General features: G+C 37.9%; 6 protein-coding genes across 8 annotated transcripts in view; 3 read left to right on the top strand and 3 right to left on the bottom strand.

The window, feature by feature from the left end:
- Positions 1 to 38372: 38372 nt before the first annotated feature.
- On the bottom strand, positions 38373 to 40704 carry LOC149828274 (cation/H(+) antiporter 15-like). Its single transcript, XM_090018148.1, has 2 exons — positions 40228 to 40704; positions 38373 to 39683 (listed from the first exon to the last, which is right to left on the bottom strand). The coding sequence occupies exons 1-2, from the start codon at positions 40702 to 40704 to the stop codon at positions 38373 to 38375; spliced, it is 1788 nt and encodes a 595-aa protein (XP_089874274.1).
- A 5660-nt stretch (positions 40705 to 46364) lies between these two features.
- On the bottom strand, positions 46365 to 47555 carry LOC149828273 (cation/H(+) antiporter 17-like). Its single transcript, XM_090018147.1, has 2 exons — positions 47370 to 47555; positions 46365 to 46814 (listed from the first exon to the last, which is right to left on the bottom strand). The coding sequence occupies exons 1-2, from the start codon at positions 47553 to 47555 to the stop codon at positions 46365 to 46367; spliced, it is 636 nt and encodes a 211-aa protein (XP_089874273.1).
- Positions 47556 to 68964: 21409 nt separating this feature from the next.
- LOC149828272 (receptor-like cytoplasmic kinase 176) lies at positions 68965 to 82399 on the top strand. 2 transcript variants are annotated; one of them, XM_090017485.1, is made up of 6 exons: positions 68965 to 69343; positions 79229 to 79560; positions 79722 to 79857; positions 80922 to 81064; positions 81197 to 81320; positions 81431 to 82399. In XM_090017485.1, the coding sequence occupies exons 1-6, from the start codon at positions 69280 to 69282 to the stop codon at positions 81769 to 81771; spliced, it is 1140 nt and encodes a 379-aa protein (XP_089873611.1). In that variant the 5' UTR covers positions 68965 to 69279; the 3' UTR covers positions 81772 to 82399. The 2 variants fall into 2 exon arrangements, with proteins under 2 accessions (XP_089873611.1, XP_089873612.1); XM_090017486.1 differs by lacking the exon at positions 68965 to 69343 and adding an exon at positions 71239 to 71650.
- Positions 82400 to 92492: 10093 nt separating this feature from the next.
- Positions 92493 to 98689, top strand: LOC149828271 (uncharacterized). The gene is made up of 4 exons (XM_090017489.1): positions 92493 to 92702; positions 92827 to 92902; positions 93006 to 93096; positions 95646 to 98689. The coding sequence occupies exons 1-4, from the start codon at positions 92526 to 92528 to the stop codon at positions 95653 to 95655; spliced, it is 354 nt and encodes a 117-aa protein (XP_089873615.1). The 5' UTR covers positions 92493 to 92525; the 3' UTR covers positions 95656 to 98689.
- Positions 98690 to 104376: 5687 nt separating this feature from the next.
- On the top strand, positions 104377 to 115895 carry LOC149828270 (uncharacterized). 2 transcript variants are annotated; one of them, XR_016434266.1, is made up of 6 exons: positions 106821 to 106981; positions 107264 to 107350; positions 107463 to 107579; positions 113386 to 113489; positions 115256 to 115392; positions 115558 to 115895. XR_016434266.1 is itself a non-coding variant. In XM_090017488.1 (5 exons), exons 1-5 carry the CDS (start codon positions 106955 to 106957, stop codon positions 114258 to 114260), a joined length of 486 nt encoding a protein of 161 aa, XP_089873614.1. In that variant the 5' UTR covers positions 104377 to 106954; the 3' UTR covers positions 114261 to 115182. The 2 variants fall into 2 exon arrangements, 1 of the variants encoding a protein (XP_089873614.1); XM_090017488.1 differs by lacking the exons at positions 115256 to 115392; positions 115558 to 115895 and adding an exon at positions 114110 to 115182 and having other exon boundaries at positions 104377 to 106981.
- A 1667-nt stretch (positions 115896 to 117562) lies between these two features.
- LOC149828269 (serine/arginine-rich SC35-like splicing factor SCL30A) overlaps positions 117563 to 124583 on the bottom strand; it is a 9636-nt gene continuing 2615 nt past the window's right edge. Inside the window, exons 2-9 of the mRNA XM_090017487.1 lie at positions 123425 to 123574; positions 123221 to 123298; positions 122180 to 122344; positions 121990 to 122030; positions 118393 to 118471; positions 118109 to 118285; positions 117859 to 117987; positions 117563 to 117782 (exon numbers count right to left, since the gene is read on the bottom strand). Of these exons, the coding sequence (XP_089873613.1) occupies positions 117870 to 117987; positions 118109 to 118285; positions 118393 to 118471; positions 121990 to 122030; positions 122180 to 122344; positions 123221 to 123298; positions 123425 to 123567 (801 nt within the window). The 5' untranslated portion in view covers positions 123568 to 123574 and the 3' untranslated portion in view covers positions 117563 to 117782; positions 117859 to 117869. The remainder of the gene's footprint in view (positions 117783 to 117858; positions 117988 to 118108; positions 118286 to 118392; positions 118472 to 121989; positions 122031 to 122179; positions 122345 to 123220; positions 123299 to 123424; positions 123575 to 124583) is intronic.

Raw genomic sequence — 124583 nt, 5'->3', positions numbered from 1 at the left:
GGTCGCAAATCACTCCTCCATCTTTATTTTATAGCAAGGGATGAAATATGACCATTGGGGAGTCGTTTGGTTGAAGATCTTCTTTATTCAACGGCTAGAAGTCTGTTGGAATCCACTCGTTGTGCTCAACTCAGTCTGACTAAGAGTCGACTCTTCACTTGGTGAGTCGGCTCTTAATTTATGAGAGTGAGCTCTAGATAATACTTGACTAAAAAACTTAAGGGTTGACTAAAAAACTTAAGGGTCGACTCAAACAAACCTCTGAGTCAACTCAAGGATTCACAGTTAAAGAGAATACATTATGTTCCTTGAGGGTCGACTCAACCTCCTCTGGGGGTCGACTTATTTTGCACATCAAATGTGATTTTCAAGTGTATCACTGAGGGTCGACTTTGATACTCTTAAAGGTCGACACATAGACTGATTATCTATGCATTGCTTAGTCTTTCCTTGGGTTGACTTATATGAATAAAGGCTTCTTTCAAGAGTCAACTCTTCTTTACTGGAATCAAGAAACTTTGCCAACATTGCTTCAATTTATTTCATTGAATATGAATATTCTTTTAAACATAATTTGGATATTTTTAGTTGCATTTTAGACTTTATAGGGACATGAATTAAGATCAACTTCTTGCATACTTATGATTCAAATATTAGCCCTTGGAGAGTTTTGTAATCATCAAAATCAATGTAAGAGCTCAATAATCTTTCCTTTTTTATGATGACAACTTTCCAATAATAGTGTAAGAAAAAGAAATATGCAAATGTAAAAATGTGACAATTCAATAACAAAATGATAAAATTAACCAGTCCAACATTTAATTAAAAAACAAGATGATAAATATAATTAGTTCAACATTCTTATCTTGTTTTTGCATTCTTTTTATTTACATATATGGATTAAGCTCATATATTTTCATTTGAATACCATCTCTTCATATATTTTGATTTTCATTTGATACCATCTCTCTCGCTTTTTGACATCATAAAAAAATACACAAAAGAAATAAAACATTGTAAAAAAATTTTGCACAACCGTTATAGAGAGCAAAAAAAAGTACCCATATATATATATATATATTGCATAATGATCATAAAATACATGGTCATTAGTCAGTACATGTCAGTAAACACAGATAGGCCATGAAAGTAAAAAAAAGGTCCTAAACCAGGCAAGAGAAGCATGATGAAAAGGTAATTCTGGATGAGCAAAGATGATCCAGAATCTATCAATGCTTCTCCTGTGATGAAGTTTGAATTTTGAGGTTCTCAAACTCCCCTCTGATATCTGTGAGGCTGCCCCTCATTTCCTATTAGAACTTCTTCATCTGATCCTCAAGATCAAAGATGTGGCTATGCTGCTTAACTAACAATTGCCGAATGTCAATCCATTCAAGTAAGATCTCAGTCCTAATAGCGTGAAGCACATGATCTTCCTAACTTTGGGAGTCGTGTCTATGCTCCCCCTCAGTTTGTACTAACCTAGAAGACGAAGGTTTGGTAACTGATGCAACAATAAAAGGTGAATAAGAAGAGAGTACCTCCTCTTTTGTCTCAATAGGCTCCCCTTCAACAAATGCAGATTGTCTTCATATATTCAAAATCCATTTATGGTTTTGCCATATGTAACCAATTCTGTGCATTGTATTTTGATCATATACATCTTTCCCATCTATAGTTCTAGATTTTTCTCCCTTTAAATTTACTTCATTGTGTATCAAGATACGAGTAATAATTGACCCATAGGGCAAGGGTCCTCCTCTACCTTTGAACGACTTCATCATGTGTTGAAGAACAAATTCAGACATATTTACATGATGACCTTTTATGATGTTTTCTAAAAACATGAGCTAAAGAATGAAAACTCCACCTAGTTTTCCGCTAATAGGTAACATAATGTTTGCAATAATGTAGTGGATTAGTCGATAATCCACCCTAAGTTTTGTAGCACTCAAGCTTTCATTTCCAGAGGCAAACAAATTTTTTGAAATGACTCTAACAACTTCACATTTATCAAAATCATCCATATTTTCCACTCCTCTGTACAACAGATGCAAGATATGATTCAAAATATCCCTGTTTACTTCTATTTGCTTCCCTTTTTACAAACATAGTGAACCCATTATCAGACATTTTCATATTACAATAAAAATGCTCAGACAAAATCAAGTATGTGAGATCTCTAATAGACAAAAAATTAATCTACCCCATTGCTTTAAACTTCTCTCTCAGTGGTAGGAAAAATCTCGCCATAAAGTCAAAACTTACCATTTTACTATTCAACATCCTCCTATCCCTAAACTTGAGTTCAAATAAGGCTTGATGATGCTTACTCGAAAAGTGACGATGGTCAAAATCAGGTGGAGGAGCAGAAATGTCTCGAGAAGATTTTGTTCTGGCTTCTTTTTGCCTAGAGGAAGGAGGAATAGATGTATCTTGGCTCACTTTGGACCTCACTTCCCTTTCCCTGGAAGATGGAGGAAAAAATATTTCCCGAGAAGTTTAAAATGAACCTCTCTTTCTCTTGTACATGAATGATGTTTCGAGGTTTCTTGGGATATCTTTGAACACACCTCTCTTTCCCTTGAAGAAGAGGGAACCAAACGTTTCTTGTCAGCAAGACTTTTATGCACCATATTTGGTTTCTTCACGAGATTTGGATGGTTGAAGAACAAAGATGAATGTGCCCAATAGATGGTGAGGAATTCATACCCGACAAGGATTGTGTCGGTTTGGAAATGCCAAAACCCTAAGCTTGAGTTGGGTGAGAGAGAGAGAGAGAGAGAGAGAGAGAGAGAGAGAGAGAGAGAGCTAAAATGAGGACTCAGGATCAGCTCTGAGCTTACCATAAAAACTTGAGAGGACAAAGGTGACGAGAGGTTGAACCTTGACACAGACGAGTAGACTCTCAGAGCTTATAATCAAGATTCAAGAGGAGAGAAGTGACGAGGGGTCGACTCTAAAGATGAAATGAGTCGACTCAAATAGGCTTGAGTTCTAAAATTGATGGGAGCATGTGATCTGAGTGTACTTTTGAGGATTAAGAGATCTACTTGTAAAAAAATATTAATTTATCAAACAAATCAATCTCATAACATTGCAAAATCCATGCAATTTTTAGTAGACACCATATTCATCTTAAGAGCATAAATTTACACAAAAAATCATGAACTATTGCACATATCAAGTTCTCTTCTAATTGTGGTGAATCTTTCTCCATTCAAAGGTTTTGTAAAGATATCTACCAATTGTTTATCGGTGTCAATGAAATTTAGTTCTATATCACCCTTACTGACATGATATCTAATGAAGTGATGTCTAACCTCTATATATTTAGATCTAGAGTGTTGAATTGATGACAATAGTATTATCACAATAGAGAAGAATATGATCTAAATTTATACCAAAAATCACATAATTGATGCATGAGCTATAAAATTTGAGCACACCAACTACCAACGATCACATACTCGACCTTTACAATAGACAATGCCATGAAATGTTGCTTCTTAGAAGACCAATAAATCAATCATCCACTAATAAATTGACATGTTTCACTTGTGCTCTTTCTATCTATTTTGCATTCAGCATAATCCATATCAGTGTAATAACCTTTTAGATACGAAAGACCTATGTCCAAGGTGTCTAATATGTATCTAAATATTATCTTAATGACACTTAGATAAAATTCTTTAGGATTGTTTTGATATCTTGAACATAAGCACACACTAAATAGAATGTTCGGTTTACTAGCCGTTAAATACAATAATGAACATATCATACCTTTATAGAGTTTGGGATAAACAGACTTACCTTTTTCATCATTTTCTAATTTTGTTGAGGTAGACATAGGAGTTGCGCTTCTTTTTGAGTTATGAAATCCATATTTCTTAAGTAACTCTCTTGTGTACGTTTGACAAATAAAAATACCTTCTTTGCTTTGTTTAATATGAAGTCCAAGGGAGAAGCTTAATTCTCTCATCATGATCATTTCAAATTCTCCTTGCATAAGTTTAGAAAATTCTTTACTCATGCCATCATTAGTAGCATAAAACATAATATCATCTACATAAATTTGAACTATTAAAATTCAATGTTCATTCTTTTTTATGAAAAGGGTAGTATCGACTTGACCTTTTGTAAAACCTTGATTTATCAAAAATATACTAAGCCTTTCATAACAAGCATGAGGGTCTTGTTTCAAACCATAAAGAGTTTTTTTTTTAATTTAAAAATGTGGTTTAAAAAATGAGGATCTTTAAAATCAAAGAGTTATTTTACATAAACTTCTTCATTGATAAATCCATTTAAAAATGCACTTTTGACATCCATTTGATATAATTTGAAGTCAAATATACATGCAAATGCTAATAAACTTCTAATTGCATCTAATTTAGCTACCGGTATATATGTTTCATCAAAGTCAATTCCTTCTTTTGAGATATATCTTTAGGTAATAAGTCTAGCCTTATTTCTAATTATTTTACCGAATTCATCAAGTTTGTTTCTAAATATCTATTTTATCCCAATAACATAATGATCTTTAGGCCTAAAAACTAAATCCCAAACATCATTTCTTTCAAATTGATCAAGTTTCTCTTGCATATAGTTATTATCCAATATTCATCATTAAGGGCTACATCAATCGATTTAGGTTCTATTTGAGAAACAAAACCGAGAAACTTGTACACATTATTCAAATTAACTTGAATTCTTACCCCTTCCTTTGGATTACCAAGAATGTTTTTCTTTGGATGATCCTTGGTATACCTCAATTTCTTGGGAAGATCATTGTGTTGAATTCTTTTCTCTTGCAAATTTTTCAAAAGTGAGTTTATCTCTTCTTGTGCACTCTTATCTTGGTTTGTGTTTTCGCTTTTCTCCTTGTTTTCAAAAATACTTTTTTTATGATTAATATTGTTCTCATTTGAAGAGAGATTAGATTCATCAAATATAACATTAATTGATTCTTTAACAACAAGAGTTCTTTTATTAAAAATTCTATAAGCTTTGGAAGACAATAAGTAACCAAGAAATATCTCTTCATGACTTTTGATATCAAACTTGTCCAAATTATCTTTACTATTGTTCAAAACAAAACATTTGCAACCAAAAGGTTTAAAATATGAATTGTTGGGCTTTCTTCCCTTGAAAAGCTTATATGGAGTCTTTTTAAGGATATGCCTTATCATAGCTTTATTAATGACGTAACATGATGTGTTTATGGCTTCAGCCTAAAAATAATAAGGAATGTTGTTTTCACAAAGCATGATTCTAGTCATTTCTTTTAAGGTCTATTTATCCTTTCAACAAGTACATTTTGTTGAGGAGTTCTAGGTGTTGAAAAGTTGTGAGAGAATCCATTCTCATCACAAAATTTTACAAACTCTAAATTTTAAAATTCTTCATCATGATCACTTCTAATATATGTAATTGAATAACCTTTTTCTAATTGAGCGCATTTACAAAATTTAATAAACTTATTTAATATATCACTCTTGTTTGCAAGAAAAATAACCCAAGTGAAATGTGAAAAATCATCAACAATTACAAAACCAAACATTTTTTCACCAAAACTATTAGCCCTACTTGGATCAAAGAGATCTAAATAGAGAAGCTCTAATGGTGTATATATAGAAACAATATTTTTTTATTTAAATAAGGATTCAATATATTTACCTTTTTCATATGCATAACAATTTTTTTCTAAAGCAAAACATAGTCTAAGCCAACCATTTACTAAATCATGCTTGATTAACTTGGATATAACACTAGTGCTAGCATGACCTAACCTTCTATGCCAAATCCAACAATCATCCTTGCAATTAGATATGAGACATGCATTTTTTTATGTAATTTATCTAATTTAATGATATACATATTTTTCAAGGCATTTTCATGAAATTTCAAAATATTAGATGAGTTGTCCATTATTCTACAATGTGATTCATCAAAGTATATTTTATATCCTTTATTACATAGTTGACTAATGCTAAGAAGATTGTGTTTTAGTCCATCTACATAAACGATATTTTTAATAAATGTGAAAATTTTACTGCCAATGGTTCCTACTCCATTGATTTTTCCTTTTCCATTATCTTCATAGGCAACCGATCCACCATATTGCATTATGAGATAATTGAAGTAGGATTTGTCCATGATCATATGTTTTCAGTATCTGCTATCCAAAATTCAAGCATCACCATAATCCTTAGCTTCAAGGCATACCTACAAGAGATAATTTCAAGTGCATGTTTTTGATACCTAAATGTATTTTGGGTCCACCAATGTTAGTCCATAATTTAATTTGATCATTAGGTACCAACATAGTTTTTTCTTTGTGACCATTTTTTGGAACTAACAAGCTTTATACACATGCATCTTCTTTCTACAAAAATTATAAGTGACAAAATAAGTACTAGATAATTTAGATTTGAAAAATATATCTTTAGCATAAAATTTTTTTTGAGAGAATGATCACTTTTTAGGAAAACATCTTATCTATTCTTTTTGAAACACTCCATTTTGAGACTCAAGCATAGCATCTAATTTTTCTTTGCCTCCTGCAAATTTAGCAAGACATTTCTATAAATCAATAATTTCTTTTTCAAGCAATTCATCTTTTTACACAAAAATTATTTTTCTCTATTGTCAAGGCATTTGCTTCACCTTGCAAGCTTTCATTGAGTTTATTTAACCTTTTAACAATCTTCTTAAGATCTTTGTTTTCACTTTGAGATTTAACAAATTTTTCTAATAATTCATCGAATGTTTTTAAGAGTTTATCAAAAGTAAATGAAGAGTGATCCAAATTTATTACCTCTTGATGGTCATTTTTATTGGTCATGAAACATACATTTGCTACATTATGCTCACTTTCATCGGATGATAAGTCATCTTCATCAATCTAAATAGCCATTATAACTTAATTTCTTGCCTTTTCTCTTTTCCTTACTTTGATTGTTCTTCTTCAATAAGGGGCGATCTATTCTAATATGTCCTGATTTCTTACACTCAAAGTAAATGATTTCTTCTTTAGCTTGTTTCTTATGAGGTCATGATTTCTGCATGGATCTTCTACCACTTTTTTTGCCCGTCTTTTGCCATATAAGAAATTCTTTAAACTTTCTTGACATCATGAAAAATTCTTCATCTTCACTCTGCTTTTCTTTTCACTACTTGATTCAAGGAGACTTGATGACTTTTCTTTTAAGGCAAAAGTTTTCTTTCTTTTTGTTTCAGTTTCATTCTCCTATTTTTTTAAAGTGATTTCATGAGTCATGAGAGAACACGAGTTCATCCAAAGATAATTTGTTAAGGTCTTTGGCTTCCTCAATCACTACAAGAAAATTGCTAATTAGAGACGGATAGTAGCGACGACATTTTTCCATCGCCAATTAGCGACGGCTTAGCGACCGTCACTAATCCGTCGCTACGTTTCGTGATATTCGCAGATGTAGCGATGGAAAATGGTTCGTCGCTAAGCCGTCGCTAAGTAGCGACGGCTTAGCGACGGACCAGTTTTGTCGCAACAACATGCTGCGGTTAGCGACGGATGGGGCGACGATATTTTTTCATCGCTACTTAGCGACGCCGTGAGCGACAAACATATTTCGTCGCTAAGGAGTTGTATATATTTGCATCGGCTTAGCGACATAATAATTTAGCCGCCAATCCGTCGCTAATTTTCGCGTAAATCTGATCAGAACCCTTTTCCCTCTTTTCCTGTTTCCTCTCTCCCGCCCTCCCTACACAGCCCGACGCCTTCCGCCGCCGCCCGCCGCCCCGTCGCCTGCCGCCCCGCGTTCCGCCCGAGCCGTCGCCCCGCCGACCGACCGTCGCCCCGCCGACCGACCGTCGCCCCGCCGGAGACAGGTTCGCCCGCCCTACGCGTTTCAAGAAGGGGATAAACCCCTGCCTTTCCGGCATGGGGGGTCGACCCCCTGTCAGAAAGGCAGGGGGTTTAACCCCGTGTCGTGCTTTCCGGCATGGGGGGTTGACCCCCTGCCAGAAAGGCAGGGGGTTAAACCCCCTGCCGTGCCGGAAAGGCAGGGGGGTCGACCCCCTGCCGTGCCGTAAAGGGATGACGGCACGGCAGGGGGTTTAAACCCCCTGCCTTTCTGGCAGGGGGTTTAACCCCCTTCCCTGCCGGAAATGCAGGGGGGATCGACCCCCTGCGTTTCTGGCAGGGGGGGTCGACCCCCTGCCAAAAACGCAGGTGGGTTAACCTCTGCGTTTCCAGCAGGTCGACCCCAGCAGGGGGGGTTGACCCCTTGCCGGAAAGGCAGGGGGTTAAACCCCCTGCCGTGCCGGAAAGGCAGGGGGGTCGACCCCCTGTCGTGCCGTTGCCGTAAAGGGATGACGGCACGGCAGGGGGTCGACCCCCCATGCCTTTACGGCAGGGGGTTTAACCCCCTGCCTTTACGGCACGGCAGGGGGTTTAACCCCCTGCGTTTCCGGCAGGGGGGGTCGACCCCCTGCCTGAAACACAGGGGGTTTAACCCCTGCGTTTCCAGCAGAGGTTAAACCCCCTGCCGTAAAGGCAGGGGGTTTAACCCTCTTCCGTGCCGAAAACGCAGGGGTTTAACCCTTGAGTTTCCGGCATGGGGGTCGACCCCCTGCCTTTCCGGCAGGGGGTTAACCCCATGTCGGAACAGGCAGGGGGTTAACCCCATGACAAAACAGGCAGGGGGTTAACCCCTTGCGTTTCCGGCAGGGGGTTAACCCCTTGCGTTTCCGGCAGGGGGTCGACCCCCCTGCCTTTCCGGCAGGTCGACCCCGGCAGGGGGTCGACTCACTGGCGGAAAGGCTGGGGTCAGTTAACCCCCTATGTTCCGTAAGGGGGTCGACCCTCTACCGGAACAGCAGGGGAGTCGACACCTTGCCGGAATAACTTCCTTTTTTTTGTGGCGAGTTTTTTTTTAAACTGCATTTTTTTGTGCAAAATTTTCAACGGAACCAACTCGTGCTCAGCCACCTGTGGTAAGTAAATGACAAAAACAATGCAAATTGGGTAAATACCCGTGGTGAGTAAGTGATGCAAGCGTATCACATGTTATTTAATTTATTAGATGTAACACTTTATTGTTCACACACTCACTTAGTTGTTGATATTTAGGGTTGCTTTGTTGGAGTTCGGAGATCATGCTGGGCATGATTTTAATGTAGGAATATGGAAGTGTTCTTATTTTTGGAGTACGGAGTCCATGCTAAGCATGGTAGTAGTTAGTGAGATATTGAAGTGTGTTTGCTGCAGGTACATGTTTGCCATTTGTTTGATATGAATGATTATGATGTATTGCAATGTTTGATGTAATTGTATCCATGCTTGCATGTAGTTACTTTCAATTTGATTTTGACTTCCATGTGAAATTTTATAATAAAAGCATGCTTCAAATGATTGTATCGTGTCATTAATAGTTTGCACATGAAAATATTAAGTTATCAATGCATGCATCAAAATTCTTGTTATTGTTTGACATAGTATATTGCATGATAAATTTGATATTTTCTTCATCGTAGCATTCTGATTGTTTTTTTTTAATTCGTTAGGATACTATTCGTAACATCATACGACAGAATGACTGCAAACCGTGAATGAATGTACCGTAGGATAGTGGACAATGAGTTATCGCATGAATATATGAATGTTGTTGACAGTTTTATTGAATTTGCAACGGCAAGTGTCAGTACAGTAGATCCCACAGGTCGGATTAGGTGTCCCTGCAAGATTTGTAAGAATAATCGATTTGTAAAACATCATGGCGTTAGACATCACCTATACAGGAAGGGTTTTGTGAGTGATTATCAGAACTGGACGTTTCATGGAGAAGAATTTAGAAACGATTTTGATGCACGAGTGAATGTGGTGCACGATAATCCATATATGAATTTAATATTTAATGCCGCAGGAACAAAACTGGGTTCTGCTATGAGTTCTAGTGATGTAAGAACTGCCATAGATGAAGAATCACCAAACGATGCAGCTAGTAGATTTTATGATTTACTTCGAGATGCTGATGAGCCACTTTGGAACGGTTGTGAGAGTCACACTATCTTGTCTGCAGTTCTTCAACTAATGAATTTGAAGTCCGAGTATAATTTGAGTCAATCATGTTTTGACCGTTTGTGCATGATTGTGAAGAGTATGTTGCCTAAAGATGAGAAATTGCCACAAAATTTCTATCGTGCGAAAGTTATGGTCAACGCTCTAGGTATGGGTTACAAAAAGATTGATGTTTGTCCAAATCACTGCATGTTGTATTTCAAGGAGCAGGAAAATGACATATCATGCCCGTCATGTGGACATCCTCGGTTCAAGCCAAAGACAAGAGGCAATGGTAGCACGAGATCAAAGGAAGTTTCATACAAGTCGCTCCGCTACTTTCCTATCACTTCTAGATTGCAACGATTGTATATGTCTTCAAGGACAGCTAAACACATGAAATGACATGCAAATAAAGTTCGACACGATGAAAACAATATCACGCATCCTGTTGACGCTGAAGCTTGGAAGCACTTTGATCGTACTCATCAGAACTTCACAATGGAAGTGTGAAATGTTAGACTCGGTCTATGTACAGATGGATTTAATCCATTTGGGGGTAGATCAACTCCATACTCATGCTGGTCAGTATTTGTAACTCTATACAACCTTCCACCAAGTTTGTGTATGAAACGTCTAAATCTTTTCTTGTCTCTGTTGATCCCTGGTCCGACCTCACCTGGCCAAAATCTTGATGTATATCTAAGGCCATTGATTGATGAATTAAAAGTACTGTGGGATGACGGTGTTACCACGTATGATGCCCACAAAAAACAAAATTTCAACATGAAGGCCGTTGTTCTATGGACAATCAGTGACTTCCCTGCATATGGTATGTTATCTGTTTGGAGCACACATGGGAGGTTGGCTTGTCCGTACTGCATGGAGGATTCCAAAGCTTTTAGATTGAGGCATGGAAGGAAGCCTTGCTGGTTTGAGTGCCATCGTCGAGTTCTACCCAGCGATCATCCGTTCCGACGTCAAAAGAATGCATTTAAAGCAGGCACAACTGAAACGGAAGGTCCATCCTCAAGATTGTCCGACATAGAGATTCTAAGAAGATTGCGATACTTTCCAGATGTATTAACAGATGCCCGCAGTCCTACACCCTTCCGTGGATTTGGGAAGGATCACAATTGGACGAAAAAATATATTTTTTGGGAACTACCGTATTTGTCGACCCTATTGATACGACATAATTTGGATGTGATGCATGTAGAGAAAAATGTGTTTGATAATGTGTTCAATACAGTAATGAATATTAAAGGAAAAACGAAGGATAATCCGAAGGCCCGTATGGATTTAAAATTAATATGTAAAAGACCAGAATTGGAACTCAAAGAGTATAATGGCAAAGTATTGAAACCAAAAGCGAAGTACGTGCTCGGACCTGATCAAATAAAACATGTATGTCAATGGTTGAGACAACTGAGATTTCCAGATGGATATGTTTCTAACATTGCTCGGGCTGTGAAGATTGACGATGGACAGTTATATGGGTTGAAGAGCCATGATTGTCATATCTTTATGCAACGATTGATACCCCTAGCACTTCATGATATGTTAGACAAACCTATATGGGGGGTATTGTCTGAGTTGAGCGGATTTTTCAGGACATTGTGCGCATCGGAGGTCGTTGTATCAGATGTAAAGAATCTCGAGGACTCTGTCATCACCACTGTTTGTCTGTTAGAAAAGATATTTCCGCCAGCATTTTTCGATGTTATGGAACATTTGATCATACATCTGCCATATGAACTAAGGGTTGGTGGCCCTGTGCAATATCGATGGATGTACCCATTTGAAAGGTATATGTTTTTTTATATTTGTCTCTTTAATGACAAATATTTAAAATTTGAAATGTATATTCTTGTCAGATGCATGTTCGACCTAAAAAAAAAGGTTCGTAATAAAGCAAGAGTAGAAGGCTCTATTTGTGAGGCGTACACTTTAGAAGAGATTTCAAATTTCTCATCTATGTACTTCGAACCTCATATTCCAACACGTTACACATGCCCGCCCCGTAACGATGATAGAGAACAAGTAACTGTAGCTGACAAGCTGTCGATATTTCAACCACTTGGGCATGCATTTGGTAGTTGCCGATCAAGGCTATTGACAGATCGAGAGCAAGATGCAACACACATTTATATTCTTTTTAATTGCTCAGCGATCGACCCATACATCGAGTAAGTATATGTATATGCAACTCAATTATAAATCCTTTTATGTTCTATATGTGGATACATGGCTCGGTAATATAAGTATTTGTGGTTTGCAGACGATTTGATCTGGAGTTGCAAAGCGAAGTTTCACATCTCACTGATGCAGAAGTACAAAAAGAACGTGAAACTAAGTTTGTGGAGTGGTTGAAACAGTTGGTAAAGAAGCTAACATAAATTCTGTACTTATAAACAACACTAAGTTACTTAATTGATCGTGATCACAATAATTGTTTATGTCTGTGCTTAGGTTCGCCATGGTGATGTTAAAGATCAAAGAATATGTGATTTAGAAAATGGTCTGACCAAAGTTGTGCAATGCTACAACGGGTATATCGTAAATGGTTATCGATTCCATACAAAAGACTACGGTATAAACAAATCAACGATAAATAGTGGCGTGTGTGTCAAGGGTAGCAGCTACGATGAAAATGAACATGATTACTACGATGTTATAGAGGAAATAATGGAGTTGACTTACTTAGGCATGAATAACAGGGTTACGACATTCAAGTGTCATTGGTTTCATCCAACTGCAACAAGACTCGACAAAGCTTCAGGCATTGTGGAGGTGAATCATAAATCCAGGTTTGGAACATATGAACCATTCATATTAGCCTCGCAAGCTCAACAAGTTTATTATACTTCATATCCGAGTATAAAAAAGTCAGATAGAAATGAATGGTGGGCAGTTTGCAAGGTGAAATCCAAACTATACCCCGAGTATGATCAGTTACAGGAAGATGAGTTAGCTGAAGACAGTGATTACTATCAATCAGATGATGTCTATGACTTCGCTTATGGTCATGATGTTGCGCATGATATGCATGTCATATCTCCATTGGCTGATGAAACATTCATAGATGAATGTGATCCAAATGATGTACCAAGTGGATGGGCAAACAATGAAGAAGAAGAAGAAGAAGAAGAAGAAGAAGAAGAAAGTCAAACTAGTGACGAGGAAGAATTCTCAAGCTAGTGAGCAAAATCTTATACTACAAACCTCTATTTAAATGCATTGTAATACTTGATGTGAGTTGTATTGCAATACTTGGTGTGAATGATTAAAAATTTTATTTGAATGTATTGTAATACTTGATACGAATGATTCAAATGCATTGTAATACTTGATGTGAATGATTTCAATTATCTGAATGAATTATAATTTATGCAACGAATGATTTGAATTAGTGCAATACTTGATGTGAATGATTTGAATTATTTGAATGCATTGTAATGCTTGACGTGAATGACTTGAATGCATTGTAATACTTGATGTGAATTATTTGAATGTATTGTATGACATATGTTATTTGTTAGAATATGGTTCGTGGAAGTTATAGTGGTCGCTCATCCAGTAGTAGCCAGGCTCAGCCTTCATCTTCACGGGCTCCTGTGATAGGTATATCATATAACTAATTGGATGCTTGATTAGTTCAAATACACATTCTGAGAATTTCTAATGTATTTTTTTACAGATGATGTTGCACCTGTACACGACCCACCTACACCAGTTGATCACACAAGTCAACAGCCAACACAGGAAACAGGGTCTTCTCAGGCTGGCACAAGAAGACTCATTCGAATAGTGTATATCGATAATCGACCGTAAGTATTTTGTTTTCAATTATTGTATATCTTTTAAATATTTTATATTGATATTTACTGTGTAACAATTCATGTACAGCACGAGGTTTGAGCCACAAGAAGTAGTACGAGAGATTAGGAATTCACTTCTTCAACATCTACCAGGACCAGTTGCTCAATGGAAAGAGTAGACAAAGGAGGTGTTAGACAGATTGTGGTCCTCATTCATGGTATACAGTTGTTCATCATAGTTAATGTGTTTCATAGTTAATTTATTTAAGCAATGTCTACTAACTTTCTGAAAATATTTGTAGGCTTTGAATCGCTTCACAACTACGGTGGAAGAAAATGATGCAAGGAAGATGTGTCAGAAGGTGGTTGTCAATCGATTTGCAGACATGCTGCACACTATGAAGACTGCAGCAAAAAAAGCATCTGGCGTAGTAGATGATCCATTACTGTGGAAGGGCCATGGTCCTATTATTATCAGGAGAGATTACTGGGATGAAATGTGCGATAAGTGGGCGGGAGATGCATTTAGAAATCGCTCTGCGAGAAGGCTGCACAAAATCGATCGAAGATGCCCGAAGCCCATCTACACACAGGTGGATCTAAGACATTTGGGAGCCACTTAAAGAAAATGGTAACTCATCAATATATAATATTAATTTTATAAGTATTGTTGCAAACTTGTGTACTAAATCTTTTGTCATTTAACTTCGCAGGAAGCAGAAAAAGGAGGCAGTGTACCATATAAAGATGTGTTTGTAGAAACACATAAACGGAAGACCACGGGAGTCTTCGTATCAGAGAAGGCGAGAACGACAACGGTATGCATTAATTCTATTAATAATCATTGCAATATATATGCAAGTTATCATAATGTTATCATTAATTATTAATGAATACTTTAAACATCATTTTGTAGGAGGCATATGAGCAACAGATGGTAGAGCGATATGGCAATGACGCTACTCAACATCCATCATTTGATCCTACAACATGGGTGACTGCAGCAGGTGAACCCCAAAAAGGTCGCGTGTTCGGGTTTGGGAGTAATATGAACACTTCACCAGTTATTGGTTCTTCCAGTTACGGCTCACCGACTTCTTGCGTCGACATAAGCTCCAAGCAGCCGACTATTCTTTCCGATGATGATGTACGCGAGATCATTAATGAATCACTGAATAACTACTTCCAATACACCGTCGCCCCCTTTCTCCGAAATGAGATCAAGGCCGCTGTTCAGGATAGGGGATCTTCGATTCCAGGTCCCTCTCAGGTATAATCACATATTCAGTTTTTTGTCTGCCTTAGAACACATATGAGCATAATCGAATCACATATATAACTTTTTGCCTGCCTAAGAACACATATGAGCATGTTATAATCACATATTCAGTTTTTTGATTGCCTTAGAGCACATATGAGCATGCTATAATAACATATAGAGTTTTTTTATTGCATTAGAGCACATATAAGCATGCTATAATCACATATAAAGTTTTTTTGCCTGCCTAAGAACACATATGAGCATGATAGAATCACATATAAAGTTTTTTTGACTGCATTAGAACACATATGAGCATGCTAGAATCACATATATAGTTTTTTGACTGCCTAAGAACACATATGAGCATATTATAATCACATATTCAGTTTTTTGACTGCCTTAGCACACATATGAGCATGCTATAATAACATATAGAGTTTTTTTACTGCCTTAAAACACATATGAACATGCTATATATCATTTATGATAGAATCACATATAAATTTTTTTGCTTTGCCTGCCTTAGAGCACATATGAGCATGCTATATTCACATATTCAATTTTTTTACTGCCTTAACACACATACGAGCATGATCGAATCACATATATAGTTTTTTGCCTGCCTTAAAGCACATCTGAGCATGGTAGAATCACATATAGAGTTTTTCTAGATGCCTTAGAACACATATGAACATGCTATAATCACATATTCAATTTTTTGACTGCCTTAGCACACATATGAGCATGATAGAATCACATATATATAACTTTTTGTCTGCCTTAGAGCACATATGAGCATGATAGAATCACATATAAAGTTTTTTTGACTGCATTAGAACACATATGAGCATGCTATAATCACATATTCAGTTTTTTGACTGCCTAAGAACACATATGAGCATGTTATAATCACATATTCAGTTTTTTGACTGCCTTAGAGCACATATGAGCATGATAGAATCACATATAGAGTTTTTTTATTGCCTTAGATCACACATGAGCACATGATAGAATCATATATAGTGTGTAATTTATTTCATTATATTTTGTTTATCAATACTGACTGTTCTTTTCTTGTGTAGGCTGCTAGCAATAATCAGCGTAGTGGAGCTGAAGGGACAGATAAAGACAATGAACAAGAAGACGCACAAAATCTTGGCGATGATTAGAGGACTGTGTTGAAGAAGTTCTATTTTTTTTATGTTTCCTAATTTTAATTGTTGAATTGTAAATAATTAAACTTCTTAATTTTAAGGTGGAACGATTAATTGTTGTAGATTCTTGTTATATGAAATTTTTTGTGTGGTTTGTTTTTTATTTACAGGAAATATAAATTGTACAGGAAATAGAAATTGCTCGGTATTTAATTTTCAAATAATTTTTTTTCGTGTTTGCGACGGATTAGCGACGGAACCATCCGTCGCTATTCATATTAATCTAGCGACGGCATAGCGACGGAAGTAAATCCGTCGCCAAGCCGTGGTCGCCGTTTAGTACCGGCGGATTGGCGACGAAATATAGCGCTCGTTATTCTGTCGCAATTAGCGATGGACCTGGTGACAGAATAATGTCGTCGCCAGTTAGCGTCGAAATATTCGCGACGTAAGCATACTGTCGCCTCGTTGTCGCTAATCCGTCGCTAACCATGTTAGCGACGGATTAGCGACAGAATGTGGTCGTCGCTAATCTACTGCTTTGTTGTATTGAATACCCATTAGTTTTTTAAATCGAATTCCATCAATTTTGATTCATCCACCTCACTTGGTTTGATTGGTCCATTCATTACAACCTTTCACACCTTATAGTCAATGAATTGAATAAAGATGCTTGTCCTAATTTTTAATAATTTTAATTTGAATCATCAAATAGAGGAGGTCGGGTGGATGAAGCTCCTTCACCAAAAAAAGTTCCTACAATGTTTGTTATAGATATATTCTTTTTCAAACAATAAAGTCCTTAATAAAGAAGTTGGGCTCTGATACCAATTATTGAGTCCCAATATGGCAAAACACCCAAGAGGGAGGAGGGGGGGTGGGTGAATTGAGATTTAAAACTTTTTGGTCAATCCCGACCTACGTCATCTTGGCCCCATGCTTAATCTATTAAATCCACTAGTTTAATGATGATAGCAACTAATACAACTATTTCACACTCCCTGTGAAACAACGCGAACTTTTTTGGTTCATGGTAGTTCAACCCTGAAGCTTACAAGCAAAAATATGTTGAAAATAAGTCACTCTTTTATGATACAAAATTTATATACAATAATAATCACAAATGAAATAAAACCAAAGTAAAATGCCTAAATATATCCAACACAATCGAAGAGATTCAAGATAGTTCATTGTTGGAGATCTTTAAAGAGCTTGAATATTTGAAAGCTTTGAATCTTTGATGTACTTGAAGGAATATGTGATTTCAACAGTCCCAAAGCACTCCTTCATCTTCATTTTATAGCACAGGATAAAATATGACCATTGGAGAGTCGTTGAGTTGAAGATCTCCTTTATTCAATGACTAGAAGTATGTTGGAATCCACCCATTGCACTCAAGAGTCGACTTAGCCTGACTAGGAGTCAATTTTTCTTCCCTAAGAGTCTACTCTTCACTTGGTGAGTCGACTCTCCACTTATGAGAGTCAACTCTCGATAATACAATGAGTTGACTCAAATATTTTTGAGTCAACTAAAAAACTTGAGGGTTGACTCAAACAAACTTGTGAGTCAACTAAAGGATTCACAGTCAAAGAGAATACATTTTGTTCCTTGAGGGTCGACTCAACCTCCTCTGAGGGTCAACTCAAGAGCTATAGGGTCGAATCATTTTGTACACCAAATGTGATTTTCAAGTATATCACCGAGGGTTGACTCTGATGCTCTTAAGGGTAAACTCATAGAGTGATTATCTATGCATTGCTTGAGTTGACTCATATGATAGAGGCTTCTTTCAAGAGTAGACTCTTCTTTACTAGAGTCAAGAAACTTTGCCAACTTTGCTCCAATTTATTCCATTGAATATGAGTATTCTTTTAAACACAATTTGGATATTTTTAGCTGCATTTTGCACTTTATAGTTACATGAATTAAGATCAACTTCCTGCCCACTTATGATTAAAATATTATCCCTTGAAGAATTTTGTAATCATAAAAATCAATCTAGGAGCTCAACAAAAAGAAAAAGAAAAAAAAAGTAATATATTTCACTGCTTACATAATTAAAGTAAATGTGAACCTAAGGAGGGATGCATCAAGTTTATTTGCTTTTGACTACCAGCAAATTTAAATATTGAAATTTGTATAAAATAAAAACAAGTGTTTAAAAGCATAGATTGCCTAAACAATATAACTATTAGAAAGAAGGTTTTTATCATTCAAAGATATGATATGAAGTACGATGTTTATACTAAATGAACCATGATAAACCAATCCTTATTATGGCTGAAAATGTATGAGCAGGTAAGGTGTCTGTTGTGCAAATTTATACCTGAGATAGATCATGGCACTGTAGGATCGAAGTTCACTTTAAAAATTTAGTTTTTATTGTTAAAAAAATGCCATATCCCCTCATTTTGTTTGAACACTTGAACCCAAGTCTTTGTTCAATATTACTGTCTATTTATAGCCAAAATTGGTGAAAATCCTAGAGACAATCCAAACATTCACTGCAATATCATGAAAGTTGGTGAAGCAGAAAAATTCAAAGTTGAGGTAGCGTTCATAAAAAATGGCTAGCTTGTGTTGTAATTAAGCAAATTAAAAAAGAAAATAGTTCTAGATTACAAGGAAAAAAGGGAGAAAGAAAGATATTACAATGTAAGGCTTCTGTCCAAACGACATAAAACATTACTTGAATCCATCAAATTTTGTTTCAGACTTCTATTTGGGATCCTTGAATTGGAGGTGCGTTGTGGTTTTCCCAACAACCTTTGCTGTTTGCAAGCAATGCATTGCCATTTCCTTAACACCTTTTGTTGTTAGAGAGAGGTGGTGCAAAAACACTGCATTGAGAACGGAGTTGGCAACCCCAACATTACATTGTAACCATGGTTACCAGAAGTGCCCCTATAGGGGGGAAGCACACTTTAGAACCAAAAAGTGCCAAGCGTGGGGGAAACTCACTTTCATTTATGGAAAACACTTTTCCCACTTGCTTCTCAAATCACTTTCCTTTTGTTTTCTATTTTTTCCTCGTTTTGTCCTTGCTTCCCCTTTGTTTTTGTGTTTTTCATGTTAATATTTTTTTTCACTTCCCACTCACTTCCTCCATGCTCCCCCCTCGCTTCTCGCTTGTTTTCCTCTCATTTCCTTCATGTTTCCTTTTTCGCATCTCGTACGCTTCCACAATCGTTTCCAAAATGAATCTCGCTTCCCGCTTCACACTTCTTAACACTTTCTTCCCCACTTCCGCTTCATGCATCCCTTCCTGTATCCATTTCGCTTCCTGGTAATTATGATTTTAACACCATTCATAAGATAATGTTCTTATTGGAGTAAAAACCACATGCCTAGATTCCCCCTTGTCCACCAATGGATCCCCCTTGTCCACCAATGAGTGCATACAACTTCTGCCTCATGGCAAGAAACGTTCACCTATGGGTTTTGAACTTGTGACATCCCTTCATCTTGGTAACGTTTACAAGTTGCCCCTACCAGATGAGTGAAGGCCTCATGGGCTCCAAAAATACATTTTTGGAAAGACTATATTTTAGTAACACTTGGAAATAGAGGTGTGGCAATGGTTAGGGTGCTAGCATGAGGGCCCGACCTGTTTAATAACAGACTACACACGGGCCGCCATATATACATAATCAACTTGCCAAACCTCTTTTCTTTTTCTTAATTTGTTTTTGCTCAATCTAGCCTCATGGATGTGGTCAACATGCATTTTTTAGTGGGAATCAACGTTTATATCGCTGATTTCTGATGTCAGAGCAGCATTTTTCATCAAGCGAAAAATCAATGTCCGTAAATGCATCAATTTTTTTTTTGACAAAAAACATGTTTTTTTTTTCAAAAAACATGATCACAGGGCTGATCTCCACTAATTCAAACATGCTGAACACAACTACGACATCCGATTGAGAAACAACTTGCATCATCAGATCCCAACTAGATCATACACATAAACTATTGTATCGATATATATATATATATATATATATATATATGTTTGAATCACTAAAATATGAGAACTACTGTGTGAACCGCGATTTTCATGGTTTTTTGTTATTTTTTCTTGAATCTAACCATACATATGTGATCTACATGCTTGGTTTTATAAGTCCCACTCTTGAATTATCCAATTTTGATGCATAAACAAGATTTTTTAAGGCTTTAAAATCAATGACGCATAATCTTCATAAATATTCAAGCATTCAAAAATCACATCTTTTTGTCGAAAATACATGATCCAATAGTTGATTTCCAGTAAATTCACCATGCCAAGCACATCCACATGGTTGGATTTGCAAAAAAAGTGTATATATATATATGTGTGTGTGTGTGTGTGTGTGTGTGCGTGCGCGCCCGCACACGCACGTAGGCACTAAACGGCTGGTTAGCCAACAAAGGGCCAGCCCGAACCAGGCCAGGACATTTTCCAAGCCCTAATTGGAAATGGTGTCTCCATTCCAATGAAAGGCTCTCAGACAGAGCCCTATATGTTTTGTTCATCCTTATCTTTGTGAGAATGTCAAGACTACTTCCACAGCATCAAATGCTTAAAAATCATGTATAGTCATACCATTTATCAATTTAGAAACCTAAAACCAACAAAACAGCCACATGAAAGCCATATCAAATACTAGAGTGCATATAACCGACTCAAATGGAAGATCTTGTTTCCCCACTGCATCATAAAGCCTAAGTAGATCTCCACTTTATTTCAGAAACCAAACCTCCCTATTTCTTCTTTAATTTTATTTCAGCATTCAGCTCGCAGGAAAGGCAGCGGTATGAGATTGCAATATGACCACACTTTGCAACCCTCGAATTCACCATCCATGGTTTTTGTTCACGCGAATCGAGCTTATCCTTCAACTGCAAAACATAGCATTCAAGTGAGAAGGACTAAGCCAATGTAGTTTTACACTACCAGGACAGCAACCTTAAGTACAGCAGGCAGAGCCAGCGCGACTAGGTCTATGATCCTGGGGTAGTTTCTCTGAGTAAAAAAGTGAGAAGGATTAAGCCAGTGAGTCATTTACCTGAATCGCTTTAGAAAATTTTGGTCTTATGCAAGCACCCACCTGTTTTTTTTTTTCAAAATTATTCAAGAAACACCTTCAATTCCAACTAATAGTCACAAATATCGGCCACTTTTTTGAAAAGCTCGTGATTCTATCATGAGATTTTCAAAGATTTAAATAATCTTGAAAAGTGATATTTTCAAAATATCACCTATTTCAGAAATCATCTTGTTATTCACGTGATATTTATGTATTAAGTTCTCTCATTTTTCTTATATTCTAAGTTTGTCTGTATTTCTGCAATATTTTCTAGAGAATTTTTTTTTTATTGCAAGGTTTTCCTTTTTTGAGAAAATTTCGATAATGATATTTGTGACTATGCTCCCAATGTACACTTAGCCCATATTTCGACTGGCCAAATATGACTCAAATTAAATCCAAAACGCCACCATTTTAGCTTTGATTAAGTTAGAGGCACTATTAATTAAGAAACTACTGCACACTGCATTAGTGAAAATATTGGCCACCCTCAACTATACAATACTCTCTAATAGGATCATCTTATTTCTTCGCCTTTTTTTTATTTTCTTGTTGATCAAACTCTAATGATATGATCTACATGGTTGGTTTAGTTAAATGCATGTATTAGATTGTTCAATTTCATTGTATATGACTTTTTTTAAGTGCTTCAAATTCAACAAGTAAAAATTTCACAAATAGAAAAGTTTCATGTTTTTACATGGGAACCACTCGATCCAAAGTATGTCTCATAATAAATGTACCATGTTGAGTGCACCTGGGGGTCAGATTGATCAACAGAAGCTCACACCTATGAGTTTCAGCTACAAGAGTATGGTATTCTAGTGTAGCCAATAATTTCCTCTCTATAATTATTATCTCGTCTTTATCTCATTTTTTGATGTTAGCAAAATTACCCTTAGGGTGCATTTGCATGTCGCAGAAGGATGCTCTGCGCCGCAATCAACGCCCCCAACAAGAAACATTTCCACTAAAGAGGTGGTGGTGGTGGTGGTGGGGGTGGGTGGGGGGGGGGGGGTCTGTCATTGATTTCAGGGCTCCCTTACCGCAAGGAAGGGGGCCACACGTTTGTGTTGCCACGGTGGGCACCACGAAAACACATTGAATGTTGCGCATTTTTGCGAAAAGACCTAGTTTTCCACGGCATGCAAAAGGGCCCTTATGATACTTATCCCACCTTTGAATCCATGTGATCACTTGAATATGAAGATTAAGACACAATATTAAGGTAGAATAATCATACTCTAAACCTTATCCCTATAAAAATTAATTTGGACATCTAATGCCACCCACCGGTAAGAAAACTCTAACAAGCTTTGGATGTTAGACACTAATGAACAAGAAGCCCTTCAGCTCAATATCCGGGATGAACTAAAAAAGAATAATAGTGTGGATTGCATTGTGATTCATTGGCAAGTGATAATGATACATAGTAGAAAAACTTGCAATCTTAAAATATTAGAAGATATAAACTGTTTAAAAGTGAAAATCACACCAAAATTGTGACAATCATGATATTCTGAGAATAGGAAATCAATCTATCATACTATAACTGTTAATTTTTTGAGAATTTATCATGATAAAATTGCAGTGGGAGTTCATTTGTGACTATGGATTGTAAATTTTCTCTTAGATTTGGTGAAGAGTTATTCTTGTAGAATGAATATTATACAAGATGAATGACTCTTGTATTAGATATTGTACTATTGTAACAATAGGTATATGTATTTAAAGTCTCCTAGACTCATGATAATATAATCTATCCTGCTATAACTAAATCAATGCTATGGAATTATGGAAGAGGGCGCACGAAAAGCTTTTAAAAAATATCTTGTATATAGATTAAAAGAAATAAAAAGGAAAAGAAGATCAGAATGAGTTAATGAAAGACACATCTATACAAACAGAATCTTGTGGTTCACAAAAAAAAATGATGAAAGAAAATAAAATGGGAATACAACAATAAATGGATGAACTACAAGGTGATCTCTGGACCTACTTAAGTCCATCTTTAAATATTTTATTCCAATTTTTGGTAGAGAAACTAGGTTTTAATTGTCCACAAGATTTGAACCAAAAATCCCTCTTTCAATAGCTATTCGAATATCAATTTGATTTTATGTTAGCAATGTAAATAATAGAGGGTTAATTTTTACATCACTAGGAGGCGGGCCCATTAAGTGACCCGATTCTTGATGAGGGTTTTCTTTTTTCATAAAAAAAACAATAGAGGTCAAATTTTTTATTAAGGTTGCTCGTAGAAAAGTTAAAAATAAAAAAATAAGAAATAGGCATATGGTCTTTGTTGATGTAGAGACAACATATGGTAGAATTTCAAGACAACTAATTTAGCTAATACTGAGAACACGAGTCCCATATAAGTATATTTGTCATTTAAGATTTGTGCTAGAGCTGCAAAAGATGTGAAATCTATACCAAGCATATTTTTTGAGCCATAATTATTTGCATTAGTTGTATATGAAGTAAGGATATAAATGATTTAGATTGGGGTTGGAAGTAAATTCCATATTTGACTAATCTTGGTTAAATGAATTCAATTTAGGATTTAAGTATGGACAATGAAAATTTCACAGCAAATCCAACTTTTTAAATGTAAATGGATTCTGATATCCATAAAATCTGGATATTCCTCAGATTCAATAGCAAAAAATTAAAACTATATCCACATTCTGTTATAATTAGATATGGTTTTGGCTTACCAAATTCAACTAAATAGAGTCAAATTCAGCCGGATATCAAATAAAATCTGATCCATCGACATCCCTACATCCCTAATATGAAGTCACATGTTTTATTCAAGACAACTCTCATGGTATACATTCTTAGGCTTAGGCTTTTTTTTGTTTTATTTTTAAATTCTAATTATACAGGTGATCTACGTACTTGATTTAATAGGGATCAACACTTGGTGCATTCGAATACAAGACATGGGTCCGTTTTTATAAGGTTCAAAAAATCAATAGTCCAAAATCTATGAGGCTACATATATCATTATTTTCATTTAAAACACATGATCCGGGTATTGATTCTTAATAAATTGACCAGAACACATCTATGGTATTGGAATGGCAAAAAAAAAACACCAGAAAAGCCAAAAAAACCCATTTAGCATTTTTTGCATTTCTCTCTCTCTCTCTCTCTCTCTCTCTATATATATATATATATATATATATATATATATATAGCAAATTGAAACCTACAAAATACAAAACCTACTAAATGAAACATGCTATTTGATTTTCACGAATTTATGTTTTTTTTTGAGATTTTGACCGTACAATGTGATATATATGCTTGTTTTTATTGGAATCACTTTTTGAAGCGTTTGATTCTAATACATGGATAGGTTTTTATAAGGTTTCAAAAATCAACGTTCTACAATTTTCATAAAATTTTTACGTTCCAAATACCGTTTTTCCATCCAAAATACATGATCCATGTATCTACTATGGGGTCAAAAAAATATCGAAAATCCACTATCATGTTTTATTTAGTAGGTTTTATATCTTGTAGGTTTCCATTTCCCTATATATATATACATATAGGTGCCCTTTTATTAAACTAATCATAGGTGAAGTTGAATCAATACAATTTAACTATGTTATAACTAAAAAAATATCTTGATAATTACCATTAGACTTTTAGAAAAGCGACTATAGAGTTTGACTTGGTTGATAGAGAGATTTGAGATTGACATTGACAAGCACCAAATTGAATCCCTCCATGCAAAGTCATTAATCTTGTTCTCTATATGCTCCATTGCTTGTGCAAAGTAGGGGTCATCATCTTGTTGGAGGCTTTGACTTCCTTGTCCAAGTTTATCATCCTACACATGAAAAAAAAGAAATATAACTAAATCATCCTACAAAACAATTCTACAACAATTGCTCTACCATGGGGGGTTATACTGCAAACTTAACTACGTACCAACTCATTAAAAAGACTGACAATAAGCGATTACTTGCATCTTACCTGCTCTATCCGTGGATACATGCCCTCTCCCTTATTCATGTATTTGTGGGATTCATTCATGGAGGACAAATTTTCATATGACATGTTTCTAGATTTAAACCTCTTCTCTTGGTGCCCTTTAGAAAACAATACATCATGATATTATATTACAAAATAAAAAATAAAAAAAATACACACGCAAATCACAAAGAAGAATGTGTTTAGACTTTAGCAATCATAACTTAACTATCATTAAAATAAATAAAAAAACTATTTGTACCTCTCATCTTTTCAACTTGTAAAGAAAGAACAACCAAAAGCTAGCCACTAGGACTACCTGCACCCCTATCCGCAACCGTAAGTTCTTACAAGTGCAGCGAAGAGGACTCCATGGTATTTTCTTTTTGTTGAACCAGGTCTAACCACTATGCTTTATTTGTACATGATAATATGGAAAGTCTTAATTGAAATTAAACAAAAAATAAAAAGCTAAACATGTCAAGTAATAAAAAAAATGATTCACCCATGAGGGCTCTGCTCACTTGGTGGGGCAACTCGTAAATGCACCAAGTTGACAAGATGTTATAAGTTAAAAACCCTAGAGTGCACAACTCTTGGCATGAGTCCCAAGTTGGGCCAACAATTGTAGGCAAGGAAAGCCTCAATAATGAATTCGCTAAATGAAGATGTTTTCGCCCCATTATCCAAAAAAGAAGAAAAATCTTAATTGAAATTAAACAAGAAAAAAACTAAATAAGTCGAGCAATAAAAGAAAATGATTGGCTCATGAAGGCTTTATTCTTTTGGTGGGGGTGACTTGTGAACGTTATCAAGTTGACAAGATGTTCCGAGTTTGACATCCATGGGTGTGTGACCTTTGTTGTTAGGCTAAAAGTGTTCAAAATCCTTATGAGCAAGTGGGGTTTAGGGTTTTGTGCCAAAAGTGGAAGGAAAATCTTAATTGAAATTAAACAAGAAAAAAGTTAAACAAGTCAAGTAATAAAAGAAAATGATTCGCCCATTAGGGTATTGTCATTTGGTAGGGACAACTCAAGAATGTCACCAAGTTGACGTACTAGTTCAAAACCCATGAGGTGTGCTACCTTTGCCATGGCTGAGGATGGGTGTACTCCTTGTGGGCAAGGTCGCCTGTTTTATGCCAATAAACTCAGTAAGTGGAGAGGTTTTTCTCCTATGATTTGAAAAAAGAAAGAAAGTCTTAATTAAAATTAAATAATAAAAAAGCTAACCAAGTCAACTAAATAAATAAAATGATTTGGCAAAAGTTGAAACAAGTCATCGTGGGTGGTATATTTAACTTGTTTTCAAAGACCAGTAACCCAAGACAGGCTAAAATGATTTGGTTTATTTTTGCCTCATTGATTTTATTTATGTGGCAAAGAAAAGGAGAGTCATGCTCATTTACTTGCAGAAGGTTTGGGATACTGGAGAGTTGACGTGGTGGTTTTGTATTAAATTTCAGAACTCCCTACGTGAAAAGATCAGGTGCGATTGCACAAATATTTGTGCATTAAGCACCTGATCACCCTCCATCTTGGGGACAGGGCCTGTCAGGTGTGGGACCCAAGACCTAATGGATGGAGATGGGTACTTAATGCACTGTTTTTTGTGCAATCATATTGCACCATTCCCTACGGGAGGAAGGGTTTCCTCACCCATAGTTGAAGTTGGTTTGTGCCAAAGGGGTGTGGGTGGTACATTTGACTTGTTTTCAAAGACTATTTACTCAAGATAGGCTAAACAGAATTGGTTTATTTTTGCATTATTGATTTTATTTATGTGGCAAAGAAGAGGACAGTCATGGTCATTTATTTTTTTCATGTCACATGGTGCAGACAGTTTGGTCATTTATTTGCATCTGGTTTGGGATACTGGAGAGTTGACGTGGTTGGTTTTGTATTAAATTTCAGATTGTCTGAATCCAATGTTGGGATGTGGTGTTTCACATTGTTTTGTGGAAGTTGTGGAAAATTAGAAATTCTATTCTCCATCAAGACGAGCGCTATTCCAAAGAAAGATTAGTGACAAAAATTTGGCATGCTTGTGCAGAAAATTTCATGGGTCTTTGTTGGTCCTCTGATATGGGTCCGGTGGTAAAATTGTTTGCATTAGGTGGACCTGGATGTGTTCTCATGGTGCAGCCATGTGTTAATCAGATATGCAGTGCCTTAATTTAGTGAGATGAAGATGCCAGATTATGTTGCACTATCCCCTCACAAATTTTTTTATCAGGGGACAATGGTGTTGGGAGGGTGGTGTGTGTTTTCCCCGAAACACAAATTCGCGTGTTCCTGTGTGTACGGAGGAATATCTTGAGACCCATGATAATTCATATGCCAATGTTGCCCACGATGATTTTATAATAAAATAACATATAAAAAAGGTAGATATGCTTATGCGTTGGATGAAAATGTCCTCCTGTTCCCTGTAAATAGATTTGTACGTTTCGCCTTTGTTTTTAACTTATGTTACAACACATGGCTGTCTTCTCGTTCCTGCCTGATGAGTTGTGGAGCCTGATTGGGGGTCCGGGGGCCACCCTTGGCGGGGGGCGTAGGGGGCAGCGCCCCCCAGAATTTTTTTTTTTTGGGCTTATGTTTGAGACTCAGTTTCTTATGGATCAGACCCAACTTGTTTAGGTTTAGAGTTGTCGACCTTGCCTTGTATAAATTCTTTCTTTTCTTTCTCTCTTGTAACTGTTGAAAAAAGCAATAAGATTTCTCTCTGAGCGGCCGTGGTTTTTTTTATTCTCTCTCTGTTGAAAAAAACGATTTACAGTAGAAATCAAATCACAGAGTAGCGATTTACAGTAAAAATACATAATAACAGTAGGAATTTATAATAAAAATCAGATAAGAGAGTAGCGATTTACAATAGAAATCAAATCAAAGAGTAGCGATTTACAGTAAAAATCTCATTTATACTGTAAATCACTATTCTCTGATTTGATTTCTACTGTAAATCGCTACTCTTTGATCTGATTTCTACTGTAAATCGTTACTCTCTGATTTGATTTCTACTGTAAATCACTACTCTCTAATCTGATTTCTATTTTAAATCGCTACTCGATTATCTGATTTTTATTGCAAATCACTACTCTCTGATTTGATTTGTACTGTAAATCGCTACTCTCTTATTTGATTTTTACTATAAATCGCTAGTCTCTTATCTGATTTTTATTGTAAATCGCTATTCTTATATCTATTTTTTACTGTAAATCGCTACTCTCTGATTTGATTTCTACTGTAAATTGTTACTCTCTAATTTGATTTCTACTATAAATCGCTACTCTTATCTGATTTCTACTGTAAATCGCTAGTCTCTTATCTGATATCTATTATAAATCGCTACTCTCGGATTTGATTTCTACTTTAAATCGCTAGTCTCTTATCCGATTTCTACTGTAAATCGCTACTCTCTGATTTGATTTCTACTGTAAATCGTTACTCTCTTATCTGATTTCTATTATAAATCGCTACTCTACTCAGTTTGACGTTGCCATCATTATCGTTGTTGTAAATCGCTATTCTTTGTCTACTCAGTTCGATATTTATACCCTCGTATCATGATGAACAATAGACAAAATGCTGATTTTTCTGGTAGTTCAACTATTTCTCACTAACAAACAACGACAAAGAGTGCTCCGACGATAATAGACGACGACGACGACAAAGGGTGCTCTGGCGACAACAAACAACGGCAAAGGGTGCTCCGACGGCAGCAAACGATGGCAAAGGGTGTGTCATCAATCGGAGCTCCTGTTACATCAAATGGTGCATCACCAAAGGGTGCTCCAGAACAGTTAGGGTGACATATTGCGAGGAGCTCCTGTTAAAGCAGAGGAGTTTACTCCTTAGGGCAAAAATGATGATGATTTTAACCCTTTCTGGCAGGAGGACATTTTTGTCTTTTACTCGAAACATCGTTTTATGGCGCTAATGGAGGAAAAGGGTACTTAAGTCTTTGCAAACGCACCAAACTCCGATGTTAAGTGATGCTGATACACACGGGGAAATGAGCTCCACGTGCTTACATACGTGGCGCTCATTTATACCCGAGAACACGCACCAGCGTGTTCCGAAGGAGAACATATAACCTGCTTTGAATGGTGTTTCCCATCCAGTTCCTTTTTGGAAGAGTAATGCTCTTATCTCCAACATATAGACCTTAATCATGAGTCAAGTTGTCATCCTCTCGAACAACAAAAGTTGGTGCAATAATGTTTGAGCTGTTGTGCATTGGCGTGGAGGATGTGTTGTTGCTATATGCTTAGTTTTCTGATTTGCTATCTAGTCGGTCTCCGTTAAGAGAGCGAGTTTTGCTATGGGTCATATTTTTCTTTTGTTATGCAAAGTTAATTATGCATGTTGGAAAGATAAACCACCTGGTTGTCTCCCACCCTTGGGATGATGATTGCAATTTGTCTTATATCAATAGAAATTAAAGCTATGCTCCAAAGTTTGCATTAAAAAAATAGATCATGTCAATAACTACCTTGAAGAAGTAAAAAAATACCGCATAAAGTGAAAGAGATTGCGAGAAAGCGATGCGAATTAGGAGACACCATACAATATTCATCAATCGTAGTAGCAGATTGAAAACTATTACTAGTAGATAGCACCGAGGTCGGCACCAACTTAGGCGGAGGAGCATGTACAACCCGATCCTTTTGCTCTACCACCTAGCTTACAACCTTATATACGCATTGCGTGGCTAGTTGGACCATAAGGCCTTGTAAATATGATGTAAATTTGTCCCTTATCTATTTTTTAGAATGATCCACTTGTAGTGGGTGTTTCATTACTTTCAGAGTCGTAGGGTCTTAGGCCAACTTAAAAGCCTGCATGTATGCGTTAGTGAAAGCGTGATTGTGCTCATCTTCTACTAATGTACAATTGCTCTTTTTTAATATATAGATATTTTCTTCAAGTGCTTTGCGTTCTTGTTTTCTACTTATGTGATAATCTGCACATGTGCTTGTGATGCTAAGCATGCACGCTCCCTTTGTGACCCTGCGTACTTGCTAATGTGTGTGCTAATTCTCTTAACCTCGTTAGGCTGACCTAGTCGGGATCACCGGATGATACATTATGCTTGCAATAAGCATGTGACAACTGACATTAGAGCATGTTTAAGAGCTAGGGAAGAGAAAAAAGTGTGGCACCACCAAACTTAGAAGAAATTTGAAAGCAACTTGACGATATATTAGAAGTTGAGATCATTTGTCTATCAAAAGCTCCTTTCAGTGCCCCAATATTATTCCAAACCAAGCATGATAGGTCCAAGCGATTATGTGTAGACTATTAAGCACTCGACAAGTTGATTGTAAAAAATAAATGCCTTTTTTCTTCATTGCTAATTTGTTTGATTAGTTGGGTAAGACATGAGTTTTCTTAAAATTAAACTTATGCTTGGGGTGTTGGCGGGTCAGGATCACAAAAGGAGATGAACCAATGATAACTTGTGTCACACAATATGGTGCTTTTGAGTTTCTAATAATATTTTTTGGCTTAACAAACACCCCTGCAACCTTCTCAACTTTGGCGAACTAGATCTTCTATTCATGAAAAACAAAAAGACCATAAAAAAACAATAATTTTTTGTGACTACAGAAAGAATCATGGGTTCTAGCAAACTGATCACAATGGCAGGTACCTAGGAGTGTATCTAGACTGATTTGTGGTCATTTAGTTGGATAACATTGTCATCTACAATGATAGTTTGAAGAATTATGTGCAACATCTCTGGGTGGTGTTTCGAACCTTGAGAGACAATGATATGTATATGAAGAGGGAGAGGTATTTGTTCAGCCAAGAGAAGATTGGTCACGTAGAGTGGAATGATCTACTCAAGATGGATCACCAAAAGGTTAAGGCCATCCCAGAGTGGGAGGCAGCACCAACCAAGGTCCTTGAATTACACTCTTTCCTCATATTAGCCAATTACTATAATCAATTCTTTGTTGGGTACTCAGCCATTGCTACCCCACTAATGGACTTGTTGAAGAAGGATCAAAGATGAGAATGGTTGGAAGAGTTAGAGGTAGCAGAAGCCATGGCAAAAAAATTGGTACTGACTATTTGATCATACAAAGCCTTTTGAAGTGTGTACCAACACATCTAATTATGCCATTAGAGGACTGTTAATATAGGAGGGGGACCCAATTGCTTATGAGAGTCAAAAATTAAATGATGCTAAATGGCGATATACAATACATGAAAAATAGATGACAACCATTGTCAATTGTCTACGCACTTGGCGGCACTATTTGTTGGGGACCTTGTTTGTCGTCTACACCAACAATGTTTCCATAAGCTACTTTCAAACACCGAGAAAGCTTAGTACCAACTAGGGTGGTAAAAGTTTGTGACAAAGTTTGATATGATCCTTGAGTATAAACTTGACAAAACAAATGTGGTGGCAGACACCTTGAGTAGGAAGGCCGAGTTGGCCGCTGTGGTTGAGGAGAAGATCTCAATTGTACAACCTCAAAGTGATCTCCTTGATAGGATTCACAATGGTCCACGTGGAAACTTGATGATGCAACATCTACATCCTCTTGTGAGTGAAGGCATGACAAAACAGTTTTGGCAACAAGATGCACTACAACTAAAACTATTGTTCTATTGTTTCATCATCATATTCCAGCCATCTCCATCCTAGAACCATCTAGGAGGGGACACCCCTCTCCCCTTGGGAGGTTGCCAAGGAAAATAAAAAGTCTTGACTTTTGTTCCATATTTTGGCTTTTGGTAAGCTTCAAAATAACTTTGATTTTAAAGCTAGGATGGAATGACCCACCTATGGACTCCTACAATTTTATTAAATGTAGTTAAATCATATTTTTTTATTTTATTTGTTTAATTAATTAATTAATTTAGTAATTGGGATTTTAATTCTCTCAAAAGTAGAATTTAGAATTAAGTGAAATGACTCTAAATAAAACTTAAATTAGGTTTAAATATAGGTGCATGTTTTTTATTAAAATTTTGGATATATTAGTTATCTATTATATATATTTTCTTCTAACACATTTTGAATTCTTTAGAAATAAATTTTGAAAAGGAAACTTTACCCGGGTCGATTGAACCCCTTTGGTGTGTGAGTGTATTTCCTACATTCATTTTTTTTCTAAGTCTTTCGTAATATATAGTTTAACACTTAGCACATATTAGCTTTATCAATTTATTTATATCATTTAATCTCTTTTCTAAAAGTATCATTTTCTCAAAAATAAACCTCAAAGGCGATTTCTACTAGGGTCAGCAAGACCAAATATTGATTTGAGTATTTTATTTTATTTTTTTGTGAATTAGGTTTCAACTCGAGAAACTAAATTCAAATTTATTGAATTTACATTACATACATATCAACTTATCCTAAATTTGTCTGAAATCCTATACGACTTTATTTTAATAAAATTTATCAGTTATTTTATTAAATTCTATTTTTTTATTAATTTAATTCTGAATGTGAATTTCACTAAAATCAACTCAAATCAACTTTACTTTTTTATAGGATATTTCTTATAATTCATTTTAGGCTAATTTATATTTTTACACTTGTTTCTTGTAAAGTTCATCATTAATATTTTTTTATTCATTAAAAATATCCTAAAAATTCACAGGTATTACTTCTACATTCAATTTAAGATTCTAAATTCAATTTCAACAAAAATACAAATTATTATATATTTTAAACTTGAATTAACATTCAATTTAGATTCAAATCAAACTCAAATCTAATTATAATATGCGAGACATATTTATTAAATCCAAATCTGATCTTAATTCAATTTTTTAAATCGAAATCCAAATTTGATAAACTCCAGAAATTGAAATCAAAATTAAATAAGACTCCGAACGGGAGTGTACACTTAATTTGAATCCTAACTAATATTAAAACTCAAATTAAATTCCAGTTAAGTTCAGCTTAAACCCAGATTAATTATGATTAAAATCAAAACCCTGATTCAGACTAAATTCTTAATTTGAAATTTATTCTAAATCCTAATTAATGTTTGTATTGTAATTTAATTTTAATCTTAATTTTAAATAATATTTTAGCCTTAAATTCACTATTATTTCTCATAAAATATCAAAATTTTATAGGTTTTACATCCATCGATGGCCCAAACGAATTCTAACTGGCTATTAGAGCTAATCCTACTAAAATACAATTATAGAAGTTTTAAAATTAAAATCTAAATATTTAAAACCTATTTTCTGATAAAATATTATTGAACACTCAAAAATAAATTTCAAAAATTCAAAAATATCAAATTGTTAATCGAATATACGAGATGGATAGAGTTCGTGCATTCAGGTCCGATCTTGAACGCGATGACCCGATGTGCTGCCTCACCCATGAGGAGGGTGTCTTTGGCATTCAAAGAATAAATGAGATCAATCTGACATGCCTCTCCAAACTTTCCTGAAAGGTAGCTAGTCAAACACACTCCCCTTGGGTCAGATTAACACAAGGTAAATATATCCCGTCAGGATCCTTATGGGTGGCTCTTCCTCTCACAAAGGAGTCATGTGGCTGAAAGCGTGTCAAACAGGGTGCTGACGCGATCCTAGGTAATGTGAAATGGGAGGTTGGGGGAGACAAAATTGAATTTTGGTTTGACCCTTGGTGTCCCATGGCCCACTAAAAAAAATGAATTTTGGTTCGACCCTTGGTGTCCCAAGGCCCTCTAATTAAAACTCCTTCCCCTTAACACCTCCCTAGTCAAGTATCACAACCTGAGACATAAAAGTTAGAGATCAATTGGACGGAAGTGAAGCCCTTCAGTGCCGATATATAGAGTCAACTCTTCAAACACCTACGATGATACAACACACGAAGAACGACCAGGAATGGTCACCAGGCACCTCGGACAGACTCACATGGCTCCCGAAAGATGATTTCTCAATAAGGTCTGCATGGGATGCATTAAGAGAGTGCAGCCAGAGAAGCCATCATGTATGCATGGATAAAGAAAGCCCATTCCAGAGCTGCCATAACCTTGAGGTGGGCACTGGAAGGTAGACTACTCACGCATGATAGGCTTATCAAGTTTGGACACCAAATCCCTCGCCGTTGTGAGCTATGTGAAATGGACACAGAGAATCTCAACCATTTATTTCTCCTCTGCTCAATGTCGTCTGAGTTGTGGAACTAGATCACTAGTCTGTTAGGGAATCTGTCACAAGATGTTCAGTCATGGTTTACGATCAAATTCAAACACAAAGCTATAAATTGGAATTGGGAGAGAGCCTTTTAAATCAAGATATGTATAATATGGAAACTACAAAATAGCCAGATCTTTAGAGAAGTGAGGAAGTCACCCTAACAAATGCAGAAGGAAGAAATCATGGTTGTGAGGGAACACAGGCTTTATATTTTTCGCAACTCAAAAGAGATGATAGCTTTAAGCTGGAGACACCTATCATGTTGGTCCCCTCCAGATAAGGATTGGATCATTATTTGCATCTGCGGATTTTCCACATGATATGGAGACTTGGATTTACCATCAGAGACAGAACTGGTCAGTTCATTGCAACAAGGAGTTTTTCATAGGTAGTATTGCGTAGTATTGTTGGGCAGAAGTTCTTAAGTTAGTGGCCACTGGATCTAGAGTGATACTGGAAACAAGCAGGTCAGATCTACTAAATAGTATGAAAAAAACTTTGAAAGGTGTGAATCAAGTTATCCAAATCCCTCGTAAAGTTAAATTTTTGTTTGTATAACTGTGAAATAATAGTTGTATAAAAACCTCAACACAATTCAAATCCAATTGCCTTTCCTTCCTTTGCATTTTCTCTCTTTCTCATCCTGATTCTTTTTCCTTTGCCTTTCCTCTTCCTTCTTCTTCAATTGCCTTTCCTTCTCTTCCTCCTTCTTCTTTAATTGCCTTTCCTTTTCTTCCTCCTTCTTCTCATTCTTCCTTTGCCTTTCCCTCTCCTCCTCTTCTTCATTCTTCATTTGCCTTTTATTCTTTTGCTTTTCCTTCTCTTCGTCATCCTTCTTCTTTTTCTTCATCTTTAGTTCTTCCTCATCCTTATTCCTTTGTGTTTCATCTTCACTATCCGGTGAATCAGGCTCCGCAATATACAATTCCAACACTTTGTCCCTATCTTTATCATTATCAATCTTTATTATATTTTGGTACATTTCATAATGCTCATATATATCGGACTGGCGTCTCACTTCTCTAGTAGTCATCCCCTCAAACAGTGGGGGCTTTCTTATCTTACAAATTGTAGTCATTGCTAACCTGCACAACACATAAATTTAACCGCACCATTATATGTTACAACTGCTACCCCAAGTATATATTATTACAAATTATCACATTTGTTACATAATCACCAACATTATAAATCATCGCAATATTTGGCTTCATAAGTAAACATCGTCGTAAGATTTAGCAAACTTAAGTACAAATTGAGGTAACTTCATAAATACATAACGCTACTGTATCAAATGTATAAATCGTTGTTGCTTCAAACATACAAATCACTACTGATTTAAATGTATAATTTGTCCATGCTTCAAAGGTACAAATTGTTATAAAAATCACACACTTCATAAGTACATATCGTTGTAATGTTTGAGCTTCATAAGTAAACATCGTTGTACGATTTAGCAAACTTAAGTACAAATTGTGGTAACTTCATAAATCATAAATATACATCGCTACTGCTTTAAACGTATAAATCATTGTTGCATCGAGCATACAAATCGTTACTGTATTAAATGTATAAATCATTGTTGCATTCAAACGTACAAATCATTATAGAAATTTAACCTTCATAAGTACATATCATTGTAATGTTTAGCCTTCATAAGAACAAATCGTGCTAACTATTTTTTGATGCCCAGAAGGTGGATATGTACAAATTGATTTGTTTCAATATGAAAATAGGTATTATTTAGCATGAATAGTATAATCAATTGTAAGATTTAGCATTCAGATTTACAAATCGATTTTTTTACATAATGAAACCTTACACGAAACTCACTGAAATGACAGGAGTTTTAGTAATCCGACAGTGGAGGAGAACACCCAAAAGGTAGATGCAGTCGACGGTGGCAACAGTGCTCCCACTGCGCAGATGACGGCAAAGGATGCGTGGTCAAAAGGAGCTCCTGTTACAGCAGATGGTGCATCATTTAATACTTAAAGCGAAAACAGAATATTTGGACTTTAAAGAGTTAAGATCATCCTCTTTTTTCTGGATAGAAGACATTTGTGTCATTTTCTTGAACTGTCATTTCATAGTTAGAATGGCGAGAAAGGATACTTAAGTCTTTGCAATCATATCAGACTCCGATACTAAGTGATGCTGACACACATGAGAATACGAGCCCCACGTGCTTATATAAGTGGCACTCATTCGGACCCCCAAACACACACCTGCGTGTTCAAGGGGAACATATAACCTGCTTCGGCTCCTGAAAGATGATTTCTAAATAAGGTCTGCATGGGATGCATTAAGAGAGTGCAGCCAGAGAAGCCATCTGGTATGCATGGATAAAGAAAGCCCATCCCAGAGCTGCCATAACCTTCAGGTGGGCACTGGAAGGTAGACTACTCACTCAGGATAGGCTTATCAAGTTCAGACACTAGATCCCTAGCCGTTTTGAACTGTGTTAAATGGGGGCGCAGATCAGGTCATGCTGAACATGAGCGTTTTTGCTCATGCAGACATCGTGGCTGTCTGTTTGCATTTTGGATGAATGCCACGTGGTTTTGTTGACTTTTGAGCTTTTTAAAATGCAAATCGGATGGCCACCATGTCAGCATGAGCAAAAACGCTCATGTTCAGCATGACCTGATCCGCTTCTGATGCACATAGAGAATCCCAAGTACCATTTATTTCTCCTCTGCCCAATGTCATCTGAGCTATATATGGAACTAGATCACTAGTCTGTTTGGTGTGCATTGGAGACCGGTAGGAAATCTGTCACAAGACGTTCAGTCACGGTTTACGATCAAATTCAAACACAAAGCTATAAATTGGAACAGGGAAAGAGAGCCTTTCAAGTCGAGATATGGATAATCTGGAAACTACGAAATAGCCAGATCTTTAGAGAAATGAGGAAGTCACCCCCAACAAATGCAGAAGGAAGAAATCATGGTTGTGAGGGAACAGAGGCTTCATATTTTTCGCAACTCAGAAGAGATGATAGTTTTAAGCTGGAGATGCCTATCATGTTGGTCCCCTCCAGATAAGGATCGGATCCATATCAGCATCTGCAGATTTTCCACATGTGAAGACTTGGATTTACCATCAGAGACAGAACTGGTCGGTTCATTGCAGTAAGGAGTTTTTGAAACATAGGTAGTATTGCTGGGCAGAAGTTCTTAAGTTAGTGGCCCCTGGATCTAGAGTGATACTGGAAACAAGCAGGCCAGATCTACTAACTAGTATGAAAGAAACTTTGAAAGGTGTGAATCAAGGTAACCAAATCCCTCCTGAAGTTATATTTTTGTTTGTATAGCTGTGAAAGAATAGTTGTACAGAAACCTCAACACAATTCAAATCATATTGTGAATCACATAGCGAAACTTGCCAAGGGGGGAATCCAAAGATCTTGGAAGGATCACCCACCGGATTAATCTTGGAAGGATCACCCACCGGATTGGTTCCCTGACAGGGGAGATACATGAATTTTGTATTTTGATCATTTTTACAATTAATGATACCCGGTAGTGGTCCGCCTAACCCCAGCTTGCCTTTCAAAAAAACAAACAAACAAAAAGATTAAACCCTTATGTTGGAACACAGCTTTCTCATGAAAACCAGATCCTATATAGTGATGGAGGTAGTGAATGTACATTTGCGACATTTCTCAAATATTGACATGATAATGATGTTTTACTTGAGATGTCTTGACTTCAAACATCCGAACCAAATGAGTTGCCAAAAACCCTTAGTTTGTCTAATAAATTACATGCCTTTAACTGCATTAGAAGAAAGCTCACCACATTACATGTTTTACAAAAAGCACCCTGATTACAAAGACCAGCTGTTGTCAAAAACCAGCCTGTAGGTTCCACTGCCAGTCAGGGTCCTTATGTCCTGCGGTTTGCTTGGAAGTTGGTTTACTCTGTGATGAATGTTGCAGCATGATGCTATCAGACTGCCTTTTCTCTGTGTATGAGTTGGAGGAAGGATCATGCACATCCTTTCTCCACAAGTGATGTTGCACCACCAACACTGACACTGCTGCAAAATCAGGTGATGCCAAGAAATCACCTATTAAGCCCAACTCAGGATACTCATTCCAATCTTCCATTCCTGACATCATTGTAGAATCGCCTACTTGCTGGTTCCTCCCTACTATGAAGAGGTCATGAACCCGATTCATTGACTGTATGGTAGCAACTGTTTCTGCCCCGCTGCAAACCCATTTCTCCAAGTATGACACTGACTTCTTCCCAGCCATCTCCATTTGAAAGAGGCTAATGCAGTAGTCATCAACCACTTTCTCCCTAGCATTTTCAGTTGCGAAAGAGATAGTGTAATCATCTGCTAGATTGAGGTGGGTGGTAATGGTTGGTATCCTGTGCTTCACTTGAGCAATAGGTCGGAAGCGTACAACAGTGAGATTGACACCATCTTGCTTTGACATCCTTGTTGCATAAGCGAGTGCCTCCCTATCATCTGGGCCACCAAAAAACAAGACAACCACATGCTGGAATGCAGTGGTGCAGGTTCGCATCAGGCCTCTGTTGACAAGGATGCCAACCGAGCACGGAGCATTGTCAAGTATGTTGTTGTTGACACTTCGGAAGAGATTGTTGCTTGATTCTGCAGTTTCAGAGAGTTGTTTATGGAAGGGAATGATTATGAACACTGCCGAGTTCTCTGTGGCGAGGCTGCCGATATCTTCATGCATGGTGGAGTAAGGTGACATCCTTGTGAAGTGTTCAATGAAGATGTTGTTGTTCATCCATTGGTGGCTCCTGAAGGCAACGTGAATCGGGTCGTTCTCGATGTTGTTGGTGAGGGCGTTGGCGCAGAGAGTTGGGCCATAGACCAAGGTAGTCTCGCGGGTGGAGGTGCGGACGAGGCGAAGGGCAGAGAGTTTGATGGGGGATTTTGGGGTGGCATGAGAGGCCTCGAGCAGGCTGATGAGAGTAGGAACCATTGCATGGTCATGGAGGCAAGCAAGGATGCAGAAGGGGGCATCTGATCTCACATGCTGGACTGTCCGACAATTGATGTGGGATGGTGTTGGAGAAGGCGTGTAAACCAGCCTCATTGCAAGGCTGATTATGAAGTTATTCCCCACTATCCCTAACAGCATGATCAAAAGCACTTGTTCATTCATTTTATCAACCTGAGATTTCAAATGCACGTCATCAGTGTTATGCATTATATATTAGCTGTAAGGCCATGTTGGGAGGGGTGAGATTTTTTCTACAAAAATTTCAGTATTCACATCGTATGCAAATTCTGTTTATGCACTATTAGATATTTCCTATACAATCAGAGTTCATGTAATTGATTTGGCAAGGCAAGATAAAACATAAAAACCAGTTCTAACCTATGGCTAGTAAATCTAAGGCAGCATTATGAAGTGAGGAAAATGTTTTCTCATGCCAAAAGTTTTCATATGAAAGTTGAAGCTTCATAAGAAATCCTTTGTTTGCATGAAAAGGATAGGAATTTGGGTTGGGTTATTGTGGATTTTTTTTTCTTGTTTGTGGAACAAAGAAAAATGGGCAGAAAATTGTGGGAAAATATTCCAATATTTGGAGTCATCTTGAAATTATAAGACTTAAAGTTCCTCCTTCCACACCACATTAAGGTGTCAATAGTAAATTAAAAATGAAACACATCAGTTTGATGGATCAGTAGTAATCATAGGCAGTGGCACTAACCATATTAGCTGCTGCCCAGCTCAACATTAAGGCATCAATAACGCCCTTAGAGGTCAAGAGAGCACCAGTGGGGCAGCCCTCTCTGAGTGGATAGTTGTAGCTGTGAACTATCAATGCAACAACAATCACCTTCCCAGAGCAAGTGATTAAAAGGATGATCAGCAGGGTCCAACCAGATGACTCGTTGAACATGTTGCTCAGGTTGATGCCTTGCCCAATCATAGCAATGACAAGTGATACCAACAAGGCCACAATATCCTCCATCTTCTTGACGAATGCCGCTGCGAGCAGGCCGCTGGGCATGACCAAACCAAAGATGAAAGCACCTGTTGTTATGTGCAGACCTAGGATGTCTGTGACGACAGAGGCCAACGCTACCCCAACTAGGATCAAGCAATTATAGGACTCGCCTGCTTCATTTCTGATTCTCCAAAGCATAAGACGAGCAAGAGCAAACATTGAAACTACGAAGATCATGGCTGGTACATTAAGACAATACAATCAGAATGTACTGTTAGTTTGGCCTTTTAAAGACACACAGACCATATAGATGTGATGTATATGTTTATTTTTATAGGAATCAGTTATTGGAACATTTGATTCGGATGCATGAATAAGTTTTTATAAGGTTTCAAAATTCAACAGCCCACAATTTTCATAAATCTTTGAGGGTCCAAAAACCATTTTTTTCATCCAAAATACATGATCCAAGTATAGATTTCTAACAAATCAATTGTGCTGAACACATCTATGGGGTTAGAATTTTGAAAAAAATATAAAAAATCCACTATCATGTTTCATTTAGTAGGTTTTGTAATTTGTAGGTTTTTTTATTTCTCTCTCTCTCTCTCTCTCTCTCTCTCTCTCTCTCTCTCTATATATATATATATATATATATATATATATATATATATAATGGCCAACTTCTTAAAAAAATAAATCAATTAGTGGCCAATGTTACCTTCTATTAATTATTTAGAATGAGCACCGAAATGAAAATGGGATGGTTTCACCTTTATATCACAGACATTTTTATACAACAACTACAACTACGCCTTCATCCCAAAACAATTGGGGTCGGCGATATGATCACAGACATTTTTATATATGAAAATATTTGCTACTAATGAAGGTAAAAAACTAATGAGATAGAAATCAAAGGTGCAAGTTGTATCAACTCAATCTATGTTAACATAAATGTATTCTGGATTTGTTTGTTAAGGATCAAGCCTTTGACGGTGCTTGCCTTATGTAAAAATATGATCTTTTGATTTATGAATTTTTGCCACATTGTGGGCCGTTGATTTTTTGACCCCTTTAAAAACCTAAATACTTGTCATAATCACATTATTCAAAACAAGTTTCTTACTAAACAAACCATGTAGATCACATCCGTAAAACTTGATCTACAAAAAATAATAATTTTTTTAAGAAAAAAGTGATTTCTACTCACCAGTTTCATACCTTCATTAATTGCCAACATTTACCATATATATATATATATATATATACGAACACTACTTTTGAAAACAATATCGGGTTCAAAGTCTCATGCATATGCATTCATGGCTTCAACTAAGTAAAAAGTGAATAAGACCAGTAGAGTATCAGAGATCCCTTTCCATAGGGAGAGGGTTGTGTATGTTCGCCCCCGATGATTCACTGAATCCCACGTCTGTGTTCGGGGCTTTGAATGAGCACCACGTATACAAGCACATGGGGCTCGTATTCCCGTGTATGTTGACATAACTTTGCATCGGACTCTGGTGTTGTTGCAAAGACTTAAGTACCCTTTCTTGCTATTCTTCTCATAAAGTGATGGTTTGAGAAAATGACAAAAATGCCCTTCATTCAAAAAAGGAAAAACAAACAGTTCAAAAAAAGGACAAACATGTCCTCCATCCAGAAAGTCGAGGATGATGTTGACTCTTCAAAGTCTTCTTCTTTTTTTGTTCAAAAAAAGGACAAACATGTCTTCTTCTTCTTTCTCCGTAAAACATTGTAAAACCCTCTCTCTCTCTAGAGAAGAAATCAAGGGAAACAAAGAGTTCTTCCTGAAGAAGGCCATGAACAACAACCATCTCACTCTCTCTCTCTTCTCTCTCTACTTTTGTGCACATCCAACAGACGATCCTACATTGCTCCATCGTCATCTTCTTCTTCTTCCTTCTTCGTAAAACACTGTAAAACCCTCTCTCTCTCTCTCTCTAGAGAAGAAATCAAGGGAGGTAAAGGGTTCCTCCTGGAGAAGGCCATGAACACCAACCCTCTCACTCTCTCTCCCTTCTCTCTCTACTTATGTGCCTGATTTAGAGTTTTTACCCTTACAGGAGGGGGGTCCGGGGGTTCATCCCAGCGTGGGTAGCATCATTCAACTAAATGAGTTGTAGATCCTGATTCAAAGTTTTTACCCTTATAGGAGAGGGGTCTGGGGGCTCCTCCCAACGTGGGTAGCATCATTCAACTTGAAGAGTTGTCGAGTCTGATTCAAAGTTTTTACTCATTCATATTTTAAGGCATTGGATCTCATGTTTGAACATTCACGTATGTGCAGTTTGCTTTCATCATGTTCAGTTGCTTTCTAGATTATACTTTGAATTCTTGTGCATTTTAGATCTATCGATTTGTATGTAACCAGAGCTCATTTTAACTTTAAATTTTTACTGCAACTTCATGCATATGTCTTCATGCTCTCCACCAAAAATCAGATGATTCTGAGTTTGTTTGACCCACTTTAAAAATTGAGATTCAAAACCTGTTATTTTGCACCGTCAGGATTTTAGCAGAATCAGGACCAACTTGCGGAAGTGATTTCTCCCTAACCAGAGATGATTTTTCCGATCCGTAAAAAGGGTTGTTTTCTAAATTGAATCTAGTTTGTTCATACCAAATTTCAGCGATTTCTATGGTGTTTTCATACCAGTTTCGGGTCAAAAACCATAACCCTATCACCCTGTGTCATTTTAACGGCTCAGATTTTAATCCATTTTGTTTGAATTTTATTTTTCTAATGGAAGATCATTTTTCAATTCTGTAAAACGGGTTCTCTTCGTTTATGTGTCTAGTTCATCCCTGTAAATTTTCAGAATTTTTCATGGTCAATTACTATTTTATTTTGATTAAATACCAGAACCTTGTATCCAGATTTTATAAATGTTCTGATTTTGGCCCTCATATCATGACTGTTGTAGCACTTCTTCAACAAATCGTTATTTGATTGGAAATATTCTTCAGCAAATTATTGTTATAATTTTTTTGAGTCTCTAATGAGTCTCTACTATGATTTGTAGTATTTTTGGGTCTCCAACGAGCCTCATAATGATTTATAGTGTTGTTCGATCTTTTAACTATGATTTATAGTGCTTTGGGGTCTCCAACGAGCCCCGCAACAATTTGTAGTGTTTTTCGGTCTTTTAACTATGATTTATAGTGTTTTGGGTCTCTAACGAGACCCACAGCGATTTATAGTGTTGTTGGACCTCGCTATAGCGATTTGTAGTGTTTCCCGCTAAACACTACAGCGATTTGTGATACAAATCGCTATCCGAATCAGGACCAACTTGTCAGGGTCATATCTCCCTAACCAGAGATCGGATTTCAAATCCGTAAAAAATGGTGTCTTTGTTATGAAGTCTAGTTTATTCCTGTAATTTTTCAGCGATTTCTATAGTCATTTGATACCTCATTTGGATCTAAAACCAGACCCCTATCAGTCTGCCTTATTTGAGTGACATAGGTTTTTATTTCATTTTGTAAGAGTCATATCTCCCCAACGGAAGATCGTTTTTCAAATCCGTAAAAAGGGTTTTCTTCCTCTATGTGTCTAGTTTATATCTGGAAAGTTTTATAACTTTTTATACTCATTTGATATTTCGAACTTGTTAAAAACTGAGACATGTTATAAAATGTTATAAAACTTAAAAAGTTTGAAACTTCCTCTATGTGTCTCGATTTTTAACAGGTTTGAAATATCAAATGAGCATAAAAAGTTATAAAACTTTCCAGATATAAGCTAGACACATAAAGGAAGAAAACCCTTTTTACGGATTTGGAAAATGATCTTCCGTTGGGGAGATATGACTCTTACAAAATGAAATAAAAACCTATGTCACTCAAATAAGGCAGACTGATAGGGGTCTGGTCTTTTATCCAAATGAGGTATCAAATGACCATAGAAATCTATTAAAAATTACAGGAATAAACTAGACTTCATAACGAAGACACCATTTTTTATGGATTTGAAATCCGATCTCTGGTTAGGGAGATATGACCCTGACAAGTTGGTCCTGATTCGGATAGCGATTTGTATCACAAATCGTTGTAGTGTTTAGCGAGAAACACTACAAATCGCTATAGCGAGGTCCAACAACACTATAAATCGCTGTGGGTCTCGTTAGAGACCCGAAAACACTATAAATCATAGTTAAAAGACCGAAAAACACTACAAATCGTTGTGGGGCTCGTTGGAGACCCCAAAGCACTATAAATCATAGTTAAAAGATCGAACAACACTATAAATCATTGTGAGGCTCGTTGGAGACCCAAAAATACTACAAATCATAGTAGAGACTCATTAGAGACTCAAAAAAATCATAACAATAATTTGCTGAAGAATATTGCCAATCAAATAACGATTTGTTGAAGAAGTACTACAACAGTCATGATATGGGGGCCAAAATCAGAATATTTATAAAATCTGGATACAAGGTTCTGGTATTTAATCAAAATAAAATAGTAATTGACCATGAAAAATTCTGAAAATTTACAGGGATGAACTAGACACATAAACAAAGAGAACCCGTTTTACAGAATTGAAAAATGATCTTCTATTAGGAAAATAAAATTCAAACAAAATGGATTAAAATCTGAGCCGTTAAAATAACACAGGGTGACAGGGTTATGGTTTTTGACCCGAAACTGGTACGAAAACACCATAGAAATCGCTGAAATTTGGTATGAACAAACTAGATTCAATTTAAAAAACAACCCTTTTTATGGATTGGAAAAATCATCTCTGGTTAGGGAGAAATCACTTCCGCAAGTTGGTCCTGATTCTGCTAAAATCCTGACGGTGCAAAATAACAGGTTTTGAATCTCGATTTTTAAAGTGAGTCAAACAAACTCAGAATCATCTGATTTTTGGTGGAGAGCATGAAGACATATGCATGAAGTTGCAGTAAAAAATTCAAGTTAAAATGAGCTCTGGTTACATACAAATCGATAGATCTAAAATGCATAAGAATTCAAAGTATAATCTAGAAAGCAACTGAATATGATGAAAGCAAACTGCACATGCGTGGATGTTCAAAAATGAGATATAATGCCTTAAAATATGAATGGATAAAAACTTTGAATCAGACTCCACAACTCTTCAAGTTGAATGATGCTACCCACGCTGGGAGGAGCCCTCAAACCCCCCTCCTGTAAGGGCAAAAACTCTAAATCAGGTTCCACAACTCATCAAGTTGAACGATGCTACAGTTAGTGTGCAGGTCAGTCGGTGTTTGATGAAGAAATGTTGGATCGTTTGTTGGATGTGCACAGAAGTAGAGAGAGAAGGGAGAGAGAGTGAGATGAGGTTTTACCCCTCTTTTGTAAGGGTAAAAACTCTGAATCAGGATCTACAACTCATTTAGTTGAATGATGATACCCACGCTGGGAGGAGCCCCCAAACTCTCCTCATGTAAGGGTAAAAACTCTGAATCAAGCTTCACAAGAGTCAATGTATAGGTCAGTCGGTGCTTGATGGAGCAATGTATGATCTTCTAATGGATGTGCACAGAAGCAGAAATAAAAGGGAGAGAGAGAGTGAGAGGGTTGATGTTCATGGCCTCCTCCAGGGAAGATTTCTTTCTCGGATAATCCTGCAGTGCAGAGACTGGGTCTTAAATAATCATCTTCGGGGCACTTAAGTCTTTACAACCACTCCTTTTCAAGAACCGTCATTTTTTTTTGCACCAATGGAGGAGAGGGTACTTAAGTCTTTGCAATCTTATCAAACTCCAACGCTAATTAATGCTGACAAACATGGGGATACGAGACGCACATGCTTACATACGTGGTGCTCTTTGGGACCCCCGATCATGAGATGTAGCTAACTGCCCTGTTCGGGGGGGGGGAACATATAACCTGCTTCGTTACACAGGGGAACCAACGGATGCCCTGGCACTGGTTTCAATGAAAGAATGATATTGAACACCACCACCAAACCCTGTCTCGAGGAGCTTGTGCTGCACCATGGTGCTTGCCAAGACAGTAACCGCAGGAATCCTAACATATGTGCCTATGAAGATGGGGTCGGTTTCACATTTCATAGTCGCGGGCACAACCTTGTTCACTGCGAAAATGCTGCCATATGCTAGTATAAAAGAGGAGGCAAGGCTAGCCACTGCCAGTACCATGGACTTCTTATCGATCCGTTTTATGATTGAGCCAAGGTTTAGTTGTATCCCCATCAAGAAGAACCAATATATGACACCAACATTTCCCACTGTCGACAATACCACATCACTTTTTGGGGGGAAGAGATCATGCATCAGGTTTGGTGCAACACGACCAAGAACTGTTGGACCAAGGAGGAAGCCAGCCTGCCAACAATCATTAATTAAATGACCTATTATTGCAACTACTAAACAGCAACACACCAACTTTTAGAAGTTGATTAATCTTAATTAGAAACTATATATTTGTAGAAATTAAAACTGGGTACCAAACCTATCCACTAAGAAACATTTTATGGGATTTTCGGTGTTTTTTTTAATTCTGACCTTAGATATGTGTTCAGCATGATTGATTTATTAGAAATTGACACTTGGATCATGTATTTAGTATTTGGGGCCTAAAAAGTTTATCAAAATTGTAGGTGTTGATTTTTTAAATATTATAAAAACCTATCCGTGCACGGGAATCAAATGCTTCAAGAACTGATTCCTCTAAAAACATATCTGGAAGGTCAAAATTTTGAAAAAAACAAAGAAATCCGATAAAATGTTTCTTAGTGGATAGATTTGGTAGGTTTTCATTCCCATATATATATATATATATATATATATATATATATATATATATATATATATATATATATATATATATAGAGAGAGAGAGAGAGAGAGAGAGAGAGAGAGAGAGAGAGCATTTCATACCATGATGTCTAAGGAAACTCGGGCGAGCTTGAAGGGTTTGAGAAGGAAGTGCATGGCACGACTGGCCAGGGTCATAACCAACAGCTGCAAGCACAAGAGAGGGAAGGAGGAGTTGAGGGGGTTATCCCCTAACAACAACCCGTCGCTGATGACGTTTCTGTTGAGATTGCACGTGTTCTCTGTCATGGATTCCATCTCTCTCTCTCTCTCTCTCTCTCTCTCTCTCTCTCTCTCGAGCAACAAGCCAAGGTAGGGTTAGAATGTGTTGAATGAAAGTGAGACAGAAGACGAATGTATAAGAAGGCTAGTGGGGTTGCCAAGAAAGGGAGAGTGCCAGGGTAGATTTAGTTTTAGTGTGCAACTGTAAATTTTTTATCTGGGAGCTCTAGAGCTGGAATGCTTGATCAATGAGGGCTGGGAGGCTTCTGTTTTTTGTGGTTATGGTTAGAATTGCTTGATGCCAGGTTTATTTGTTGAGCATTAAAGGTGCCACAGTTGACAACCCTGCAACATTTTACGGGCAGAACCATACCAATATAGCTCAAAACTTGGTTGGACTAGGCTGTTGTCCTATATTTTCATCCCCAGACACCCACTAATAATAGCTAGTGAGTAGGACTGCAAACCGAAGATACTGGCTGGGTCCTAAATTATCCAAATACTAATTGATCTGAACATTTTACTGTTGATCTGATTCTGAAGTCCGATATAAATGAGATCCAACCATGTCTAGTTGAATCCAGATCTGAAATGTGTGCCATGACATTGGATCCTGTAGAAAAAGATTGAAAATGAAGGCTTTCACCTGTAAAATGAGCAAACAGATCAGATCAGATCCAGTTCCAAACATACCCGGTTGGCAGTGTGCCTCGGCGTGTGGAGAGAGTCCATGCACTCAACTAGGGTCTTCTCAATACTTTCCGAGTGGTTGCCTTGCACTGCGTTCTCATGCCTTCACTGTTTCAAATATGGTATTGTCATAACACGCAAAGGCACACTGCCAAATTTAGCTAATACTGCAGAAAAAATGAGTCTCCTATAAGTATATTTGTCATTTAAGATGTATGCTAGAGCTACAATAAATGTGAAAAATATATCAAGCATACTTTTTGAACCCATAATTATTTGCATTGATTAGTTGTATATGAAGTAGGGATATAAATTGTTTAGATTGAAGTTGGAAGTAGGCAATACCACATTTGACTAATCTGACGTTGGCTAAATGGATTCGATTTCAGATTCGGGTATGGACAATGAAAATCTCACACCAAATCCAATTTTTTACATGTAAATGGATTCTGATATCCATCAAATCTAGATATTCCTCATATTCAGTCACAAAAAATCAAAACCATATCCACATCCTATTATAATCAGATATGGTTTAGGCTTAGCAAATTCAACTAAATACAGTCAAATTCAGTCGGATTTCAAATAAAATCCGATCCATTGACATCCCTAATATGAAGTCATATGTTTTATTCAAGAAGACTCTCATGGTATACATTCTTTACAAATAATAGAATCCTTAGTATGATACCTTTATAACTAGAAAAAACAATTTCACATGACTGTTATGAAACTGATAATCTTACATAGCATTGAATGCTAAATGATTAAAAAACAACAAAAGGAGAGAGAGAATATGTGGTAGATATTCATAGGCTAGCATGTATTTTTGGAGTAACAAAGAATGACAAGTTTTAAAAAGGAAAGCTAAAAAGATGTTTAACAATATTATCAATAAAATAAAAAATATATTTTCTAATATGGTTTGAACATAATGCACAAACACCTATCACCACACCAATTAAAAAGTTTATATAAATTAAGTAGAAAAAAATGTGAAAAAATTAATATTGCATAGCAATGCATGTTATAACTCTTGATAGAAATGAATGAATAAACATGATTCATAAAACTAACGACATATAATTGGCAAAGTCTTCATGAAGATGATGATCCCCTAGGCAAAAGTAGTGCAACTTTATAATTCCAATTTTTTCTTTGGATTTAATATAAGAACATGAAACAGTAACAATGGACAAGTAATCCTACCATCAGATGCTACTAAATCTTAACCTAACCAATTTCCTAAAGTTAGTTAATATGTAACCCAGACTACATCAACTTCTTAATTAGATCCATAAAAACCTAGGTTTGATATTTTATGTATTTGTGAATTTTATATTGAAACTAAAAGTAAGCACTTGGTGATGGTTTAATCACTATTAACGATATAAAAAATTTCATCCTATACCTTTTAAATTATTAATGAAGGAACCAAGGAAAGAACTCAAAAATCATAGTTGCCAGCTAATATTGCATTTGTTCTGTAACTTCAACTGTACTGGTATAACACTCCAAAAGGTTTATTTTTCAAATAAAAAAACTTAGACTTGAAATCAATTTCAACATTAACCAATCATATAACCCATAAGTTAAGTTCCATCATATCAAGATAATCTATGCTCTTTCAAAAATATCAAGATGCACTATGTGCAAAATCTGGATATCTTAGACTTAACAAAGACAATAAGAGATATTTTATGGACAAAAAAATAATATATTTACAAAGTGCTAAGAAAATAGTTTTAATATTTATTTTTCATTCTCAAAATTATAGGTTAGTATATCATTGTTTTCTTGTAATTGTTAAAAAGAAAAGAGAATGATTAAATAAAAATCACATCTCCAACATTACATGATGATGGTTATGTAAAATATAAGTGTTAGTTCTAACATCAACAAAATTGGTTAAGTATTTATACGAAAAACTTTCTATGCATCACATTTTGTAGCAAGCAACCAACAGAGTTGGTTTTTCTCAAATCAACACCATGTATTTTTTGAGTTTGTTGTTACTTTCATCACGTGTAACTCATCCTATACTTTTAAATTATCAATGTAAGGAATAAACAAGGAACCCAAAAATCATGACTAGAAATTTAACATTTCATTCGTGATATAACTTCAAATGTATTAGTATAAAGCTAAAAAAGTTTACTTATCAATTTGAAAAACATATAAAACCGTTTTCTTTTAATAGATTGACCCATGATAGAATTCAAAGATCAAGTTCCATCATATCATTATGTAGTTTGTACAAAATCATGGCATCATAGACCTAACAAAGACAATAATAGAGACATGAGGAAAAAACTTTTGTAATTGTATAAAGTGGTAGGAATTACAGGGTCTAGGTTAATATATCATTATTTGGTAATTATCAGAAGAAAGTGAATAAAATAAAAAATAAAAAATCCCATCCCCAACATTTCATATTGTTAGTTATAAAAATTCAAGGTTGGTTTTAATAACAGTAAAAGTGGTTAAATATTTCATAGTAAAAAGTTCCAACATGGTACCAACTGAAGTATAATTTTCTCAAATCAACATTGATTCTATAGCGGCAAACTTCCAGCATGAATATTAATAAGATGGTTTATACTTATCATCTAAATTTTAGATAATCAAGGAGACCTACTCCTTAAGTGGATCTTATTATGGATTTAGTGTCAAACCAACAAAACTTATATTGTGTAGATTGAATGGTGTACTACAAAACAAAAGAAATATATATTTATCCCATCACTTTAGTATAAATCCAATCCATGTTAATTTTATTGTGGGTTTGATACAATATGTTCAAAAACATAGGTGCGAGATATAGCAATCCAAACATATAGCAATTAAAATTCACATTTTTATTTCATAGGACTATTTTTTGCAATTGATTAAAACTCTAATTCTTGTTCCCATTTTTTGGTTTACATAAATTGCTTCTCCTACTTAAATTACTAGTATTTTTTATTATAGTTATAGATTATTGGTTAGTTTAGTAAAGTACTAATATGAAATGTACAACATTAAGAAAAAGATTCTCTTGTGCAACAAACATTTGTCAAGCAATCATATCTCAAAGAAATGATAATTACTGAGATAAAATTGATGCAACGCATCCCGAGAACATCAAAGAGGTTGCATTAAAGGAAAGATATACCATCGAACCCGAACATGAAAGGTACATGCATGCTAGGCGTAACAAGTTTGAAACTCCATTTTGATTAAAATAAATTTATTTTGACACATTTTGTATTTTATTTTTATGTTTTTTTATTTAGGATAGTGCCATTGGCTGGTACGATCTATTTTGGCCATCAACAGGTGTTGCAGGATTTGCCAGGGTAGTTTTATTTTATTTTTATTTTTTTCTTTATGTATTTTTTCAGTTCTTTTTTGGCCTAAATGAGAAGAACCCACCATACTTGACCCAACCCAGGGTGGGTCTGGACCCACGGGTTGGATCCAGCTGAGGGGGCATACCTAAGCGCCTCCCACTCGCTAGACCCAAGGACCCACTATTGGCCCATTGGGCAGTAGTGTGGAGAGAGAGAGAGAGAGAGAGAGAGAGAGAGAGAGAGAGAGAGAGATCAACATTACCACTCATGAAGATCAACAAAATGTTGAACTCATGAACCGAACAAGATAGAAAACAAAAATAAAATATAGAAAAACAAGAAGCTAAAGAAAAAGAAAATACAGGCAGACAACAAAACCAAGCTCAACTAGGATCCGCTGGATTAGAAGGAACCACCGATGAGTGAACGTTGATCAATGGGATCGAGAGGTCTCTAAGATGCATACGTAGAATCGCATATACATCAACCAGGATTTTATGGACAAGATTATTAAGGACGATCGAAATTTGATGGAAAATAGCATCATTGCGTGTCATCCAAACAAACCACCAAGTAGTAAACAACCATGTCTTCCAGATCAATCTCCATCGCTTGCATCGTATAATTCCAACAGGGCCCAGGAGCAGATCAAGCACGAAAGACTCCTCTTTGACAATTATGTCCAGGGATCTCCACGTCCTATTAAATAGGGTCACAAAGATTGGGCAGAACCATAATAAATGAGCGGTAGTTTTTTCAACAGCTTGACAAAGCACACACCAGCTAGGAAACTGAAAACCCAACTTCTTTAAATAACTGTGAGTCTGAACCCTATCATGCAAAATTAACCAAGCCAAGACCCGAGATCTTGGGGAAGGGCCCTTAGCCCATAACAAACACTCAAGGAACCAATCTGCATCCGGAGAAAGCATCGATCTATACACTTTGTAGATGTGAAATACACCATTTGGCGCAATCGCCCATTGCAACCATTGATCGTAATTTCCTGTGTCCCCAATTTGATCTCTAAAGAACGATAAGGCTCTCAGCCACATGCTTCACAAGTGCGATATCGCCAACCCCCGGGTTCCATGACGAAAAAGAGATAAATCAGGAGCATCATATTTAGCATGAAGCAAACTAGCACATGGAGAACCAGAGAGAGAGAGAGACTTCAACGTCTCTCTCTCTTTCCCTCTCCCCTTAGGGTTCTTAAGAAATGCCCCAACCGTGAGAGGGGTGGGTTTTTGTTTTTTTGCTAACAAGAGATTTTCTTGAATGTGTGTGTATCGCCTCTGTTTCCCACCTCCTTGGACGCTATATGCAATGATCGATCCCCATCAAGAAACGATCATGAAGGCGATATGCTGGAGCCTCCCATGTGCGGATTCAAGAGTTGTTGGTGTGGATTTTGTTTGGCTAGTGCTATAAATAGCTAGAGCTGAAGACATCTTACACTTAACCGAACTTCACCCATCCATCGAGCTTCTGTTTGAACCCCTATTCGTTCTTGAAACTCATGTTGTCATATTTATAGACTGTGCTAACGTTCTTGAACAAAAAGTTGTTGTTAAATGAATTTCTGAAATTGATTGCTTACCTATTTGTTGTACTTCCCATTGGAATCGATATCTTTGGACTATTTGATGTTTGAATCTGATCTATATATTGAATCTGATTGCATTGTGTTGAATCTGACTTTGAGTTTATGATTGATTGATAAACTAAATGTTGATAGGGTAAATTTGAATATATATATATATATATATATATATATATATATATATATATATATATATATATATATATATATATATATATATATATATATATATATATATGTGTGTGTGTGTGTGTGTGTGTGTGTGTGTGTGTGTGTTGAATGATCAAACATCTATTTGGAATTGAATTTATGTATGTTGTCACACATTTTTTGTGTTGAAAAATACAAGAAAAATCATGTTGAATTTTTATTTTTGAGGCACTCATCAAGTGTTTGGTGAAACACCTCAATGAACTTGAATGTGTCTATTAGTTCTAAAATTTTTGCTGCATGTTTAGAATATATTTAAATCATATTTTCTCGTGTTTGATTCATAGTTTTGGTTCATTTTGGGTTCCAAAAATAAATTTTAAAAATCAGCCTATAGTCATTTCGGTTTTACCTAGGTTGCATGTGTGTGCATTTTTAGCATCTTTAGGCTTCCATTAGTTTATTTTTTGGCTTAGTTTAGGTGTGTACGCTAGTTGCATACATTAGTTGTTGGGCATGTGTTCATGTCTCGTGTCCCTCATAGGTGTTTGTCCTTCGTTGTTTCAGTCGTGAACTTAGTTCTAGTAGCTCGCGCTTGCGCTCAGGTGGGGCCCCTAGTGCTTAGTCCGAGTTAGAGTGTCACCATTGATAAAGCCTCAGCATCAAGTAGTATCAGAGCGAGAGTTGTCGAACTTCTTAATTCGACATATTTCAACTAATTAGGATGCCTAGGGATAGACAGGGATATGTCGGTCATATAGAGCGAGAAGAGGTCGACATAACTCAGGAGTTGCATTAACAAAACTATGACCACTACCAACAAATTAAGGTCTTGGAGTTGATAATAGAGTCTTATATTTGGCGTAGGCAAGTCAAGGATATCAAACAATGTATTGTTGTGCTAAAGGGACGATCTCCCAAGACAAAGGACAAGAGTGTTGTTCGTATGAAAGAAAAAGAAGAGGTTATTGATGAGGTTCTGAGTCAGAGTTTTGAAGATGAGTCTATATTTGATGAAGTCAAAGATGAACCCGCCCATGAAATTGAAGTTGAACCCATCTTTTACAAAGATGTGAGAGGAAAAGCGGTTGTTTAAACCTCTATCGTTTATATAGAAGCAAGGGCGTAGCTAGGGGGGGCTGGACTGGGCTGTAGCCCAGTCCTACCTCCCAAAACAGTTATTTTTTTTTTTTAAAAGCCCAGCCCTGACTGCAGCAAATAGTTTGATTTGTCCATATGAAATAGATTTTTATTAATAATTGTAGCCATTTTTTATTTATCTCAATTTTTTTTTTCGGGGGCGATGCCCCCAAACCCCCGACTATCGCACAAATAAATTCTTTTTTGCTACACCCTTGTTTGCCCCCCCCCCCCCCCCCCCCTCACATGAATCCTAGCTACACCCCTGTATAGAAGAATGTTAGGATGAACCTCTTCACAAAATCCTTGGAGACTCGATCTTCAGTAAGTTGGAAGATGGTAGAGAAAAAGGAAAAGGCTCCTATATCACTCTCCTGGGTGTCGAGCCTTTCACGGGTGATGCAGTTTCCTTTTCCCCTATACTTGACCCAAGTATGAGGAGTGAGGACAACTTGAATGGGTTCATCCCCAATGATGAAGTTGTTTACATGATGGATGCAGGTCATCTCATTTCAGGTAGGCCACAACAACATGAGAAGTTTATTATTCATAGTGGTCAGGTCGACACATGCTCATTCGAGTATGAAGGCAGAAAAATCATGGAAGGACCCTCTATAGACCAACCCACTCCATCGTCTAGGTCTAAGCATAGCTCGATAAGGGCACCTCTTGCGGTCTTTGTGAGGCCCATATTTATTGGTTTCCCATAGTTGTTTGTAGTTTCCAAGGTTTAGCTTCATTTCCTCATAAAAAATTTTGTCATATGGTTGTTCATGCCACTAATTGCATCAAAGAAACATATTTTCAATGGATGCCAGAAACAAGTGGATCATTTGAACAACTGAATTTTGAATTGTCTTGCTACCTTTGTTTTAACACCCATTAATTATAATTATATGTTTAAATTCTCATATGATATTTTAACAGAAAATTATTTTGTTCTTTTGTTATGTTAGTTGATAAAAAAATTTGTTGCCTATAGATGTTCTAGATTTTTCTAAAAATTTGTTAGCTAATTCTCAAGGACAAGTTATTAAATACCCTCACATAGATGAAATTTTAAGTATAGAATTTTTTTTGCATATTCCAGATTATCCATTGCATTTTAGTCTTTTTGCAGAATTAAACAATAAAGATCATTCCAGTTGGAACAAAGACCATCGTTCGTACTTTAGGTCATACCTACATAGAGAAGTTCACGGGTATTTTGATAAGAGGAGACGAAAGGTAATCTCTAGATTTGGTTAGTCGTTGTATTGTTTTTCTCCAAATTACCAAAAATATTTATAGGTTGAATTTTTCATTCAAAATATTTATTGTTGAATATCTTTCCAGGTATTATGGTGATTCAGTAGATAAGGAACATGCTACTAGGATGAAGCCTTTTGATCTCGAGAGAAACTTATGCAATGCCGAGCAGGTTGTATGTTACCCCCGAACACGGGGCCGCGTGTTCAGGGGTCCGAATGAGTGCCAGGCTGGTTGTGTACGGAGGAAGGAATATTGCAAAACCCAAGATCTTCCTCCGTACATAACCAGCCGAATGAGTGCCACATGGCACTCATTCGGACCCCTGACACGCGGCCCCGTGTTCCAAGGGGAACATACACCACCCTCTCTATGCAATGCATCCCAACAACATTGAAAAGAATGCATTAAAAATGTGTTTGGAAAAGATGTACCATCGAACCCCAATAGGAAAGACACGTGCATCCTAGGCTTAACAAGTTCAAAACTCCATTTTGAATAAAATAGATTTATTTTTATGCATTTTGTATTTTTTTTATTTTTATTTTTATTTTTAGGATAAAGCTCTTGGTTGGTAGGATCTATTTTGGACGGGTGTTGAGGATTTGCCAAGGTAGTTTTATTTTATTTTATGTTTTTCTTTTCTTTCTATATTTTTTTTCAATTCTTTTTGGGCCTAAAAGGGAACAACCTAGCCATGTTGGACCCAACCCGAGGCAGGTCTGGACCCTTGGGCTAGATCCAGATGCGGGGGCACACTTAAGCACCTCCCACTCGTTGGGCCCAAGGACCCACTATTGGCCGCCCTTGGGCAGCAACATGAAAACAGAGAGAGACCTCAACGTCTCTCCCTCTCCCCTTAGGGTTCTTAAGAAATGCCCCAACCGTGAGAGTGACTGGTTTTTGTTTTTCTGCTAAGAAGAGATTTCCTTGAACATGAGTGTATCCCCTTCATTCCCCACCTCCTTGGATGCCATCGGCAATGATCGAGCCCCATCAAGAAGTGGCCGGGAAGGCGACCTGCTGGAGCCTCCCAAGTGTTGATTCAAGAGTTGTTGGTGTAGATTTTGTTCAGCCAGTGTTGTAAGTCGGTGGAGTTGAAGACGTCTCACCTTTGTCCGAACTTTAACCATCAATCGAGCTTTGGTTTGAACCCCCATTCATTCTTGAAACTCATGCTATCATACAAACTGTGGTAACGTTCTTGAACAAAAAATTGTTGTTAAACGAATTTTTAAAATTGATTGCTCACATATTTGTTGTACTGCCCATTGGAATCGATATCACTGGGAATGTTTGTTGTTTGAATTTGATCTACATATTAAATCTGATCGCATTTTGTCCAATCTGACTTTGATTTTGCTATTGATTGATAAACTAGATGTTTATTGGGTAAATTTGAATATATATATATATATATATATTTACTGAATGATCAAACCATTTTTTGGAATTGGATGTATGTCTGTTGTCACAAATTTTGTGTTGAAAAATACAAGAAAAATCATGTCGAATTTCTGTTTTTGAGGTGTTCACCAAGTGGTCGATGAAACACCTCAACGAACTTGAATGCATATGTTAGTTCTAAATTTTTTGCTGCATATATAGAATATATTTAAATTATATTTGCTTGTGTTTGATTCATTGTTTTGGTTCATTTTCTTGTCCAAATATACATTTTAAAAATCAGCCTATAGTCATTTCTGTTTTGCCTAAGTTGCACATGTGTGCATTTTTAGCATTGTTAGGCTTTTGTTAATTTAGTTTTAGGCTTAGCTTAGGTTGTATGTTACTTGCATATGTTGGTGGTTGGGCACGTGCCCGTGTCCCTTGTAGGCCTTTTTTCCTGGTTGTTTCATTCTCGAACTTTGTTCTAGTGGGCTAATATACGCTTGTGCTTGCCATTTAAAAGGCCTCAGCATAAAAAATAGACGTTGATAATTGCTCATTGCTACAAGCATAACTTTAATATTTTTTTTTTAAATAGTTCTCACCTTCTAACTAATTTGAAAGTCATTCTATCAGTTTCCTTCTTAAAGCATTATTGAACTTCATATACATCACAATATTCAATTATTAGCTTTAGTTACTGACCCCTTAAAAATCCTACTTATAGGTCACAAATACATGGTCCGAAATTGATTTTCTACTAAACATACCATATAGATCACATTTATAGTGTTTGATATAAAAAAATAATGATTCCATATGAAAAAATGTGAAAAATAAAACCCTTTTCCAATAAAATTGTATGTGTGTGTATATATAGACCAGAAAAATGTGTACAATAAAATGTATCAATTCAAAAGCTTAACCCCACTAAAAGAACTATGTAAATTACATTTGTGGGGTTAGATTTAACAATAAGAACAAAAAAAATCAAAATATAACAAATGCTAAAGTGTGCAATTGATTATATATATGGAATGATGCAAACATGCTAAATCGGTTTCTCAAGTTTTTTTCATTTATTTTTTAATTTTGATTATACAGATATGATATGTGAACTTGATTTTGTAGGGATCAATACTTAGACCATTCGAATATGAAACATGGGTGGATTTTTATAAGGTTCGAGAAATCAACAATGAAAAATCTATGTAAAATTTTTAGGCTCCAAATATCATTCTTTTCATTGAAAAGACATGATCTGGGCATTAATTTTTAATAATTTGACTATGCCAAACACATCTATGGGGTTGGAATCCCAAAAATAACAGCAAAAAAGTTGAAAAACCCATTTAGCATTTTTTGCATCTCTCTCTCTCTCTCTCTCTCTCTCTCTCTCTCTCTCTATATATATATATATATATATATATATATATATGTGTGTGTGTGTGTGTGTGTGTGTGTGTGTGTGTTTTAATATTGCCTACTGATGAAGGTAAGGAACTAATGAGTAGAAGTCACTCTTTTCTTAAAAGATTTCCAATCAAATGTTATGGATATGATCTATGTGGTTTGTTTAGTAGGAAACTTGTTTTGAATCATGTGATTATGACAAGTAATTAAGTTTTCAAAGTTATTAAAAAATCAATGGCCTACAATGTGCTAAATTTTCAGAACTCAAAAAAATGTGTTTGTACATCAGAAGAGCACAATCCAAGGCTTGATTCTTAGTAAACAAACCATATTGAACACATCTATGCGGTTAGATTGAGTGTATACAAGTGACATCTATGATTTCTGGCTCATTAGTTCCTTATTCCTATAAATACATGTTCCCTTTTTTTAACTAATCATAGGATCATAGGTGAAGTTGAATCAACCCAACCTGTCTATGTTATAATAGGAAAAAGTATCTTGATAATTACCATCAGACTTTTAGAAAAATGACTATAAAATTTGGCTTGGTTGATAGAGAGATTTGAGATTGACATTGACAAGCGCTGAATTGAATCCCTCCATGCAAGGTCATTAATTGTGTTCGATATATGATCCATTGCTTGTTCAAAATAGGGATCATGAACTTGTTGTGGGCTTTGAGTTCCTTGTCTTGGTTTATCATCCTACACATGAAAAGAAGAAATATAACTAAATCATCCTTGCAAAATAATTCTACAACAATTTCTTAACTACGCGGGACTGCATTGCAAGCTTAACTACCAACTCATTAAAAAAACTGACAATAGAAGGAAAAGATGAGACTGCTCGTATTTTACCTGCTCTATTTGTGGATACATGCCTTTTTTCTTTTTTATGTATTTTTTGGCTTCATTCATAGAGGACAAATTCTTATATGACATGTTTGTAGATTTAAACCTCTTCTTATTATTCCCTTTAAAAAGCAATATAATTCAAGCATGATATTATATTACAAAAGAGAAAAATCATAACACACACATGTTACAAAGAAGAATGTATTCATACTCAATACCTCTAATCTTTTCAACTTGTAAAGAAAGAACAACAAAAAACTAGCAAATAGGGCTACCTTCACCCCTATCCAATACCACAAGCTCTTACAAGTGCAGTGAAGAGGACTCCAATGTATCTTCTTTTCGTTGAACCAGGTCTAACCACTATTCTCTATTTGTAGATGATAATATGGAAAGTATTAATTAAAAAAAAAAAGCTAAACATGTCAAGTAATAAAAAAATTTGATTCACCTATAAGGGCTCTGCTCACTTGGTGTGGGTAACTCATAAAAGCACCAAGTTGACAGGATGTTACAAGTTCAAAACCCTAGGGTATGCAACTCTTGGCATGAGGCAAGTTGGGTGTACTCATTGTGGGCAAGGGAAGCCTCAATTTTGGTCACACTAATGCAAAAAAATCTTTGATAGAAAAAATTTCTCCACCCCTTTAGTTGAAGGAATTTTTCTATCAAAACTCAAAGTTTTTAGAAAAACTATTCTTTCAAAATTTTTCTCTCGTTTGAAATGATTGAAAATGTTTTCATGCTTTTCTTTCTATCTGCATTTTTTCTTCCATTTCTCACTTCCAAACACACCAAAATTGTAAAAAAGTCAAGCGAGAAAGAAAAAGAGGCAACTTTTCTATTCATTCCAAATAGAAATACTTCAAAAGAAAGATCTCTATTTTGCCATGTTTTTTATAGAAAAAAAATCTCTATCTCAAGAGATGAAAAAAATTTCCTATAAAAAAGTTGCAGTTTTGAGGGCAGACCTCACTCTAGTCAAAACCGTGACATTTTTATAACCTGGTTTTCTCAGTTCACACAAATAGGAGAATTTTTTTATATAGAAAAGTTTAATATGTTAAATTCTCATAGGCAAATTTTTTTCTATGAGATTTTTTCTTGCTTCCAAATGTGTTTTAAAGGTGCATTTGATAGCGTCAAAAAAGTATCGACATGAATATTTTGTCCTCATATTATTAGATTATTGTGATTTTTGTAAATAATGTGATCCACATATTCACGTTATTTACGACAACCATTTCACTTTCTGTTTTTCATATTTACTTTCTATTTTTTTAAATTTTGTATCCTATCTCTATCTCAACTGTTGTAATCAAGAACAATCACAAAATTGTGATCTCCTTCCTTATTTTGTTGTAACAGTCATTGTCCTCACCTAGAATTTAGGAATGAGAATCTACCACCATGGTCGACCGTTATGTAACTCTCTTTATATTTTTTGTATTTTGCTGTTGTAATAAAATATATGGAGAATTAGTTTTCTCTGTTGCATGATCACCATTTATATTACTATCTCGATGTTGATCGCACTTGGTGTATGTTCGATCACACAGCAACCTATTTATCGCTGGTTATATTTTCGAGCTCATATCCAGTAAAGCCGCAACATTCTTGTCCAGTGTGTACACTTAATTTTAATGTCATCTGACATCACCAATAATGATGTTGACACCTCAACAAATGCACTGGCGCCCCATCTAGAGACGACGACAAACCCATATTTCCTTCATCACTCGCATAATCCAAGGATGTCACTTGTATCTCAACAACTCATCAGAGATAACTACTCGATATGGAGTAGGGCGATGATCATGGCACTAAGTGCCAAGAATAAGTTTGGTTTTTTTTATGGCATAATCATGAAACTAGATTTATCTTTAGCCAATGTTGTTGCATGGGAATGTTGCAACAATATGGTGTTGTCCTGGCTGCTTAACTCGATGCATAAGGACCTCTCATCGAGTGTAATATATGTGGAGACAATTGCCAAAGTTTGGACAGAACTTCGTGAAAGGTTTTCTTAATTAAACACTCAAAATATATCAAATTCAACAAGAGATAATCAATCTCAAGCAAGGTGAGTCTTCTATAATAGTGTACTTCACCAAGTTGAAAGAATTATGGAATGAGATGTCCACATATGTAAGCATTTTTCCTTGCTCATGTAGAGCCACAAAAGTTATCCAAGAGCTCCAACAACGAGAAAGGCTTATCCAATTCTTAATGGGCCTAAATGATAATTTTAATGCCATCCAGAGTCAGTTGTTGCTTGTGACTCCATTGTCGAGTATATCCAAGGCTTGTGCCTTAATAATTCAAGAAGAACGACAATGTGATCTTCGAATCACACCCTCACATAAATTGGTTGCCGCTGGGTCGATCGAAATAGTCAGTTTACCAAGACCGACTCACCAAAGATACCACAAAATCACCTTGACCAAAATGCGAACATTGTGGTCAATTGGGCCACATCAAGGCGAAGCGTTATCACCTTCACAATTTTTCGAACCGACCAAAGTGTTCTCTCAATGTGTGTTCTATTAGCCAAGCTAATACAAATGCTTGCCTTACCACGATTGAACCATAAAAGCTACCTACCAATTCACCCATCTCCCAACTTATTCAGGAGCAATATGACAGGATCATGGCCATCGTCAACTTAGGTAACCAAACAACTTCTCCTATGACCAACCATGTAGGTAATATATCCAAACCTATATGTATCTCAATGTTGGATTATAGATTCAAGAGCAACGGATCACATCACAAATTCATTGTCTAATATTTCTTCTATGAATGCTTCTTTTCCTCCAATTGGTCTCTTAGATGGATCGCACACCCTTGTCACTCACATTGGCAATGTCACATTATCACCAACACTCACTTTATCTAATATGTTATATGTTTCTCAATTCAAGTTCAACCTTCTTTCAATTAGTAAACTCATTCATGAATTAAAATGTGATGTTGTATTTAAATAGGATCATTGCTTATTTCAAGACCCACACTCGAAGAAGAAGATTAGAGTGGGTAGGCTGCATGGCAATCTTAATATTCTTAAGATCGATGGTAACCATGCTTTGAATGCTTCATCTTCGCTTTGGTATTTTAGATTAAGACATTTATCAAATTCTAGACTATAAGTCCTTGTTAATTCCAGTAAAGTCAATGAATTTTTTTTAATGCTCATTGTTCTGTTTGCCACAAAGCCAAACAAACTACATTACCTTTCCCCCATGGAACCATACCATCTTCTAAACCATTTGAACTGATCCATTATAACATATGGGGTACCTACCAAACTCCATCTATGTCAGGAGCTCATTACTTCTTGACCATAATAGAGCTCATTACTTCTTGACCATAATAGATGTCTATAGTAGATGCATGTGGATATACCTTATGCGGTATAAATCCGAGACATTCGATATCATCAAAAGCTTTTTTGCGTTGATTGAAAATCAATTTAAAACTAATATTTCAAACATTAGATGTGATATTAACACTGAATTTTTCTCTAATGAAATGCAAGCATATCTTAGAGAAAAAGGAATCAACCACCATTATAGTTGTGTATCAATTCCGCAACAAAATGGAGTGATTGAGTACAAACATAGAGATCTATTGAATATAGCTTGTGCACTTCATTTTTAAGCAAATTTACCAATCAAATTTTGGGTGGAATGTGTCCTTACTGCAACATATCTCATAAATCGTCTCCCATCAAAACCTTTGATGGGTAAAACTCCATATGAGATGTTGCACAACAAAGCACCCAAATATGAGTACTTGCAAATATTTGTATACCTTTGTTATGCATTCAATATCCATTATGGTCACAAATTTGATAAATGTGCCAAGCAATGCATCTTTGTAGGATACCCATATGGTCAAGTTGGCTATAAAGTGTATAATCTTGAATCACACAAAATTTTTGTTAGGAATATAAAATTTTATGAAAATGATTTTTCTCAGTGATAGTGTTCTACCCATACCAATATTTGAACCACAAGATTTTACTCCACAAAACCAGGTACATGACCACATACCCACAAGTCCAAATAGTTCATATAATCATTATCCAAATCCACCAACGTCCCCTTCTACCCTAGACATTGTGAATCCCAATACTATAGCTGCCAATCCCACTAACCCAAAAATGCCTCAAATCAGAAAATCAGATCATCTTCGTCAACTACCATTGTAACTCAAGGATTTCAAGTGTTATTTTATAGTCCTCATACTTTAATCAAACGAATCGTGTGATGCGGTTCCCAATACCAACCATTCTCTTAGTCATTATCTTGTCATAGTGTCTTCTTAACGTTCATCACTAAAAAATCAGGAACCAAAAACTTTCCTCCAAACTATAAAACAGCAACATTGGCATGATGCCACGGCTGCTAAAATCCAAGCACTTGAGGAGAGCAACACTTGGTCAGTGACTGATTTACCTGAAGATAAACATCCCGTAGGCTGCAAATGAATCTATAAAATAAAATATAGATCTTATGGTTCTATTGAGCGATGCAAGGTTTGTTTGCTTGCCAAAGGGTATACCCAAATTGAAGGATTTGATTATAATGAGACATGCTCCTGTCGCCAAGATGGTTATTGTTTGTTCCCTTCTTACAATCGCAATCATACACAATTAGTATCTATTTCAGATTGATGTCAACAATGCTTTCTTACATGGTGATTTCAATGAAGAAGTGTATATGCATTTGTCACTAGGTTTTCTAGTCATGAGAGAGTCAAGTTTATCGTCTCAATAAGTCTCTCTACCATTTTTCCTTTTTGAAAACCTAGTTAGGCATGCTCAACCCACATGTTCCAACTTGAGGGGGGTATATTAGATTTTAGTGATTTTTGTAAATAACGTGATCCACATATTCATGTTATTTATGTCCACCATTTCACTTTCTGTCTTTTTTATTCCTTATTCTATCTCTATCTCAACTGTTGTAATCAAGAACCATCACAAAATAATGATCTTCCTTATTTTGTTGTAACAGTCATCATCCTCACCTAGAATCTAAGAAAAAGAATCGACCAGCATATGTAACTCTCTTTATATTTTCTATGTTGTGCTGCTATAATAAAATATATGGAGAATCAGTTTTCTCTACCTGATCACCATTTATAACCATGTGTGCTATCAAACTTATCAAAAAACTCCCTTTCAGGAGGCAAGTTGTGGACATAAAGTACCTTCAAAACCTACGAGAAAAAGTTTGGGGTGCTACTTGCTCCCCACGGGCTGGCCTTTTTATTTTATTTTTTGCGACAGAGAAAGCTGGGGTTTGGCTAGGGGTGGCAATCTTGTCGGGTTGGCGGGTCGACCCGACGGGTTGGCGGGTCAGCATACCTCAACCCAAACCCGACCCGTTTATTAAACGGGTCGGCTGTGGCAAACACGAACCTGGCCCGTTTAATAAACGGGTAACCCGACACGAGCCACCAACCCATTTAATAAATGGGTTGGGTCGGGTAAACGGGTTCTCAGGTTGGCGGGTTGACCCGCCCGCCTAACCCGTTTATTAAACGGGTTGGCGGGTTGGCGGGTTGGCATACCCCAACCCGACCCGTTTAATAAACGGGTTAGGCGGGTCGACCCGTTTATTAAACGGGTTGGCTTAAGCCCAACCCGAACCCGCCTAAGAGGCGGGTTGGCAGGTCGGGGTTGGCGGGTCGTGTCAGGTTTTGCCACCCCTAGGTTTGGCAGACCCTTACCAGTTATACAACCGTACCATTGGGAATCGAACTTGCAACATCCCATAACAACACTAACTGCTCCTGCCAGACAAGCGGAGCCCTCGTTGGTCCAGGCTGACCTTTTTATGCCTCTTCTTTTTCAGCATATCAAACACGACATGAATGTTGGATGGAGAAAGTAGTGGAGATGTGATTTTGGATTTACAGGCAAAGATGTGATCAGATTGGATTCGGGTCAGGTTTCTGAATCCATTTAGTATGATCCAGTAGAGCTTGTGAAAATTTGATTAAGAATGGATTGGGCATTCTGTATTACAACTAAATATGAATCCAAATATGCATAAAATGCATCCTGATAGTTACTAAGATCCAAATTCGATATTAGCTATCCTACTCCTAGTCTGAATTTAAATCCAATTAAGTCCTTGCTCTAACTCCATCGTTTGGATACATGTGAGAGTTCAAAATTATTTATAGAATATATCTGAATTGCTCATTTGAATCTTCAACAAGATTCAAACTAATGGTCTGAATATAATGCGTTGAGTTGGGAACTAAATAATTTGAATATTGGATCTGAAATTTGAAGTTGAGATTTGGGTTTGGATCTTAACAATGCCAACATCCAATTATTTTGGGATTTGGATATGGGTTGTAATTTTAACAAGTTTGAGTATTTATTGGATTTCAAGATTAGTATCTGGATTATAACCAGATCTTTATACTGAACTCTTGACTTATTCAGTGGAGCTCAAGCTAACTCTTTTATGGACTAAAAAGTGTCTCAAAGCAAGAAGCAATATGATTCTAACTCTAAACCAGTGAACCTATTGCTTGTAAGCCAAACATTTTGGGTGCATTTGATTACCTTGGATCTAAGATCTTTAATTTGGATTAGGGATCCATGGATCTCTAGTCTGACACCTCGCCACCTCCCAAAAAAAAAACAGTTGAGAATCCTTCATTTGCATAGACGTTGGATCAAGGCGTGGGCCTCACCCCTCGATCCACAAAACCTCACTCCTCCTCAGCAATGTCATCAGTATCGGTGCATATCGGCCGATACACATCATATCGGCAGAATTTCGATATGTTACGGGCCTGAATCGATTATTTTTAATAAATATAAAAAATAGCAAAAAATAATTTTTAATATTATTTTAAAATTATGTAAATAATTTTAACATGTGTCATGTTATGATTGACACATAATGATTTATTATTATTTTTGGGCCGATACAGAACAATTCAGCTGAGTATCAGTATAGGCCGATACAGCTGAATCGGTGGCCCAACGATTCAGGGCCAATACCGATACTGACAACATTGCTCCTCTCAAAACCTATATTTATTACTATTATATGATATAAAATGTATAAACCTATATTTATTACTATTTAACAAGCTTACATGATCTGAAGAAAACGGCCTAGGCCCAGCTAAAATGGGTCAGTCAGCTTGGCCCATGCCAATCTGGTCAGAATTGGGTCTTAAAGAAAACGGCCTAGGCCCAGCTCGATGCCCATCTGTACGAGCTCATATCCTGATGACCGGACTTCAGAGAATTAGCTTAAGGGGGTGTTTGGAACTGCTGATCATTTCCAAGGAAACACAAGAAAACACAGCAGATCCAGTGATCGGGCTCGAATACTTTACAAAGTATTCAGACCAATGTTGTCAGTATCGGTATCCGCCCTGAATTGTTCGGCCACCGATTCAGTTGTATCAGCCCATACCGATACTCAAGTGAATCGTTCTGTATCGGCCAAAAAATAAAAAAATTATTATGTGTCAATCATAACATGACACGTGTTAAAACCATTAAAATAATATTACACATTTAATTTTAATTAAGTGTTTTTTACATTTATTAAAAAATAGTCGATCCAAGGGTTAATCGTATCGATTTTCTGCCGATACGATGCGTATCGGCCAATACGCACCGATACTGATAACATTGATTTAGATCCGTTGGAGGAGCTTAACATGTTAGCTGCCCTTGGACCCGGGGTGGCTTCAAATATGCATCTGTTGCACATTGAGGGATGAATGAGACATAGGTTTCACAATCAGGGATCACACCGGCCACTTCAGCTCAGCTGGAAGCTTTAGTCAGCAGGGTCCACCTGAAGAAGACAATGTGTGGAGTGCTTGGCCGCAGCTTTCCAACCATGTTGCAGCAAACTCCAAAGTCAGAATTGACCTTGCGGCTTCTTTAGGCATGTTTATGAACAATGGCTGTACTAGTTCAGTTCAGTTCAGATTAGGGGTGTCAAAGGGCCTGGTTTACCCGAACCAAACCCTATAGGGTCCGGGTATGATGATAAATAAGAAGACCCGATTAAGACCCGGTTAATATATGGACTTGGGTATAGTTTGTGAAATTTTATACCAGACCCAGACCCGACCTGAGTTTCGATTAAGACCCACAAATTTTTAATGTAAAAATGATAAAAAAATATGATTTTATTGGGTATTATTCAGGTTTGGTTCATGTATTTTTTATTGGATCCGGGTATGGTTTTCTTATAGGGAACCTGATTAGACTCGAGTCCAAACTCGATACCATACCAGGAAATCTGGTCCAAGTCTGGTCCCAACCAAACCCCATGATACCTCTAGTTTAGATATGCCTCAAGAGCTAAACAAATTTTGTTTATAATTGTGATAATTGATTGTACTGAACCCACAATATACTTCTAACTAAATAGCTAGTTTTTTGTCCAAATTAATCAGGGGAGGGCTCTAGAAATGTTGGAAGGATCAGGGTGAAATATAATATCTGTAACTCATTTTTTTATATAATCTAACTGCTCATTTTTTTATATATAGAATCTGGTAGGGTCTGCCTAACCTCAGCTTGCCTTTCAAAAAAACTTCATTTGCAACTTTCCCCAGCCTTTTTTTTTTCATGAGACTAATTCTCTTAAAATCAACATATATATCAAACCATAATAAATAGTTGGATTTTAAAAATTAAGTTGAAACATTAGCGGTAGGGGTGGCAATCGTGTCGGGTTGGCGGGTCGACCCGACCGGTTGGTGGGTCAGCATACCTCAACCCGAGCCTGACCCGTTTATTAAACGGGTCGGCAGTGGCAAACACGAACCGTTTAATAAACGGGTAACCCGACACGACCCGGCAACCCATTTAATAAATGGGTTGGGTCGGGTAAACGGGTTCTCAGGTTCGCGGGTTGGGTTGGCGGGTCGACGAGTTGACCCACCCGCCTAACTCGTTTATTAAACGGGTTGGTGGGTTGACATACCCCCAACCCGAACCCGACCCGTTTAATCAACGGGTTAGGTGGGTCGACCCGTTTATTAAACGGGTTGGCTTAAGCCCAACCAGAACCCGCCTAAGAGGCGGGTTGGCGGGTCGTGTCAGGTTTTGCCACCCCTAATTAGCGGTGACTTGTGACCATTAGCAAGCTGAAGGTGCATCAGGAGTTCAAAATTAGGGATGCAAACGGTTCGAATCGGGAGCAGCTAAATACATGGGGATTTGGATCGAAATGGAATCCAAACAGCCAAAAATTGCAAAAACCTTCTTCCTAAATCTGACCCGTTTGCATCTCTATTCATAACCCACAGGTGCACATTCCTTGCCCTGGGAACCAAGCTGGGTGTGCTGGCAGCTAATTGTAAATAGTTAAATATGTCGGTATTTTTCTGATAAGCTTATTGTGCTTTTCTGTAAATAGTTAAACATTACTGCAGTATCTACAAAAAGAGCAAAATTTAAGGACGGAACTGATATTTTCAGGGTAATAAAACGTAGGCCGCGGCCGCAATCAATGGCATCATCGAGTCAACTATCTCAAATCATTTAAAAGAAAAAAAATCAAACAAATATCCTGGGCCGCTCCCCCTCTCCGTCCTACGGCTGCGACAAGCAATGACGAGATCGATTCTGGGACGTCCGATCCAGACCCCACCGCCATCTTTGACCGTTAAAGCCCCACTGTGAGGGCTGTGGCTTGTGAGCTCTCTCTCTCTCTCTCTCACTCTCTCTCGCGCGCGCCTCTTGCTCTTCACTGATCTCGTACGCCATCTTCTTCTTCATCTTCATCTTCATCTTCATCTTCATCTTCATCTTCATCGTCATCTTCTTCTTCTTTCCCACCACCTTCTGCTGAGTTTTTAGTGAATAGGGTTGGGCTTCGGTGGTTGTTGTTCTTGTTTTTCCTTGTGGTAGTGGATCGGCGATGGGGAGTTGCTGGAGTGCGAGGATCAAGGCTGAGAGCCCGTTCCATAGCGTCTCGGCAACAGGTAATTCGTTGCTCCGGAGCTCGAGGTAGGGTCAGAGTTTGGGTTTCTCTTCAAATTTTCTCTCCGATGTTTGGTTCGGTGTGATTTCCGGAAGAAGTTGAGGATTTTTGGCTGTTCTTTTGGAGATCATGCTTGAAAACAAACTCCTGGTTAAGATTTTCCGTTTTTTACTTTCGCCTGATTGGTTTCATGAGGTCTCTGGAAGATTTTCCTGTATTTTGACGGGTTTTAGTGGGAATCGTGCTTGGAAACGGTGTTCTTCGTAAATTCTGTCCGATGTTTGGTTTCGTATGGTTTCTGGAAAAAAATGCGGATTTTTGGCCGGTTTTTTGGAGATCGTGCTTGAAAACGTGTTCCTGGTTAAGATTTTCCCTTTTTTTTTTCTCCACTGTGTTTTGTTAGGATTTTTTCTTTTTCTGTTTCTCTTTGTCTTTTCGTTCACTTGATTGGTTTCGTGTGGTCTCTGGAAGATTTTCTCGGATTTTGTCAGGTTTTAGCGGTAATCCATATTGGAAACGTCTCTGGAAGATTTTTTTATGGATTTTGACGGATTTCAGTGAAAATCGTGTTTGGAAGTGTCTGTGGAAGATTTTTCAAGGATTTTGACGGGTTTTAGTGAAAACTGTGCTTGGAAATGCGTGCCTGGAGCCTCGTTCTCGTTGGATTCTTGCCTAAATTTAGTGTTCTTGCGTGAATATAGGATCGAGAGGTGAATTTCGTGTAGTTTTTTGTAAATTTGGGCCGAAATTATGGGGTTTGATGGTTGCTTATGCGTGGATCTTTTGAAATTATGCATCAATTTTGGGTTTTGAGTGAAATTCTTAACTCAAAATCGGTTTTTTGTTTGGCTTTCGTAGATTTTCCTCTTTTCCCTTGCTTGATCGTGAATAACTTTCGTGAATTTCGCGCAGCTGTAGGCTTTACTGAAAGTTCTTTTCCAAACGTGTGCTTTCTTGGGATTCTTGGTTAATCCAATAAGGAAACCCTTGGTTTTCTTTTCCTTGATTTCATGTAGTTACAGGATATTTTATACTCATTGAGGATTTGTTGAGATGATTATCCAAGGTCATGCGCCAATCAAAGAAGGATCAATGCTGTAAACGGAAGGGGCTCCATTTATGAGAAAATCTATGTCAGGCTACTCGCACTAAAATTTAGAAAAGCCAGAAAATACAAGAAATTGCTGAAAAATAACCGAAAATTAAAAAAATAAGAATTACTGAAATTTATCTTATCTTCAAACTCCCCCATTCTACATAGGGCTCTCATCTTTTTTTATAGATGATGTCTCTCCCAAATCCCAATCCAAGTAAACTACCTAATTTGGTAAACTCTTAAAGTATAAAACTTATCTTAATTAAAATATGAATCAAGCATAAAGATCTAATGTCTATTTACCAAATAACCTAAATATGAAAAATGATCTAAATGATAAAAATATTAAAAACATCAAAATGGATTCAAAGAGAACCTTATGAACCTAGGTCTTTTGCTCCTCTTCTACATCATTTTTCTCGGGTTGGAGAAGACTTGCCCTCAAGTCTAGATTCTGCGTGCTCTTTTTTCAATCTCATTTCACTTTGTGGGTTATGGGCCCATAATTCAGAATCGGATCTTTGTACTGCTTCACAAATTGATTAGTCCAAACTGCTAGAATAGTGTTTGAAAGCCAAACATATTCTTCTCGAACCATTCGTAGTCTTCAGGATCCTTTTTTTTAATGGATCCAATGGCTCTAAGGTTGGTTTGATCCAATCTCAAGAAGTCCATGGATAGAAGATCTGGACCTCTCGCTCTGTCACTCCGCGTTCTGCCTGTTGTCGATGCACTCCAAAATCAAGAAGTTAACTCTAATTAAGGGGTAGAACACCCTGACCCTAACCCATAGTACCCAGAACCTGAGGTCTCGTCGCGCCAACTGTCCTAGCTCACACCGATTGGTCACTTCCAGCGCGACCTCACCTGATAGCAGTCTGCCGGCAGTTCAACCCTGCCCTACTAGAGAAGAAGAAGAACGTGGGGATGGTAGCACCATCCCTTCCTCCTCAAATTCGCTCGACGGGTCAGGCTGCCATCGAGCCCTCCTGTCTAGCGGTGGGTCACCAGGGTGCTGCCGCCAGCGACGAGACTTCGGCGGGGGAGGGGCAGCCCCTCTCGAAGAGCGCAAGGAGGAAGCTTCTGAAGCAGCAAAGGCGTGAGGTGAGGAAGGCGGAGAAGAAGGAGCTACGATCCCCTCAGGTTGAGTTGTCGACAGCAACCGCGGATCCTGCCCTATTGGTGGTTGGCCAGATTTGGGTTCAAAATAAGGTGGGTTGAATGGGGAAGATAGGAAAACCAAGTTTTGCAAAGAGAACTGGGTTTTATTTCAAAAGAAGGGACTTTAATCAGTTTTTTTGGGGGCTTGCATGAACCGAACCGATTCATGTTGTGGGCTCTCCACCCACGATGGGAGAGTAAGGGAGTAGAGGTGAGGGGTTAGGGTGTGACCCCTCTCCCTCACCAGCCCACCTTTGGGAGGCGTCGGTGGTACAATCGGCTGACGATGAGGATTTTCATCGGCCTGAGGTGGTTGGCGGCCACATGATGGTCGGTTTTCCTGCTGGTGGTCTGTTGCCTGTGGCAAGGAGAGAGGAAACTGGTGTGGGGGATGGGAAAATTGGGGAAGGGAGAGGAGCCAGAGGAGTGCTTGCCACCGGTGGGGGCAGCCCCCACCCACCAGCCTGCCCTGTCCGGAGAAAATCCGTTGAGCGATGGCTGGTCGTCCATGGGGTTCCCACCACATGTCCTTCTGTCCACCCTAGGGCAGGTGGGACGGTGGACTAAGGCCCACCGTCGGCCACCCCTGCCAGTTGGGTGGACCCCCGCGAGCTTGTGCCCCCGACAGAGAAGAGCTGGGTTACTTGGAGGCGACGGTGGTTTTCTCCCTACCGTGTGGGAAGTTCAGTGGCAGTGGAAAGGAGTGGGGGTGTTTAGACCCTTGTCCATCGATTTGTTGTACCATGGGAGACTGTGGAATTACACCTGGCAATTGTAGCTGCTTTAAGATAGCCTCATGTTCATGCATTGTCCTTGAAACGAGATCGGGAGTTGAAAATCCGATGCTAGATGGTGGTGGCTGCATATCGATGAACACCGATGTTGTAGATCCACCCTCTTGGTTCAAACACTTTTCACGTATCACCAAAAGATTTTTCTTTTTATTCTTTTCATTTGAATGTTGTATAAACTCCATGAACTTTTTTTCTATCAAAGCAAATCTTCAAATCATTCTTTTGTCCGTCTTTGTTGTCAAATCAAGCTCCTGAATCATACCGCGCACATCACTTCTTATCTCGCGCAAAGAAGTTATCATGAAAACTTTTTGTGCTTCCGTCAAGTCACCTTGCGAATTTAGCAGCATCGTGGCAAGATCGGGGGATTGCCTTGATACCGATTTGATGTAAATCAAAGGGCTAAATTTATGAGAAAATCTTTGTTATGCTACTCTTACACATGAAAATCGAGAAAAGTAGGAAAATACAACAAATTCAAAGAAATTGCTGAAAATAACTGGAAAAAATATTACTGAAATTTATCTCATCTTCAAACTCCCTCGTTCTGTATAGGAATCTCATCCTTTTATAGATGAGGTCTCCCAAATTCCAATCTAAGTAAACTACCTAATTTGATAAACTCCTAAAAAGATAAAACTTATCTTAATTAAGATATTGATCAAATAAAAGAATCCAATATCCATTATAAAATGACCTAAATAAGAAAAATGATTCAAATGATAAAAATATCCAAAAACATCAAAATGGATCCAAACGTATCCTTATGGACCAGGGTCTTCTGCTCAGCTCATGTATTAATCCAAAAATCCCAAGGCGTCTCCCAATGTGGCTTCTCTTCCTCTAGAGTCACCACTTGAAAGGACTCCTCTTTAGAAATGACTTATATTGATTATAAATCTAATGTAGGAAACTAAATCAATAAGGACTCCAAGGTGATTGGAAATTGTAGAGTCCTACATAATCTTGGATGTACTCGTGGTGCCTGTATAAATGAAACAGGTAGGGGTGGCCAAGCCCACCTGGCTCGCCATGGGCTGGGTTTTGATCAAGGTTTTAGGCTCGGGACCATTCGGTACCCGGCTAAAACCCGGCCCGTTATATACGTGTGCCCGGCCTGAGTTATTTATTAATTTTTTAATAATATAAAAGTTTTAAAAATTAACTATTGTAAAGTAACTTGACAACTATTACAGTTTACCTAATTATTAGTTACATTAATTTTATAGAAACTAGAAAGATAATTAATTGGGTGCATCGAAAGTTGGAAACTTGTGAATCATTACTATTTACAAATGGATTTGGGTCGGGTTGGGCAGGACCTTGCCCGCTTTACATTGGCCCGTTGGGCCAATGGGTCAGGCCATGGGCTGCTCTTCAAACCCCAGCTCGTTAGGAATCAGGCCATCTTTGGGCCGGGCCGCGCTTAAAGCCTGGCGAGCCGAGCTCTAAATATGCTCGGGTCGGCCCGACCCCGCCTGATGCCCACCCCTTGAAACAGGTTCCCCTCCTCTCTACGTGAAATAGAGAGAAAGTGAGGGTTCATTGTGGACGTAGGTCACGTTAGACCGAACCACGTTAAATTGTGTGCCTTTGTGTGTGTGTGTGTTCTGGACAAGATTGTATCATTTATTTGTTGTGTCTCAATGATCAAAAGCTCTCCCCCTTCCTGATCGTGTTTCTCATGGCTTCAAGTTCAACCTCATCTTCGTCAAATCTCTCATCCCTCATAACTAATCCAGCCAACTAGTGGAGTGCCTTGACTTGATAGACAATTATTTGTTGTGGATATCTTAGATAGTGTGCGTCTTCTTTTTTCATGATCTCATCAAGTATGTCGATGGATCTTTCCCTACTCCAAGTCATTATGTTAGAGAGGGAGAGGAGATGAAGCTAAATCGAGAATACATGGTGTGGAAAAAGGTAGATCAATTAGCCCTAAGCTGGATCTGTGATATTGTTACTGAGCTTGTGTTGGGACAAATCATTAGTGTTTTGTCTGCCCATGAAACATGGATCACGTTGGAACGTTCTTACTCGTCCCAATCCAGTATTTGAATTCTTCAATTAAGCAAGGACCTTCAGGATGTCAGAAAGGAGTTGAGAAGTATGGTAGAGTATCTAAACCATATAAAATTTCTTGTGGATTCCTTGTATGCTACCAGTGAACCTGTTTCAAATGAAAATCCATTGCACGTTGAATGGTCTCTCGAGAGGCTATGAAAGCTTTGTTACTTCTATTTCCATTCGTGAGTCCTTGCCCAACTTTATGAAAATTTATGAATTACTGTTGAACCAAGAGAAAAAGGTTGTAAATGATTAATACGCAACCGCCTCAAGGATAAACGTCCACCACTGTTTTTTTTTCCAAAGAGAGCGCGGGAGAGGTGGTGGACAAGGTAGGGGTAAAGGTCATTCCAAAGGAGGTGCTGGACGATATTTTGGAAATTTCCAAAATTTTAATCGAGATAATCAATGTCGTCAAACTCAATCATGTTCCTCTCTGAAAGAGGGACAAGTTGTTTGTCAAATTTGTGGTCGTCGTAATCATATTGCTCGCATGTGCTATGGTATTTCAAAATTATTTGCAGCCATGACACTCAATAGTATGCAAGATTCAACATGGTACCCAAACACTTGGGCCACATACCATGTCACTCCTGAGGACCAAGACTTGACCAGTAAAAATAAATATCAAGTCTCTAGGGAGTGGCTCACTATTGCCTATATGCAATACATAAACTACCCCGGAGGGATATAAACCCAGGTGCACCCCTTAACCCTAGGGAGCCATTGGCTTCGGCTTACGCAAGGGGAATAACACCTGCAAAAATCATACCATGGCTACTACGACTTCTGAATTGGTGTGGTTATGACAGTTGCTCGAAGACTTGGGGGTTTTCATATCTACACCCTCAAGATTATATTGTGATAATAAGAGCACCGTCTATATTACAAGCAATCCTACATTTCATGATCGAACAAAGCATATCGAGATAGACTGCCATTATGTTCGGGAAGAATTCCTGAAGAAGACCATTACTTTACCATATGTGCCATCTGAGTATCAACTGGTGGACTTCTTCACTAAGGCACTATCATCTTCCAGATTCCACTCTCTTCTTGGCAAACTCTCAGTTGTCACTCAGTGAGTTTGAGGGGGGTGTTAGAATATAGGTTCTTATTATATATATATATATATATATATATATATGTGTGTGTGTGTGTGTGTGTGTAATATATATTAACCTTCAAGGTTATTTTGGTCTTTTGACCAATGTAATAGGTGTCACCCATTGGGGGCTTTTTTATATTTATATTTTGTACAAGATTATAGCTTTTAGGAACTCTCAACGGTTAGATTTGTAGCCGTTGGGGAGCCCCAAATAGCCGTATTTGGGGAGCCTCTCACTCCTCTCGTCTATAAATTTGGGCCTTGTGCCCCTTGACACTCATGCATTTTGTGTGCATTTGATATTCAATAAAGCCTTTATTTTTTATGTTGTGTGTATTTCTCTAAGCCCCTAAGTGGCTATTGTGGTTGTATGTATTTCTCTAAGCCCCTATGTAGCTATTGTGCTTATGCCCCTTTGTGTGGGTTTGTATTTGTCTTTTGCTTGAGGTGTGTGGAAACTTCTTGATCTCATTACATACCTCACCCTAGTCGGTCATGGTCCTTGGGAAGAGAAGGCGGAGGAAGGACAATCATCTAGTTACAGAGATACTGGTCCAGTGGTTTGGCAGCAGTGTGGACGAAGCGACATGGGAAAAGTTAGACTTGATAGCTGCTCATTATTCGGAGTTCCCACCTTGAGGACAAAGTGTGTTTGAGAGGGGTGGATTGTTACGGATCCTACCTCAGGTCCGACCTGCAAGCCCAGATCCATCCTCGATCTACCTAGTTTTAGTCCTGTTGTAAAATCCATGCCAGTTATGATGGTGTTGTCAATTGTAGTTTGTTTGGGTTTGGGTTGGCTGGTACATTCGTTAGACGTAAATAATGCATTTCTTCATGGTATTCTAAAAGAAGAAATCTACATGAGTCAACCACCAGGTTTTGAAGACACTAAACAACATAATTTTGTGTGTAAGTTCAATCAAGTTTCTATGGGTTAAAACAAGCTCTCTGGACGGGACATGGTTTGAAAGACTTTATGTATACTTAGAGAAATTGAGAATTGGTGAATCCAAGGCTGATTTGTCGCTCTTCATTTGTCACAAGGTTTGTCGCAGGTTTGTCTTGATATATATTGATGACATTATTATTACATGAAATTCATGTGATAATGTTAAGTGAATTTTTCATGGCTTTGCTTGTGAATTCTCCATTAAAAACCTGAGTCCTCTTCATTATTTTCTTGGAATTGAGGTGATTCATGAGTCATCAAGAATTATGATGGGCCAAACAAAATATATTTTTGATCTCTTGCTCAAAACATGCATGATAGATTGCAAGCCTATAATCACTCCAGTCGCACCCAATGTTGTCCTTTCTAGACATGGGGGAACACTACTAGAAGATGTCACTCAATATCGGAGCATTGTTGGCGCACTATAATATGTGAGGTTCACCAAGCCTGATGTAGCATATTCTGTCAACAAAGCTTGAGAGTTCACACATGAATCGAATCAGGACCATTGGGTCCATGTCAAAAGAATCTTGAAATACCTCAAGGGAGCTTTAAGTTTGGGTCTTCAAATCAAGAAGTCTTGTTCTCTTCGCTTGTCTGCCTATTCTGATGTGGACTGGTCAGGATGCCCTGACGATCACAAGTCTACAAGTAGGTACTTGACCTTTATGGGACCAACTTTATTGTCATGGAGCTCAACCAAACAACATACTGTAGCCAAGTTTAGCACAGAAGCATAATACAAAGCAATTGCAAAAGTAGTCTCTGAGCTTGCTTGGCTCAAACAGTTACTGTTAGAATTGGATATCATTCCAGGTGAAGTCCCTATTCTATGGTGCGACAACTTAGGGGCTACATATTTGGTGGCCAATCCCGTGTTTCATGCTCGCACCAAGCATATTGAAATTAACTACCACTTTGTTTGAGAAAAGGTTTCTAAAGATAAATTGAAGTTCAAGTCATCTCATCTCAAAATCAAGTTGCAGATGTTCTTACAAAGCCTCTACCAGGACCTAAATTCAATCACTTTAGAGACATGCTCGACCTCGTGGAGGTTGGCTTGAGAGGGGGGTGTTGAGATGACTGTCCAAGGTGTCCAAGGTCCTGCTCCAATCCAAGAAGGATCCAAGAAGCCCGAGACATCTCCCAATATGGCTTCTTCTCCTCCAGAGTCACCTCTTGAAATGACTTCTCCTAATGTCAAGAACTCCTCTTCGGAAAGGACTATAAGAAAATGCAATCCACAAAAAATACCTCTCAACAAGTTCTCACAATGAGATTACAAGAACCGCAAAGGTTCACAAAGAGAGCATCAACACCAAACATACACTATACCCGAAAGAGGGTATTCACAACAAAAATAGAAAAAATAAACTTTTATTAAACTTGGGATAAAATCCCACACTCAAGAGAATGATGTGTACAAGGGGAATAACCCCATATTTATAGAGGGAATGAGAGGAGCCTCAAGGGAGTAGTTGGACTCTCAACGGCTCTATTAGAGTTGTTGGGAGTCCAACGGCTCCCTTGGAGTTGCACCTTTTTGACTTGGTCAAAAAGGCCTTTTTGACTAATAAAAAAGGTGAAGCCTATGAGGGTCCTAAAATGGGGATTCAAGTTAGTTCTAGTTGGGTTTTAACTAGAACTAATCAAACTAAAAACTAACTGGAAAAAAAAAGAAAAATATTGCAAGGGATTACATGAGCTACCTATGAGATTACATATGAGATAGGAGATTACATATTTTAACAAGGACTTCTATTGATTGTAAATCTAATGTAGGAAACCAAAACAATAAGGACTCCAAGGTGATTGAAAATGGTAGAGTCTTACATAATCTTCAATGTACTCTTGGTGCCTATATAAATGAAACAGGTTCCCCTCTCTATGTGAAATAGAGAGAGTGTGAGGGCTCATCATGGACGTAGGTCACGTTAGACTGAACCACGTTAACTCATGTGCCATTGTGTGTGTGTTCTAGACAAGTTTGTATTGTTTACAGGATTTATGTTGCTGCTTGAAAAGAAAACGCTTATAGTTGGATGTCTTTGATTTTGTTTTTAATTTCCTCATTTCCCCTGAAACTTTAGTTGCTTGTTGATCCTTCTTAGTTGTATCTTTATGGATTTTGTGGTTAATTCTGAGTGGTTCTATGAACACTTGCATGAATTTGGAACTTGGTAGAATGGTGATGGACTTTGCTCAGTTACATGAGAAATCTTTTGGTTTACATCTTACTTGCAGACGCTTATATTTTGTTGCTACCAGTTGCGAGCTTAGTTGTTTGTGTGAAATGGTTGTTGGTTGGAATGTGTTTGAGGCCTATTGTTTCTAGGTAATGGTCCTTACGAGCTATCAAAATTTTCTGATGTCGTTTATGTTCCCATCTGCGTGCTGTTTAAGATTGATTTTGCAAAATTACTGCGATATGGTTTTTGGTCACGGAACCAATCACATTTTCATTACAATACATGGACATCCTGATTGTTGTGTTACCATGTTAGCTGTTTGTTTTCTTTTCTATTTTTCTGAATCTTCTGCTGAATTTTCTTTACATGGAACCTTGTTTGTTGTTTTACCTGGTAAAGTTACTCTTATTTATCTTTCAATGGTTAGGTTTAGCTTGTTTTGGTGATGATTTGTGTGTATTGCCTTTCCTTCTCTGCTTGCTATATTTACCAGATGCTGTTATTTTGGTGTTAAAGGTGTTAATTCATTCAAGGGTTCTAGCAAGGATGGACCTGAAATTAGCAATTTGAGCAAGTTCTCATCAGGACCTATGACTGCACCTCAAACTCCGAGAAGTGAGGGGGAGATCTTGCAAGCATCGAATGTGAAGCGCTTTAACTTTGCAGAGCTCAAAGCTGCCACCAGGAACTTCCGGCCTGATTCTGTTCTGGGAGAAGGTGGTTTTGGTTCTGTTTTTAAAGGTTGGATTGATGAAAATACTTTGACGGCAACACGACCTGGTACTGGCATGGTCATTGCCGTGAAGAAACTTAATCAAGATGGGTTTCAGGGTCACAAGGAATGGCTGGTGAGTGATATATGATCCCTCATAAAGCAACGAGTTAACCATTCTTCAACCAACATGTAAAAGAAATTAATTAATTGTATGCTTATTGATTTGTTTTTATTGAATGTCGTGTTTGTATCAATCAGTTTGCTTACCTGTTTGTTATATTTGAGAACCTGTAGGCAGAGGTGAACTATTTGGGACAGCTCTCCCACCCAAATTTGGTGAAACTAATTGGTTATTGCCTAGAGGATGATCAGAGACTGCTCGTTTACGAGTGCATGCCTCGAGGAAGTTTGGAAAATCACCTTTTCAGGAGTGAGTTCCTTCTCACCATCTAGTGTATATTACCCTATGTGTGTTCTTTTTAATGAAACGGTAATTGCAGCATGGATGAAAATGAGCGCTTTGAACACTGGGTTCTGTTTTCAAAGTTTTACATGCTAATGCTTTACAGCCTTGATCAAAGTACAGGCCATAGTGTAGATCAGCTTGCTTTAATAAATAAGACAATTCATGTCTCAGTCTTACCGAGGCTAAAATAGTGGCTTTCATTTGTTTATGTATTTTTTAGTGTGTATTCATGAACTTCATTCTTTCAATAGTGTTGCTACAGTGCCTTCTGTTTGCTTACTGGTCCAAATGCTGCCATTGTTTCCTTTAATTTTTACTGTTGGCATTATGTGCATTGGATTCACTTTGACAAAATTTGAGAACCCTCAGCTAAAATGGCTATATCCTGATTAGTCTTTGTGGTTTAAACTTTAAACTTATGTTAAATGTGAAAAGAGCCATGGCAAGGAATCTGGAATGGCCAGTAGTTTGAAGAAGAATTTCCTTATGGATTGCCTTTGATTGTGCTATTCTGATAAAAACTCAATACTGAAAAAAAAAAAGGAAAAGGAAACTTATGAGAGTAGGGATGAAATGGAAGATACCTGTGGAAGTTGTAACTTTGTTAGCTCCAAAGGTTGCCAATTTTCGTGTCATCAAATCATGTTTTCAGATGTAAGCTACAAACGTTCCATGCATTGTTTTTTTTACCTTTTATTTTTTGTGTGTGTGTTTCAGATGTTCCTTTTCTTTTCCTTTTAGAGTTTAGGAAGATATTTTCTTTTAAGGGTGCATTTGATACACGGGACCAACCCATGCGGGGATCGACCAGTCCCTGCCCGGTTATTGTCCTGTGTTTGATAAGCAGGTGCAGTGTTCATCACAGAACAAAATGCGTCCTGTGTAGGTCCTTTATAAAGCGCTGCACAGACATGCCAGGGTGCGACTAACAAGTCCAGGACAAATGCCACACTGGTCTGCTCACGTGCCATTTGTCCTGCCGTGCAAACACAGCCTTAACTTACCATGTTCTGTTCACGTGTGTTCAGGGGGCACATACTTCCAACCGCTTTCTTGGAATTTTCGGATGAAAGTTGCTCTAGGGGCTGCAAAGGGGCTTGCCTTTCTGCATAGTGCTCAAACAAAAGTGATTTATCGTGATTTTAAGACATCAAATGTGTTATTGGATTCGGTATGAACTACTGTATCTGTATTGTCATGTTCAATCATTTAAGTGTATGTTGGTTAACCAGGGGGACTGTGTGCTCCCTTTCTCTGGTTATTGTGGCTTATTCTTGCTGGGCTTGTTTGTGGTTTTGTACAGAACCACAATGCCAAGCTTTCTGACTTTGGGCTGGCAAAAGATGGTCCTACTGAAGGTAAGACGCACGTCTCAACAAGGGTTATGGGGACATATGGATATGCAGCTCCTGAATACCTTGCCACAGGTATCATTTAGGTTTTTGACACACACACACACACACACACACACGAGAGAGAGAGAGAGAGTGGGCTTTTATGTAATCTGCTAATACACTTCTTCTATCTAATTTTTAAGGTCATTTATCTGTGAAGAGTGATGTATATAGCTTCGGAGTCGTCATGATAGAAATGCTATCTGGGCGACGTGCAGTAGACAAGAACCAGCCTACTGGGGAGCACAACCTTGTGGCGTGGGCCAAACCTTACTTGAACAGCAAGCGCAGGCAATTCCATGTTTTGGATGGCCGACTGCAAGGCCAGTATTCCATGAGGGCAGTTCAGAAAGCTTCTGCACTTGCACTCCGGTGCCTCTCTACAGACCCAAGGTTGAGGCCTACTATGGCTGAGGTTGTGGTAGAGCTAGAGCAGTTGCAGGAGCTAACAATGGCCAAAGACCCTCAGTCAGAGCAGATCTGAGTATGGCACCACAACACACCAGTGGTTCAGAAGAACCGTTGATGGTCTGATGTCACGAATGGTGGCAGAGTTCCACACCCTAGACCTTCAGATTCACCACTGTATTCATAAGAGATAGGAAGGCCACACTAGACGGTTACAGAACGGCATACTGTGCTGTTTGTAGTTTTACATTCCTGTAATCTACGTGCAGAACCTCCCCTAGTTGCCTGGATCGATAACTACTCGGGCGGCGGTTATGTCAGATGGCTTATGGCTGGTTCTTGATGAACATCTCCGAAGTCAGTTGTTGGTAGATCTGGAAATTGATCCCATGAGTAGTGCTTAGCGAGAAGGATCAACAACTCTTGATGTGGGGGTTTCTTTTTGTAGCTTCTGCCTGAAATTGTGCAAAGAGGAAATTGAGAGTTTTGTTGTGACGACTCCTTTAGTTGGCTCATGGGGGTTTCTGTTCATTTCTTTTGTAGCTGCTTCCCTTTCTGTAATCTTATAATCTGTTTTAGCAGCATTGATCCTCTCTTGGGGTCTTATTTGTATGGTTTTGCTCTGTAAAATGTTTATTATTATCAATGTTGTGAAGGAATCATAAGGTTCTTTCCTTGCTTAAAGGGTCTGTTTCTGGTTTGAAGGTGCTTTTGAGAGGGAGAGAGAGAGAGAGAGTTTCTTATCTAGTTGCTAAAACTAGAAGCGGCTAAGGTGAGTAGGTGGTGTATAGCAGTGTTGTGAGAGGCGTACGCCTCAGTACCTGAAGCGTACGCTCAAGGTACTGAGGCGTTGCAGTGATGCGCCTAAGGTAAATATAAAAAAAGAAATCTGATTATGAGCATTAAACAAAGGTCGTTATGAACTTCTGATGCAGTCGAATACGCATTAAATTCAATCCATTAACATCCCTACAAAAATGCCACAATATTTTTACGATATTTTAGATATACCACGGATACTTTAGAGTCTCATGTTGTGAGAGGTGTACGCCTCAGAGGCGAAGGGCAGGCTCAACGCCTCGCTTCATCGCATTTAACAACCTTGGTGTATAGGGAATACCTTGAAGTGCTTGAGAACTAGAATGCGAAGTGTCACTGAGAACGAGTTGGAAATGACATAAAAAAGCAGTTGAGTTTCTCATAAAGCTTTAGTGTAAAAAATGTGTAATTTCAAGCATCCTTAGGATTAGCACGTCCCTACTCTGACTCGAATAAAAGACCAAGGGGGTAATATGTCAGGTGGGCAGTGCTCACCCTGACCGGACAACTATGTGGGCACCATGCCCCCATCTCTGACCTGGAGCTTGTGATTTACGATATTTTTTGTAGATTTTTTGAAATATTAATTAATTAATTTTTTATTTATTTATAGGATATTTGTGTTCTTTTTTCATGTCTTGTTGAATGCATTTCAAAATTGAAACTTGAGCTTGGTCACACGGCATTATCCATGAAAGTTACTTTTTCTGGTCTTTATATAAAATAAAACTACATTTTGAAGTAGTATAAGGGCATGTTATCATGGTATTATGCAGTTCTTCAATAATTTTCTTTATTACTGAATATGTTATTAGTTTCAACCAAGGTTCTTAATTATGAATATCGCACAAGTAGTTCTTGAATTTTTTTGCACTTGTTAGTATAGTTTATTGTCATAGAATTTTTTATTTTTTTTTAGAGTGCATTTGTGTCCAACAACAACAACAACTACGCCTTCATCCCAAAACAATTGGGGTCGGCGATATGAACCAACAAAGAAAATCATTATGGGTTTTCCACATGAATCCTTCTCCTCCATTCATTTCTATCCAATGCCATGTCCTCGGTGAGGTTCAAAGCATTCATATCCTTTCTTATCACCTCCATCCATGTCTTCCTAGGCCTACCCCGACCTCTTTTAACTAATATATTTTCCCATTTCTCCATCCTTCTAACAGGAGCATCATTAGGCCTTCGTCGAATATGTCCAAACCACCGTAAACGATTCTCTCTCATCTTATTTTCAATGGGTGCAACGCCTACCTTCTTACGTATCTCCTCGTTCCGAATCTTATCTTTTATTGTATTTCCACACATCCATCTCAGCATACACATCTCAGCTATACTCATTTTTTGAATATGATGTCTCTTGACAGCCCAACATTCCGTACTATATAGTAAAGCGGGCCTAATAGTCATCCTATAAAACTTTCCCTTCAACCGCAATGGCATTCTACGATCGCACAACACTCCAGTTGCACTCTTCCATTTCATCCACCCAACCTTTATCCTATGATTTACATCTTCATCAATTTCTTCATACTTTTGAATGATAGATCCCAAATATTTGAAAGAATCATCCACCGGTATTTCGTGCTCACCAAGCTTCACTACACTCCCATCACTACTTTGTTGCTTACTAAATCGACATTCCATGTATTCTGTCTTACTCTTACTCAACTTAAAACCTCTTGCTTCCAATGTCTGTCTCCATAGTTCTAACTTAGCATTAACCCCAGCTCTAGACTCATCAATCAAAACAATATCATCAGCAAACAACATACACCACAGCACATTTTCTTGAATTGATCTCGTAAGCTCATCCATCACTATAGCAAATAGGAAAGGGCTTAAAGCAGATCCTTGATGTAACCCAACCGTTATAGGAAAATTGGTTGTCACCCCTCCACAAGTGTGAACACCAGTTACTACTCCTTCATACATATCTCTAATTATACTAATGCATTTGTGTCCGCCTTAGTTTAAATTCCTGGCGTCATCCTTGATCCAAATCCAACTTTCTAAGTTTCAAAAAAGTTCAGTAACCATGGTTTCATCTGTTTTGGGGTCTCAACTTTTTGAAAAGGGTTGCAAGGTGACTGCCAAAAAATCATGATTTGGATTGTATAAGGAATTTTGCTTCTATAGATTTAACTGAACCAGTTAAGATGTGTACTCGGATCTGGTTTACCAACTCTAGTCAGGTTTTGATAATGTCTAAACAAGATTGTTTAACTTGATGGTCCCTGGTTCCCAAATTATTGAATTGGGATCAAATGACAACCTAACTCGTCATCCCTGTCATCAGGATTAATCACATGGCGACATTTATGGCTGGGCAATAGCGGGTTGAGCTGGCCTGACCCAGTTAATGGACAGGCTTGATCAGGCCGGTGACGGACCGGACTTAACCAAGCCCAATCCCTTGACCAATCAGGTTGGGCCTAGACCTAGTTGGGGTCTAGTACGGGTCTAATACAAAGCTCACAACCTGCCCTTTTGGCCGATGGGCCTCATTCAGACCAGGCCGGGCTGGGTTACAAGTCATCTTATATTCATGATATTCCTCCATTTCTTTGAATGCATAGTTTTTTAATGAAATTAAGAAAAATACAAATAAAATAAATGAGGTTCAAGAGGGATTTACTTTCCCCAGGGGCAGGGATTCTAGCCTCGGAGTTTTACGCTGCAGGCACAATGACAGTAGGTATGGCAAGCTGAGCCTAGGGATGGCAGTGGGGTGGGGCGGGGCGGGGTGGGGAACAAGGTCTCCACCCCCGCCTTCATCTATGTTTCATGTCCTCCATCCCCGGTTCAAACGGGGATGAGGCGGGGCGGGGCGGGGATATTGTGGGGAAAAGTGGTCGTGGCGGGGACGGGGCGGGGCGGGGAAAAGTGCACGTCCATCCCCGCCTCCACCCCCGGACGGGGATGGATTTTAACCTTTGTCCCTGCCTCCATCCTCGTTTCATACCCTTCATCCCCGGTCCAAACGGGGTAAGGCGGGGCGGGGCCCCGCTTTCCCCCGGTCCACTGCCATCCCTAGCTGAGCCAGCGTGACCAGGTCTTTGTGCCTTGTGTGGTTTCTTCAGATTATAAATTCAAAAAAAACAAAAGAGGGATTTACCTTTTTTTATGGATAATCCAAGGAAAACCCTCCACCCCCACCCCACCCCCCCATGACCGACCACACCTTGGCTAGACTCCGGTTGGTAAAACCCTTAAAGATCCCCCATGCCCACCGGAGAGTATACCCAGCTTCAACCTTGCAGCAAGTCTGACCCGACCCAAATCAAGCCTTCTTTCAAAAACTAAGCCCAGTTCTGGCCTATTCAGGATGGGCCACGGGCCGCACCCACTGTCCAACCCTAGCCACATTGGTGGGCCTTGCAGCAACTGAATGCAGGACCATCCCCTTTTACATGAGGGATCTCAGATACTCCATATCTCAAGTTTGAGAAGCCTCTGATGTGGGGTTCGCACCATATCAGCATCCCTCACACTACATCAGATTCTCGGGTCTGAGAATTGAGGCTCTCAAACACCCCAACAGAGATCATTAGATATTAGGGGTGTCAACTGATCGGGTATGACCTGATATCTTGTCCAGTACCAGATCTTATAGGGTCAGGGTTTGGTTACAAAGAAATGGGTGCAATTAACTATTTGGGTCGGACCTATGAGGTCTAATTATTAAATGGATGGTTTATGAAAATTTATACCAAACCCGGGTCTGATTCGAATTCCGATTAAATCCACAATTTTTCAATGTAAGAAAACTTTAAAAATATTATTTTGCCAGGACCGGTTCTGGTTTATGCAATTCTTATCAGATCTAGGTATGGTTTTTCTCATGAACAATCCAGCTGGACCCGAATTCGGATCCAATACCTCATCACTTAGTTGGATCCGGGTTTGGACCCATCCATTTTAACGGGGTTCGGCCCGTTGACATCCCTTCTACAAATCATATTCTTTGTACCTTCTTTCTAATTGTCTTAATTGTGTTGCCAAGACTCATGTGGAACCTGCTCACATACATCATGATTTGAAAACTTGGTTTTTTACATTGGAAAGCAAACAAACCATGATGATCACATTTATGTAGTCAGATTTGGTCAATGCAGCTTAAGCCTATACTTTTTAGCTCAATAGTTCTACACATTCATTAGCACCAAATATTTAGGAACAAGTTATGGCATACTCAATCACATTGCCTGACGAGGGATTGACTCAATGTACAAACCTTCTTATAGTGGGTCTAGCCTTGGAGTCAAGTGGACTCAACCCAAGCACAACTAGCATTAAACCTATTTTTTGTGTTTGGGGCCAAATAGACTTATACCTTGGCCTGAGTCAATAACAAATGTTTGGATTCAAATTGCCCTCTTGATAGACAGGAATGAAAAAATAGAACTCACAAAGCCAACCTCATGCAGTTGGGATAATGTTTGATGTTGATGATATATTTGTTTTCTCGCTTAATGGCTTGGCCTAGATGAGGCTGTTAAAAAGACCAAGCCTACTTAGGAAGAGTATGAAGATTGAGTGCATGATATACGTAGGTAGGGATGGTAGTGGACCAGGGGAAGTGGGGATCAGTTCGAACCCACCCCGTTTGGAGCAGAGATGGAAGATATGAAACAGAGAATGGACTGGGGATGAAGGTGAAAATAAAAACCCGTGTGGGGATGGAGGAGGGGATGGACTTATACTTTCTCCCTTTCTATCCCTCGTTTCCATTAGTGACATGACTAAAATGCCCTTAGTTGTTTAATAAAATTATATATAACTCTTATATATATTCCTAATATTAATTTCTAATCCTAAAGCCTAAAACAATCACTTTGGCTTCTTTTGTTCTCCTCTCTTTCTTCCGGTCATCGTGGTCAACCATTTTGGCCTCCTCTCAAGGCTCCTCATGCTACTTCATCGACAACTCGACCCTCTCGGCGGCTTGGCCTCTCCTGCTCCGAATGAACGTAGTGGTAGGAAACAGAGACAATAAATTTGGTGAGATGCAGAAATAGAAACAGGGACCAGACGAGACGGCAACAGGGATGGAAACGAGGATGGTAAATTTGAGAGTCCAAAGTCTCCTCTATCGTGGGGATGGACCGGGGATAAAGGTCACTATTTTTAGATGGGGTGGGATGGATACCTTGTCCCCCGCACCCGCCCCGGTCCACTGCCTTCCTTATATGTAGGGTTGTTATTTCGGTTTGTATCGAGTATCCAAACCCATATATGCACATGGAAAGTGCCGACCCAAATAATATTTGAGGCGACACAAATTCGACCCGAGCAATATGCAAACCGGGTTTGGGTCATGATTTTTGTTAGGTATCTAACTCAACACCTTTTTTTTAGGTACTCAACTCGACTCAAATATTATATACGAAAAATGGTCGTACTACAGTAAAAATGACATGTTTTATTAAAAACCTCACAATTTGCGATATTCTCCCTATGTCCAAAATTACAAATAGTCAGTGTTGGAATGTCCCTTTTACCCTTCACATGCGTGATACTGATGAAGTTCGCAGGATATATCGCTATACTCTTAGAGTGATACATATGCCCACTTAAAATGAAGTTCACACTTTTGTTTTGCAAACTTCATGAAGTTTGCATAAAATTATATGTGAACGTATTATTAAACTCAAACTTCATATCAAAACATCGCAAATACCTGAGGAACTTTGCATATATATCACAAAGTTCACATAAACATATGTGTAAATTTCCTCTTAAACTAAAACTTTAGAACATCACAAATACCTGACGAAGGCCACATATATCTCACGAAGTTCTCACATAATTATATATGAATTTCATGTTAACCTCGAAACATCACATATAATTATATGCAGACTTCCTCATCCCCGCCTATATTTTATGTGGGCTTCCTTATTATCATAAATATTGTTCATTGTTTGCCTATATTTTATGCGGACTATCTTTTCGCAAATATTTTATACATACTTCTTTTTTGCTAACCTTTTTTGCAAACTTTCTCATCTACGCAAATTTACCATTTTTATTTATTCAATTCATATCGAACGTAGCATTTATAAAATATTTACTTGCTCAATTCAATTTCATTAACAATTTTACCTGTGTTTAAATTCATTTACAAACTCTTAATTGTTATAAGCATACAAATTTACATTAATACAAACACACAATGAATCTCAGTTACACTCCTAAAATTTAATAAATTTAGAATTACAGAACATTGAATTTATAAATCATTGAAAAATTTTAAAGAACAAATTTACATTAATACAATATAATTTATAAAACAAATTTACATTAATACAAATATTCATACAATAAATCTAAGTTATACTAAAAAAATACAAAACAATCGAAGATTTTGTAGTCACTGTTATATATATTTCAGGCGCACTCGTAGCTCATTGTTGACCTTATTTGCATTATCAAGAAAGTCACCTTGAGTATGTATAATATCCTTCAATATGCGGATTTTGTCTAGTGTAAGAGCTAACTCGGTTTCTATTGTGAACTCAGTCTTTCTCTGCTTTGCCCAAACTTTTTTCCCTCCTTAATGGCCCTCTTTGCGGAGGGACTGACTGTAACATGCTAGGATACAAGAGCTACATCCTTATCATCGGTGGCATGTACCATGAATGACAAGTCAATGTCTTCATCAACATTGTGCCACTTTTCAAGTTCGAAAAGGAACTTGATGGGGTAATTCTTTATCTGATCCTTTATTTGCAACGAGATGGATTTGCTTACGACATAATGGCGATGGGGTTGCTGAACAAACCCAAATTGTTGGACGACTTGGTTGGCCATTTAACACTTAACTTCATTCATGTTGTGCACCCAAATATCCGTCCTCACAATATCCTTCGCAACCTCAACCACATCGACGTTCTCCTCATTCTCCTCTGCGTCTTCATAAGGGCATCACTTTATCTACAAAAACTCAATGAATTCATGGTTAATCCTATATCGCATTATGTTTCAAAACGTAAATTAAAAATCATCAATAAAACTTACATTTGCCTTGCTCAGCTTGTATAACAATTTTGTAAACTGAACATGTCTCATGTATGTTGAGAAACTATGTTTTGATGATACATGATAAATATGATATGCTTTCATGATGCATATATATATGATACATGATAAATATATGATATGCTTTCATGAGATATGATATGTTTTCATACTTGAAACTGAATATGTTATTTTATAACTGGATATGATGTGCTATGCATTTAACGAGTATTTGATGCAAGGTTATTTCACTTAAGAAGAGTGAAGACAACTTGATCAAGTGCAACTATGTGATGCAATCATACTTCTCTGAAGAAAAAGCTTGATGAGCCATACATTCAAAAAGACTATCCATGAAGATCAACTACTTCAAGATGAAGTTTTTTTCTTCTTTAGAGTCATATGTAACAGAACCTTCAGAAGCATGCATATTTCATATTAGACTATATGCTTTAAAATCATACAAGTCATTCATATATAAAAAGTCAAGCTTTCATAAAAAGATACATTATGTATATTGTAGTAATTCAAAAACACCTTTTAAAACAAATCATTGTACTTCCTACAAGCATTTATGAAAAAGACTTTTTTGATAAGATATAATAGCTCATGATTTCAAAAGCATTAATTATACTTCCTACAAGCATTTATGAAAAAGACAACTTGAAAAGATATAAAAGTTCATGATTTCAAAAGCATTTATGAAGAAGACAAAATGCATTGGTTCATAATACACAATCATTAATTTTGGATTGACGATTTGAGAAAATAAATATTATTTTATACACAACTACTTATTGTTGAACAAGATAATTAATTTAAGAAATGACCATTTATTTATTTTATTTTAAACATTAAATATAATTTCAAAAACACTCACTCGAAAAGTGACAACTTATATTTAAAGTCATCATTCTTTTAGTAAGCATTAAATGGTACTTCAAAAACATTTACTCAAGAAATGACTATTTATAAAATAAAGTACTTAACAAGCATTTATTGTACTTACATACATTTAAACAAAGAAGTGACGATTTATAATAAAATAATTAATGTACTACAAATCATTTAATTGAGTAAAGACAAATTACAATATAAATTACATTTCTAAATACTTCAACGTTCAATGTACTACAAAACATTTATTTTGAGAAAAGACCCATTACAAATTAAATCTCATTTTTAATTACAACAGCGTATAGTGTACCTCAAATATTTAAATTTAGAAATGACGACTTGAAGAAAATATCATTATTTAATACACCAAACATTTATTACTTAACAATTCTTTAATTTATGAAATGACGATATTTTTTGAAAAAGCAACATATAGTACACATATCATTTCATACATTTTCTCATAGAAAGTTGTCTTGAGATGACCTGACATCTCACATCACAAAAGGACAATTATTTTAAAGCATTTCAAAAAGCAACGATTATTTTTGAAGACCTATATATACATACAAAATAATATTTCAAAGACAGACAAGTGAGTTTTCAAAGAGAAAAATTCCTACTCGACACACTGAAAAAAAGAGCTCTCTGACAAAAAAATCAAGTGTGATGATATGGTATAACAACAATGTTAAATAATATTTGAGTATAAATCATAAGTCCCACTGTATAATGAAAGAATAAATATAAATATCTTAAATAACGCCAACATCTTGACCATATTTTTTCTTCCACTCCTCGCGCTATTTAAACTTACTACAAGCAGGACTGCTCCATATGCATATTGATCAATGCGATTTAGGTCCTGCAAAAACCGGATATATGATGCATAGATTGACTTTCCACCAGTGTCGATGAATAAATATGTCTTAAATCAGTAAAAAAAAAACTTTCACCTCATTCCCTAACTTACTATCGCCCTTCTCTCCAATACATGGTAGCTTTTTCTTTATTTCCCTCTCCCTATTGAGATCAAAATGGTCCCTCAGCTACGACCACTTGATCCTTTCTTCATCAAATGCATCATCTAGGGCTAGACATAACCCGACTAGTTACAATAAGACTTAGTTGGAAAACCCATATTTGGTGTTGTGATGCCAAACCTTGGATTCTTCAAGTTTAGGATTTGGAAGTTACGAGATTTCTCAAATCCTTTGCTTGTTTGAATGTCCTTTTTACAATTTTCACTTGTTTATATTCTTTTCAAGTATAACCGTTGAACTGCCACAAAAGAGTACCCAAGAAGGAAGAAAGAAAGAAATATTTAATACTATGGGGGCGTTTGTGTGCAGTGGAAGAAGACTCCGATCAAGGGTTTCTTTCTTCAGAGTCGTCTTTTGCTGAAAGAGAATCGAACCCCTCAACAGAAAAGCTTTCCACGAAAAAGGGGGAATCACGTTGAAAATGACCCTCTTTTCATGGGGAAAGAAAGGGTAGTGTTTGTGTAACCATGGTGAGGTCAGCAAAAAATGCTCTGTGTGTGCTATTTTTTGTGAAAACCCCTATGTTTATGTGGCATGCAAACGTGCTCTAGCAGGACCTTGGGAGACAGGAAGACAATCTTTTAGGAATATTTAAATGGTTGAGCTTTCGGATTTGGCAACTACGTCATGTAACTGGATTTGGGAAATGGAAAGACCAACTCCCATCCCATCTCTGGGATTTGGCAAATACAAGTGCACCCAAACAGTAGATGATGATGGCAACTCCAGGAACAGAGCCTAAATCAAAGTGAAGGATTTAAAGGTCTGGGAAACCAGTGAGAAAGGAGGTTTAGGCTCTGTTTGGAATCTCAGCGTTCATAGTAGACGGGGAAGGAAGTATGGAATCCACAAATCCAGCGGATTTGGTACTTCCCACCTGCTTGATTGAATATCCATATACGATTTTCACATTTTGTATTTGAAAATATCGCGAGATTTTCCAGAGAGCAAGATATTTGACTCTGCGAGAAAAAATCTCCTGGCTATCGCGAGGGAAAAGCCAGGGCGAAACGAAGGCCATCGGTTGAATCCTCCGGCGATGGCGGTGGTGCCGACGCTGCTTCAGCAGTCGTGGGCGTCTCCGGCCGTCCGACTCCTCCCATCTTCCCTCGCGCGAGCCGTCCCACGGTGTTGCTCCACCCCCACCTCCACCTCACGGGTGCTTCTCGGCCTCTCCGAGCAGGACCTCCGCCACCTCGCCGCCGACTTCGGCCAGGTTAGCTTCACACCTCACACATCTTCTCCTCTCTGATAATTCCCCAAAACACTCTTTCTCCTCAAGTAAAAACGTTTCCAATCACTTCAAAAAACCTAAACTCTCTCTCTCTTTCTCTATACAGCAAAGCTACAGAGGAACGCAGCTTCACGACCTAATCTACAGGAAGAAGGTGAGGGAGATACAGGAATTCAGCCACCGTTAAGTTTCTTCCCTTTCTCTCTCTTCTTCCGCGGATTTCTTTCTTTCTTTTTTTCTTTCGTGGTTTTAGCTTCGTAATGTAGGGCATGCTTGTGTGAATAGTTCCCCAGGCGTTCAGGGATAGCCTTAAGGATGCGGGATGGAAGGTCGGCCGGTCGCCGATCCATCGAATCGTCACTGCCGCACTGTTAAGGTAACACGGATTTCGTTTTTTCGTTAGTATCATTTTTGGGTTTCGTTGTGTTGCCTTCTGGTTTTTTATTTATCTTTTATTGCTGTATAACATTCGTCTGCTTGGTTGGATAATGAGTATATGTGTGGGGATAAAGAAATGGCGCTATCGGCTGGTTACTGAAATTTTTGTTGTCAAGATTGAGGTGTTTGCGACAGTGATTTGCTGTTTTTTTGTGAATTTGGATCTTAATTTTGTCTTTTGAATGGTTTAAGGTAATCAAGCTTAGAAACGTTACTGAATTTAATTTTTATCTTTTCTTTTTCTTCATCGTTTTCCCCTCAGAATATAAGAGAATGACCAACTGGTCTTTTTTAAGGACAACTGTGTGTGTACGTGCTAAACCTTTTATATGAATATTAGTTAAAACTTTTATAAGAATATTAGTAGCGCTCAACTGATTAAAATGATCAAAACACCTTGAAAATCAATCACATTCTTGAAAATATATGATTACTTTTTTTTAGCATAGTGAGTCTTTTGTTTTAGAAGAAAAGAGCATGTCCACCCACACTTTTTGTAAAAAGTGACTGTGTAATTTAGTAATTTGAATTTGAAAAGTGAAAGTGATAAAAAATATTTAATCGGCTCTTTGGTCATTTCAACCAGTTGAACCTCAAGAGGTTATATATATATATATATATATATATATATATATATATATATATATATATATATATATATATATATATATATATATATATATTAATTTGAATTTGAAAAGTGAAAATGTCAAAAAATTTAATGGGCACTTTGGTCATTTCAATCAGCTGAACCTTAAAAGGTTTTATATATATATATATATATATACAAAATGGGTACAGTGCTAAATGAAACATGCTATTGGATTTCCAGTGTTTTTTCAAAATTCTGACGGTACCGATGTGATCTATATGCTAGTTTTTATAGTAATCACTTCTTGGAGCAGCTGAGTTCATGCATGGATAGGTTTTATAAGGTTTCAAAAGTCAATGACCTACAATTTTTATAAATGTTTTAGGCTCCAAATACCATTGTTTTCATCCAAAATGCATGATCCAACTGTCGATTTCTAGTAAATCAATCGTGCTGAACACATCTATGGGGTCAAATTTTCAAAAAAATATGGAAAATCCAATATCATGTTTCATTTAGCACAGTGCCCATTTTGTAGGTTTTCATTTCCTTATATATATATATATGTATGAGTTGGGATAACTCTTTGTTTAATGAAAAGTCTCCTTCTCTTGTAATGCCAATATTTGATGTTTAGAAAAAGGCAGCTTTTTTTTTCCTTTTTTCTCCTGGTAAATGATAGGGTGCTTAATGTAAGGCTAGGAGCCTGGATCATGAGCTTCCAGTTTATTTGCTAGATTTGTGATAGTGCACATGGTTGCTCTCTATGTAATTTTGGTTTACTTCTTGGTTTTTCTTATCTTGCATGATGATTTTTGCTAGTGCAGAATTATATTTTCTGGCTGGGAGGGAATTTTCTTTTGTTGTTCATCTTTCTGATATTTGATTTCATTCCCAGCTATCGTGGGATGTAACTTTTAAGCATCTTTGGTAGTAAGCGGTTGCTTATATTGTTGTCATATGTATAAGATGCTTTGCATCTCATATTTTCAAATAGGACGTGATTTTACAGTTATTGTTTGGACTTGAAAAGACTAAAAGCTGGAGGCACTTCCCTTGAGGGTGTGCTTAAAATTAAATTGCCCAAAATTCCAGTTGCATGATTATAATTTTTTGCCAAGTAAAAAATACGGTTTTTGGATTGTGTCAATTTTATAAATTTCTTTCCATCAACATTCTTCAAAAAGGTCATATCCCAGGTTTCCAACTTCCATCTAAATAGGTTGGAATTCAAAATCCTGGGTATTGTATAATGAACTTCAAAGCGGGATATCCAAGTTTTGCAATTCATTGTGTTGGAGAATCTCACCCATATAGCTCAAATGCTACAGTACGATCCCAAGTTTGGGATTTCAAATTGCTTAGGGATCCCAACTACAGGAGAATTTCAAGTCTTTATATCCATGCAAACCTTGATGGTGTTATGAGGAGTCACACACCTGTAGAGAACCTCCCACCTGACCAGAGTCATGGCTGGCTTGGATATAGCGATAGGCCTATTTGATTCACTGATAATCAAATTTAGAAGTTGAAATGCTAAAGAATTCTTTTTCTTATATGTGTAAATGCTATGATCAATAGATAGTCTTTGGCCAAGGTACAGTCAGTAATTAGGCTTTCTTTACTTTGTTGGGTTTTACAGTAGTTATAGGATAGGAATGAGCTCCGATGAGGGATCATCTCATACAATGGTCCTTTCTTTAGCAAATTTTGCTCTCTTTGATAAATTTTGTTACTACTTTTCTTACTTTTTCCTCCCAATTTCAATACCTTTTGTCAGTGAACTCATCAAATCTGGTTATTTTAATATGATCTTTCCTGAAGATCTTCAGTCCCCAGTTCTTTCTCATGAAGTTGAGTTCCTTATGTTTTCCGGTCATCAATGATAATTGCAGGTATTGCTGAATCTGGAAGATTCGAGACTGGTTGAGACTGTTGGGATTCCAGTTGAAGATGATAAAGGCTCTCTCCGGCTCACGGCTTGCGTCTCTGATGCAGAGCGGTACCAGTACCATGTGACCCTGCCAGGGAACCCGACCCACCATTTGGAATGGACGATCGGATCCAGCAGCGGGATCCGACCCCAGGTGAGTTACAGTCATGCCTTCCCAACCTCCATCAAGGCCACGCGAGGGTTGGCGATAGCATCAGGTGGTTGTGTCCTCGCTGCCATTAACAAAACCCGTTGAAGGCTGCATCAACTTGGTATCAGAGCCCAGACATCCTCCATCGACAGCCGCATGGCTCAAGAGGCGAGAAATGATCCGGCACACGGCAAGGAACGGGAAGAGGTCGGTATCGAAGACCCTATGATGCGCATGATGGAAATGATGACAAAAATGCAAGAGAATATGCTGCACATGAACAAAGAAATGGCTGGGATCACCAAGAGGATGGATGGGATTGATTGTCGACTCGTCGCCATAGAATCGACGGCAGAGTCGAACTCGGCGACAGCCAAACCAGTGGGTACCACCGTGGGCGATGGCACAGTGAGCATCGACACGGCTGCAATGATCGACCCTGCCCAATTGGGTCCTCAACCTGCGATACTGCTGGGGGGCATTGGGGAAGGTTTGCGTGGGACTACCAACCAAGAAGTGCCCCAGCAAGGTACGCCAACGTTGAACCCTGGCACAACTGTAGCGCATCCGACCCTGAAGCCCATTGGAGAGCCTCCCATCAGCGTCGTGCATACGTAGGTCTAGCACCGACCCCCACCACAGTGGTTGCAGGCCAGACCCGGCTTGCGTGGGCCAAGTTTGCCGCCGGATCCGACCGCGGGCACGCCAACGTCAGTTCGGGCCGGGATGGGTCTGTCGACCCTCCCAGCGCCTGCGCGCGGGAAAACGCTCGCAGCCCATTCACGGGTTAAGGGGATTGATCCCCTGTGGATGAATTCGGACCCCTCAGGGTCCAGTCAAGAGCCAATGTTAAGTGGGTCCGAACCCGATTATCGAGGACCACCCTTTGGGTTCTCAGGAGCGGGTCCGGGTCTTGCAACCCCATACTCAGCCTACCCAGTTGGGTTTGGTTCGCAGTTCGCTCTGAATCCGACCCAACCCGTGAGTTTTGAACCTCAAAATGGATCCCATACCGACCCAAACTTGTATCGGACCCGGATGGAGCTCCAACTTGATTTTGAGCCGGGTCAAAACCAGACCCATCATCATATGGATCGTGGATCGAGTTCAAACCAAGCCTTTTACCCCCACAACTCGATCCACAATCCAACCTATCCAAATCTGGGTCCGACGAATAGTATAGGATTAGGCCCGACCCATATCCAGTCGGGCGAATCATCTCAGTCCTATCCCAACCCAACCCGATACCCGAACTCCAACCAACCCATTAACCCCTTACCGATCCAAAATCCGATACCTCACCTGATCTGACAACACTGTCATAACCCAAACCCGTATTACCCTGCTCCTACCCATTTAGAACCCGAGAGCCACCAGACCCACCCACCTTACCCTGGACCTCCTGTTATCCCGATGCCCCAACGCCGGCCGCAGATGGCTCCCATCCACGGGCAAGCCAAACCGAGGCAGAATCAACAGGGAGCAGCACGACCTGAGCGCCAACCACCCATCAGTAGAGTTCGTCAGCACCAGCATCCAGGCGAGCAGTACCGCACAGAGGGCGATGAAGCAGTATGGGACGGCGACGCTTTCTGGAACGAGTATCCTGCAGGAATAGTGGAGTCTCGACAACAGAGAGCACCAAAGCACCCCCTCCACTTACGGAGTAAAGCTGGATCTTCCGGAGTTTGCGGGACGATTCGACGCGGAGCAGTTCTTTGATTGGTCTTATGTCGTGCAGTTTTTCTTTGACTACCACACCGTAGTTGAGCACCGTCGCGTCTCTCTAGCGTCTACTCGGTTGAGAGGATTAGCACAGACATGGTGGGTGGAGCTGCAGCGATCAAGAGAGCGCAGGGACTAAAGCGTATACAGTCGTGGGAGGAGATGCAGTGATTGATGCAGTCAAAATTCGTGCCTTTAGATCACGCTGAGAGAGCCTACAAGGAGTACCTAACACTGCGTCAAGGCACTCGGACTGTGGCGGAGTACACTGCCGAGTTCCATCGTCTTTCTCTACGGGTGCAGATCGAGGAAACTGCCCGCCAGCAAGTCACGAGGTACATTTCTGGTCTCTGTCCTGTTATTTCTGACGACTTTAGTTGTATCACGGTTGAGACATTAGATCAGGCCAACGGCTATGCCATGAACGTCGAGGAAAAGTTGAAACAGAGGCAGGAATATAGGACCTCCCGTAGTGAACAGTCCGATCGACCCAGGTCGAGTTTCCCAACCAGGGGAGCAAGCTCCCCTAGGAAGGAGGACTCAAAGTCTACCCCTAGAGCAGAACTTAGCAAACCTGATCCGTCTAGACCCGCATTCAATACCCGGTCTAAAGCCAAACCTAGTGATTCTACCATCCGTTGTTTTAGGTGTCAGGAGTTAGGGCATGTCTCGTCTAGGTGCCCCACTGTGGGCAAGAACACCCATCTCGTCGAAGGTATTGTGGAGTCAGCATCCGAGAGTGAGAGTGAGTCTTTGGTCGAGGATGAGGATGAGAGGGAAGTCGTAGAGTTCGACGGCAACATCGACAATTTATTATCCATCCATCATGTCTTGACCGCACCCCGTGAGTCAACCTCTGCAGAATGGCTACGGAACAACATCTTTAGAACCCGATGCAACTGTGAGGGTCACGCATGTGATGTTATTATCGACACTGGTGCTTGTGAGAACATAGTGTCCGAGAGCGTTGTGTCTACCTTGAATCTGAGAACCGAGAAACTGTCTCATCCCTACAAGATGGCATGGTTCAAGAAGGAAAACGAGGTTTCCATCACCCAGCGTTGTTTAATTCGGTTCTCCATGGGGGAGCACTACCACGATGAGGTGTGGTGTGATGTAGCCCCTATGAGTCTGTGTCACATCCTGTTGGGTCGTCCTTGGCAGTTTGATCGCAAGACCATTCATAATGACCGTAGGAACACATACTTGTTCATATTTAAAGGTCATAAGATAATCATTCTCCCCATCCAGGAGACGGGGTTTCCTACGGTAGATAGTGTTAGAAAGTGACTTTGAATATTTTAGGTTCGATAATGAACCCATACGCATGCACATTAAATGCGAATATACCCACTTAAGGAAACAACACAAGCACATCAAGTGCTAATACATAAACCCATAAAAGGGATAAATATGACTTAAAGTCATAAGTTGAATATTATTGAAGAAATAGGGAGAAGAGGGTAAAAACCCTATACAATGGAGCATAAGCTCCTCCAAGGAGTAAGAGAATTACAAGAGGAAAGCCCCTATTTATAATACAAGCAAGGAGCCACTTAGGGGGCTCCAAAAGGAGTCGTTGGGAGCCCCCAACGGTCACATTTGTGACCGTTGGGGGCTCCCCAACGACTCTTTGGGGAGCCTCCCTAAGTGGCGCAAACCACTAAAAAAGAGAAAAAGAAAAAAGAAAAATAAAAGTAAAAATTACAAACATATTCCAAATGGAATATGCGTAAAACTATGAAATGACTAAACTACCCCTATGCCTATAAATAGAAAAATATATATTTTATATATATAATTAGGATAATACATATGCATATATACCATATATGAATATGTATTATCCTTTATATATATAAAATATATATAAGATTACATAGTTTGAATGATACATTTTAACACCCCCCCCTCAATCTTTGCGTGGGGGAACGAAAAGATTGAAGAAAGCAGGAGGAAGACTCTCAAGGCTTCAAGAACCTTCCGTACGAATGCCATTGCAAATGTCTTCCTCCAACGTCTTTAACGATGAGCACCTTCCATGATCTATCCAAGGTACTTCTTTTCCTCTTATCTTCAAGATCCTGTGGAACAACAACAAAGAAACAAGTAAACCATATCTTTGCACTTTACTCAATTGGAACATTTCTAACAAGCTTAATTGAAACCATATCGGATGTCACATCCGCAAAACAATGGTGCAAAAATATAACTTATGCATAGAAATTTGAAGCACATGATAGGATAATTATTTTAGCATGAAAAGTAAATTTAGAAAACCAAAGTTTTAAAATCATACATCATGTTAAAGAGTGAGCGGAAATGAATTGCAAGAATGCATAATGAATTCATAAGGTCCAGCATTGGACAAACATAACCCCATAATAGGGAATAACAAAATGGTCCACTAAGGGACCCCACAATAAGCCTACGAAGAGGCATAAGCTATATATGCTTTATTGAATGAGGGCCTAAAAGGTCATAATGAGCATATGCATGTACTATCATGAAATGAATTAATCACTTAAAGAAAATCATTAATGAACATGCTTCAAACATACTTTAGTCAAAATGAACACGGATGCAAATGTTCAAAAGCATGATGAATATGAACTTCAAGGGGCTTTAACACGCATAGATCAACAATAGAGTTTCACATCTTTAGGGAGAAGATCTATGTCAAACAAATGTCATATATAAGAAGCATGATTTGACTAAATATATTAAAGCATCCACCCAAGATTAAAAAATGAATATCATTTGAGACAAAAGACTCATTTTGCATATCAAATACAAAAGATGCCGAAAAACTGTAAGCACTTTATATATAGATTAAATACTAAAATATCAATTTGATTTAAAAACATATCATAGATATGATTCACTTGTATCTAAAAACACAAATTATGAATAAAATTTTGCAATTTTCAATAGTAGTTCATCCATTACAAACAACTACCTCATTAGTCCTCCAAAACCCATAAATCAAGTGTATAAGCTACTAGATCAAGAATATAAATATAATGTCATTAAAGGCCAAAGACACACACAAAGGTGTGCAAAAGAACCTCTTGTCTCCATATAATAATACTTGAAATGAGTGCATCTACGACAAGAACAAGAGAATACATGCCAACATGGACCAAAAGCATCTCTTGTCTACATAAAAATACACTCAAAACCAAGTATGTTCAGCTACTAGAACAAGAGTAACAAGCCAACCATGGGCTAAAACACAATACATCTCTTGTCTACATAAGATGACACTTGAAATGAGTGAAATAAGTCAACCATGGGCATACATCTCAGCGACTAGAACAAGGACACAAATGCCAACATAGGCTAAAATCACACACCATGGTGTGAATCAACGTGCATTGTCTACATATAATAGCACTCAAGACAAGTGTGTTCAGCTACTAGACCAAGAGAGCAAAAGCCAACAAAGGGCTAACAACACACGAAGGTGTAATAAAATTCTTGTCTACATATGATGACACTTAGATAAGAGGCTATAAAAGGAGAAGACTTTTGAGGCAATAAAACTTGTAATGACAAACATATAAATAAAACCTTAAAACGATATTCTTCAAAAAGAATACCCATAACAATATCATTTTGGAAAAAATGTGTGAATATACACACACCAAGAACACTTGTGCACAAAAGCGCAAAACATAAATGTGCAAATGCACTCATATGATTCATAAACAATAAAAGGTTGGGCAATAATCCCCAAAACCTTGATTTTAATATACCTTAAAACATTTAAGGTTTTAAACACCATATATCCATCACATTTACATATAACTGAGAGCATCCATTAGATCAATGACCAAAAGAGAAAAAATGAGTGACACACTCATAATTAGAGATCATATAACAAATCATTTTAGAGTCCCAAGGTGCCCATAACTCACCTCAACAACCATCTATAATATGGCAAGTGGACAATCTAGAATGATATAACACGAGGTGCCCATAACTCACCTCAACAAACATCTCTAATAAAACAATAATAAGGCCAAACAAATGATGCATTAAATAACATGTGATGGACAAATATAAATGCCACAAAAAGGCAATAAACACTTTAGGAATCATTTTTCAGAGAAAAGAGGACCGATTAAAAATTGAATCAAAGGTCCAACATAATTAATCACAACAATGTCATATGACAATAATGTTGTATATATACAAAATTATGTTTAATCATGATCATTATAAAAAGACTTAATCAACACAACATGAAATATTTAAGCTATGTCATGTGGGAAAAAGGATTTGGAATAATCCAAGAAATAAATCAAGCCTTTATAATTAGCAATTTATATGTATACCAAGATGCAAAATGACAATAATCTTAAATGTGCAAATTTAGGACATGTACTAAGATATTACGGAAGCATTTATAATGATAAAAGAAACAATCTTACAAGTCCATTTAGGGATAAAAACAAACACAAGCCCTAAAGAAGACAATAAAAACATCTCTTTATTGAAAAGAGAGTACTATGTGAAAATGTCTATGGATAGACAATACGCATACAAGCATAAATATTTATAAAAGAAGTGTACAAAGACACTTTCACAATCACTTGAACAAAATATGCAAAAAGCGCAATAAAGGAAAACATGTAATAAAGCATGTATTTCATAAAAAGAAACAAATGCTTGAGACTCTCAAGCTTTAATTATGCAATCATATGCAATTTAAGACAAGGAAGACCATATTATGGCCAATGTAGGCATCCTTAGAGGAAAAATCAAAATAATGAAAATCTTTTATACGAAAGGATGCAATAGATACACTATGCACTCTATAGAGTGTGAGAAGATTTTTAAAATAAACAACAACTATTTAGATGCGAGAAATTCTCATTATATCAAAATATATATATATATATATATATATATAAAATTTTGTTTTTCACAAAAAAACACTAAAAACCATACACAAGAGTTTTAAGCAAAGATCATTAATTTAGCAAGAAAATATATATAAAAAGTTAATTTATAGGTTAATCACGAAATTCTTACGGAAGAATCATAAATCTCACATAATTGAAAACAATTTTAAAAACATAAATTACTATTATATGTAATTTCAATTTTGAAAAACATAAATTACTATAATATGTAATGAGGAATCGATAACTTATATAAACAAAAATTATATATTTGAACAATAAACACGTTTACCAAAATTAAAAAGAGATATTTTTTAAAATATACTAAAAGGAAATGATTCAACTATCAAAAAACACTAAATGTGCAAAAAATAGTTTCATAATGCATAATATGTTAAGAAAAGAGATACATACCGAAAAACTTCCAAAAAAAGAGAAGGAACAAAGAATACTTCACCGTTTCTTGAGCACCACGCTTTCCGTTGCGCCAAGAGACAACCCCATCGTAACCGGGCTCTGATACCATGTTAGAAAGTGACTTTGAATATTTTAGGTTCGATAATGAACCCATACACATGCACATTAAGTGCGAATATACCCACTTAAGGGAACAACACAAGCACATCAAGTGCTAATACATAAACCCATAAAAGGGATAAATATGACTTAAAGTCATAAGTTGAATATTATTGAAGAAATAGGGAGAAGAGGGTAAAAACCCTATACAATGGAGCATAAGCTCCTCCAAGGAGTAAGAGAATTACAAGAGGAAAGCCCCTATTTATAATACAAGCAAGGAGCCACTTAGGGGGCTCCAAAAGGAGTCGTTGGGAGCCCCCAACGGCTCTTTGGGGAGCCTCCCTAAGTGGCGCAAACCACTAAAAAAGATAAAAAGAAAAAAGAAAAATAAAAGTAAAAATTACAAACATATTCCAAATGGAATATGCGTAAAATTGTGAAATGACTAAACTACCCCTATGCCTATAAATAGAAAAATATATATTTTATATATATAATTAGGATAATACATATGCATATATACCATATATGAATATGTATTATCCTTTATATATATAAAATATATATAAGATTACATAGTTTGAATGATACATTTTAACAGATAAGCCTGAGCGAGTTCCCCGGCTGACAGGGCTATCCTATCGGTCTTTCTTGAACCAATGTCAGGAGGATGGTTATTGTTATGTTGTGGTGGCTAAGCCGTCGGTGAGTACGTCGTTACCAGTTCTTATGGACATCAGCCCCCTTATTGAAGAGTTTAGGGACATTATGCCAGATGACCTTCCAGATGGTCTTCCTTCCATGCGTGTCGTGCAACATGCTATTGATTTTGTGCCAGGGTCAAGTCTCCCCAATCTCCCCGCGTATCGTATGAACCCCTCCGAGCATGCCAAGTTGTTGAGGCAGGTCCAAGAGTTACTACAAAAGGGCTTTATTCGTAAAAGTGTGAGCCCTTGCGCGGTACCCGCCCTGCTCACCCATAAGAAAGATGGGTCCATGCGCATGTGTGTAGATAGTCGAGCCATAAACCGCATCACTGACAAATACCATTTTCCCATCCTTGTTTGGATGATATGTTGGCTGGTGCTTCCATTTTCTCCAAAATCGATTTAAAAAGCGGATATCACCAGATTCGTATCCGAGAGGGGGATGAATGGAAGATGGCATTCAAGACACGTGATGGGTTGTATGAGTGGTTAGTCATGTCATTTGGGCTATCTAATGCCCTAAGTACTTTCATGAATATGATGACCCAAGTGCTACGCCCTTGTATAGGAAAGTTTGTCGTGGTATATTTTGATGATATTTTGATTTATAGTTCGTCTTTATCTGACCATGTGAGTCACCTGCGTCAGGTCTTAGAAATTTTAAGGAGAAAAAAATTGTATGTCAATGCGAAAAGTGTGAGTTGATGACGTCCAGTGTCGTATTCCTAGGCTTTATTGTGTCATCTGATGGAGTTAAGGCAGACCCTGCGAAAGTTCGTGCGATTGTCGATTGGCCTATCCCAAAGACTATTGGAGAGATCCATAGTTTTCACGGGTTTGCCACTTTTTACCGACGTTTCGTCAGAAACTTCAGCACCCTCATGGCCCCCATCACGGAGTGCCTCAAGGGTACTAGTTTTCATTGGACGCCTGCTGCAGGAAAAGCCTTTACGATCATTAAAGAGAAAATGACCAGTGCTCCTGTCTTAGCCCTTCCTGATTTTAGTGCAGTCTTCGAGGTTGAGTGCGATGCCTCCAAGGTGGGAATTGGCGCAGTCTTGAGTCAAAATTGTAGACCTTTTGCTTTCTTTAGTGAAAAGTTGACACAGACCAGGTGTCAATATTTCACTTACGATGTTGAGTTTTATGTCATGGTACAAGCCCTTCGTTATTGGAGACACTATCTTATTTATAAGGAATTTGTCTTGTACACGGACCATGAGGCATTGAAGTATCTGAATAGTCAAAAGAAGTTGAGTGCTCGTCATGCCAAGTGGGTCAACTTCTTGCAAGAGTACACCTTCTCGATTCGCCATCAATCTGGTACTCTGAACAAGGTGGCTGACGCTCTTAGTATGAAGAACAGGCTCTTAATGACTATGTCAGTGCAGGTCATTGGGTTCGAACAGTGCAAGGAATTATACCCCACGGACCCTGATTTCCAACAAGTCTGGGAGGGGTGCATCTCTTCAGATCGCACCATCGATTCCCGTTTTAGTATTCATAATGGTTACCTCTTCCTTGGGAACAAATTATGTGTGCTTGATTTCTCCCTTAGGCTTCAGTTGATTTCTGAATTACATGAGGGAGGGTTAGCAGGGCATTTCGGACATGATAAGACGTTCGCTCTGTTAGATGAACGATACTTTTGGCCCAAAATGCGCAAAGATGTTGTCAAGTTCATTCAAGGTTGTCATGTGTGTCAAGTGTCCAAGGGTCATCGTCAGAATAGTGGTCTGTATACTCCGTTACCCATTCCTGAACGACCGTGGGAGCACGTATCCATGGATTTTATCGTGGGCCTCCCCAGAACGCCGCGTCGTTTTGATTCAATTTTAGTCGTTGTTGACCGGTTCTCCAAAATGACTATTTTTGTCCCGTGTAAGCGAACCACCGATCCCTCTTTAGTAGTGTCCTATTATTTCAAGGACGTCGCCCGCTTTCATGGTCTACCCCGCACAATCACTTCTGATCGTGACACGCGTTTTATGAGCCACTTTTGAAAATCGTTATGGGCCTTATTGAAGACCAAGCTTCAGTTCAGTAGTGCGTACCACCCCCAGACCGATGGCCAAACCGAAGTTGTGAACGACACCTTAGGAAACTTGTTACGAAGCCTAGTAGGGAAAAATGTTAAAACTTGGGATCTAGTCTTGCCTCAAGCCGAGTTTGCGTATAACAGTTTCATCAATAGGTCCACGGGCAAGTCTCATTTTCAAGTGGTTTATGGTCGGTCGTCGATCTAGCTCCAGTGTCCATTTTCCCTGACCCAGCCCCAGACGCCTTTGATGCCATTGAATACATGTGTGATATACATAGGCAAGTCTGGGCCAAACTCATTGAGATTTACGAAGCGTACAAAGCCTTCGTTGACCAAGGTCGTCGCGACATTCAGTTTCAAGTTGGTCAGTTTGTTTGGGTTTACCTGCGTCATGAACGTTTTCCCGTGGGCACTTATAGTAAACTGAGCCCTAAGAAATATGGTTCATTCAAGGTCCTACGATGATTAGGTTCGAATGCCTACCTCCTAGAACTGCCCAAGGATTGAAACATTTCCCCGATTTTTAATGTGTATGATCTATATGTTTACTGTGGGGACAACAAGTCGTCGGAGCCGACTTCTTCCCAACCAGGGGAGAATGATGCAGAGCAGGCGGTACCAGTACCATGTGACCCTGGCACGACCAGGGAACCCAACCCACCATTTGGAATGGACGATCGGATCCAGCAGTGGGATCCGACCCCAGGTGAGTTAACTCGATGCAGGAAGATAACGCGCACCTACTCCAAGAAAGGGAAGACCCGGCTCAACACGGATCCAGTCCCGAATTGAAGCCTTCTCGGGTCCGGGTCCGGGTCCGGGTCCGGGTCCGGGTCCGGGTCCGGGTTCGGACCCGAGACCCGGATTCAGTGACCATCTTTATAAGCACTGTTTAGGGTTGCGTGAAGTCAGTTTTTGAAGATAACTGCAGTTTGTTTTTCAGCAGCCTTCCTTTTGTTTCCCTGTCATTCTTTTCTCTTTTTTTCTTCATTACTGTTCGCTGTTTGCCTTCTCCTTCAATTTTATCAGCAACCTGTTCATTGACATTTGGCATTGATATAAATAAATTCAAGCATCACCGTCTGGGTGAGCTTTATTGTTTTAGCCTGTTCAGCACACGACTGTATACAGTCGTGCCTTCCCAACCTCCATCAAGGCCACGCGAGGGTTGGCGATAGCATCAGGTGGCTGTGTCCTCGCTGCCATTAACAAAACCCGATGAAGGCTGCATCAGTCTCATCACAGGTGAACTACTTAGTTTGTGTTATGTAGATATCTCCTCTTAAATGTTTTCTTTATATGCAATTTTTCCTTTTTTCTTTTATATCTCTTCTGTTCTATGGATTTGAGCCCAAAATCAGCTTTTACTTTCTGTAGTTTATATTTAGTTTTCAATCATCTCGAACCCTTAGTTTTTGCTGCTATTACTAAATTTTTTGTTATTTTTTTTGTAATTATTATGATTATTGCTGCTACTACTGTTAATGTTATTACTTTTTATTCTGTTTCTCTTCTTAAAATAACCAGGTTGGCTGTCCACTACGTTGCACATTTTGTGCTACTGGAAAGGGAGGATATTCCAGGAACCTTAAGCCCCATGAAATTGTTGAACAGGTTAAGATTGAGTTTGCCTATTATGATTTGTGGAAAGCAACGTTCTATTTTTTTTTCTTTAGTTGTTGGAAGCTCTTCTTTTCTCTTAATCATTTTATGCAAATGCTTTCAGGTATTGACTATAGAAGAGCTCTTCAAGCACAGGGTGGAAAATGTTGTATTTATGGGAATGGGAGAGCCAATGTTGAACCTGAAGGCAGTTCTGGAAGCACACCGATGCTTGAATAAGGTTTTTTCTCCCTCAAATTTTACTGTCTTTGTGAAGCTTAAATCATAAGTAAAAATAATGAATATTATTGAGAGATTAGGTGCTTGAGAAAGCAATTCACAATCCACGTAAATCATAAGTAAAAATAATGAATATTATTGAGAGATTAGGTGCTTGAGAAAGCAATTCCCATCTAAGGGGATCTAAGGGGAAGCACCCCTATATATTCACAAGGAGAGCCAATATAGCAATAAATATAGCTGTTGAGATCTCCCAACAGCTATATTTGGGCAATGACAATATTGCCCATTACAAAGATAGGAATTTACAAAACAGAAAAAAATAACGGAAACAAAAAATATATAGAGACACTAGTGCCCCCTAGTGGGGCACAGGCCTATACAGTGAAAAGACTGAAATACCCCTATTGGGTATTTACCTATATATATATGATACAACTTAACAGACAACGAGCTGGGTGGCCCAGTGGGCCAAGCTGACCTGGGTCAAGGTTTTAGCCCTGACCCGTTAGCTACTGGACCAAAACCTGTCCCATTATATACAAGGGCCGGGCCTGGGTCAGCCCACTGGCCATCGGGATGACCCTATAGGGCTAAGCCGGCTAATTAGTTTCTTAGTAATATGAAAACTAAAGAAATTAGTTGGCTGCATAGTAACTTGGTAACTATTATCATTTACCTAATTAGTTACATTAATTTTATGGAAACTAGAAACATAATTAGTTGGGTACATGGAAAGTTGGTGATTATTACTATTTACCTAATTAGTTGCACTAATTTTGTGGGAAACAGAAAGCTAATTGGCCGGGTGTATGGGACTATTGGTTTATTTAAGAATTAAGGTTGTTGACATTCGAAAATAACCTACAAATGAGTTTGGGGCCTTGGGCAGGGCTGGACTGACCTGCTAAACATTGGCCCATTGGACCAATGGGCCGGGTCATGGGCTGCTCTTCAAAACCGAGCTCATTAAGAACCACGCTGAGCCACACTTAAAACCCGATGGGCCGAGCTCTAAATGGGCCTGGGTTCGACCTGCCCGATGCCCACCCCTACCCATAATAATGATGTCATCAACATATACCAAAACTATGGTAATATTAGGGGTGGGCAACGGGCCACTAATGGACATGGCCGACCCGTTATTGATGGGATGGCCCGTTGGTAAAACCCCGACCCACGGCCCGCCATTAGGCATGTGGTTCTAATCGGGTCAGGTCGGGCCTATTATATTATATATAATATATGTTATATTATATATAAAATAGAATGTATATTATATATAATATATATTATATATAAAATATATCTTCTATCTTATATATATAATTATATATAATATATATTCTATGTTATATTATTATTATTATATATATACACAGGCCGAGCCAAGCCACTGGCTGGCCCGATTCGGTCTGAGCAAAGGCCAAAAGCCTGGTTTGGGCCAAGCTTGGCCCATGGCGGGTTGGGCTGGGCCGGGCCACCCCGTTGCCCACCCCTAGGTAATATGCACTTTCTCATAATGCAAGAAAAGCAAGCAATCACACTGACTATGGCAAAAAAAACAAGGCACAAAGAGTCTTACTGAAAGTTTCAAACCACACCTTAGAAGCTTGTTTTCAATCTATACAACGCCTTCTTTAATCTGAGCATTGTGGTCTGGGGATCTCCTTCTGAATACCCTGGCAGATGCTCCATATAGACCTCCTCATGAAGTACACCATGAAGAAATGCATTCTCACGTCCAATTGACTTATTGCATTTGTGGAGCACTGAAATCTGTTCGTTCATGGCTTCAACCCAGTGCTTATTTTGGCATGCTTCATGGTAGGATTTGGGTTCATTCTCACTCATGACATTGGCTGCAAATATTTGGAACTCCACTGAAAAAGTATCGTAGTTTACCCATCTCTCTGTGGGTGCCTACAACGTGTTGATCTTCTGGGCTGCATAATAATTGATGAAGTTGTAAAGTTTTCTGTATCACTTGCTGATATTCTTTCTGAAGTTGGTTCCGTCACTGAAGAATCAATGGACTGCTGCAACTCACAAGTTAATGATGGCTGTGTACAGGGAATAACTTGACTTGTAGGTTGTTGTTGAGCGGCTGCACTTGGCTGATCTTCAACATGCTTATTTGCTTCTTTCGGGCATAAAGTTGTGGGAAAAAGTGGAAACTAATGGGTTGTTTATCAAGCTAAATCAGTTCAGATCTTTTACGTGAATTATCAGCACCTGGAGACAGCAATCCAGATGATGTTATACCACCACTATCATGCTGTATTTGATCTGATTTAACTGACATAGTAGTCGGCCAAAAGAAATTAGGACTTCCCTCGGTCCTTGGACCATATATGCTCTTGACAAAAAATCATGCTCATGAAAAATGACATCTTGAGATAACTATCTTTCGAGTAACAAGATTAAAGCACCTATATCCTAATTTCTCGTTATCTTATCCCATAAATTGACACTCTTGCGCCTTGGAGACAACTTGCTACGTAAAGAATCATGAATATGCACAAAACCTATGTCACAGGGATTCGGCCAACCAGGCGCTGCACCCGCGCCGACGCGACGCTGGTGCGGCACCCGGTGCGATCAACTTGTCCCTGGGTGCGGTCAACACATCCAGGGTCATATTCGTCCAAATTTTAGACTTTAAAAAAAATTATTGCCCGATGAAATGGGCTTGAGCTTGAGGATTAGGGCAAAACTGTTTTGCCCTCTTTCTTGTCTTCCAAGTTCCAACGCTACTGAGCTGCGACACCCCGATGCTGGTGATGCCTCCTACCGTCCGGCGAGCGCGAACTCAGTCTCCATCTCCAAGGTACGTTACTCTCTCTCTCTCTCTCTCTCTCTCTCTCTCTCTCTCTCTCTCTCTCTCTCTCTCTCTCGTTTCAATCTCTCGGCTACCTCTCTCTCTGAGAACACCAACCATCAATCCTCCTCGTTGGCCTCATTCTCCGCTATGTTGAAGTGCCTCATCTCTTAGACACTCCGGTCTTTGTTGGATGCAATCACATGCAACCAATCTCTTACATTGTGTTTCTTCAAGTACTTTGTCAAAATAGGAACCAGAAGCTACCACTATCATGTATTGAAACCAAAACCATGCTATATCTTGAAAGAAAGTGTTTAATAAAGGAAATTATCTGAAGATTCCCTTCTTACTTTCATAATGCGACTGATACAGTTCTTTTGCTAGACTGTTCCATTTTAATTTGGGCAATGCACACTAAGATATAGGGCATTACCCATGGTTATTTGCATCAGACCCATGAAGGTCAGCTTGCAATTCTTGTGGTTTGACAGAATTGCACACACACATGCAACTCTATTTCCCAAAATTTGCAAAGAATATGTTAGCTTTATTTCATTTTTCATGAATGTATTTCTCTTCCTTCTTCCAAGAGAAAGATCTTTATTTTTGCTTCATTTTTTTCAAGTCTTGGATATGTTTTTTGTCTATTGAAAGTAATCAGAAGTAGGATACTTTTTCAAGTTTCAACACAAGACTCAAAAGTAATGAATAGAATAAAATTGTAGATTGTTAATTTGATTTATTGCATGCATGATGATGAATTGATTTGATGATATTGTGATAATTGTTTTTTATTTCATTAGTGTTACTGTTGTTAACTGTTAAAACTTAAAAATTATATATATATTTTATATTTTTGCCGCACCCCCGCACCCAAGTTTTTTGAAAGTGCTGCACCCCCGCACCCACACCATGTGACATAGCACAAAACACTTGCTTTCAAAAGCACACATAATGGAATAATCAGGATGCTTGTAGAACAATAAGAAATATGGTGACCTGCTCTCCAAATTAGACAATGGCATATGATTACTGCAGTAACAGTTGTATGAAAAGCTTCCCCCCATAAAATAAGTTCAGCCCCTAATGGGCCCTTCCTATTATAAGGGTCAAAAAACCAAAATACCCCTGAAGGGTAAAACATATTACAGTCACAATATATATAAGTAACACTTATATTCTAACCATGAATTCTCTTAGCTTTTTTCTTATTTGTGGGACCAATGAGAAACAAATCGATTGGTATAGGGAATTTCTAGAAATAGCTGGCTGGAGCCCTCCAATGGAGATGAAAGGAAACCATCTTCTCTTTATGAGTGAACCTAAAACAAGGAAAATGATGAAATTGGTGTGGGGGTTTTCCTTGTTTATTTTCCTATTTCCACCAATTTCCTTCTTTCAAACAACTCTAAGGCTATGTCACATGGGTACGGGTACGGGTACGGGTACGGGTACGGGTACGGGTATGGGTACGAGTACGAGTACGGGTATGGGTATGGGTATGGGTATGGGTACGGGTACGAGTACGGGCACGGGCATGTGTACGGGGTACAATACGATAATTTCAAAAAATGAGGGTACGGGGACACGGCTATATATATAAGAAAGAGAGGGTTTGGATATGGATCTATATTAAGAATATAGATCCATATCCAAACCTACCTTATAAAAGGGGAAGGGTGTAGCCCTTCGCCCTTCTCTCTCTCTTGATACAATGAGAAGAAGAAGAAGAAGAAAAAGAGGAGCAAAGGTAGGTTCTCTCTCTCTCCCTCTCTAAGGTGGGAAGGGGAGGGTTTTGAGTCTCCCTCTCTATTTCTTGCTCTTCTTTCTTTCTTTTTCTTCTTCCTCTTTCTTCTTTTTCTTCTTCCTCCTCCTCCTTTTTACTTTCGCTCGAGAAACAAAAAGTTGGCTTGGGTAATGGTTAGACCCTACCTGGACCAGCACGTACCCGTGCTGCGTCCGGCACCAGCACCCATGTCGAGTCATGTTGACAAGAGTACGGCTGCCAATATGGCATGTCTATGTGACAGACTCTAAGGCCATGTTTGGATCTATATATATATTTAAGTGCATTTTATGAAGATGAATCCTGCCTTTACTTTTAATTAGGTGAAAGTTTGGATCACCAACTGTTTAATTTATAGTGAAGAAGAAAAGAAGATTAGCAGGTAGTGGTGATGATAGTGGCGGTAGATTGGGGGGTGAGTGATGGTGTTGGTGGCAGTGGTGGTGGTGGTGATGACAATGTTGATGAATGGTGGTAGTGGTAATGGTGATGGTGGAGGTGGTAATGGTGGAGAAGTGGTGGTAGTGATGGTGATGATGGGGGTGGAATGTAAGAAAATAAGTAGTAAAAAAAGAGTAGGTCTCTCCCTCTTTTTGTAAAAAGGGTGAAATTTATAAAAACTCATTATAAAAAAGTAGCAGTAAAAGATCCAAAGACTAAAACTTTCTATTTAAAATAAGCATAAATGGCAAGGACCACTTTGTAAAGTGATCCAAACAAGGGGAAAATGACTTTGAGAATTTTTTAGTGATATTTCTTCTTTTCAGAAAAAAGAAAAGAAAAAGGTATGCTCAATGTAGATGCAGTTGCTTGTCAAGCACTTTGTTTCACTATGTAATTTTCTGTTGATTATTAGGACTCCAATTCGTGAAGAAGTGTCTCTTGTTCCAATAGGCCAATTGCCTTCTACCTGTTTCATCTAGATTATGCCCTTGGGATTTTTCATGTGAATGTGTTTATCCTAGTCAGCCAAATGCAGTCTATTTATTTCATCTAAACTATGGTCTCAGGATTTTTCATGTGGATATGTTTGACTTTTAAACATGAGAAAGGTTTATCTTATTTTCATTTTTTCATTTTTTGATATTTAGTTTTGTCATTTATGCATGTAAAAATTCATATGTTCTTCAAATTCTCTCTTTATAATTGCGTCTGATATTTTGGTTCCTACAAAATTTACTCTTTTTATTTCTCTAGGATATAGAAATTGGTCAAAGAATGATCACGATTTCTACAGTGGGTGTTCCATGTACGATCAAGAACTTAGCATCACACAAGCTTCAGTCCACATTAGCTGTCAGGTATGCTTGCTTCTCTGCATTATTTGCGATAATGTGGAGAATTATTTGCTTCTGCATTATTTGCCTCTATGTTCTTCTCAGAACTAATCTATTTGGCACGGAATACACAAATTCAATTAATGCATAGTTTGACTTATTACCCCAAGATCAAACCTGCTTTTTTCAAATATTGGGAGCAATGCTCTAGGAATGGTTAACATGTTATTCGAGAGCTGGAATTATTGTCTCAAGTTGCATGTCTGCACAACTTCATTTGGTTGTTGGAAATTCATTCAAGAGTTAATTACAATTTTAATTTTGCAGCTTCATGTGAGGCAAGCAAATTCAGTTACTCAAAGACTATTTCTAGAATGCTTATCGTCATGTAGAATTGTGCAAAAGAATACACCAGATCTGTGCTTATTGGTAGAACTAGTTGGTTTTAGAGCTTTTACAAAGATGGATAGGGTCTTGGCTTGCCAGGTCCAAATTACCTAATGGTTCTAGGCTTTTGATATTTAATAACTTCTGTTGTTTTTCCTTTCTTTCTTCTGTTTCATTTTTTCTTTGGGGGTGACATTTTATTAGTCAAAAGGATTGCTATAACTGTTTGGGTACGTAATGTTCCTCTGTGCCTGCAGTTTACATGCACCTAACCAGAAGCTCAGAGAAGCAATTGTTCCCAGTGCAAAAGCATATCCACTCGACGCAATCATGCAAGATTGCAAAGATTACTTCCTTGAAACTGGTCGTAGAGTTTCATTTGAATACACCCTTTTAGGTAGCATTTAACTCTCATAAGTGTTCAAGCATTTGTTTATATTTACTACACCATATATATTCTACATATTTTAATTTATATAATATATTTTTGTGTTATGCATCTTTTTATATTCCTTTACTCTCTCTATATATTATCTATTTATTTATTTGTATATGTGTGTGTGTGCGTGTGTCTGAAACTGGTCATAGAGTTTCATTTGAATACACCCTTTTAGGTAGCATTTAACTCTCATAAGTGTTCAAGCATTTGTTTATATTTACTACACCATATATATTCTAAATATTTTAATTTATATAATATATTTTTGTGTTATGCATCTTTTTATATTCCTTTACTCTCTCTATATATTATTTATTTATTTATTTATTTATATATGTGTGTGTGCGTGTGTCTGAATTCTAACTTACCATATCCAAATGCACCTTAGTTGAATTAGGATCTAAATATGCAAGGCAAAAAACTTTTACATTTTGTTCTATTCCGTGAAGATTTTGATTTCTTTGTAGAATTTCTCTGGCAAGGGATGAATCCTTGTTAGTGTCTGAAACATAGATCTTTGGTGCTGTTCTTTTCATGATTTTATGTGGGAATGACTAAATTGTCTATTACTATTTGCAATATGAACTTTGCAGAAGGATTCTAGCACAGTTTTTAAAAGAAGGATTTGTATGGGGATACTTTGTTTTCTCTGTTCATCAGATTTATGGTCTACCATGGTTATCAATTTCAAATATCTAGGATTTGTTCCTCTCAAAAAAAAAAAGTTTTGTACAAGGGCTTTGCAAATTGCAAGTTGGATGACCGAGTCACAGCTCAATAAATGTGTGTGTGTGTGTGTGTGTGTGTGAGAGAGAGAGAGAGAGAGAGAGAGAGAGAGTAAATACTCTGATTTGATCACTTCAACAAGAAACCAGCTACACAAAAGGTGAATGAAAAATCAATGAAGCTTAATCAAACACTTTCATTGTGGTTTCTTATTTATTGCTGATTATTTTCTCTGTAGCTGGAATTAATGACAGCGTTGAGCAAGCTATAGAATTTGCAGACTTGCTTCATGGATGGGGTCGTGTTCACCATGTGAACGTCATACCCTTCAACCCTATTGATGGTTCGGAGTTCAGACGGCCATACAAAAAGGCGGTATGTATATGATTTTGATTGTGGCTGATGATCTACATAGCATACTTGATATAATACATCCTCTTGTCACGATGACTTGACATAATCTAGCATCCCTTGATATTATAATTAACAGATTCTAGCATTCTTTGATGTTATGCATCCTCTTGTAACAATGACTGGCAGGTTCTAGCATTCACTGCTGCCCTCGAGTCCCGCCAAATAACATCAAGTATTCGCCAAACACGAGGACTGGATGCAAGTGCAGCTTGTGGTCAGCTACGTAATGAGTTTCAAAAGAGCCCCCTGGCAGTATGAGAATTAAGGTGAACCATCTTGCAACTTCTGAGGAAATGGCTAACCATGCATTGTCCAGTCTAGGCAGATTGCAGCAAACCAAGATGTGGAGTGACACAAAGTGTACAAATTGAGATACTGTACTTCACATACATCGTCCCTTTTTATGTTCTTTCTGTGAGAGTTTATATAATTCAAGTATTCTTTATAGTTATTTTTATACGACAGTTTGTCACCTACCTTTTCCACTAGAAGAGAGAAAATGGGAAAAAGCCTTAAAATAGCATTTCAAAAGACAGGAAAATGAGAACGAAAATGGACTAGGACCAAGTTTAGTAGTTGCATTGGATGTTATTGTCTAAATTGTATGTATAATTAGCTTTGGTTCTTTCTATGGAGGTGAATGATTTTATTCTGTGCTGGTGGAGGCATTCGGTGAACAGAAATTTGTGATGCTGATTAACAATATGGACACAGCTGAGATGAGCGGGAGTTCATGGTCAACATTGATCAGGGCCAGAGTGGTGAGGGTAGCATAAGGACTTCTGCAGCAGCTGGTGGTAGTGGTGTAATGGGCTGCTGGAAATAGCTGCATCGCATGGAATTGGACAAGAAATTTGAAGCCTAGGAGAATAACCATGAATACTGAAGAGACATCGATGTGGAACAGGAAGATCTTCAGAAAGCATCCATATCCCATGGAGCATTGTCCACCTTTCTCCATTGGTACTGAGCATTGCCCTTGCCCACAGACCTCTCTCCCTCTCTCTCATGTCCCACGGAGCATTGTCCACCTTTCTCCATTGGTACTGAGCATTGGGTCAGAGACAACCCATATAATTAATTATTGGGTTCAGATGCAGGTTGTCAGGTAATGAAAATGGAATCCCAAACCGGATCCCCTGGACCTGCATAATTTCAGATTTTTTTTATTAAAAATACATAAAATATTCAGGTCGGGTTGAGTAACCTGCAAAAATCATGACCCAAATTCAGCGTGCATATTTCTTGGGTTAGGTTTGGGTCGACTTTAATATTATTTGGGTCAGCATTTTGCGTGCCCATGCTTGAGAATCGACCCCTGGACAGTCTACGTAGGTAGTTCCAATGGGTGACAAGATCAAAACTCAATGGTACAATGAATAACTGGTGGGAAGGGGGGTCTGCCTGACCCCAGCTTTCCAATAAAAAAAATATCTACATAGGTAGGTCAGCAAACTACAACCTATAAACTAGAAAACATGAACACAATTTAGACGCAATAAATGACATGCTTTCATTTCCATAGTCCGTGCCCAACTTGTAGGTATCGTGGCCTCAGTTCGATGGACCAAGCTGACTTGACCAACAACATGGGCCAGGTTGGGTTGGGGTTTTAAGCTCTGACCCATTAGTTACAGGACTCATTGACATAAAATCCTGACAACTTGCGCTTTAAATAGCACTCGATGGCCTCAATCTCCCAACCATCTTCTATAGAATTCAGGGCCTGCTAACTTTCAAAATTCTTATCCGATCATCCCTACAGCCAAGACAATCTTACAAGAACATGAAAAACCGGACTGAAGCTTTCAGTAAAGGAGCAATAACTGAGTTTAGTAAACAATGAGCAAGCAGATCAAAGTCAACAAATACAGCTCTTCATCCATCCAATGATGGGGAGAAGTGCCGTTTTCACAGCCTTTGATTGAAATCTGGCCCTACCATGAACCCACGGCAAGCACTAATGACTACAAGAATTCCTTAAAATGAGAGTACACACCACATCATCAGACGGATCAGATTTTGGTGATAGGGGGACTCGTCCGTTTCACCAGCTTGCAGAAAAACAGGAATCCAGCACAACATTTTGCATGTTTGCATTTACAGTAGTCGGAGGTAGCCCATGCGCAAATTTGGAAATTAGGCAAAATAAAAATCTCTTTTAACGTCATAATATGTCAAACTAAAATATAATTTAATGGGTCTAAAACCATCTTCCAGTTTGCCCACAAGAGAGCCAAGCATCAGTAAGTAATCCCAGTCAATAAATTTTTATGTTCCAAAGATCTCACAAAGCACATCATAGAAAGACCCCCCTTAGTTTACATTGTCCACAAAAGGATCCACTTCACCTGCACATTAAGAAAGAAAAATGACAGCAGGCTCACTTCACAAGTCACAACTAGGATGTTCTGAATTTCAACCCACCTGGCTTGTCCTCAGCGTCGGCTAGGTCTTGGAGACAAGTCAGCAGACCTTGAGCGTGAACCTGGGGGAGATCTTGAAACACGCCTGGGCGATTGCCAATCACGGTGCGTCTCATCATGTGGAGGCCTTCTGCAAACACTAGCATCGTTAAAAAGGCAGCTAAAGGCTGTAGATGATGTTTCACTAGCGTTTAGAGCAACAATCTGTGATAAATGGTTATTTAGGGATGAGATTAGAATTTGCTACTTACTCGTCATAGCCAGTGCCAACTAGACTACGATTTCCAATGTCATAATTCAGTGAGTGAGACCTCCGACCATGGTTCAGTTCACGATCCCGATCCAGAGTACGGTCAATTGGGGATCTTGAACGCTCTACCCGTCTCCTTCCTGGTGAGACAGAACGTCTTGGTGCAGGGGAGTATGACCTGAACAAAAAATACAAACTAATTTAACAAACAGGAGAAAGACGAGATAAAGAAGCACAAGGATGAAAAACTGTAAAGACAGTCCATTCATTATTACAAGAACATACCTAGATCGATATCGGGCCCTCGAACCTGAGTTGTATACAGGTGAGCGTGAACGTGATATCGACCGTGAACGAGAACGGCCTGGATAGATTGCACAGTTTGGATAGATTGCACAGTTAATTCCTCACCAAACTAAAATGCACATCAAATGATCAGTTCATGCAACAGCACCTTTTTAATTTAGACGAGGAATTATATAGAGGATACCAAGTTGCATTTATTGGTTTGTTATTAGAAATGCCAAATTTCCATAGAATGCTTGGGGAATTCACAGTAATTATTGCATACAAATTCTTGCCGTCCTCGAGATTCTTTGCCTCACACAACCATCATCAGGTGCAATTTCAGGTTGGAAAGTGTAGCAGTCCCTTGGAGCAGTAAGGGACAACATATACATGTATAATACCACTTAGATGATAGCTAGGCCATATTACAAAACTATGAGATCAAATTGGCATAGCGACATATTCTAAACGAGCAGAAAACAGAAAAACATATGCAGTTTAAATTCTAGAGAATATATTACAGAAACATAATAAATCATGTGCAGGTTACTGTCACAGGTTTTGAAACTTCTAGAACATTTTTGCCAGATTTACTGATAAAAAAAATCATGTGATCTGCAACAACCATGAGATAAGGATAATCTTTGGTGGAAGTAAATTTCAATATTGCATTAGAAACAACAAAAATGACAGAAAGTAGTATGGCAGAAAAAAACAAGACAGAAAATCGTTTGTAGGGAATTTATTTGTTTGTCTTCCTTCATGTGTATAATGATTTATCAAAACTGATTCATTATTAAGGACAATCTCTACATATCGACATTCATGGGGCCTTTCTCACTGGCCCTGCTGATGATCCCCATTGCATAGGTTCCATGCACTGCCTCTATAATCACACTCTCTTTTAATCTGGCAAATGTAGAATCAGCTCCTTTTTAGGTGTGTGATCTATCTTCAGGTCTATACCCAGTCTTTGCAGAATGCTAGTCCATTTCCAAAAATACTCATCTTGGCTGATTCAGACCAGTATCACAGGTGTCATTGGCATAATTGCAACAGTACCAGCAAAACAAATTGCAAATCACAGTAGACATCAATTTGTTGATGGTATTCAATATTCATGAAAAAACAAATTCAGACTAGTTTTAGAAACACCCAGTATTATCCTTTAGTGCATGAACACATATAATAATAACTCCACACCACATAATGATGAAACCACTTCGAAAGAACACACCAATTTACCATGTGAGATTACAAGGCAACCAATGGAAAAGTGCACACCCTTGCCCCAGAGATCATTCACTCTCCTTAAACTGGTAAAGGTCTCCACAAGTCTGCTAGTGTTTTCTCACAGTACAAGGACATCAGGACATAATAATCTCAGAAAAGCCTTGGTTTCTACTTTTTCCTCCAACAAATCGTCAAGAAGAGTCCATTCAAATTAGTTTGCTGAGACATATTTGAGTAATGAGAATAGTGAGAAGTCATCAGTTTTGAAAAGAACAGCCAATGACAGAGATTCCTCATGAACAACTGCCAAAAAAATCCTCAAGTCCCAAACATCATCTCTGCCAAATGCAGTTTGTTTAACCACAATCTGAGATCCATTGACATTGCCATCCTCTCCATGACAAGACGTACAGCTTCACTTGCCTATAATCTTGCTCTTCATCTTCCCACATGGGGCGCTAAATCAAGAATAATTCAGACAAGGAACATAGAACAAGTTAATGCAAGAAACACTCTTCTCCAGATTCATGATCCACTGTACAATTGTGGCAAACAGTTTTTAGGATATACAAAAACTTCATTTGTTTTATCAGAAAGACAGCTTCCCAAAGATTCTCAGAAAATGTTCCATGCTGAAAACAAAGCCACCAAGGTTTTAGGCCTGCAGTTTCTTAAACTTCGGAAACCCACTCAGCTTTTCGTGAAAATGCTGCCACCTGGTCCTCATAAATGTTCCTTCATTCCGTGGCCAGCTTCAACATAGAGAAACTATCTCAAATTCTTTATGCTAGCTATAAAGTAAAGGGATTCTTTGAAGCTTGAACTAGAACCAAACTTCATGTATGAACAAAAAGCATATTGCTCCATCACAACTTCAATAGAGAGAAAAAAATGAGTGCAGACAAGGAACTTTCAGAAGATAACATGTCAACAAGAAAAAGAACTGCAGGCCAAAAATTATGTGAACAGTAAATGAAGCCGTTGGGGTTTACCCTAAAAGATTCAAGATCATCATGCACTAAATAAGCTCCCTCATATTTGGAATCTCTTTGCTGAATAAATGCAGCCATAATTCGCTGGCACTCTTTAACTACAGATACATATTCAGCAAATGTTCCAACTTACATGGCTTCTAATCGCAGTAAAAAAAACTCACCTTTCTAGAAACTATAGACTGAAAGCAGTAATAGGCATCAAATATTTATTTCTTCCTACCCATGATCTCTTAGGACGAGTTACAGAACAAGCATAGCAGCAAATAATACACACATCAGAATACAGGCTATCTCATACAGATAGGGGTCCAAGGCATAATTTTTTAAGACACAAAACCAACTTACACAAACATCTAGATCAAAACAGTTTAATTTGAAGTTACTAAGTTACTAACTATATTATCAGAAACTTCCAGTTTTGAGAAATTTTTTCTCGTGTTGAACAGTCATACCTGTGTCACACTACACCAAGGGTCATATTAACATGACATATCAGTGAAGTATCTAAGATGGGACTTGAAGCATGTCTTTCTATTAGTCCATATAGTGACCAAAATTTATGCTCATCAACATACTGAAGTAAATCAATCGTCATGGCCCTAGGAGTCATGTAAACTTTCAGAATTTGCATCCAAGGAGCCACAAAAGTTTCGCTTTGCCATCATCAGGACGGTCTTCTAGCATTAACTGCATCAGTCTCCTAGCCAACAGCTTCACATTTCCACAATCAAAACTGATAAGTGAGATTTCCAACAAGTCTTTCCAGACTCAATTGCTTGAGCAAATGGTTCAATGAAATAAAGATCCATCCATTCCATTGAAATGGACATATTTGAGATCACCAAATGTTCCAGAGTTCCACTATTCAATCATTTTCATTCTTCTAGTTGCCGAATGTCTGACCTACTTCATACTTCATGACTTCTAGCCCTACAAACTCCACTGATTCCCAGTTCCCTAAAACAACCCAGAAATCACGTTGAGGAGCATTCTGCATTACATCATCCAACTGATACTAAAAATCATTTAACATTTGCAAGAAGATTTAACTGAACCAATATGATCTGTATTTTAAATAGTAAGAATGTAAATATCAGTACAGTAGTGTTTATGCTTGACTAGCCAATTGATACTAAAAATCATTTAACATTTGCAAGAAGATTTAACTGAACCAATATGATCTGTATTTTAAATAGTAAGAATGTAAATATCAGTACAGTAGTGTTTATGCTTGACTAGCCAATTGACAAAATTTTTAAAAGAACAGAAATCAGGAAAAGAGATCCATAAGGTTGTTAGGTTAGTTTCACACAGTTCGATCCCGCATAGTGACAAAACAGTGCATAAGAATTCAAATGAGAATTACCATAATAAGATGGTCGTCGCGCATCATATCCTGAATTTCCCCTGGAACACAAGGTAAAATTGTGAGGTGATGAAGCTAGCTATATTGGGAAAAAAGAAAAACATGACATCATGACAATCACAGCATGAACAGTGGATCATGCACATGTAAAATATAGCAAAACAAGAAACGTAGTGAACAACAAGGATACCTCACACGAGATCTGTTTCTCATATCCTCAGGCCGCTTGCGGTTCTCAGAAGCAATCACAACAGTTATCTCACGCCCACAAAAAATCTGGCCATTCATGTGATATTGTGCTTCTGAGGCATCAAAAGGATCTACAAACTGCACAAAACCAAAGCCACGAGGTTCTCTGCATGGAGAGGGCATCAAATTTTAGGCAAGTCAGAGAGAGAAAGACAGAAAGAGAGGGGGGCATGTAACAATAGGAACTCTAGAAAGGCAGCAAACTAAATAGATGAGATACATGTAGACATTATTTAGTGGTTTTTCCTCCAACAAAACCTTTATAACACTTCCAATGCAAGAAGTTTGCACTTAACTTAAAAGCAGCTAGCTGTCCAAGCTTAGTGGCTGACCTTCATATATAGTCAGTATGTACTGCAACTTCAAAAAATGCATGAAACTTCAAATTCTTCATATTCTTGAGAAAACATCAAGCACTTGACATCAACTTTGCTCCAAATTTATCTTCTTATGCATTTGACTTCAATTGGCAACCTTCTATCTTCTCAAACTTCTATTGTTGTGAGTTATGTTATTTCTCTTCATTATAAGAACTTCATTTGAACTCGACGCTACACCCCAAAAAAATCAACATGTTAAGCAATCCAAAACTGTGTTCTAAACAGGCTTGTTTTCAACTTCAAATGATGATACCCTGAGAACCAGTTCAAAAAACAATTCATTGTAAAAAGCAAAAGCATGTGCCTGATAATAAAAGCAAATGTCCCTTGCTAGCAACAATTGTTTCAATGATATGACCTCTCCAATCAAACTGTAAATTGACTTGAAGAACAAGACACGACAAAGTAAGACATAATAAATCGATAGTGTATTATGCTTGAGAACACCATCAACAAACAAGGGAAGCATTATCCGCTGTCAAATGCCTCCACTAGAGATAATAAAGCTTAAAATTTGGCATGAACGATGATGCACAAGTAGTTATTCGTCAAATCATACAAGCCTTGATTTCTAGGAAATATTTACATTATAAAAACCATACCCTGTGTAGTAATCTTTTGGCAGATAGACATCCCTTATCGGCCCATAGCGCTCAAAAGAAGTTCGAATATCTTCTGGCCTGAAAAAAAATATGAAGTACATGTTCTATCACATAAGGGTCGGACAATAGTTCAAGGACATGCGGTTTATATAGAACCCAGTCTCATGGGATTTCCTCTCTCCATGCAAGTTCATCATACATTACCTGCAATCCAGAGGAATATTACGGACCAGGAGACTTCCATTATTATTTTCTTTGCGGCCACCATATCGCCCTCGAGGAGGACTTCTTGCTCTTCCACCATATCCCCTCCTAGGAGGACTATAATATGGACTGTACCTCCTCATAATAGAACTGCAAGAGAATTTATTGGTACATAAAGCATGTAAGAACCTTTAAAAAATATATCTGAAAGTAATTCTGCCATTTCATCAAGTGAAAACCTAGGAACAAACTTCAAAAGAAATTACCAACTGCCAGATGGATAATAGAATACAAGCCACAATAAGAAAACCTATTTTCATGGCTTTGATCCCATATGCCAATCAAGAGAAGAAAAAGTTCACCTAGTCATAGGAACGAGAAAATTTTATCATTTCTACATTGAGACATATAAATCCAGAACATCCAATTATTAATGAGCTTCCCATATCACATAAGAAATGTTAAACAAGAACCAGGAAGTAGCTCCTTCTCTATAAATTCCACAAACACCCCTTTCACGGGTGTAGATACAAATCGATCAATTCATTTGACCCTCCGTCAGTATGGGACTGTTGCAGCTCGAACCCACAACATCCACTTTGATTGGATGAGCATGTCATTAGTTGAAACCATCAAATGAGTGACCACCACAACATACCAAGAGTATTTTTAAAGATGGAAGTTCGGATACACAAAGATCAAATATTGAGATCAAAAGAAATAACTTGCACCATATGTACATTCTAATCTTTCATTAGAAGTCCAGACAATTTGTACCATCTCCAATTAAAAGGATCACATCAAATTTCCACAATTAGAATTTACAGCCAATAGAATTGTAGGTCACCAAGGGCAAAAGTTCTCATAGGGGTAAGAATAGGATTATCTGATAAAAATGAACTAAGCTTGGATAATTGGGCCCATGGATCCCAGATTGAATCAAAGGACTACAAACTAATTAACACTGAATCAAGCAACCTCTCATGCATTAATGATAAATCTTCATATGAAATTCACTAAACATATCCTTCTATCATAGCCACCGATATCATCAATATTTTACTGGTATTTAAAGGTCAGCCTATATTCTCAAAATTCGCCAAAACATAAAATATCGTGCAAGATTCTTCCCAAGATTTTAAAAAAAAGTCACCTTTTC

The sequence above is a fragment of the Nuphar pumila genome, chromosome 9, assembly GCF_984573655.1.
Source record: "Nuphar pumila chromosome 9, dmNupPumi1.hap1.1, whole genome shotgun sequence".
Taxonomy (NCBI): Eukaryota; Viridiplantae; Streptophyta; class Magnoliopsida; order Nymphaeales; family Nymphaeaceae; genus Nuphar; species Nuphar pumila.
Note: the sequence above shows the minus strand (reverse complement) of the source record. Positions and strands in the feature narration are given on the sequence as shown.

Bases quoted from the DNA above. Each gene is read 5' to 3' on its own strand.
- LOC149828274 (XM_090018148.1), bottom strand. From the start codon at position 40,704: ATGATCTTCGTAGTTTCAATGTTTGCTCTTGCTCGTCTTATGCTTTGG. The intron at 39,684-40,227 runs GTTAGTGCCACT...TTGAAATCTCAG, and splicing joins GCTGGGCAGCAGCTAATATG to GTTGATAAAATGAATGAACA.
- LOC149828273 (XM_090018147.1), bottom strand. From the start codon at position 47,555: ATGACAGAGAACACGTGCAATCTCAACAGAAACGTCATCAGCGACGGG. The intron at 46,815-47,369 runs GTATGAAATGCT...GATTGTTGGCAG, and splicing joins GAGTTTCCTTAGACATCATG to GCTGGCTTCCTCCTTGGTCC.
- LOC149828272 (XM_090017485.1), top strand. From the start codon at position 69,280: ATGGGGAGTTGCTGGAGTGCGAGGATCAAGGCTGAGAGCCCGTTCCAT. The intron at 69,344-79,228 runs GTAATTCGTTGC...TTGGTGTTAAAG, and splicing joins CCATAGCGTCTCGGCAACAG to GTGTTAATTCATTCAAGGGT. The intron at 79,561-79,721 runs GTGAGTGATATA...GAGAACCTGTAG, and splicing joins AGGGTCACAAGGAATGGCTG to GCAGAGGTGAACTATTTGGG.
- LOC149828271 (XM_090017489.1), top strand. From the start codon at position 92,526: ATGGCGGTGGTGCCGACGCTGCTTCAGCAGTCGTGGGCGTCTCCGGCC. The intron at 92,703-92,826 runs GTTAGCTTCACA...TTCTCTATACAG, and splicing joins TCGCCGCCGACTTCGGCCAG to CAAAGCTACAGAGGAACGCA. The intron at 92,903-93,005 runs GTTAAGTTTCTT...TTGTGTGAATAG, and splicing joins GATACAGGAATTCAGCCACC to TTCCCCAGGCGTTCAGGGAT.
- LOC149828270 (XM_090017488.1), top strand. From the start codon at position 106,955: ATGAAGGCTGCATCAGTCTCATCACAG. The intron at 107,351-107,462 runs GTTAAGATTGAG...AAATGCTTTCAG, and splicing joins CCCATGAAATTGTTGAACAG to GTATTGACTATAGAAGAGCT. The intron at 113,490-114,109 runs GTATGCTTGCTT...CTGTGCCTGCAG, and splicing joins CAGTCCACATTAGCTGTCAG to TTTACATGCACCTAACCAGA.